This window comes from Alosa sapidissima, chromosome 14, assembly GCF_018492685.1.
Source record: "Alosa sapidissima isolate fAloSap1 chromosome 14, fAloSap1.pri, whole genome shotgun sequence".
Taxonomy (NCBI): domain Eukaryota; kingdom Metazoa; phylum Chordata; class Actinopteri; order Clupeiformes; family Clupeidae; genus Alosa; species Alosa sapidissima.
The window spans coordinates 8,428,937-8,572,594 of record NC_055970.1 but is presented as its reverse complement, the minus strand read 5'-3'; the positions used below and the strand labels follow the sequence as shown (position 1 = coordinate 8,572,594).

At 45.1% G+C, this 143,658-nt stretch overlaps 5 protein-coding genes across 5 annotated transcripts in view; 2 read left to right on the top strand and 3 right to left on the bottom strand.

Moving 5' to 3' along the window:
• slc9a5 (solute carrier family 9 member A5) overlaps positions 1 to 220 on the top strand; it is a 31,668-nt gene extending 31,448 nt beyond the window's left edge. The window contains exon 16 of the mRNA XM_042062368.1: positions 1 to 220. This exon is cut by the window's left edge and continues 2,587 nt beyond it. The gene's annotated coding sequence lies outside the window, so the exon portion shown is untranslated.
• A 24,604-nt stretch (positions 221 to 24,824) lies between these two features.
• plekhg4 (pleckstrin homology domain containing, family G (with RhoGef domain) member 4) lies at positions 24,825 to 86,617 on the top strand. Its single transcript, XM_042062238.1, is given in 25 exon segments — positions 24,825 to 24,978; positions 36,799 to 36,996; positions 40,975 to 43,279; positions 46,650 to 46,829; positions 47,164 to 47,287; positions 47,484 to 47,577; positions 51,066 to 51,152; positions 51,759 to 51,875; positions 52,300 to 52,398; positions 55,259 to 55,407; positions 61,097 to 61,235; positions 61,801 to 61,923; positions 62,385 to 62,576; positions 75,419 to 76,099; positions 76,101 to 76,405; positions 79,684 to 79,933; positions 81,274 to 81,363; positions 81,756 to 81,980; positions 82,479 to 82,649; positions 83,037 to 83,217; positions 83,510 to 83,626; positions 83,750 to 84,001; positions 84,360 to 84,556; positions 85,129 to 85,188; positions 85,393 to 86,617. Coding segments are annotated over 24 exon segments (6,318 nt in total). The 5' UTR covers positions 24,825 to 24,975; the 3' UTR covers positions 85,168 to 85,188; positions 85,393 to 86,617.
• On the bottom strand, positions 85,788 to 101,459 carry LOC121682187 (BTB/POZ domain-containing protein KCTD19-like). The gene is made up of 27 exons (XM_042062234.1): positions 101,350 to 101,459; positions 100,989 to 101,073; positions 100,733 to 100,784; positions 100,258 to 100,644; positions 98,661 to 98,717; positions 98,401 to 98,507; positions 95,950 to 96,109; positions 95,563 to 95,735; positions 95,375 to 95,474; positions 95,195 to 95,306; positions 94,071 to 95,023; positions 93,758 to 93,905; positions 93,178 to 93,366; positions 92,535 to 92,657; positions 92,134 to 92,338; positions 91,897 to 92,045; positions 91,682 to 91,797; positions 91,338 to 91,480; positions 91,159 to 91,242; positions 89,614 to 89,722; positions 88,640 to 89,228; positions 88,222 to 88,362; positions 87,971 to 88,015; positions 87,263 to 87,414; positions 86,896 to 86,988; positions 86,679 to 86,795; positions 85,788 to 86,168 (listed from the first exon to the last, which is right to left on the bottom strand). The coding sequence occupies exons 11-26, from the start codon at positions 94,341 to 94,343 to the stop codon at positions 86,709 to 86,711; spliced, it is 2,646 nt and encodes an 881-aa protein (XP_041918168.1). The 5' UTR covers positions 94,344 to 95,023; positions 95,195 to 95,306; positions 95,375 to 95,474; positions 95,563 to 95,735; positions 95,950 to 96,109; positions 98,401 to 98,507; positions 98,661 to 98,717; positions 100,258 to 100,644; positions 100,733 to 100,784; positions 100,989 to 101,073; positions 101,350 to 101,459; the 3' UTR covers positions 85,788 to 86,168; positions 86,679 to 86,708.
• Positions 101,460 to 105,092: 3,633 nt separating this feature from the next.
• On the bottom strand, positions 105,093 to 112,288 carry tppp3 (tubulin polymerization-promoting protein family member 3). Its single transcript, XM_042062237.1, has 4 exons — positions 112,028 to 112,288; positions 108,173 to 108,371; positions 107,826 to 107,979; positions 105,093 to 106,212 (listed from the first exon to the last, which is right to left on the bottom strand). The coding sequence occupies exons 2-4, from the start codon at positions 108,358 to 108,360 to the stop codon at positions 106,021 to 106,023; spliced, it is 534 nt and encodes a 177-aa protein (XP_041918171.1). The 5' UTR covers positions 108,361 to 108,371; positions 112,028 to 112,288; the 3' UTR covers positions 105,093 to 106,020.
• Positions 112,289 to 119,971: 7,683 nt separating this feature from the next.
• zdhhc1 (zinc finger DHHC-type containing 1) lies at positions 119,972 to 135,996 on the bottom strand. The gene is made up of 11 exons (XM_042062235.1): positions 134,645 to 135,996; positions 134,092 to 134,321; positions 133,735 to 133,910; positions 133,352 to 133,453; positions 132,114 to 132,238; positions 131,337 to 131,492; positions 129,857 to 129,978; positions 126,277 to 126,368; positions 123,586 to 123,694; positions 122,983 to 123,091; positions 119,972 to 121,614 (listed from the first exon to the last, which is right to left on the bottom strand). The coding sequence occupies exons 2-11, from the start codon at positions 134,308 to 134,310 to the stop codon at positions 121,046 to 121,048; spliced, it is 1,779 nt and encodes a 592-aa protein (XP_041918169.1). The 5' UTR covers positions 134,311 to 134,321; positions 134,645 to 135,996; the 3' UTR covers positions 119,972 to 121,045.
• Between the last annotated feature and the right edge of the window lie 7,662 nt (positions 135,997 to 143,658).

The following is a 143,658-nucleotide window of genomic DNA, read 5'->3' as shown; positions in this document are numbered from 1 at the left end:
TATGAGCTTGTCGCAACGAGAATGGTGGATTTGTCAAGTGAAACCAGAGAATGTTTTTATTAATTTAGCTGTTTAGAATTGGCCATATCCCCAATGTCAGTGCTTTGAGTTAGATTTTTAATTGTTTTACAGAAATGAAACGAAGGATTCATTGTAGCCTGCCAAATGGAAATACTGGTTGATGTCCAGAAAGAAAATGAATAAAATGTGTCTAAATTAATACTGTCTTGTCTTTATTAGACCTAAACCATTCATCTTGTCATGCTATCATCAAATAATAAAATGAAACCATAAGAAAAACAAAACAATGACATACAATGTCCTACTAAAATAACTGCCATGGCAGTTGGAGTGTTTGTCAAAATATTTCAAAGCAGCGTTGAGGCCCAAAGGAGAATTTGATGAATAATTTAATGGTCTTCTCCCTCTGTCACTTAGTTTATTCTCAAATCCCAGTGCTGAGGTAGGGCTCCCCTGGTGAAATTCTTAAAAGAGATTTGTGTATTTATGTGCTAATGTGCCATTTATCCTGAAAACCCGTCAGTACCCAGGGGTGATGAGATCATTAGAGGGAAAAACAAATGTTCATTGGACTGTTATTGTGCTTAAAAGTAGGCCTAGCCCTTGGCTTGGGTGTTTTAAATTATCATCATAGTGATTTTGGTCATTGTCTTAATTCATAGGCTATTATAAACAAATAAATACAACAACATTTTGTGCCACTCTTCTGTCTAATTTTCAATCAACACATTGTGTGCATTTGTTTTTCTATAAATAGCCTCATTTGGCAAGAAAACCCAAAGGTGACACTGACAACTAGTGGCGCATAATATCCATTACATTACAATGAATACATGTAATGTAACGTTTGTAAGCCTAACGTTACATTGTTTTTTTTAAAGAGACATCGCGTTCGGGAACATTCAGAGTTCTCCAAATAGTTTTTGGTCGAATTGTAAAAGTTTAGCACTACAACAACCAGGCTTTTTTGTGCCTACCAAGACTGCAGTGAATATCTGGAAGGTGCTCAAGAGCCTTGGCAGGTAAGTTACAGTAAGGTTAGCAGATAAAGTTAACGTAGTGCTAGCTTGTTATGAAAAGACACCGGATAAATAATTCTAGATCTAAACGGCTTCCCCTTTTGCCTTTGTAACACTTCTGGGCATTCCTATTTTTCCTCGAGGTGAGTACAGCTCTCTTAACCATCCTTAATGTAAAAATTTAATTAATTAAATTTGACTACCCAATTAGCCAACATTAGTGTTAATAGGTAGAAGCTAGCAGCCAAACAGGTTTCAAGCCTGCTACAAATGACAGTAAACCGCCAAAATAATGTAGGACTAGTACTAGCGGTTAGCCAACAACCTCCGTCTTAAAAAATAACAAAGTAAAACCTTATACCACAATACTGGCATTAACAGTTTTGTCAATTTGTAACAACTTAACAGGACCAGTCTCTGGGAAGTGTATGTCTCGCTAGGTCATTAATTTCTGTACTTTAACGTTAGCGGTAACTTAGCTGGCGCTAAACAATGGTGCACATATCGATAGCTAATTAATCTAACATTAGCATCCTTTTTGCTCGTTGGTAACTTTAGCAGTACTTTAACTGGCAGTGCTTTAACTGTCAAGTTTCTTCTTGATGAACACAGGTTACAATAGTTTTTCTGTGTAAGGGTGGTAATTCCAGTGCTATTAAAGGACAACAGGCAACGTTTTCGTGTTAATTAATCATCTTCGTAAGTTGGTATATAGTTAAATGACTCATTACAGGGCGAATGAAGACTCTCTCGCCCGCCCCTACTGCCTGTAAGAAGAATATCCCACTTGCAAGTTCGGTGTATCCTACCCGCCGACCGAAGCAGGATCAGTTTACATCCTGCATACAGCACAGAGGCAGGCTAACGAAACTCTAGCGATTGTTGAAAACGTGTGTATACTGCAGAACCAGTGAAGAAGCAGCGAACACCCTTGACGGAAGATGCAAAGAAAAGGAAAAAAAGCTTCACACTGAGCAAGGGGGAGTTTCGTAGAGAAAAAGCATCAAGCTTGTCTGGTGTCCCTTTAAATGGCAGATAACCAAATAACCAAATTGTTGCTGTAAGACAGGGCATATGGATGTAAAAAAGTACAGGTGGTGCCTTGATTCAGTGTTTAGGCCTACACTAAATAAGAGAGCTATCCAGGCCTGTCTGCTCGTGTCTGTTCTACAACATTCCTTTCCAGAGTGTATGGGATGCTGTGATGCCTTGAGGCACATGTCTGTACCCTTTCAATGGGAAATGCCTATGATTTTGTTCTTGTCATTTCACTGGAGGCTATGAGTGTTTTGCAATCACCTCGAGGTTTTTGGAGATCACACCACAGGTGGGAGTACTGTTTGTACTGAGGCTAGGAACTGTATGAATGCAACTGGGATTTATGATTCAATCTCTTGGCACCGTATGTGACCATTTTAACAGTGCATTTTAATATCTCAGAATGAATATTATTTCATGATATGGGTCTATTTCTTTTACACACCTCACATGCACCAGATCTAGGCTACATCTGTGTTCTGCTTATAACCATGCTGACCTTTGAGGTAATTAGGCTTGTTGGAGTGCACCAGTTTCACATAGCTTAATAACTGGAAACACAAACACTGGTCTCAGTGTCTCTTCTGAAATTTGTTACAGCTGATTTCTCAGCTGCTTGCTGCAGTTGTTAGGCTAAAACTTCGTTGGTCCATCTAACACACATTTGACTCCTAGGTCAGTTGACCTTGTACCAAATAAGTTTCAAAGCGTGCATAGACTTCATATGGAAGTCATTTTTGCTAGTCTAGCCAAAGGTGGACTGCTTTAAGTGTCAAATTGCGTCGCTCTTTTGTCTGTCTGAACTGTAGGAGTAGAGAGACATCCTAAACGAAACTTCACGACTGAAGTTTTTTAGTCATTTAGTGCTCATGATCTCTCTCTCTCTCTCTCTCTCTCTCTCTCTGCGGAAACAGGGGCCATGTGAATTTGGAGTAGGAGTATGACCCAGCCCCTTGCTCCAGACACATAGCCCTGTGTTCCCTGAAAAGCCTGGTACACAAATACCAGATGCTGAAACAAAGTTGATTGCAATTAAAAGTGTATGTCTGAAATGTGAGAAGCATATGCAGACCTAAACTGATACGCATCTGTCTGGCTGTTTGTCCGTTTCTAAGTTTGAAGTTTTTAAGTTTTACTTAGGGTAATGCATTATTTTTAGTTTTGTGTTTCATCAGTAATTAACCATTCACCATTCATACATTGTTTGTGTAGGTAATAGCACAAAGATGTATTGTTTTAGCCACAGAAAGTACGCTTCTCATTTTTACACAATTGTGCTCCTAAATCTAATGCATTAGGATGCCCAGTTGCTCTTTTAAAAATAGCCTATCTGATCTTAATCCATCCCAAGTATCAAACGCCCTCCCCTTTTCCTCTGTCATAAACTGATTATTAGGCCAAGCAAAGGTTGGCTGCTGCCTATTTATAACCCTCATCTAAATTACATTTAGGCAACTACTTGAAATCTTATATAAAGAGGGAGATTGATTTATCCTAAACTGTGGCTTAGCCTTACTGTTGAAAAGGAACATGTAGCCTAGCCTACGTCTTAATCTACAGGTACTATGGAATGAAAAGGTATACTAGTCTATATCCTACACAAAGAATTGTCTGAAGGTAGGCTTACTTTTTTTTTTAAAGCAGAACAATCTCCCCAAAGTGGATGGTGAAAGCATGCAGTAAATTCTTCAGTAACCCATATTTCCCATGCTGTGATTCAAAGGAAGACATTATTTAGTTGTAATTGTATATCAAAGAGACAAATGGTTTTGCTTTTCACTGTATGCCTCATAGAGTGTAGAGTTACAGGCAATTCTTTTGGGAGCCTGGGTCCCCCCACCCCACCAATGCAGACGTCCAAGAATGAGCCTATTCTTTCAGGGCTTAATTGTGACCCAAGCCGCTGTGTGGATTAGAGGTTGCTGTTCACCCATGCGTACTTGTCTCCCCTATTGGCTGGCCAGAAATTGTTCCCCGGGGTGGAAAGCCTGCTCACATTCTTAACGGATGATTTGTATTGTCACAGAGCAGTGGCGCTATCAGATAGTGTTATCTGCGTGCCAGCCCGAGCCCCAAACTTGAGAATGGTAATTTTCCATGCACGTGGTCTGGTCGTCGTGGACCTGCTCGCAGCTCCTTAGCTGGTGCGACGTCTACTAGAGTTAGCTTAATTCTCCATTATGGTGCTCCATTTGTTAACATTGAAGATATGAAATGACAGGCTCACAACAACTTAACAACAAACCTACTATTTCCGTGTGTCAGTTGCTCTCTGGCTTTTTTAATGGGAGCCCATGACCATGTTGGCCTGTGTTACACTTTGGATAATCACCACTTTTCATTTTGTGCCTGGGACCAGTGTGTGCCGGTTGCATGTGACTGCATGCTAGCCTGAAATGTTTTGGTGTGTGTTGTGCAACAGTACCCCTCCACAAAACCATGCCTCCAGCCTTCCACTCACCTTAAGAGGTATTTGGGGTTGTGGGTGGAAGATAGTTGCTGTCACACAAACACACGCACACACACGCGCACACACACACACACAAACACACACAAACACACACACACACACACACACACACACACACACACACACACACACACACACACACAGTCACATGCACTGGAGGGAGTCAGGGAGGTGGAGTTGAAGTCAAAAGCAGAAGGGTACCTCAGAGAGACTACTGATGTAAGGGGGGGGGGGGGGGGGGGTCACAGACATTTGGACTGCCTGGCGGGGTCATTGGGTCTGTTCCAGGAATACATAAATAAAACGGCATCTTTAAGCTGCTAAATGTGACTTTAGAGGCTTTCTACCTACAAAGCAAACCTTAGCCTTAGACATATTTTAAAGTGTAATGGTCTGTATCCAGCCAACAAAAAGTGGGACGGACCTGTAGACTGACCTCAATCTTTACATTACTCTTTCTTTACTTTCATCAATTACTGTGTCTGTGTGAATCCCAAGGGTGGGTTTGAAGGCTGTCCTTGCCAGTTTGCTTCATTAAGTCTGAGTTATATCACTTGCATGAACCTGAGGCTAAGCTTCATTTGCTGACTACACCAATACATTTAGTTTAGAACCGAGCTGCTTGGACTAGAGGTTTTTATTGGACCCTTAAATTGTTGCATTGTTGAGTTTTCAGTAACATATATGCAATTTATTTCACATTGGAAAAAAAATATGGCAAACTGTTTACTTGAGCCAGCCATCATTAATCATTTGGTCAGCCTTGGCTCCCTTACCATGAAAATGTGCTGAGCCGATGCCAACCATGGCACAGGGGCAGAGGGGTGGTGCATTGTTCCTCACAGGTAGGGTGCAGAGAGGGCTTTTTAATGCTTTATTTACGCCCTGCCAAGAGCTCACCACAGCTTGTACATGAATATTTTTCCTGGCCAAAGCAGTGTTTTCAACCATTTTCTAGTAGCGCATTCTCTTTATGTGCTATCCTCTAGAGATTGTTTAATTGGTTTTGACCGTTTTTTTGCAGGAATCAGCTTCTTTTTTCTCTGTCTTTCAGCTCAATTTATTCAGGAGTTCCTCTGGAGAAATATTGAAATCCTGGTTCAAACAGCACTTTTCTCTGCCGCAAAAACTTGAGCCAACTTTCATTTACAGGTAGGGTTCGAAAAAACATTACACACCAAGTCTATACTTTTGTTTTGCAACACACGCATACCTGCGTTCCTAGCCAGGTCATTAAAGGTGAGGCAACAGCAGACTTGTAGATGTTGATGATAATATGTTCTGTCATATTTGTAATGGCTCAAAAACAATAAAACAATTGAATTCCCATGTTATTTATAAATAAGAGGATTTATTTACAACTGTGATGGTGAATGGATTTAGTGTTATATTTTCAGTAATGTTGTACCTCCTTTTTGGAGCATTTAATGCATCTGTGTGTCTAAAAAGTTGTTAATATTTATAGATATTAATGAACAAAGACCCCATCGCTATTGTGTGATTTTCCCCCTAAGGGCAGTCCTCTTTCAAAGCTGTCACTTCTGTTTTCTAAGGGGTTAAAAGGCCTGCTGTGGTTAAAGCTAGCTGGGCTTTTCACACAACAACAGGCACACTTTAATTCTTGTTTCTCCGCTGTAATTGGTGTCTTGGGCACAAACACAACTCCAGCTGGTGGGTGCTGGGTGGTGCGTCTTTGTGCTCTTTCACTTCAAGGGTCAGTGTGCTTGTCTGTCTTCCTTACTTGTGCTACAACCTGCGAGCTGTTTTAATTACACTGATGTCAGCCCAGCCCAGGAAGGCTTGCGTTGGGTGCAGGCAGATATTACGCCGTAATCCACCAAATCATTGTTTGTCCGACAGATGGACGGAAGGCGGACAAAAGCACAGTGACATGATAGCAGTCGTCTGACAGGGTTGTTACCTAACAGTTATGTTTTCACCTAAGGTGTAATCAGAGGCAGAGGAGAGCTATCACAGCAATGTGAAGAACCTCTCTGGCACTTCACTGACTATGAGATTTTGAGCAGGAGTACAGTCAAACAAACCCCTCCAGGTTTGCGACCGCTTCTGATAGACCTCTCAAACAAATGTACAGGGACATTTGAATACGATTCCCTGCTTAAAATACACATATCTGGCCTTCTTAGTGAAATCAAGGGGACTGTTCTACCTCTGAGATTAATAAATATCTTTGGGCAGCCGCATCATAAAATCACAGTGGTTGGGAGGTCTATACACACATTGACAGAAGTGTCGACTGTCTTGGAATTTGTCTTCCGCTTTGAAAGCCCTTGTTGGCCATTGCAAAGATTTAATGGGCCTGTTCTCTTTTTTTTCCGCTACAAGAGCGGTCTACAAGCCTCTCGATGACAGGAAAAGGAGTCGTAGTAAATAAATCTGAAGTGTACTGGGCAAACAATCGCATCCCGAGTGGCGTGTGCGAAACCCTCTAGGTCAGCTTTTTTACACAGGCACGTGCACAGATATAGAAATCTAGATATCGTATTGTCTGTTCTATTAGGTGGAATACGACAACACGGCTGCCATATTGGGTAGGGCAACACTTACTGGCAAATGAATGGAGGTCAGTGAGGAGCTGCAGATGTTTTGTGTTAAAAAGTCTTATGAATTTCTTATAAATGTATTAACCGATGGCAGATGTTGTTTTGTATTTAAGGGTAGCTACATGACCAAAATGGATCACTCAACACTATTTGCTAGGAGGAAAACATGTTTTTGACTGCTTTATTTCCTTCTCTGACATTTACTGTAACAGTATTCAGAAAAGGTCTCCACTTTGGCAATTTTACTTTAGAGAAACTTTGCTGTGGTAAAATTTTGACATTCTAAGTGATGGAGACATGGTTCATCTCATATTTGAAACCATCAAAACTGCCAAAGCGGAGACCTTTTCAGAAAACTTATATGTCAGAGATGGAAATAAAGCAGACAAAAAACATTTTTAGAAGACACAAAGTACGAAGTTAAAACCTTTGTCTTCACATCACTCCAAAAAGGCATATTTCAGCAATTTTGTGCTTTTACATATACGAGTCCCATGCCAAAGTGCTATGATTTGTACACAACCCACAACGTCCGTTTTCTGTCAATTTCCACTCAGAGACGCCTGTTTCCTAATTGACTTCCATTCTTTTGCTACTCAGTGTTGCCCTCAGTAAGGTGGCATCATGGCAACACGTACACTCTAGAGACCAATGCGGCATCTAAGTTCTATATCTATAACCACGTGGCTCCTAATGTTACCGGGACTGTTCAACAGCAGGTCTCGTGTACTGAAAATAACAGACAGGAAACATAGAGAGCGCCCCCCCCCCCCTCCCACACACACACACACACACTTTCAACCCACCCACCCGCTCCAGGCCTCTGAGAACCCCCAGCACAGACATTAGTCTCATCTTGGCCCAAGCAGTCATGCTCGCTTCCAGCTAGAGCCACATGTCTGGCGGTATTCGCCTCGCTAGCTCTCGCTTTTATTGTTGTATTCCAGCACAGCAGTGTGTGTTGTTTTATCCTAGCCTGCAGGTCGGAGCAGGGTTGGTCTGAAGTCAGGTTGACTCAGGAGAGTGATATGAACTGAATGAGATATAATTACTATGTATACGACGGTGTGTGTTTTTTTACATTACAGAGGAAATTCCTGGTCTGTGAAGTGGAGTCGGACTTTGTGTATTTTGTGTCAATCATAATCCACACAAGGACTTGTAGAGAAAGAAGGAAGAATTACTGAGTGAAATCTGCAAGCTGCAGACTGCACAACTGCAATTGTGGAAAGATTGAGTAATATCAAGAGACTGATTTTCCCCTGTAGCACCTCAACCTTTTCTCCATCCTCTGAAATTAGATAGTGAAGCCATGTTAAAGGTACAGTCGATTGTACACAATTTCAAGTCCATATCCTAACATTTTTTGTCACATTCAGCAATCATCTCCTCACGACGCCAGCTGCTCATTCTGTGAGTACACTTAAAAAAAAAAAAACAGTCTATGTAGGCGGCCCAGGCTCCAAAAATTGAAAGCAAAAAAAGTGTGGGCAGCCTGTCGCCCAAACAAAAACAGTTTTTCTGGGAATACTGAAGGGAGGGGAGAGTTACCTCTCTGGTGTGTTTCATTTGGTCCTTGGTTAAAATATGTACGTTGTTTTGGATAAACACAAACAAACAGAACTTCCTGCACAATTGCTGACTGTACCTTTAAGACACCCTTGTGTCTACTGAAGATGTTCTTTGACATTTTTAACAAACGTCACCCGTGTTCCTCTTGGTCATGCCCTGGTGATTCACCCACGCATGGGCAGCCTTGTGTTTATGTTGCCATTAAGATGCCCTTCAGAAGAAAGTAAACTTGTTTTGCAGGATTTGGTGCTTTTGTTTTTGGCGTTTTTGTTCTATATGATCTTTGTGGTTTTTGGTAGAAAGCACTCCAGAGAGTCAGAAACAGCCCTAAGCTCTACTTATCTGTGTGAGAACCATAGTTCAGTGACATTTTCTGTAAAATAACCAAACATATTACAGTCAGATTGCATAATATGCAATGTAATGTATTGCCATTGTCATGGTTTTAGCCATCTGATAAGGAGCGTTGGCGGGCGAGGACGGTGGAGCTTATGGGGGAACATCTGTTCCTGTCCGTCTACCGTCCCCGACAAGATGTCTCAGATCTCTAGCACTGTAATGGTATGGGAAAGGTTTCTTTTTTTACTTCTGCTTTTTTGTTGTTCCTTTGGCACCGCTCTCCACAGCCTGGCAGTAGCCGGTTTCTCCGCTGTGCTCCGTCAATAGCAGCGGAGCTTATTATGCTAAGGATAATGTATCACCAGGTTGCTCCCTAAAATCTCAGAGAGACGTTCTTCCTCTGTAACTTGTTCCAAAGACCACTAACCAAAAAGACCAGAATGAAAAGCATAGTCTGTTCAGTTGGCTGCACCAGAACTTTTCTCAATTGTTTTTTTTTTTTTTTTTGGTGTCTTGGCTTTGGGAGGGGGAGTGTTTTCTCTCCAGCTGTCTCCTGGTTTTGCACAGGATCAGATAGAAAGATTCACGTGCTGGAACAGGCAAGTGGTGCACTGAGTGGGAGTGGGGGTATTGACGCCCTCAGAGAAGAGGAGAGGGGGCGGGAGGGAGGGGGAGAGAGAGAGAGAGAGAGAGAGAGAGAAAGGGAGGGAGGGAGTGGGGAGAGTGAGAGACAGAGCGAGGAAGGGTGAGAGGTGGGGGAGGAGCATGTTACGGATGAAGCACTTGCCTGACATTCAGAGCGTGTGGAGCTTGGTGAGTGTATACATGTGTGTTTGTGATTCGTGTTTGAGGAGTTGCTGTTTTTATACCACCCCGTTATCCTTTGTCAGGGGCAGGGGAAAAAAAAAAACTAAACCATACTTTTTGATTTGTCAGCTCCCTGGCTGTGGTTGATAGTAGTTGTTGGGCGCAGGAGTTTGGATTAGTTTGGCGTGCTGTGGACAGGACAGCCCTGAAGAGTGGCAGCCGTGGGTTCCCGTCTGTCGGTAAGTGTCCTCTCTTCCTCACCTGTTTCAGGCTTTCAGCTCTTGACCGGCAACTCCAGTGTCAGATAACTAAGTCCCCATGCCTGTTCACAGCACTGGGTAATTCGCTCTTCGTGTCTCTCATGTTGCCTGGAACATGTCACTTTTACTGTTAATTTAAACGTAGCGTTTTAGCTGTACTTTTATGTGGCGTGGATAAATATATCTTTGTAATTCATTTGTTTGATGACTACTTTTATGAACTTTTACGGGTGTTTAGCTTATGTGTAAAGTCTTAGATTAAAGAAACTAAAATCTTTTGATGCTGACAATAACATGCCACTTGTAGATACATTTGAGCGTGTTCTGGTGTCTCTAGTGGTTTGCCCTATTTGGCTGGGGGTGTCTGCATGTGCCATTGTTTTAAATAGAAGTGTTGAGAGTGCGGGTGCTGTTGAGGTTCACACACCATAAATTTCCAAGTGCACAGAGTGAGAGAGAGGGAGCTGCTCACGCCTGATGTGAACATTTGCAGATCGCCGAATCTGAGGGGCAGGCAGTAAGTCACCCCTTGTGAAGAGGTGTGGAAAGGGGGCAGGGGGTCCGTGAGCCGACCCGTTAAAAACATAACGATTTGAAATTGAGGGCCGTGGCCCTGTTGAAACCAGCTGGAGATGGATGGCATGGCACTGCCTTGTTTTGGAGAATGAATATCTGCCTTGGCTGGGGCATGGCTTCCTCCCACACCTTAGTAACCAGCTAAGGCACAGCTTCCTCACCTTGCCTCGCTTACAGCCCACATTTGGCACTCAACACCCGTTCTCTTTCTTCCTCCCCTTTCTCCACTCCCCTCCACCCCCTCCCCACTGTCCCTCTCACCACACAGGAAGAAACCTTTAAAAAATGCAGGGGAGTCATTAGAGAAGACTGCATAGTTCCTGCAGGTGTGTGTGTGCATTTCCCTGGGGTTGCTCTTCCGTGTATGTGTGTGTGTGTGTGTGCATTTCCCTGGGGTTAGCCCTTCCGTGTGTGTGTGTGTGTGTATCTCCCTCAGATTTCCGTGTGTGTGTGTGTGTGTGGGGGGGGGGGGGGGGGGGGGTGTGCTGAGAGTGATAGAAGAACTCCCTGTGAACTCCACTGTGCAGAGGGAGCAGATAGAGGGGTTAGAGGTCCCTTACACGGCTGGTTGATTAAGGGTTCTTCCACCGGCCTGCTCAAAGACCGCCTTTGACCCGCACTGGGCCACGGAGCAGCGGACTGAAGCGTAGTGTGAGAACAGGCCAGAGACAGTTACAGGAGCGGCCCTGGCTTTTTGTCCTTTGTACCATCAAGTGGAAAAACAGGCTAAACATCATTTGCCCCGGCAAATGACGGAAATTTTTTTTTTGTTTTGTTTTCCTTTTTTTTTTTTTGCTGCAAAATGTTAAACCTGTTAAAATAGCATTAAGGGTTGACTGTTGGAACAGGTTTCTGTGTTTCTGACAATCGTGTTGTGACAAGGTTGTCTAATTGCTGTCACCTAGACAGTGGTTGTAAATTTCGTGTTTGCATGCAGATAGGCTGACCAAAGATGCTCACACACTCTCTGCTTAAACACACACGTGGATCTGTGACTGTGATAGAGAGAAGAGAAGGAGGCACAGGATATTACAGCACATCCAGACGGAGCAATACCCCCTGAAATCTCAGTCAATGCTCCCTTCAAAGTTTAATTTCCTCCCTAAAGAAACCTGAACATCTGCTGCCTCCATTTCTTCGCTCGACTCTCAGGGCGCTTTCTGTTGTCCTCTTCCAACTAAACCTTTGGAGTTGCTGCTTTCTCTTTTGGTCCAGAATGTACCAGACCCTCTACTGTGCATGATTTTTATCTCTTCCATTCCTGTCAGCTTAGCATCGGTGAGGGAGCCTCAAGATGAATTGCGCCATGTGATTTATTGGAAGCTGCATTATTTAAGGAAGTCTTGTTTGCTGAAATGACTCCTGTCGTGGATTCTCCCTTGAAAAGGTATCAAATGTGGAAGCAATTATCTTATGAATGGGCCACTGACTGAGGCGGAATGAGGCAGGCTTAAACCCACTGTTACCGAATGGCCCCTAAAGGGTCTTGAGAGGAGATTGGAACCTCGATACTCCACCATTGACTTTTTCAGCACAGAATTTTTGTGTCCTCCTGACCCGGGCTTCTTCTGCATCGGATTCTCTGCCCCATCCATCAACAACAGCAATGCACTCCACTTAATATTGGTTCCATTGTGCAGGTGGAGTGTTAAGAATTTATAGCGGATGTCATGACAGGAGGTCAAGGTTCAGTTTGCTGTTCACCCCTAGGAGCAGCCTTCCAGCTACATATTTCAGTGATGGTCCAAGCAATCAATAGAGACTTTATCTTTGAGCATCATGAACCATCATCCATCTGTCCCAGGGCCCCCCACATGGAAAGATGGAAATTATCAAAAGTTTTGTAAAAGGTTCTTTGTATCGTCTTTTTAGGAGCCCTGAAACACACTTTTTCGAAAATGGAAACTTTTCGAATGCCACCGTAACGTTGCCTTGTAGACAGGCAAAACGCAGGTTCTTCATGAGATTCTGTGGAACCACTTCACCGTCAAGACACCACCTACTGGCTGGCCATATGTACTACAACGTTTCCACTCATTTTTTTGCATTTCCATCTGGACAATTATACTTCAGGGAACAATGTAATGTCGACGCAAAACTTTGAATACGCAAAGGACAAATGTTTTCAAAACATTTCGTTCTCATGCGGATGAAGCCTCAGTTTAGTTATTATCCCCTCGTCCCCTTTAATTTGTCTTGGCCTCAACTGCCTTATTCACTGGAGACTCTCAGGGAACATGTTGTGATCCTCGCCTATCTACCCAGCTCACTTTGGCAGTTTGTCTTGGCCTTCAGCAAAGACGTTAGCCAGATTACTTATGGCCTCAGTAATGTGTAAACACAGCCATAGACTCTTTGACATTCAGTGTTGGTGAACTCAGTTTTGATTCTGCCCATCGTATCCGGACCCGAATCCCAACAGCTTTAGGTTTGCTGAACTACGGAGCCAAATCCTCATTTAAGTGCGCTTGTGTGCGCTCCAGTATCTGTCTGTCTTTCCACTTTTCTGGAAAAAAAAAGCTCTGGTGAGCGACATTTACTGAATGTCCTGAATGTCAAAAAAAGTCATAGTAAACAGTGAATCAGTGAAATGGCTTTTGAACGAAACTGTTTTTTTTTTTCAGGCGGCTTTGTTCGAAGTGCTGGCTGGCCAGACTGGTCTTGCCCCCCCCCATTGGTGGAATGTCTTCGTCCAATGCAAACAGGAGGAGAGTTGATATGAATCTATGATAAACTGATCTGTACCACTACTGGAAAACAAAAGCGTTTAAAATCCCACCAGGGCTGGGTGGACTTGATCTCTTGGACAAAGATGATGTCACTTGCTGAGTGTGTCCTTCGCAAGACACACAAACACACACACACGCAACAAAACACTAGGAACTGAAACACATATGTCCACAGCACACACGCATGACTGATCTCTTAAGGGGCTGAAGCAGACTTGGAGTTATATTTCTCATTGTATTGATCTGACACAACAAGTTTTATGACTGAGCTGCAGCTCATTGAAGCCATGGTGACACGCTTTGTTTGGCTTCCGTCTTCCTCATTCCAACTCGCAGACATAATACATGGTGTGGGAATACCCGGCGTTATGTTTCTATGGAGTTTGAACATTTTGTTGGAAGAAAAAAAGGGCCTCGGGACTGATTTTAGATGTTACCCTACAGTATGTGTTTCTCCCTGTTACAGCACATCATTAGTTTTACAAGCTCAGTGTGTCTTTAGTTACAGAGTGGAAAGCAGTTGTTATGCACCATGTCCAATTCTTAGGAACAGCGTACATTGTTATTTCACTTAAGCTTATCAGAACAAAAATACAAAAGCTCCTCCTCACATCTGGAGATGAAGAGGGAGTTCTAAATAGAGTGATTGACAGGCTCCATTGTGTATTTCATGCAAGCACACAGACACACACACACACATCTAATTACAAATACTGATGTTTTCAAAGTCTCTCTTTGGAGATGTGCCCTTCAAAAATCATCCTGACACGAAACAAAAGTCCTTATCTGTGGGTGGAGATTCAATTGTCACTGCTGGAGGAGTCCTATCAGAAAATCTTTACCTGTTCAGCAGCATCTCCCTCAATAACAATGGACACAGCGAGAGATATTGTTCTATCACTGCGGGCCTGTCAAATCCATCACTGACAGTACTTTGCGATTACATCCAAAGTGTTAAATAGCGAAATAAACGATAGAGTGGATTGGAAGAATGACATGCTCATTGTCCAAAGCAATATGACAGAGGGCCTGTCTGCGCTCGCAGCCTAGACATATTTATTACACTCTGTCTGGAATAGCCAGCATAATATCATGGCTCAATATCGTTCATAAGTAATGTAACCTCGCCTCCATGTTCATTTATCAGTGAGTGTTGGTAATGAGTGGGTCGATGAGGGGTGCTTCATTAGATATTCATGAACAGAGCCGGGTCGTCTGCGACGAGACTGAGGTCTGGGTCATTTCTCTTCCTGCTTCCATCTTCGTTGAAAGCGTGTGGGGTGAGAGGTTAATAGACTTCCAGGGATCCTTTTTAATGGTTCGCACTGTACCTGCTCCCCTCGGAGGCCTGTGCTGTACACACTAAACATTATTACTCACACAAGGGCTGTCATAACAGAAACACATGTTTTCATCATACTGGCTACTCAGTGTCATCTATCAGCCTGGCTGTTTTGTGTATGTGCACTTGTGTATGTGTTTTTAACAACAACATTGAAGGTTTTATAGATGAAGATAGTTCATCTTCAACTGCATCATACATGTATACAATTTGCATGTATGAGGTCATAGTATCAGAATCAGATATTGAAGTTGCTGTGAATATTTATTCATTACCATTGCCTCTAAAATACATAGGGAATTGAAGACAATACACTCTAGGTTCAACCCTTGAGCCTAATGTATACTATATGTGGGAGTTATTTTTTCCCACATTCAGATTGAATGGAGTAGATTTAGGTCAGTGTTACCAGTATATTTATTCTTGGTGACATGTTTGTTTTAAACAAATATGTCTGTTGTGGTTACAGGTGTGTTGGTGCATTGATAAAACGCGACCTCACTCCCTTAGTCTCTGTGTTTGCACAGCTTTCAACATCGTCTTCTTATGTGTCCCTATGCACGTGCTCAGACTGATCACATGCAACCTCTTGATGCCATATGGCATTATTACCAGGATTGCTTCATGTTTGAAAAGAATAATGTTTTGTTGTATTGCTAGGCCTTAGTCTTAAGCTTGTGTATTGATTCCGGCTTCCAGTTGGGAAGTTGAAAGTTGAAGTCATATCAGGCCTGTCTTTATTTCAGCAGCAAGTGGTCTGTTGTTACTTCAACTTTGCAATTTTAAATCTCCCTAGAAATGTCATTACCACCATAAAGAAAGCCAGTTGGGATACTGTTGACAAAGGTGTAGGCTAGTCTCGGTTGATTTACCTTGCAAGCCACATGAGGCTTATTGTTGTATTTATTGCAGCATTGGCCCATGTGATATTTAATGCACTTGTGACCGCAACATGGTAATCCTCTCTTTGTTGAGCTTATGGTGGACAGAGGAGCGCAAGTGGAAGTTCACATTTCCACCAGCTTGAGTCAATAGGAATGAAGCTGGGGGACGCTAACATGGTGGTGTCATGACTTTATCGCATGGATATCCTCACAACTCCCTGAACTGAAAGCCCTCTCTCTCTGTCTCTCTCTCTCGTTACCTCCCTCTCTCTCATCCTCTCTCGCTCTGTCTCCCTCCCTCTTTTCCTCCCTCTGTCCTTCCCTTCATCCCTCGCTTACCCCCCCCCCCTCCCCACCCTACCTCTATCTCTTTCTTTCTTAGACTGTCAGGAGTCCATAAGCACTGTCTGTCTCCTGTTTTTAGGGGGTATGTAAACCCCGGCCTTGAGAAGACCAAATATTTGATTAGTGTAACACCCACTCTCAGAGGACTTAAACAGGGGGCTGGAGGAAGCATGGGATGAGATGGGGGATGGGGATGGGTGGATGGATGGATAGATGGATGGATGGATGGGGGGAGCAGGTCCTTTGACCTTGATCCCAGAACCCCCTGATTAGGGGTGAAGACAGAAGGAGAAAAAATGCGGAGGAAAGATGTAGCCCTGAGAAATTAGGTATTTTCCTGCCGCCCTTTAACTTCTCTTACACAAAGCCTTCTCAGCGATATCAACAGCTTAAACACTAATCTGCATAGAGCATTAAATTACTCGGGGATTCGGGGCTGCAGTGATCATGCTGAAGGAACGAAACTGAAAAAAGATTTTTTATTTTTTTATTTCTTTAAATACCAAACACAATATGGTATGCATTATGTAACACAAGTAAATGGCAGTTTTTTTCTTTTAATGGTGAGTTTAATGAATGTCAGTAAACAGAATAAGAGGTTAAATTCTTGTTAATGAGGATTATGCCGGAGGGTGGGACTCATCTGGGACTCTGTTAAACCTCCCTAAAAGCATATGCTGTCTCCAGCCATTCTGTGTAGACTCTTACTGCCAAAGCATCTCTGTTTCCTTGCTTATTGAGCAGAGAGTTCTCATCTGCCAAAGAAACCAGTTGGGATATTAAACAGTGAAGACAATGTGGAATAACTTTGGAAACTTTTAAACAGGGAAGCTCTCTGTCAATTGACTGCAGTTTGTGGCATAAAGTGAGTATGAGTAGCATTTGTTTATGTGAGTTGTATCTGTATGTTTCTCACAGGAATGTCCTGTAACATGATAAACACCTTTCCACATGAAAGGTGCAACAAGTGTGTGTGTGTGTATGTGTGTGTGTGTGTGTTTTGAGTCCAAATGCCAGGAATTCTTCTCTTGCAGATAAAGGGCTCAGTGTCTCACAGCTGCTAAAGCCGTTCTCTCACCCCCTTAGCTTCTTTGTGACCTAGGCTAATGGTCTGCCTCTCCCGATCTATCTCTTGCCTGAAGGGGTCAGGTATGGACACCATGCGTTTTCTTGGCGCGGGTCTTACTGTTTTAGCGATCTTGAGAACTTACAGGCCTGTGCACTATGTCATGTCAGTACATATCCCAGCCGTTGGTGTCTGTCTTTTGTTTGAGGACTCAGGAAAAAAAAAGAAGCTTATTTAAGAAAAATGTGAGAGACCTCATAGTTACCCTTCTCAATAATTCAGTGAGTTATGTGTTTTGTTTTCTCTCACTCAGATCATCGGTCTTCCACTTATCTCCTTCTATTATAATTAATATCCAAAAAGGCAGTTAGGTCCGTAGTCGTGAATTCATTCTAATGTTGAAAAATTAGATTAGGGCTGCCTCCCTTGTCTATTTTTGAATATATCAGTGCCATTGGTGTGGCTAATGTCCAGAGAGTGTGTCTGAGTGTTTATGAAAGGAACATATGGCATTGTTTATAAACGCACCCTTTTCAATACGCTGCACCAGCGCTACCTTTTGTGTGCTTGCATAGCTGAGTGGAGGTCGGTCACGTTTGTTTTGAGGCCTTTTTTTCTTCACAATTGCATTAGCAGACAGCATGTGTCTGTGTGTGTGTGTGTGTGTGTGTGTGTGTTTGTGTGTGGTGTGTGTGTGTTTCTGTCTGTGCCCTGGTTTAGATCACCCTTTTTGGCAAGGCAGTGAAATCTAATTTCGCCCATGCCACCCCCCTATGAGCTGCAGTGCTGCTAAAACCCAATGTAACATGTCAGCCCTGACATATCGTGAGTGAATTAGGCTTTCATTAATGGAAAAAGAGACAAATGCCTCTTTTGGTTTTGCCCCTAATGGCTAATTGGCTTTTTGTGAGGTAGAACTGGAGTCTTTGTTGTTGTAAAAGAGCACTGAGGTCTTTGTGCAGTGTTTGGAACCAATATTAAAACTGCACCAAACGTCAACTAATTCTGATTCAGTAATAAAAACCTTTCATCTTCTCTTTCTGTTGTTTTTGTGTTTAAAACTTTTACTGAAAATTGCTTTTCTACATTTAATAAGTCATATCAGCCGTTTTTGAAATTGGTTGGTTAAATTGGTTGTGTATCTGGATAGCTGTTCATGTGTATCGTTGGAGTCTGGAAAGGAACACTTAGATATCCATGCCAAATAAAATATGAGCTTTACAAAAATATCTCCCTTGGGCGTGTTGACATCATAAGGAATATTTTGTGGTAGTCCTGTTTGGTGTCCCAGTGCGTAAGTGTGGCAGTTGCCCGACATCTGTTGCATTCCAACGTAAATAACTACCCTGCACTGTACTGTAGCTAGCTCCGAAGGCTCAGCCTACTCATCATATATGGTATAGTAGCTTACATTCCATATATACATGTTGTGTATATAACCCACACAGAGGTCTGGATTTCAGAGGTCAGATGCAGTATTGCGATCTGGAAAGAGTACTAGTCAGAGATAGATATAGCAGGCGGGTGTGCCCCACCAGCCCTGCAGGTCAGGGCCTGAAGCCTGAAGCTGTCACTCTGCAATTCTTCTCCTGCCCCCCCCACCCCCGCTCACATCCTTACTCCCCAAGAACCACAGATAACAAATCTCTCTGACACGTCTGGAGATGCTCTTTGCATTCTCTCTTGATCTCTTCCAGAATCTTCCATCTCCTTCACTTTTCCTATCCCACACCAGCCCCCCTTCTCTCCACCTGTGCCCTTCTCTCTGTCTCTTCTCTATCATGTGCACTGGATGCAGATTGCTCTCGTCTCCGTTCTCCTGTCGGTGCGTGTCTCGGCTTAAGCCTGCCTATAATGAAGTGTGACTTACAGAAAGCCATGAATTGCTTTATGCGCCATTACCCCTTGCACCATTTATGCACCATTGCTCTCTTTCTCTCTCACACAAGCGCACACACACACACACACACACACACCACACACTCTGAAGTTACTCTGACCACCCTATGCCTTATCAGAGTGCTGTAAGGTGTACACTGTCTTTATCTTAACAAGCCTGAAATCAGCCTCTATCTGCTCGTCATGTAAGCAAACAGACAAACAAGTGCCCGCACACCCTCACTCTCATACAAAAGTAAACAACCGCAAAGTGCCTGCAGGCCTGTAAATACACTCAAACAAAACTTAGAGAAACACACACCAAACACTTGTTCCCTGTGGCCTGTGCTGATTTCTCCATTACCAAACGCGTGCCGTGGGCCTCCAATCAGCTCTTTGGCTCCGACAAACGCCCGTGTCTCGCTTGCATTATTTATATCCCTCCAACACGTGTAAATATACAGTCCATTTCACACAGTCGATGCGTGTCACGCACGGCTTACGATGCCGCGCTCCCGCAGGGCATGTCCAAACAGTGTCGGCGTGGTGATGGAGCGGGGGCCCCCGCCGCTTTCAAACGGACAGATTTAGGGGCTCAAGAGGAGCCAGGCTCGGGCCTGCACTGCTGAAAAGGTGGCAGGACTTTATGTTTGCGCTGAGAGAGAGACCGAGAGAGAGGCTCACGGATGAGTGAAAGAGCATATATTTACACCGGGGTGGTCCTGCACTCACAGGGGCCAAGGTCTGCCCCCCCCCCCCCCCCCTGCTGATATTTATGTAGCACCAAGGTCTTCCCAGACAGACAATGAGTGAATAATGATCTTACTCAACGTTGTTTTGTTTTTTTCCCCCCTTCTTCTGGAGAAGGTGTTCATCATGCAGCATGCGACCACCACCTTCAGCTCATCAATAATCTAACCTCTATAGCTATCCAGATCCAGTAGTCTGGGGTTTCAGCAAGTCTTTGTGTGTGTGTGTGTGTGTGTGTGTGTGCGCGTGTGTGTGTGCGCGTGTGTGTGTGTGCGCGTGCGTGTGTGTGTGAGCGTGCGTGAGCATGCATTCGTGCGTGAGCGTGCGTGCGTGAGTGTGTGTGTGTGTGTGTGTGTGTGTGTGTGTGTGTGTGTGTGTGTGTGTGAAACGGCATCTTGTGAAACGTGTAATATTTGTGCATTGCAGCTACTGAGGCCAGCGTTCACTTTTCCTCCTGCAGCCTGTGCCAAGGGCTGCATTTGTGTTACATAAACATCACCATGCATACTGCTTCAGGCTCACCATGACAGGGATCAAGGTTGAATTCATCTGCCCTTGTGATTTAGTAGACTCCCTATGCAGGCTGTTTCTTTCCCTTTATGTGGGGGACGAGGGACGCGTTGGGACGCGTTGGGTTGCAGACATCGGATGCGCTTTAATGTAACAGGAAGTGGTTGTTCTCCCCTTCAGCTCTAAAAGAGAGACCATATAACATGACATGTCACCTATTCAGTCCAGGAACAATTGGCGTGTCTGCTAGTTGCCCGATGGCGAAAAGGACACTTCACCTCACAATGGCCGAGGCTGTCACAGAAACCAGTCTGTTTCCTTCTCACTGGTGTCATACTTGTGGGTGATTATGTAATGTTGGAGGACCGGTGTAGACCTGCCCAATGTACAGCTTTGTCAAGAAACGTACATAGAAAGACAAATGTGACTTATGCAACGACCCTCACAGCTCCATTAAGTCAGTAATCTTTCACTGTATGCCCTACAGGAGTGTTTCGGTGTAACTGTTCAACTTATTCACTTGCTGCATTTTTCTCTGCTGCTTATTTTATTTAAGCCTGTTGTTAAGATCTTTAAGTAAGTCGCTTGTGTACTTAACAAATATAAATTAGCAAATATAAACAAAGTTATATTTTTTATACAGTATATATAAAATGTGTTGCATAATTATATTATGTTAATTTACCACACAAGCACTGGCTGTATGAAATAGAATTAAACATACATGGCCAGTAAGGCTAATTTGAATGCCTTACGCCTGATGGCATGTATTGTTGTCATGCAGCACCTTCTAGTGATGTAGTACTCGAGTCCGGTCTCGGACTCGAGTCCGGTCTCGAGACCAATTTCTGCTTTCTCGGTCTCGTCTCGGACTCGTTCCTTCAAAGACTCGGTCTTGACTCGGTCTCGGACCACAGTGGGAGGAGAAGGACTCGTAATTTCAGACCGAGTCCTCGAGACCAACGCATTTTTTATGTTCATATAAAAAAACAGACAACACATAACAACAATAATAATAAAATGCAATGTTGACCGGCATTATTTGAAAATGACATCCCATGGTGCAATGCAAAGATACTGCCGTCAGAGCCGTTTATTTATCTCTATGGCTCTGCTGCCGGTGAGTGTCTGTAGGTCAGCATAGTCCATATTAAGACGTTAAGACTGCTCCTCTAAACAATTCCCAATCTAGCTTAGTCTGTAGGCCTAACTGTTGATTATTAACTGGGGTGATATTAAATTCTGAATATTAAAACTGAATTTTTTTTATGGTCTTGGTCTCGACTCGGTCTCGACTCCTAAAGGACTCGGTCTCGACTCGGACTTGCTTCTTCAAAGACTCGGTCTTGACTCGGACTCGACTGTATTTGAAAACCAACAGACTCGGTCTCGACTCGGTCTCGACCCTTCAAAGACTCGGTCTTGACTCGGACTCGGCATAGGCGGTCTCGTCCCCATCACTAGCACCTTCTGAGTTATTCTAAGACATTAACTCAAACCATCTGAGGTATGTTATGGGAGTTTTTATTTTTTATTCCTGTCAAGTGCCACTAATGGTGTGGAGGCCCTTAGGGCACGTGTTTGCAGAGGCCTAGTTAAAATTAAATGGAGGTTAATTAAGGAGCGGTCTTACAGTGCCGGAGCAGGGCAGGGCAGTGTTTACCTCATGGTCCAGGCAGCCGGTGGACTGTATAAATAGACTGTCACAGGTCTGAGATCAGCACGCTAGCCTACAGACCTACATATCTGGGTTAAATAGGCTGACCCTGGCAGAGTTGCTGGCTTTGGTGGTATATTTTAATTTGGTTGAAGGTCAACTCGAAAAGGGGCCCAGGATGGGTTGGGGGTTCCCAAAGTATGTGTGTGCATTTGAGTTCATCCTTGAAGTCATTGGCTCTTATAGAGTCATTCCTTTAAATATTTCTGAAATGAGACTGTACATTTTATCATATATGATATACATCTCATAGACAGCTCGAACTAAGTTCCAACAATTAAAGAAATGCACGGCACCTAGTCACATGAATGAAACACATGACAAGAACACTTTGTTTCTTCCTTCCTTGTGTCTTTGTGTCTTCCTAATAGAATTTAGTTGATTGACTAGAGAAGGACCTCTGTTGTGGAAATGGTCCTGCTTGACCTGACGGCAGGTGTCTGACCATCACTCTGTGGCCACAAAAAAATTGAATAAAAAAAATATTTTTTTATTAAACAACTCTGAATTTATTGACAGTCTGTTTTCCTTGGTTACCCTCTGTAACCTGCAGGTGTCTCAGTCACCTTCAGATTGGTGTGTGTGTGTGTGTGTGTGTGTGTGTGTGTGTAGTGGTTGTGCTGTGGTTGTGCAGTGGTTGTGAGGCTTGTGTAGCTCCATGAACGTAAGTGTGGAAGCAAGAGGAAAGAAAAGGCCACGGGGTTCATGAAATCAGCCACCTTATCCTCTCCATGGCTGATTAGCCTGCACTGCCCCTTACCGCCACAAACCAGCATCTGCCCTCCACTCCGCTCCACACCAAAGCTCCAAACCCACCCTGGATTTGCCTGATCCTGAGGACCTCTAATCGTTTGTTTTTATAAGACCTCCTGGTCCTGAGAGGTGACGTCTGCAGAACAATTCCTCAGGTCACATTTTGGTAGATGAAAGGAGTGCTGGAAGCATTGGGGCCCACGTATTGGACGTGCACGTGTCGACTGCGAGCCGAGGTTGTTATGCTCATGCAAACCCATCACCCGATTCCCCGAGTAGTTCCAGGTGGCACTCTAGGTCTAGGTCATCTTATCATCACCTTTTTGTTTTATTACTTTCATATGCAACTGGGGCAAGTCTGTTGTTATTGTTATATGCAAAGCAATGCGTCTGTCATCTGCATGCATAGTTTAATGTGCCATTGGATCCCGCTTTCAGTGAAGAATAGGACAAACAGGGTGTGTGTTTCTTTAGCATTCCACTCAACACTGATCCACTTAAAAAAAAAAATCCTGGGGCTAGAGGTTTGGAGGATTGTTTTTTGACCAGCCACCTATTACTTTGCTCCCCTGTACTTAAGAAAAAAGTCTTTGTGAAGGAGATGTAGGGGCAGACAGAGGGAGAGAGGGAAAGAGAGAGAGAGAAAGAGGTAGTGCAGGATAGAGAAAGGGAGTGAGAGAGAGAGCTAACACAAGTGTGTCTTTGTAGGGGAAAAGTGAAGTGTGTGTGAGGCTGAGTACTGCTGTGCTCTTCTAAACCGCAGCAGTCATCTCTGTAGTGTGTCTTGCCAGCTCCGGCCTGGGAACCCCCAGAGGAAGCCAGGTCAAACGGGCGGGCTTTAAATCCCTCGCCTCCCCCCACTACTCGCCCTCGGCTTTTGCCAAGAGCTTACCCCGACCCAAACCCCAAAACACCTCCCGTGCCCCTTCACAGTCCCCCTTTGAACGAGTCTTGGATAGAGCTGCCATATTGCCAATCAGTCAAATGCAGACAGTCTTGTTCTTCCCATCTTGTGGTCTGTTGTGAGCATTCAGGCAACAGTCTGAACAGTTGTTGAACAACAGTCTGAACCCAGCCGGTGTGTGTCTTGGTAGCTTTTTAGCACAGGCTTTTTCTGTGTTTGTTTATGTCTGTGCTTCATCTGTTGAGGTACAGTTGTGTGTGTTTGTGCCTTTCAGACAGGCATGTGTGTGTGTGTGTGTGTGTGTGTGTGACAGCTGTTAATGCAAGCGTGTAGCCCATGTTTACATGAATCTCCTTATGTTTCATTGAACAAGCCCATGGGATGAGGGATGGGGGAAGAGAGGGGGGGTACCTCCTTTGGCCATGTGTTGCTGTGTGTGTGTGTGTGTGTGTGTGCTTCTGTGTGTGCTTGTGTTTAAATTAGAGCAGTTGTTTGTCTCACACCAGCTCATAGACCTGAGCATGGTGGGGTTCAAATGAAGTGTGTTTGAGCGTGTGAGCAGCAGGCATGTTTGATGCAGTGCAGATCAAAGGCGGGTCGGGTCTCGTGCATGGTCTCGCCCTCACTATTGCCTCCTCTCTCTCTCTCTCTCTCTCTCTCTCTACAGGTGTCTAATTTTACTGCAGACCTGTTCTGCACTGTTTTCTAATTTTACTATTGCTTTCCCCTGTAAGAGGAAAAAGCTGTCCTCGCTTTGAACAAAAACATGATTTGCATTCCCCAGTGGTATTTTACTACTGGCGCCTGGCAGGTCCTGGACACTCGCAGGCTTCCTCTAGTACAAAAGAAAAGAAGTGAGTGAAATAATTCCGAAATGCTGTCTATAGTCTAGCCAGCGCTACGCTTAGCAGCTGAACCCTGAAATGTGTTCCGGAGTTCTGTGGACTTTTCAGAACATTAACAGTGACAGTTTAGTGATTTTTTTTTTATTTTCTGAGTGTGTTTGCGCGGGCTGTATAGACCCCCGTGTTGGGCCCCACACTCACTACCACTACCACCAGCAGCAGCAGCAACAGCAGCAGCAGCAGGAGCAGCAGCAACAGCAGCAGCAGCAGTAGGAGCAGGAGCAGCAGGAGCAGCAAAGTGATCGAGTGACTGTGGAGGGAGGGGCTGCAAGACATGGGCTGGGGCAGGGGAGGGGCCAGTCGTGGGCGAGTGACAGGCAAGGGGGGGGGGGGGGCGGGCTCTACCATGTGAGAGCTGCTGCAGTGTGCGCGAGTGCTATCATTGAGCCAGAGACCTGCAGTGGGTGAGGGAGGGACAGCACTACACAGCGCGGGACAGCTGTGGCCTTGGCTACTGCAGAGAACTGGCAGAAAATGACCCAACTGAGGAGAACTACTCTAGCGAGAAGGACAGACTTCACACACAATGGTGAGTGAAGAAGGAGCCGGAGTCTGGAGGGAAAGTGCTGTGTTCAGGGTGGTTTGTGTGTGTGTGTGTGTGTGTGTGTGAGGGAGAGAGTGGTGTGAGTGTGTGTGGCATTAGGTGCTAATGGTTTTACCTTACCGGTACACGGGGGAAGGGCGGTATACGGGGGAGGGGGGTGCTTATCTGAGGTGCTTTAGTTAACAATCTGTGGTTAAACTAGCTTAGCAGAGAAGTATGAAGGCAAAAGTGCTGTATAAAAAATAAAATGAACAGTAGCGCAAGTTTGAGATTAAGAGATATTGGAGGTGTTTGCCCTGTGCACTGTGTATCTTTATTTGAGTGTATAAGTTTTGAGATGTTAGTGTATGTTTTTGATGAGTGTGTGTGAGTGTGTGTGTGTGTGTGTGTGTGTGTGTGTGTGTGTGTGTGTGTGTGTGTGAGTGTGCAGAATCTTGAGTGTGTGTCCTTGAGGCAGGTAAAACACTGACTCAGGAAAGCTGCGTTGGGATTTTATTGGTTTTGCCCAAGAGAGCTGTGTGTGTACTATATGTGTTGTGTTGTGATATTTTACTGGATAGGCCCTGTGGAGAAGTACTGACTCACAAATGTGCTTGTGTGTTTGTGTAATGCGTGCATGTGTTTATGTTATCTGATTCCTTTTCTCACCGATGTACAAGCACGGTCACTAAAAGGTCAGCTGTGGACAAGGGGGTGAGACGTGAGTGTTGCTGATAGGTATTGAAATTCCCTCACTGAGTGATTGAGATCCAGTAGAGGAGGAAGGAAAGAAGAGAGAGAAAAGAGAGTTCCATTCCTCCATTCCGCGGAGGAGTCCGACGGGCTTCCCTTCCTCCCCAGAGTGATAACGGATTGCTCCATCGAGCCGGAGGAAAAACAGAGGATATTAAACTGGTGCTGAAGAAAAGAAAGAAAGAAAGAAACCAAGGCAGACACGCTTATCACAGGGGGGTGGGGGGGTGGTCGCTCCCCCTGCACAGCCGAGCAACAAAATACTGACATGTGTGGATTCAATTTAGGCGTCCTCCTCTGTGTTTGGGTTTAGGCGTCCTCCTCTGTGTTTGGGTTAACAGGCCCAGAGTAGAAGCTGGGGTTGAACTGGGTCCTGGAAAGAAAGGAAGAGAAAGCGAGAGAGAGAGTAGAGAGAGAGAGAGAGAGAGAGAGAGTGACAGAGAGAGAGAGAGAGAGAGAGAGAGAGAGAAACGAGTGATGATGTTCACTCACGATGTTGTAAATACCTCCATATTTGTGCATTAACGGGTGCATTCATCAAGCCTCCTGCGGAGAGAGAGAGAGAGAGAGATGGAGAAGCCCTGCTTGTGCTGAAAGGCCCCAGGAAGCCCCAAAGCTCCGGCCCACTGATCCACATCTTCTTACAGAGCGACTGGGTCGGAGGAAGCTAACTGAAAACAAATGCTGCTGCACAGCCCCTAAAGGGTCTCCGTTTCACCCCTGTACAGTGCTGCGACTCATGATGTAAGCATCTTTAAGTAGTTTCCTTTGTTCGTAACTACGTTTTTTTTTCTTCTGCCTCTTTCTCTCTTTCTCTTTTCTTCCAACCTTTACTTGCTGGAGATTGGGAGATTGGCTTTGGAGCTGTGGGTGATTCTCGTCTTGCTACCCCAAAGGACTATCCTATTTGGGAAAGGGTCATGGGGTTATCTGGTAGTCCTTTGCCTGATTTGTTGTTCTTCCTGCGGGGTAACCCTTGCATCATTTGATGCCTGTGTTTACTCATTGGACGACGGGATAAGAGGTTTCAGTTCATCTGGCTCCCCGCTGAAAGGGCCCAGTGATCTTCCCACAAGCGTTACACTTTAACTTTTCAAAGGATGGACAGTTGTTTCGACGGGGCTTTTGAAGAGCGCTGGGAGAACAGCGGCGCTATGTATTGCTCACTCCCTCAAGCTGTGTACCGGCCACAAAGGACCCATTACTAGCCTTGCTCTGACATCAAACGATACTCTGATAGCTGATAACTGACTATCTAAACTCAATAGCAAACATCCTGTTCTGTGTGTGTGTGTGTGTTCATATGTATATGCACGTGTGTGTGTGTGTGTGCGCACCTGTGTGTGTGTGTGTGTGTGTGTGATCACTGCAGTGCTGTTTTCCCTCTCACCAGCAACATTAGCACATCTCTGTTCAGGAGCGGTGCTGGTCTAGCAGCACACTGCTGTTTATTTTGCTGATGTGGAGGAATGTGCCTCATGCTGGCAGCCAGATCAGACCTGTGAAAAATGTTTGTGTATAAAACCCTAATTGCCATAAAACACGGGGCTCAAACCGCCCTGTGGCCGGGGGCTTTCGTGTGTCGTAAACAATGCAATCTCAGTGTTTGTCCATGGAGGATGACTGATGCGTGTCTGATACCTGTGTCATGTCATGAACATGAAGTTTTCCAACACAAGTTAGTGTCACATCACAGCCTCTCGTTTCTGGCATCGTCTAGTAGTGATATACTGCCAAGGGGTTCAGCAGACAAGCTGTGAAGGCCGGCCGCATGCAGCGGGCCAATTTAGCCCCGTCCTCTCAGCCGTTTACAAGCCTTACCCCCTGACCCCAGGGGGCCATGCTACCATCTGCAGCAGGAATGCTGAGCTGCCCAATCTGCACTGTGACATAGCGGTTGCTCTTATATGGCCCCCATAAAGATAAGAGGCAGATGAGGTCCGCACACACGTAATCTGTATTTATCAGATGGAATTGGCATAAAGCGCTTTGAGCGTGTGTGTATGTGTGTGCGCGTGTGTATGTGTGTGTGTTTGTATGTGTGTGTGTTTGTATGTGTGTGCGTGTGTGTATGTGTGTGTGTTTGTATGTGTGTGTATATGTGTGTATGAGGCCTGAGTAAGTGGGAGGGAGTAAGAGGGAGGCGGTGAATGGAAACGTGTCACCGCAACAATCAGAGATGCGTATAAATCATGTTAGGAGGACCCTCTGAGCCCCTCTGGGTCTGCCCTTCCTCCACTGAAGTGCCATGCAGAGCGAACTAAAGACATGTGGTTTTGGGAGATGAAGGGAAGGACAGCGAGTGAAAGAGAGGCTTCCCCAAATCAGCCGTGACATTGTCGGGTGACAGTGATCGATCACCTGAGCTTCTGTGCACTGTAGGCACAAAGATACAGCTTTTAAAAGTGGAAATCACGTCAAGTGCAAGTGTACACCCCGCGTTTATTGACACATAGTCTCTCAAACATACACACAGACGCCAAGGCACTGTGTGCTATATGCACTGATATAGTCAGGCGCCAGACGGTGCCCAAGACTTCCAAGTGCTGACCTTCAGCTTTAATGTGAGAGTGTTAATTATGGTGCGTAAACAACCTGGTCTTTTAATGCATCTAAGAAATATGTCTTGTGTGCTTATTCAGGATTGTGTGTTGTCTCTTGTAAAGAGAGGCATTCCTCGTTTTCTTCTTCTGTGCCATATTTAGCCAGTGCGCTAACAGGATAACTCACTAACCCACTTTTGGCCTGTTAGTCACTTCATGTTACCCTTGCTATAAAAGAGAACTTCCTGGTATTATGAGCACCAGGTAGGATTGAATAAAGGTTCTCATGTACAAACACAGTCCGACCGGATAGGCATGTGAGCTCCAGGAAATGGAATTCTCCATTTGTTCTGTGGTTGGTTTTTAAAGCATTTGCCTTTTGGAACAGAGAGCAAAGGTTGTGAGGGAGCTAGTATCGACAAAATGAACTTCAAAGGCTGTTACTAATGTCTGACAGATAAAGTAAATGGCCTAATCCCAGGGATCTGTTGTTGACCGTCTTTCAGCATCTGTTTTTTCTCTCCTGATCTTGGCAGTTTCAGTTTTGTGTGGCAGAAAGGTGAGCCTGTGTACGTCTGTTTGCGTATGTGTCAATAGTTCATCTTCATTGGAGTTCCTGAAACAGAGATACAGTCACACCCTCATGTGGCTGGGAAGTCTCCTGTTTCAGACTAGCCTATTCCCTGTAGGTACACTATTATAATCTCTGACCTATTTTTAGAGGTGAAAAGGGTATATCTGTTATCTGGGAGATAATGTTAAGAGAGCTTTCTCCACAAAGACTGCAGATAACAGGTAGGGAAAGTTAGCCAACATTTTTCTCCTTTAATATCTTACTTACTGTGTGCCCCAGTTTGAATGACACTGGGCTTAGTGTATGGTGTCTGACATTTCCAGAAGGCTTACATCTCCCATGACAGGATTCACATGCTTTTTTTTTCTTTATCTTTACACATAGCAGGAAGACTAGGGCGTTAATCTAACATACAGGATATTGCCAAAACCTGTGTGGTTGTTCATCTAAAAAACAACAGGCAGCTCTTTCTGGTAACCACCACAGCTTGGTCGCGTGGCTAGCTCTGGAAAACTCCAGCTGTGTGAGGTGATGAAGCCTATCATGAGCGAGCTGGGGACGCTGATGATGTTTATAAACAGGCAAGCCAAATGCCCACGCCAGACCCCCCACATGTAGGCAGTCTCCTCCTTTGTGACCTTGTGTTGTCATATCCTGCTGAGTTCAACTCCAACACAGCCCAGACACAGTGGAGCTTTCATTTCTTGGAGACACTGTTTTCAATAGGGCAGACATGGAGCCAATCCATCACTGGAAGAGGGCCAAATGTCAGAAGTTTTTTTGTACAGCGTCAACCCGCTTATGCAAAGGCTTTGATCTACCGGGGGGCATTAAGGTTATGCTCTTGTGTTAGACTTAAGAGAAGAGCTTGAGATTGGAGTCTTAGAAGGCTTTGGTCGATACCTCTATCGGCCTACCGATCTGTTGAATGGTTTGGATTATGATTAGCATATCATTTTCAGGGAACACTGACTGCTGAAGGGCCCTTCAATCCTCATCTCTGTGGTTTTAATGAGACTCTCATTAAGTGTTATCTACTTACCTAAAAAACGAGCGAAACATGGCATCCTCTTGTGGGTGGTAGGTTTTCAACATCTTGGTGGATGACTCGTAACAGTTAATTACTCCGCTTCCCCAGTGCCCTGATTCTCTTGTCAAAAGACTTTCCTGAGAAAGATTCCGCTAACGGCCATTTCAAAAGATCTCAGTGGCTGCGGTTTGCCCTCTTTTCTTGATGAAAGCCTGAATTATTTTATCTGAGATCTCCATTGTTAGAAGTTCTCGTCACATGCTGCTTAAAAAACTTGTCTTATGCCATTTTCTGTGGAGAGGGCCGCCTCAGAGAGGCACATAATGGCCCCTTTCGATGCCCCAAAACCATGTTTTACCGAAGGTCAGACTGGCCCGGGGGCAAGCTTGGCGGTGGCCTTCGTGAGAAAAGCCTCCTGCTTTTGTCTCGGTAGAGTCGGTCAGGCTGGTGTGCACACAGGCCAGTCAGTAGTGAGTGGTGAGAGGCTGCGAAGGAGGGCTTTATCATCAGCTCCTGCATGAAGGAGCCGACCCGACCCTCCACCCGCCACCCCTTTACACCATCAGCAGGAAGCCGCCTTAATGGCTGTTCCTGCTCTGCGAAGTGTTTTGGGAATTAAGACATGTGAAATGCCACTGGATCGACTGAGAGAGGAACAAAGAAAAAATGAGGACTTGAAGTGGGTTTGGTTAGATAAAAATCACCAATGTTTTTGTTTGAATGGACGACTTGTGTTGTTTTAGAAGAAAAATAAATCTGCGGGGTGAGTTGTAGAGAGGATCTCAGGGCGGACTCTCATCAGCCCTTCTTCATGGTGTTTGGTATCAGGGAATCAAAGCAAAGGTATTAACCATGAAGAAGTGAGCAGTTCCCGCGTGAATTCCTGACCTTTTTTTCCTTCTGGGTCTTGATTTGATTGGACTGATAGTTTGGGTTCTTTCATGCCCAATTCTTTTCAACCTGATTCACGCTTGGAATTTATTGGACGTGTTTCGCAACTTTTGGCTCTGATACAGAAATTACCGCAACAGAAGCTGCAGTCCTACATCCAAATGGGATAATAGGCGTTATTACTTTAACGTCAGTTGCTTCAATGCAGTGATTACACTATATTATATTGGTATAATTAATCAAAAATTGGTATAACAACGACAATCAAAAACATTTTTTTACTTGCATTCCTGCAATATCATACTTCAGTGAAAACATTTCACCACAGTTCTTTGCCTCTTCTTTCCACTAGAATTACAGTCACTTTCATCATAACAGTGGCAGCCTGCATATGTGGGCGTGATGTTTATGTAGGTTTGTGACGAATGCTTCGGTCAAAAAACAGAACACACCAGAAGCACGGGTTAGTTGCTTTCAGCACCTATCCTGAATGTTTCCCCCTAAAAAGACTTTTCTGCAAAAATATCTCTCTGGGAATTTCTTTTTGTGGAAAAATGTCTATATAGAGACATCATTTGTCAAGTAAGCCTTTCTGGACTTGATGAAATATTTCCTGAATAAGTTGTTTTTCTGACCTGCTTGCTGTATTTAAAGGAAAAAGTGATTTTCCAGGTGGGATTGACCTCGCTGGCAGGAAGAGCAGCAACCAGTGTGTTGGCGGAAACATGGCAGCTGTTTGATTTAAAGGCACAGATCCTGTGAGGTACGAGAGGGTCAGCATCTGCCTCACCCAACAGGAAGCATGTCAGATACAAGACGGACACCCAACCAGGGCCTTTCCATCATATCGGGTTGGCATCAGCTTGTGTTGATTAGCGTGTGGTTTTTTGAAGGCCTTTTGGCGCTCACGTGTTATTTGGCCAACTGTCCCAGAAACCGCCGGCTGCCCTTACACACCCCACCCCTCCCCACCCCACGCCTCACCCCCCCCTTCCCAAAATGAACAGCAGACAGAATTTCCAACCTGCTGTCCACTGTGGCACGCTCTACCCTTTTGTGCAACAGCGAATCACTATTGTTCTGAAAAACAACTGGCAATATTCTATCCCTTTCATCTCCCTCTCCACTACTCCCCCATTGGCTTCTTTCTTTCTCTCCTTCTCGGCCTGATGGACAGCTGGCTGGTGCTGTCACTTGTGTGGGGTTAAAGGGCAAGTCTCCGGTGGTCTACCCCCAAAGCAGCTTGTTGAGGTGGGTAACTGGGGTGTGTTTTTTTTTTGTTTTGTGTGCGCATGTGTGTCTCTCTTGTTACCTCCCAACTGTCGGCGATCAACTTTTTTTTTAGCCATAGGCAAGTTGCTGCAGTAGCCTTGTAAAAATGCAAAAGGTCTGATTGATGTTAGGATCATGTCATTTGTAGGACTTAACAGCAGTCTATACTGAACAGAGGGATCATGCAACAAAGTAGGTCTTGTTGAGTTACGGTTGGCCTCCAGATCTTACAGACTGGAGTTTGTGATGTGGAGATTCTTTCGTTTTGTTGTTCTCCTACACTCTTTGTTTACAGTGCTTTCATGTGCTTTTGAGGTTTGGTAGTAGTACCACAGCCCCCTTTCATACACCCATCCTCCGACCCACACACAAATGCTCTCTTTCTTTCTTTCTCTCTCTCTCTCTCTCTCTCTCTCTCTCTCTCACACACACACACACACACACACACACACACACACACACACACACACACACACACACACACACACAAGCCCATTTTGAATAAAGGGTGAATCACAGCTCTCTGAGGGATAGGCTGCTATTGATTATTCATTGAACGGAGTGTAACCTGGAGGGGGTGGGGGTTTGGGGTTTGGTTGGTTAAGTAATCTAATAGTGTTCTGGCCGTGGCACGGGGCTTGTCTGGTGAATAAGCATGTGCTTGGTTAGGCATCTCTCCCAGGCATTAGCTCAGCCTAGTGTTATCATTGCAGAAAGGCTGCCTGTTTCACTTGAAAGGTCCCCCCTTAAAAAAAAAGATAGAATTCGGAAAGGTTCTGTGAAACAGAACCCGGGTTTTTCAATCCACGTGCAGACACATGCAAATCCGCTAAATGCATTTCAAGATTCTTTGAGCCACAGAGTCTGAGGGAGACAGTTTGTTTTTGAGGCCTGAGAGAGACACACCAGAAGCTCTCTCTCTCATAGGCTCATCTGACGACGTATTTACCCTGTAGGCATGGATACAGAAGTACAGCATAATGCCCGTGGCGGACATTGCCCAGATTTCTCTAAACCGTCTCGCAGAAATGCATGACAGAGATCGGCCGTGCGGTTATAACAGCTCTGGAGAATATTAAGCAGTCTGAGTGAGATTCCCTCCAAATCCCACTTTTTTGTGGGTTTTTTCATTCTTCCTCCCAAATGTCTCTCCGCAAAGTCTGCGTACTAGTATGAATTCATCTCGTGGGGTTGCAAAACTCGTATGAAGGTGTCCAAAGTAGAGGAAAATTTTGCCAGTACCTCTAAAAGAGTAATGGAGGAATGTTGTATATTTGACTTTGGTTGCTGAGTATGTTTGCCTTTGCACGTTTTAAGGGGGAAGTGCATATTGATCCCCATTTCCTTCCTGTGCAATTATCTAAAATGTCCAAGTCTGACCACACAGGAGTTCCGATCATAAAACCTCAAAAGGTGGGGGGTGGGGGGGGGGGGGGGGGGGGTTGTATGCCAGAGTGGGTTGTGGGTTTTTCACTCAAAAAGATACACCAGTGCTCGTCAGTGTGATCACTCTAACGAACCACACAGTGATTGTGTGCGGTGGCCAGTGAGTGAGAGTGATGGGAAGGGGTGGACAGGTTTATATGACTGCTGGACCCATCAGGGAGAGACATGAGGCTTGGTCTGGCCCCGTTTGGGAGAGAGAGAGAGGGAGAGACACAAGGCATGGTCCTGCCCCGTTTGGGAGAGAAAGAGGGAGGGAGAGAGAGAGAGAGCGGGGGGGAGGGGGGGGGGGTGCTTGAATTAAGACCTAATGATCAAATGCATTATTTAGAATTTCTTCGAGCCCTGGGTGGGCTCAGAGAACTAAGCTGCCTCCGACAGCGACCCTGTGTGATGGACGCTTACTTGGCACTTGACTCAACAGAGCCAGGGAGAGGGAGCAGGGCAGGATTGCATAAAGGAATCTTCTCTGATTTCCAGACTTTGTTTTACCCCTCTGGAGCAGGGAACTGGAATCTCATTTAGCTTACTGGAGCTTTGTACTGTTTGGCTGTCCAATGCTTTCCCCCTCTCTTTTCCGCCTCTCTTTTGTAAGAGCTACAGAAGTACAAAGTGTGTTATGAAGACCAGGACTTGCCAAATTATATTTTAGCTCAAAAAAGAAAGAAAGAAACAAAACAGTGAATGGATGCAGATGGTTTTTATCCATGGCCCCAAATGGCCACTTTTGCTGAAAAGTCTGATAAGGATCAAGATAGGAACCGGATGAGCCAAATGAGAGTGTGCTACTGATGGGTGTAGATGCGCATCAGTGTTCCCTGCTTGGGAACAGTGGACAGTGAGGAGGGGTCAGCCCTGCATTAGTCTAATTAAAATGTGCTGAAAGCCTCGACTTCCAAAGCAGACCCAGGCTAAGATCTGCAGAGACAAACATGGCGAGTTTCTCTCTCTCTCTCTCTCACACACACAGACACACACACACACACACACACACACACATGCAGACACACCCCCCCCACACACACACACATGCACGCACACACACATACACACACACACACACACACACACAGACACACACATATCTACCCAGACTGGGCTGAGCTCTAAGACACCTGATGGCCCCTCCTGCTATCTTCCCTCGCTTTTGTTCCCTGCGGGTCTTGGGCTCGGCGGATGTGGTGGGGCAGCGTGCTGCTGTTATCTCTCCCCCCTCGACTCAGTCAGTCTGGCAACTGATCACTGTATGCCCGCACTCAGCCCAGCCATCTGAAATAATAAAACACACACACACTCACACACACACAAACACACACTCTCACACACACACACATACTCACACACACACACACACACACACACACACACACACACACACACAGAGTCCAGGAGCACAGTCTTCCACGATGAAGGACAACTACTTCCTCCTATTAGTCCAAAGTAAACATTCGCCATTGTGTTGCACGGCACAAGCTGATTCTAATTATCTTATGTCTATTTAACTTCATCTGCCATTAACTTTTCAGTGGTTCAGTGGTTAATTGCTAACCTGTCTACGGAGATTGATCCCTGATGTCTGCAAAGAATTCTGTGTGTGTGTGTGTGTGCGCGCACACTTACTTTGCACATAGCCCATATTGATGGAGTTCTGCATACACAAGATAATGCCCGTTCATTGTTGTCTATGAACGGTCACACGGTTGGCCTTATCTGACACTGTTGCGTCTGCATTTGTCTGGCAGTCTCTTTTTACCCCCCCCATCTCTCTATGGGCTGCTGCATGCATGTGGGGCATTTCCTTTTCCAGAGGGGATAAGAGCAAAAACCCCAGGAATCCCCAGAACAAAGCCGAAAAAATCCCTCCTTCCATGTCGAAGCATTTTATTTCTTGTTGTTGGTCTTGTTCACATGCAACAAGAAAAGTAAAATATTGTACAGGTCCACACCTGTCGTGTGCTAAGACAAAGTGCAGCTGAGCCACTCATTGCCATGTTCTCACTCGTGCGATAAGTACACACAGTCCTTCCTCACCGTTCTCCTCTCGCACCAGTCAGCACAGTCTGACGCAGTCCACCCGGACCCAGAGCTGACATCCAATCCTCCTTCTCCATGTCTGCCTGTCCGGATGCCTGTGTCCACGTCGTTTTTTTTTTGTTTTTTTTTGTGGGGGAAGGGTGGGGGGGAATGTAACGTTTTAATGTCACAGCTCCTAACTTAGACAGCCGTTTCACTTACATGAGTGTTTGTTGTCATAGCGTCGGCTGTTGGGCTGAGATGATGAGTCACATGAAAGTGGCATGTGTGTGTGGAGCATTAATAATGGCTGGCTTTCTGTAGGATAAATTATGTGTGTGGCAGTTGTGTGGCGAGATGTGGGGGGCAGCGTGTGTGTGTTTGTGTGTGTGTGTGTGTGTGTGTGTGTGTGTGTTTGTGTGTGTGGGTATGTGTGTTTGTGTGTGTGTGTGTGTGTGTGTGTGTGTGTGTGTGTGTGTGTGTGCGTGCTGAGGGGGTACTGTGGGGTGGTAACAGAGAGTCAGGATCTGTGTTCAGACAGCTGAACCTGTCATTGGGTTACTAGTGTGTCCCTTGGGAACCCCCTTTTTAGGGTAAAGACTAACCCAGAGCCAGGCTGTCTACTTCAGAGAGAGAGAGAGATGGAGAGAGAGAGAAGGATAGATAGAGACAAAGAAACAGAGGACAAGAGTGACAGAAAAGAAAGAGATAGATGAGGAGTGCGTGTTGAGAGCGGAGAAATTCAAAGGGAGGAAGGAAGAAACATTTACCCGCAGAGGGGACGAGAAAAACGATTAAAAGCAGCCGAGAGAGCCCGAAAAACCACCACCACAAGATCCACTGGCCAGGCCTGGGCTGGATCATGGCTTGCAAGCGAGTGAGTGAGCGAGTGGCGCTGATATATTTAGCCGGATCTGGCCTGGTTCTCTTTGGCCCACAGGAGTCACGTTTCAGTCGGAGAGTCTGTCTTTAACAGCACCTTTGGGTGCCATGACCAATTAAAAGCAGCCATCTGCTTTCTGTTTTGTCCCGAGATTGAAAGAGGTAAAGCACTCCGCGTGGATTAAATTATACCATAAATCTGATTAATGCCACTGTCCTGATGGGCTTTCAGTGGATAATGTGTATTTATGTGTCTCTGTGTGGTGGCTTCTTCATTATTCATTCACTGTCTGAGAGAGCGCGTGTGTTGGTACTCCAGGGATCAGAATGAGAATCATATTGTATGTTTACAATTATGTGCATGTATAGCTGATGTGGATGTGCTTGATTAATTAGAGTTTTATGTGTTTGTTTGGTTGCTGTAGGACTCTGAGTCTCTGGATAGCTGCATCCAGAGCACCCTGTCAGCGCTGTACCCCCCCTTTGAGGCCACCGCTGCCACAGTGCTCTGCCAGGTGTTTGATGTCGTGGAGACAACGTACCGTGGCGACGGCCTGAGATACCTCATCGACTTCCTGGTCCCGGCGAAGCACATCCTCCAGAGTATTCAGCAGGATGCCTGTGTGAGTGCCTACATCCCAACACCTCTCACCCCTCCACACACACACACACACATCCCCCCCACCTCTCCCTGCTCCCTGCTCCACTCTCTCTTTCTCTGTGGTTTGTTCCCTGTGAGTAATACTCCCAGCGGTGACTCACCATTGGTGAAACATGGCCTCCAGCAGGAAAAGACCCTCGCTCACCTCTGCCATCGCAGAGCTTGTCCCTTTTAGGGGCCGTGCACACGACGCCGGTTTTTGTGAAACCGGTGAGGTTTTGTTAACGGTTACGCCTTGCATGTACACGACGCCGGCAGTTTAGGAGACTGAAACCGACAGCTTTTGACACCGGCTTCCGAAGTGGGAACTTTTGAAACCGCCGGCTAACTTTCGCTGTGTAGACGCCTGTAGGTGCGAAGCCGGCAACTTTATGACGACATAGCCCCACCTTTCAACTCAGCCACGGCACTCGACCTGACATGTTGCTTGTCAAAACAAACCAAACCATTTATTTATCATATTAAAATGTTTTTCTTTCCCCTGTCATGATTTATGTGCACAATGTAGCCCATCAGCCTTTAGTGGCTAAGTTGGAAGCACACGTTAGCTTAACTTAGTTAAACATTAGCTTACTGCATGTTAGTGTTTTCTCCAGTGGTGCTCAGACCTAATGCAATGCGTAGGCTAAGCATTTGAAATTTCACATAGCAGTCACATACCTTGAAAATGAACTTTATTAGTTTAACAGTTGAATTGAAAACCGAATTGTCTGTAGTCTCCTTATTTCATGCGACTGCTTAACCAGAGCACTTATTAGACATTCTCTGGCTTAACAAACTGTTTCAACAATGTTTTCTTCTACGCGATTCACGCGAATTTATCGTGAAGCTTCTGCACAGCGGCGCCATCGACTGGTCTGGCATATGCACTACAGCACATTTAGCCGGTTACACCTCTGTGTGTACACGCAAGGTTTTTTTTTGCCGGAGTCGTTAAAGGTGTGAAGGCGGTAAGAGAAAATCCACCCGGCGGTGTCGTGTAAACGGCCTCTTAGTCACCATTAGTCACGGGAGAGAGCCTCTTCATCTCCCAGGTGAACGGCACCCAACCCTCCACTCTCGTTTTTTTTTCCTTTCCACGGCCACGCTCTTGTCTGATCATGCCCAGCTCCAGCCCCTACATTGCTGTTTCGTTTGTCATGTTTAGTTAGGTGAGCTGGCGGGCCTGCTGCTGTCATTAGTCATAGGGGTGTTGCTAGTCAAACAAAAGCTAGGAGCTAGAATGTCCCGCCCCCTCCCCTCGCCACCCTACTCCACCCTCTTTGTTTTGGTTATCTGAGATGTGGGGTTTGAAAAAACCCATTGCCAGCCTTAGGGAAACAAAAGGCTTTTCAAATACCTCGATCAGGCATCACGTGCAGACTGCCCCACATTGCCATGTTGTGCTTCAGTTGTGGCCAACCCTCAGTTTCAACACCTCATCATCATGCATCCACGTCTGCTAGCTATTTATACTCCCACTTGACCTCCACGGTGGTTTTGCTTTGCAGTTGTTGTATAGGAGCTTGATGTGGGTTTTACGCCCGCTCTGTTGCGTGTTGCGCTTAGCGTTCCCCTGCATTTAAAGACGACAAAAGCTGACCTCGCTCTAGGTCTCCCGTCAGGCGCTACGCCGTTTTTTAACGGCTGCTAAGACGAGCCTTTTAAAGGGCACCTTGGAGAGGTCTGTTGTTTCCCCTTGGCCTGTCAGAAAGAGGGGGCTGTCAACGGCTGCCTTTTTATCAGACTGCAGAGAGTTCTCTGCGTGACACCCTATCTACTCAAGCTGAGCCTCCCTCGTTGGCCCTAGGTGTCACCTTATATGCACGGGGAGGATTTTAGAGTTGAATAGACTTAGATGAGTTCATTCAGACGGTGGAGGAAGAAATAGAAGGAGAGGAAAAAAACACATACAATTGCTGTGTCGAGTTCTCACCGTGACCTCGAAAGCGTTTCTCTTCTCTTTTTATCGGGCCAGCCTCTCATGAAACAACACGCCGGGGCATCAAGGCCGGCCGCACCGGTAGGAATTAAGGAGCGATTTTTCTCACCCTCACTGTCATCGGCTGTCTTGCTGCGCGGAGACTGTGTGATGAAAAGGGGGCAAGTAGACACGTTGTTTTGTCATGCTAAACATTTATAAGCATGGCTTTTATACGAGCAGGGTGAGACTGACAAGAGCAAGGAGCCCCACACTGCCTGTGGAGACTCAGTGGCATGTGAAGGCCAGGTCTATAGTCGGTGGTCTGAGGTCCATCAGCTCCCCTACAACCGCTTATTTTTACAGGGGACGTCAGAAAGAGGCATAGAATGGATTCACTGACCCTGCTAGATCAAACTGATTGCAACTGGGGGATAGGGGTGGATATACGTTTGCCACCTCTTTCACTCTTATTCATTGCACAAGATCAAGAACGTAGAAATGAGGGCACACAAAGGGAAGGTCTGTGGGTAAGACATTTTTTTCTGCCCCTCACAGTCAGACACATTTCGGAAGCTGTGCAGTCTTGGGGAGCAGGTTTGGAAAAAGGGGGGAGGGAGTGGGGGAGGGGGGTCGACAGACAGGGAGAGAGAGAGGCTGGGATTTGTTCCGGAGTGCGCTTGAGCTGAAAGGCAACCTCGGAGCGGAAATCACTTGACACAGGGTTTGTTTACACGTCCCTCCTTTCTGGTGTCAGCGTGCGCGAGGCCGGGCCGTCTCTGTGAGTTTAGCCTCTGGCACTGTGGGAAAACAGCCCGGCTTGGCACCTGAGGTCAGGAGAGCACCTCTGCCACAGCCTCCCACCTCCCAGCAGTGCTCTCTCAGAGTGGGGAGACGTTGAAGATGTGAGTGGGTGTATGGGGGGTGGGGGGGCAGTGGTTTTAGGGGCCAGTGGTGTGGCGGTGGTTAGCTGGGTTATAGTGGGTAATAATGGGAACCAGAGGCTTCACATGTCTGAATAAAAGCCTTTTCACCCTCCCCCTTGTATGTGAGTAGCCCTATACCATCCAAGGCCACTGGCCTCTGTCCTCCCAAGAACTATTTCAGGGACTGGCTTTTCAAAGGAAACGGGTCATTTTTAGCCCGACCCGGAGAGTCAGTTAGGGCTCCGACAGACGATTCCATTTCATCGTTCGAGTCTCTGCCCGGGACCTATTTGCATCACGTTCCACAGCGGGGACAATGTTACACTGAGAGCAGCGAGTGCCAGGGTGAGAGAGCAGAGGAAGAGAGGAGGGTGGAGAGGAGAGGAGGCTATTTTTTGCTGTTTACCATGCTGTTGCTGAAAGAAACAGAAGTTCTGGAGGCCGAAGAAACAGGTCAAGCTGTGCAGAGTCTCTCCCCTCACTGACTTCAGTGAAAGAGGGGAGACGGCCCCCTAAGAGTGCCCTACTGGAACAGATTTGGTATAAAGGATTCTATTGTACATTGTCACACAATGCTCAGCTGAAAATATCCACGTCACTGTGAAATGTGCCTGCCTCTTGCATGTTATTTCCCATCATCAGGAACTCTGTAGGTTTCCTGTGATCTGTAAATCTAGTTACTCTACTATAATGTATAAATTGGATGGCATCCTAGAAGCATGTTAAACATGGCTTTGTCTTTGATTAAGCCCTTATTGCATTACCAAATTCTGACCGTCTAGTCTAGCTTTCAAGAGACATATGATATCAGTGAGCTTTTTGTCTGGCCTAGTCTCATGCTTCACGACCTCTACACGGCAGTCCTTTATTGTGTAAATCCAGGCCTCATTAGAAAAGAGGAAAAAGCATGTTATGGTTACAGTTACACTTCATTACGACGGAGTCATAGCAACAGCTAAGAACGTGAGTCATGTTTGTCAGCGAGTTCATTATGAGGGTGCCATTCACACTCATGGTTGATTGAGTTTGTTTTAAACACAATTTATAGTGTGCTGCTTTTACCAGTAGACCGTTTCAGTCACACCACTCTTGTTTGTGTCTCTTGTCCCTCTAGTTTCCCTACTGTGGGTTCCTGTTCCGTCACGAAGGCTGGCCCTTGTGCGTCCACGAGAAGGTCATAATCCAGCTCTCGTCCCTCGACCAGCGTGTGCTGAAGCCAGGAGACTTCTACCTGCAGGTAGCGCCGACCCCAAAGAGCAGCCCGCCGCGCATCACCGTCAAGTGCCTGAGCGTGAACGGGCAGTATGTGGAGGAGCTGGAAGTGCCTGAGCTAGCCTACACCTCCATCTTCACCATGGCCTGGCTGGACTCGATCAACCAGGAGCGGACGGGTGCCGCAGCCCTGCAGCACTGCCTTCTCGCGGCGGACAGCGACATCTTCCGCGTGCCCTGGGAGGATGTGGTGCACCCTGAGTTCATCAGCAGGCCCAAGGCGGCGCCCGAGTTGCCTGCGGTCACCCAGAGCAGAGAAGGGGATGGGGATGAAAGGGTGGGTGGGTTAGGGGATGAGGAGAGGGACTCCATGTCGGAGCAGGGTAACAAACCTGCGGTGACAAACACAGCGCTTTTGATTGACAGGACAATACAGGACAGTGGCCGGAGCAACGAGGTTAAGCTCCTCCCGACCCTGGCTCCCTCAAAGAGGGACAGTGTGGAAAGGGCCTCTACGGACGACTCGGAGGGGGAGTACGTGGAGCTGGCCGAGATCACACTTCCGCGTTTCTCCCCTCAGAAGGGCTCGCTAACCCAGTCTATAAGTATGAACTACAGAAACCTACACAAACCAAGGACTACGGGGCTCTCGCCACCCAAGGCTAAGTCTGTGGAGACCCCTCTCAAAAACAGCGCTTGCTCGCAGACCATGATCTGCACCATGCTCATAGAGGAGAACTTGAATGACTCTTATCCTCCAGTGGTACTGACCCCGACCACCCCTGCAGTATCAGACACTCCCACCCCCGCTGAATCAGCGAACGAGCCAAAGCCGGATGGATCTGGAAACGTCAGCAGCACGGAAGGTACCTCTTCTGCCGATAACTCCACACCACGTGTGCCTGAGTGTGAGTGCTCTGCGTCTGAACAGCCAGGTTGCAATGACTCGGCACCATCTGAATCTCTCATTTTCAACTGCACACTTGACACTCACTCTGACAGTGCAAATTCACCTGTAGATCAGATCCTAGAGGGTCCTGAGGTAGCTAGCAAGGTAGAAACATGTGAGGAGGGGCCCTCACTCGACCAGGGTAGCAGTTGTGGTAAAGAGTCTGAAAGTAGTGTTGAGGAAGGCGAGAAAGACAATTGCCGGAAAGATCCAGAACCTGTGCGTGTCACTGAGGCTTTGCAAGAGCAGACAGGCGTGCAGGAGCAGAGCGCTGAGGGTCAAACCAAAACAGACGCACTGAATGAGCAGGTCAACTCTCCTGTCGAGCCTGTCACTCCTCCGCTAGACACTGGCTCGCCCAGGAGCAGCAGTCCCACCTCAGGAGGCCCTGAGGGGGAGAGAGTGGAGAGCGTAGCCTGTGCCCCCGTTGCCCCTGTTCCCCCAGCTCAGGATCAGGTTACAGCCAGCAGCCAGCAGGGTCAGGAGAGGACAGAGCCGGCTGAGGTACACCTGGCAGAGAGGGAGACGCCGCGTAGAGCAGAGGGGAAGGAGCAGGTGGAGGAGGGAGACGGTAGTGGTGGGGTGGGGGAGATGACGGAAATAAAGACGGAGACGCCACAAACGGGTTTGGGAGACGTCGCAGCTGCCACCTCTGGCGCCATCGCTGCAGAGGCGGCGGCAGCCGAGGTGGCAGCTCAGGAGGAGGGTACCGTTCCTGAGAGTGTGGGTGAAGAGGGGGAGATAGGCGAGAGCTGCCAGAAGGAGGTCAAAGAGAAAGAGGGAAGGGCGGAGGAGGAGGAGGAGAAAGATGAAGGTTTGAGAGAGGAGGGAGAGGTGGAGAAGATAGTCGAAAGTGAGGTAGGTGAAGAGCACTGTGTGTCTCAGAGCAGTGTGGACGAGGAGAGTGCAGTCACAGAAAGTGTCCCGGACAGTGAGCAGGAGGCTTCAGGAGGTAACTGCAGCTCTGAGACTAAGGCGGAGTCGGAGGTCGACACGCAGGTCAAAGGCTCACACAGCCCCGACCCACACACGGGTGGGCACGCACACACCGCCCAGACACCAGCAGCTGCTGAGGAGGAACAGACATCTGGAGTGGTGGCTGAGGAGGCCCAAGAGAAGGAGAAGGAGAAAGAGGAGGAGGAGAGTGGGAAAGTGGAGGAGTCGAGTCAGGAGTCTACCCAGGTTCCTGCTGTAAATGTCTCCTGTGGGGAGCCAGATCAAGAGGAGGCCGTGGACCCCCAAGTTCAGCATCCGTCAGGTAGACCTCCTGAGTCCTCCCTTCAGAGGGGAACCCTTATGTCTTCCCCACCTTGCCCTGTAACTGCACTAAGACCCTTATTGCTTATCTACTCCGTAACTTCTTCCCTTCTTCGCTGAAGACTCACTGCAACAAAACCACAACCTGTTTAATTTCCCCCTCTGCTGAATGATCTACATCCTGTTTTCCCTCCTCCTGCTCTTTTTTTCTCCCTAGTCCATCAGCTTCTCTCCTTTAAGTGATGTGGTAAAAAAACCTAATCACTCGTTCATCACTTCATCCTTGAATCCTCCCATTTCTTCATTCCAGATTCTGTTCCTCCTTCTCCTCTCCTTTTAACCCCTCCCATATGTCATGATGTCATGCCATCATCTTCAGTAGTCTCTCTGCTGTCTTGATCCCCCAAACTCCTTCGCTCTTTATTTATATCTATTTCCATTGCTGTAGTTCTTATTACATAGTGTATTACATAGTGTGCTTTTGTTGTTCAAGGGTGTTTAATTTCTTTGTTTGTTTTTTTTTTGTTTTTTTTGTTTATAGTTGTTTTCATGTATTATCTATGATTTTTTTTGTGTCATGCTATGTAAAAGCGTTATGCAATCACAACTCATGCTTCACTAACCTGTTATGACATTGGTGTCATATAACACGTCAGAAAGCATGATGATGACGAAGGTTATCGGATAGGTGGAGGTCTCGTCATCCTTTGTTCAAGGACATCTCATCTGTTTCTATACAGAGCCTACTGTACAGCTGCTGAATGCCTTACTGTATAGAGGTGCTTTAGACCTGGTGTAGTTGTAGAGGAAATGTAGTTTGTTGCCAGTGTCACTTTGATTCAAGTCATCTTCCTCCAGGTGGGTGGTTGTTGAGCCCTTTGAACTCGTAACCACTGTTTATTATTTCCTGCTATATTGTTGCCACCATTGTTATTACATCCCACCTTAAGTCATCCGGTGTTATATAAGCTAAACCGTATGCTACTCGTTAATCACTTACCGTGAGACAGTAAACGTAACACATATTTAAGATAATGCATTTTGTTCAGGAAACTAAACTCATTGAACTTAGTCTCATGGTCATATCACAAGACTTATTTGAAAACTCACCTAAGCTGTATGTTTGTTGATACATGGATGTTTCCTAATCCAAAAGCACAGCTCAATTTTACCAGAGGCTGGTCAAAATGAGCTACCACCAATGCTTCTCTGAAAAGTCCCCATGGTCTTATATCTGGAAAGAGACTTTTAAGGTCTCTAATTTATATCCCCCCTCTGTGTTAAAAGTGGGGCCTATAATGACAATACAGTCTGTGAGTAGGGCTGTGATGGGCCTGACAGATGTAGAAATCAGTATAGGGTAACAGGGATCAGGTTGAGCTTTTCCATAGTAAAACTAAAACGCTTCATGCATAGCCGTGCCGTGTTGCTCGCTCACCAACACACAGAACACTGGCACACGTCCTCGCCTCATGTGATCTATATGGCAGACATATCATACATGCATTCTCACGTATATTAGTTATCCCCTCTCTTTATGTCTGGCTCCCTCTCTCTTTATGTCTGGCTCCCTCTCTCTTTTTCCTACCCCCTCTCTCTCTCCCTCTCTCTCTGTCTCTCTTTCTCTCTCTCTCTCTCTCTTTCTCTCTTTCTCTCTCTCACTCTCACTCTCACTCTCAAACAAACGCACCCCTATGCCAATCCACTTGAGCCAATCGATGTAGCATAAAATCAGTATAAATGTAGCAGACAGACTGATGTGGGCCCGTCCACCTGCCTGTAAAAACAGTGGAAGCAGGGGTGAGAGGGCTTAGTTACCCAGCCAGTCCCCCCCCCCCCCCACGGCCAGGTGAATGTCTCCCCATGTTTGGCTGCTGAGACTCCGTCTGGCTTACTGCTGGGAGGCCCCAAAGGAAACCGCTGGTATCGCTTGCTCTATCAAAACACCGGGAGCTGTGCTGAAGGGGGAGAAAAACTGCCGTCTACGGAGGGGGAGTCTGAGATCGGCCGCAGGGGGCTCAGGGTGTAATGGAGTCCTGTTTGTCAAATTCGCTGGTACCTTATCGTCTCAAGGAATAACATTCCTTCTAGTTCTTTCACCCAGTCACCAAGCCCCTTGCCTCAAATCCTCACCTTAAGTATTTTACCCAAAAGCCCCCTTAAAATATGGGAATCTCAGCAAGATTGTGTCTCGGGATGATATATCCCTGTTTGTCTTCGTCCTTGTTTAAGCTGTTTTATGGCTGTACAGCAGTATTTGGAATTTGCTGGGCCGATATCATCTACTTTGATCCCAGAGGACCACTCTCTCCTCCCACCCTGTCTTGTTCCCTCTGCGTTCCACCTTGGACGCTTTTATCGTTCTGGACGGCACTGTTGATCTCCATATCTCTCCGCTCCTGCATGCTGTTAGGCCTTCTCGGCCTGGCCTTTCCCAGTTCCAGTGATCAGCGCCTGGAATGTTCTAAATTATTATTATTATTATTATTATTATTATTATTATTGTATGTGTGTGTGTGTGTGTGTGTGTGTGTGTGTGGCTGTGCTGTGCTGTGCTGTGCTGTGCCGTGTGCTGGTACAGTATCTTTAGACCCCTGGACTTAACTGGACCTCTCTCTGTGCTTGATGGGGAGGATTTGTAGATTTGTTGGGGAATGTAGACCTGCTGTCTCGTGCTCCACTCCCTCATTCCAGTGGAGCTAATGTTAGCGTGCTGTGTTGTGTTGTGTTGGGCTTTATAAGATGAGTATTACTCTGCCTCTAAACAAAGACAATTTGTTGTAGATGCATTAAAAGTGTAATGGCTCTTGCGTGAGCCAGTTAGTCCATATACTCACACTGGTAATCAAACTAATTAGGGACAGGGTGGGACTAATGACTAGTTAGTGCATTGTCTTGTTCTCTCGGATATTTGGTCGTTAAGATACAAAGGACACAATCTGCCTAAAGACATCTGCCTAAATATCTAACAAAGACTTCCTACACTGTTGGGTAAGACACATGTGGCTACTGACTTGTTGCTGCAGGTCATTTGGTTGGATTATCAGTTGAAGGTTGCTCGCACGGTAATTGACAGCATTTATGTCGGCTGGATATCTCTTACCGGTACATGCATTTGTGGATCTGTGGATCTGTGTCTTAAAGAGGATTTGAGTTTTTTAATATGTACTGTAAGGTGATTGTCTTTCCTGGGTATGTGTGGACGAGGCTTTGTGTGGGGTGGTTTGTTTGTTGTTTTTGTTTTATCCTAAGTAAGTATGGGCAGATTACAGTGTCTGTCTGTGTATGTGTGTGTATATGTTTTTGTTCTTCTTTCATTTTTTCTTTCCATGTCTTGAGAAGTCAATCACACTCCCTGTCTGTCTCCATAGCCTCCAGTCCAGCCGAAGAGCCGGCCAGTCAGGAGAGGCCAGTCAGTGAAATGAGGCCTAACCAGCAGGGTCCTCCAGCCCCCCTCCTCCCTGCAGCCTCCCTCAAGAGCCAGCCTGTGCTCACCGAGGCCCACAACATCAACCCAGACGTGCTGAGCTCAGGAGTACTCTGCCTACCCGGTAGGTACACCTGGGGTCTCTGTATAGTTTCCTTTTCTTGTTTTTAGTGAGGGTTCCCATGGTGCAAAGAGTATTCAGTAGTTTGGTTAGTCGTTTACAATTTTCATTGAGTGTTTCTGTACTGCTGCAGGGATTAAGGAGTATATTCAGTAGTTCAATTTTAGTCATCACTTGTGTCCATTAGGAAAAACTTAACATGTCTTTGCTAATTCCGTTTTTCTGCTGACACCACAGCTGAAAAGGAGTGGCTGTTTCTGTGTCATTGTTTGGGATATATATATGTGATCCCAGTAAGCCAGGCTGAGGGTTATTTTTTCATCTGTCATCATAACAGGCACTACAGATAAATCTGGACATGCTTTGGTGACTGTTACAACAAGAAATACGATTTGGTTAAACCCAAACTGCAACAGTGGTGAGCTTGTGAGGATTATGGTCTACTTCTACACCATTCTCAGGTAATGCCATCACCTTTGGAGCCATTTCAAGTCCCTGATCCTGCCCACAATGTGCCCATTGAAATACCAGTGTGTTTCCCATTGCCAGCAACAGTGCTCGCTGAAAAAGCAGAAAGTCTCAAAACTTCACAAGGGACATACAGATGTTGGGGTGAAACGTGCATAATCTGATGATCACATTTCCCCTCATTCACAGGAAAGAAGTTCGTTCACTGGGTTTGACAGTTCTAGTAGATGCCCGTCGGTGTTCACCGGTGCCTGCCCTCTTCAAAGCTTTTAATATCCTGCAGGTAAGCAGTCATGCATCACTTGTTGACAAGTAGGTCCTATACAAAGTCATTGGGAATATACCTTACTCGTAAATCTATAGCAATGGCATGCTTTGGGTGACTGTTAATAAACCAGTTTAGCAGCAAGTGTGCTTAAACATTGAGTGCTTGAGGGATGTAGAGACACATCCAATAACCTAAACACTCAGCCATCTATGAATCATATGTAGGCTACGTGATGTACATCATATGTATTTCATCTATGTAGGTGGTAATTTATGTGGATTTGCCTCGCCGTATTGGTGAACAAATGAGAGTTTGTCTCTCTCTCTGGCTCGGTTCATAATCTTTCCCGCTCTCAGCTGCATTTGGTTAGGCAGGATTAAACAATAGCTTTAGCTTTGATTAGCATTGCTGCCATAGCCACCGCACCGACGCGAAGGCCAGGCGGACGGGCGAATGGGGCCCTGCCCTCGTCTCTGAAAGGCCCTGACTCATTCTTTCTGGGCCTTTATGCTTGTGCCAGCGTAGCTATAGACATTCATCTAAAAGCCTTGGCTTAGGCCACAGGCCTGTGGATGCCAACTACGGATTCAACCACTGAAATAGTCTGATTGCTGAACGGGAGAAAAAAGACAACAAAACAAAAAGCAGGGCAGTGTGTGTCTGAGAGGAAAAACAAATTAGAGAATGTTTTTCATCAGGATACTATTTACTGACTATGGTTCTCCAAGCCAAGTCAACTGTTTTTGAGGCATGTGAAAATTTCTTTGAGGAAAAATGCCTTCAGCCAGAAAAAAAGACCTACATGTTATTAGTCAACTGGTATACTATCCTCTGTGTGCGATATTACTCTTTATTATGTCAGTCAGCGGAAAAACCAGCACAATAAACCATTCATACTTACATGGAGGTGATTCTCTCCTGACAGAATGGAATATTTACACAAAATTAGCTTCATGTATGATGCATTTTAGGAGATACCTGAGAATAGCACGGCCTGTCCCTAGACTATGCCTAAAGCACCATGTCTCTGTTAACTATTGAGACTAGGTGTGTTTTTTTAAGAGCTCAGACTTTCTTATTGCAATATAATTACACAGCCCAGAATTACATTTGGCATATTCTACGTCAACATAGCGTGGGACTGAGACGTCTGTTTTGGCGTCGAGAGCTTTGCTGCACTGCAGTAGGCATGCGTGTGCAGAGCGCGCCCTTCATCCCATTCTAGGTCAGCGCTAACAATGACAGAGGAGGCAGCAGAGCCTCCCGCAGTCATCAAAGCACACGCCGGGATGAGCCCTCAGGGATTGGCCCTCTGGGGTGACCCCCACCCCCAGTACACACACACATTTATACACACAGACACACCCACAGACACACACACACACACACACACACACACACACACACACACACACACACACACACACACTCAGACACATATGCAGCATAGAGTCATGCTCACCCACATGCATAAACTATTTGTCTTTGACCCCCATTGTCCACATATACCACCATCAAATTATGGGCCCCTTCCAGCTGACACCGGGCTTTTACCCGCATGTTCCGCATACTGCAGTGTTCTTAAACTGCAATTCACCTCTACACACTGGATTTGATTTTGATGCTATCGCTTGTCACACATAAGAACATAGTAAACAAAACGCTTTTGGATATGCAGATGGCAAAAATTAATGCCAGTGGTTGTGTATGCAAAAGATTAAGTGAGTGTCTGAAAAAAATAATAATCGTTACTCTGCCTTGTAATCCATAATATATTCAAAGCTTTATCCAGGATCTAAAATAGATATCAAGGATGTTTTTTTTGTACCTGGGAATTGTGTCCTTAACTCTCAGAGCAGTTAGAACATCTGTTTACTTTTATAGCAACAGTACACACAGGTGGTACAATCAGTCAACAACAGACAATGCATTACCATGCCAGTTTACCCGCAGGGTACGCTATCACACTGCCCATAAAAAATGTGTGCTGTAATGTATTTTCTCCATCATAATTTCATGCTCAGTCTGCCTGTGTATTTCGATTTGGACCTGTTAAACTTAAACAAATAATCATTTAAACATGTCGCAACAGGAGGGAATGATGTGTGTGATTGGCACAATGCTTGAGCATTTCTCTGTTATTATCAGGGTTGACTCTAAAGCAATGTTCCTTCTAGTGTTCTTTCTGTATTATGCCAAGCGTCTGCGTCTCCAGTAATTTTCAGTGGCAAGCTGACACTGATGCCTGCCTACATTAACACATAGTAAAGGCAGTCTGGCATAGACTTTGTATCTCGTCATATGCCTATGGGGAGTGAGTGCCTGCAGTGATCTTGGCTTCCCTGTGTATAGAAGTTGCTCACGTCAGTACACACTAAAATATAGTTGAGACTGAGAGAATGGAAATTTAAAATAGAGTCAACAGTTAAGGCACCATTTACAGATGTGCCAACGGGGGATATGTTGAAAGGCTTTGTGTGTGTGTGTGTGTGTGTGTGTGTGTGTGTGTGTGTGTGTGTGTGTGTGTGTGTGTGTGTGTGAGCAAGAGATTGTTTGCATAGGTGTATCGACATTTTCATTCAAATTGTGCTGTTGGCCGAACCCTTTGTTTGCCCTGAGCACACCTCCACGCCACCAGACATGTATGTGGGGCAGCTGGGGCTTCATCCATTCATCACTGCATCCTGAAGATTAATGCGTCCACCCGCAGATGGCAGGAAGACATGGAAACACACCACCCTCTTAGTAATAATCATGAATTTACAGCCCACGGGTGCACAGCTGACAAAAGCCTCGACAGCCCTTGGTAGATCTGTCCTGAGGGGCCACAATCAGGGAACACTCATCCATGAGTCACTATGGAGTTTGAATAGACGGAGGTCTGCTGTCTGACAGAGAGAGAGAGAAGCATTAGGTTCCATGCCAGGAAACTTCAGTCAGTGGCGCAGAGTATTGTTTGTTTGCCAGTTGTTATGAATTTCTTGGATGTGTCTTTCAAGACTGCTGTACAGTAATGTGTTCCACGATGAGTGTGCATGTGTCTGTGTCACTGAGGGGGAAAACTACAGCCTCTGGAGACTCCTCTCTCAGTAGTTTTACGGGCTTTTGAGTCATGTAGGTCTCATGTCGGTGTATCTGACCATTCTTTTATTGGCGGATGTGAGACTTCTGTACAGACTTCAGTTAGTGTATGGGCTTTGTTCTTCTGTTTTACAATAACAGATCACACAAGCTATAGAAAACAATATACGATCAATAAATTTACAGCTGTAAAGTAACCTCAAGGATAGTGTGAGTGTTATTGTAGGCCATGTTGACTATGAACTTAACCTCACCAAGACCCTTGAGCCACCTGTAGTTTTTCTAAAATGAATATCTTGAACACTGTATTTTCTGAAATGAGAAAAAGGGTCACAGTTCCACTGTTTTCTTTTATTTTGAAACTTTACACATTCTCTCTCTCTCTCTCTCTCTCTCTCGCTCACGCTATCCTCTTTTTTTAGGACGCTATGCCAGGGTGCATCCATACAGTGCTTTTGCTGGCAGATAGAGATTTAGCCCTTCGTATGGAGAAGACCCCCTCTATACAGGTAAGAGGACAGAAAAGCTTACACACTAACTGTTGGTCACCCAGTGGCACAATAGAGTAGGCCGTAATGTAGATGAAATGCAGATAGTCACTGTAATTGGCATCAAGGTGGATACACAAATTGTGCAATCACTATAAAATGATATCTCTGTACTGGTCAGCTCTCAGTCTGTAGTTGCTGGCTGTAGACTCCTGTCCATACATCTGCTCCCTCCTCTCAGCCCCCTTGCTCTGATGGAGTGCTATTTAAAAGACCAAGTGGCTGTGTTGAGTGTGTGTTATTGACTTCCCATGATTGCCAGGCTCTGAGGACGTGCTTAACTCTGGCACACTCCGTTCCAGAGAGGTCGTGGCATCAAAACAGATAACAACATTTATAGCTTTTCGATTCATGTGCAGATGTTGTGGGCTTAAAGTTAAGAGAGATAACCTCTTTTATTTATAACAATTATAAATATCTGCAATGTTGTTGTTGTTACTGTAGAAACTGAGGATGCCTCTATATTTCTCTCTCTCTTTCGCACGCCTGTGCACGTGTTCTCTCTCTCTCTCTCTCTCTCTCTCTCTCTCTCTCTCTCTCTCTCTCGTTATCATGTGTGTTGGACAGCTGGAGCTCCTCACCTCTCTGAAATCCCTGCACAAGCACGTGGAGGCCTCCCAGCTGCCCACCGAGTACGACGGCACCTTCCCCTTCTCTCACGCCAGCTGGATGTGCTTCAGAACGGTGAGAGGCTTCAGTTGTGTTTACTACGGGAGTTGCAATCAGCTGAGGCTGTGAGTCCCGTGATAAGAAGTAAATAAATGGGTTCCTGTGCTTTTGAATTGCCTGTTAGGATCTGGGAATAGGGATGATCTAAAGATGTATACATCAAGTAGTACCACAAATTGTTTGTGTTGATGACATGTTTGTGTGTGTGTGTGTGTGTGTGTGTGTGTGTGTGTGTGTGTGTGTGTGTGTGTGTGTGTGTGTGTGTGTGTGTGTGTGTGTGTGTGTTTGTGCGTGTGTGTGTGTGTGTGTGTGTGTGTGTGTGTGTGTGTGTGTGTGTGTGTTTGTGCGTGTGTGTGTGTGTGTGTGTGTGTGTGTGTGTGTGTGTGTACATCTGGTCAGCATGTGTTTCTCATTTCCCTCTCATCTGCTTTGTTTCCAGAGACTGGAGCAGCTGACCAGTAACTGTCAGGATGCTGTCAACCTCCTCCAGAGCACCATCTCCAACCTGGAGTCCACTCCTCTGCCCCCCACCGCCGAGGTAACGCTCCTGCCTTTCAGAGGCCCCTGTACTGCGCTCAGCCTCCCTTCATACCAATGTCCACTAACTTTAAGGCGGGGATCACATTAGCAAGTGGCAGCCGCAAACGCAATACAACGCTCAGACCATAATAAAGTTTTGTCTCGTTCCTAAGCAACATAAACGATTTGTCAATTGAATATGCTCGCGTTGCACTTTGAAAGTTGAACCAAGTTCAACGCTCAGCTCGCTCAACGCTAGCGTTACGCCAGCGCTGCCACCGTTCCGCTGCCGAACCATAGAGAACAATAGGAAACCTGCCGCTTGCCGCTGGCTGATGTGATCCCCGCCTAAAAGTAGCCTTTAAGACCCGTCGGCACGCTTATGTGGCTCCCATTTACCTTTAATCGTTTCTAATTGTTACATGTCCCGCTTCACATCACACAGAGTGTCGTGCTCCATTCCCAGCGTTAAGTAGCTCCAATGAAAACGCGCTGACACTGTAACACTTTTGTCCATCCAGCACAAAGCTCAGAAGGCTACTCTGCTTCTTGGCTCGGCCAGCTAGCTTTCTACCTCCCACGATGTGACTTGAATGAGGGTGAAAAAAGGGAAAAGCGTTTTAGTTGGCAGGTGCTGACGTTAGCTCAGTCTAATCTGTGTCACTGGGGCTGTGGCTAAATTTACCCAGACCTGCCGCAGCCACCGAGCCAGGAGCTTTTATTACAGTCTGGACGAGGATGCCTGTTAATGAAACAAACCTCTGGAGAGGGCCCGTAACAGACCTGGAATTTTTGTATTCAAACGTTGATTTTTTCCCTCCCTCCCCTCGCTGTGGGCTGCTCCTGCTGCGGCGGTGCTCTCTCTCTGTGCTGTCTGCCTCTCTCTCTCTCTCTCTCTCTCTCTCTCTCTCTCTCTCTCTGTCTCTCTCTCTCTCTCTCTCTCTCTCTCTCTGTCTCTCTCTCTCTCTCTCTCTCTCTCTCTCTCTGTCTCTCTCTCTATCTCTGTTCCTAGGAGCCAGTGATTTAATTAAAGATGGAGAATTCATGTAAATAAAGTTAACAGAAAAATAGAACATAAAAGTGTAGATATGCAAAGGTTCACCGCAGCCCTGGCATGGCCCTCTGGTCTGCTCTAAATGCTATAAATGCTGGGTGATGGCACACTGCCGGCCTGTGCATTGATTATGTCGACCTTACGTTTACGTGGCAACACGGGTCAGCAAAGGACACAAAGCGACTCTTCAGGTCCACAGGGAATAGGCTGAAAGAGCGTAGTTGGGGGGGTGGGGGGAGGGGGGGGTCTGAGGCTTAGAGATGCCTCCCCAAGGGGACAGTTATCCTTTTGAGGCCATCTCTCCCTGTCTCATATTTTATTTTGAAGGGAGGTGGGTGAGCGGTGGCTCCCTTAGTCCCCGTCATCCACTTTCACAGACTCCTGATCGGGTATTGATTCAGTGAGTGCCCAAAATAAGAACCTCTGCATTCAGGAGAGCAGGGTCCCCTATCTTACCTTTCAAGGACGACGAGCCAAGAAAAAAAACCCAGCCTGTTTGAACATGTTAGGCCATCAGGTCCTCCTCCTTCTCTCCCACTTCCCTCCTCCTCCCTCCCTCTCTCTCATCTCTCTCTCCTTCTCTCTCTCCCTCCCTCTCTCCTCCCTTCCTCGGTGGGATTAGGGGGCCCTCGCCCACCCGTCCTCCAGTTCCAGGCTGTTTTTGCTGACAGCACACACACACACACACTACTCTCAAGATGTAAGGTTCAGAGAAGCAAGCTTGCATTGGGGAAGCACGCAAGTCTCTGCAGCATGTGTCCCCTGAACGCATTCAGCGGTTTCTATTCTGAGCACATACATTCCAAACAGGAGAGCACAGACAGTGGCAGGTGTAATTAAAGTAATTATAGCCAGACTGTAACCGTCAGTTATTCCCTAACAAAGCATTTTTTATTACTTATGTCTGCTGATGAAATCATTTGAGTTTTTTATGTACTACTCAGCGTTTGATTTAGATATTTACTTTTTTAATTATCGGAGCCAGTCGTCCCATCTGTCAGTGTGGTTGGATTGTTCTCCCAACCTCCCGTATCGTTTTTTTTTCTCAGCTTGCGCACACACACACACACACACACACACACACACACACACACACACACACACACACACACACACACACACACATACACACACACATACAGTGTAGTGTAGTGTAGTGTTTGTGTGTTGTGTGAGTTACTCTTGCTGTCAGAAGACATTTGAGCTGACTGCTGCTCAGCCTTGTGGCAGTAAGTCAAACAAATCCACGCAGCTGGCTTGGAATTGGGGCCACATCCTGTGAGTTATCGAGCTCTTGGGTCTACTGGGCAGGGTGTGGCTGCTGCAGTGTGAAATCTCCAAGCTCAGAGACAGAGAGAGAAGGGAATACTGCAGATTTGTTTCAGGTCTAATCGGCAGGGTGCTACTGATAGTGTGGAAAACATGACGCCTTCCATGGAGGCCATGTGTATAGTATGTAAAGAGAAACTAGTGTGAGGAGAAAGGTACAGTTTCACATTTTCTGTCCTTCAAACTCTTTTCACTCTTGTTATATAAGAGAAGCCCATGTTTTCGATCCCCTTTAAGTGAATTTGTGTAATATTTGTGTTGTGTCGTGTAAGTGCCAGATTGCCATTAGTAATTCTCCAAGTTATATTTAGTATAAAAGAATGAAAGGACCAAAGATGTTAAGGGACTTTGAGGCCGATGTTGCCTCTTCAGAGTCTTCAAAATGTTTTGATCCTGCCAGATTTCTTTTGTTGATTATATATAGATTATATATCATGCAGATAGCTACAGATGGAGAGAGTTACAAGTGACCCTTCCCCTCTGTCCCCCTCCCCAGGAGGCGCAGGTGCTGCTGGGCCGCTACAGGGATCTGATGCGCAGCGTGCTGGAGGACAGCCGGCTGGTCCGCCTGCAGCTTGAGGGGGGGGCGTCCCTGTCCCGCCTGCGCAAGGAGGAGTCCAGCGTCAGCCTCACCGAGGACTACAGGTAACCGTGACGCTCAATCACAACAGACCACTCATAAGCAGAGCTTGCGGTATCTGTCTGTATGTCTTTACTCCCTTCTTTCCCTCTCTCTTCTTTTTTTCCTCTTAAAGCAACACCAAAGAACTTTCCCTCTGCCGCACGCACGCTATTTGTTTATCCAGCACCGGCTTTGCAAATAACGATGTCCACAGACAAGGTAGAACTTACCATGACTTATAAAAGTATGATGTATTGCAACATCAGATGCAAGTCACATTTGTAGTTTCTTATGTCTCATTCCATCGAACTACAGATCCGCTACCCGATCAGGCAAACTTACATAGTGCGGTTATAGTCGATAGAGGGCTGTGAAGCGAATGCAGAATTGCCGCTCACCCTGTTACAAGTTGATGAACCACTGAAACGATTTTGGAAACATTATTTTAAGGTACAAAAAACTTTGTTGTTGCTTTAATAGACGTCTTAATACCTTATTTCTTCCATGTGACTCTCATACTGTCCAAGTTGGCTATCCAGCTTGTTCTGTCTTGTACCTTCCATCACTACCTTCCCTCGCATTATGCTGTCATCTCTTTTCCTCTCTTTGTCTCTGAATTGATTCATTGTGTTAGAATGAGAAACAGCAGCAGTGCAGTGTTGAATTGGCACAGCAGACATTGATTAAACCTGAATTAGGACATTCGGATTGCAATGTGCAGTGTGTAGTAAACAGAACATTGCTCTCTCGGCTCTTCTTCTTCCTCTTATTCCCGGTTCTGTCTTCTCCTTCTCTCTCTCCCTCTCTGCTTACGCTCGCCTTTCTTCCATCTGCTTGACTTAAATGGACCGTTACAACCAAAATCAAGATCTGCTCTAAGCAGTTATTGCTCAGTGGACCACAGCATTGTTTATGAATGTTATCCCCGTCTTAAGAGCAACGGAGACACACCTGCCAAAACAAAAAAGATTGCAGATACTTTGGGGGGTGCACACATGCTTAGAAAAAGAAACAAGCCTGCCGGCATGAGGCAAACTCTTTCTGTAAATGTGTGTAAGTGTTTTTCCTCTCCATGGGCCAAGTGGAACACTCTTATCTGGGCTAGCTCCATTCCCTCTCTTTCTCTCTCTCTCTCTCTCTCTCTCTCTCTCTCTCCCTCCCTGTCTCTCTCTTGCTTCCTCTTTCTCTGTCGTTGAGATGTTCCTGTTCCATATCAAAGGCTCGCTGATATATCTCTGTTTGTATGCACTGCCCATAAAGCTACATCCTGTAATAGAGTCAAGTGCACATGAAGGCTGGTTATTGTGTACTGCATGCTTATTTTAGCTAAAGCACTTTTCCTACGTAGCCATGACCATGAAGTGCACTTAGATGGCAAAAGTATTTGTGGAAAGACATGAAAAATATCCTGATTAGATGACATGCAAGCACACACACATATGCAAACGCATACACAAACACATGCAAACACACACATACACAAAGATAAGAATGCAAACGTATATACACAAGGGCAGTGTTTCATCAGATGCCTTAGATGCCATCAGATGAGTCAATGCTGGTGAGCAGTGTGTGAGGATAAGCACTATATTCTCCCAAGCTTCCTCTTCTTATCAAAGTCAACAATGCCTCTGTGCCCTCCTTAAGCCGACCTGTGTCTTCTTCTCGGCTCCTCTTCGACTCGTTTAAAATGGGAGTGCTGTAATCATACCTGCACACCTCCCTGTGAGCACCGGCTGTTCTGTTTGTGTTACCTATCCAGCGCAGCATAATAGAAGCTTACACAGGTGTGTCTAGAAAGCTTGATAGCTCACAAAAGACAACAACACGTTTCTCTTTTTGTCCTCATAATGCTCCCTTGTCCGAAAGATAAAAACAAAGATTTACAGAAAAGAGTCGTTAGTGAGGTATTTCCGCTTGTGTAGCGAGAGATTTGGCATGGAGACGTGCGTGTGCTCCCAGACAACCTCTCCTCCCTCGCTCACCTCACCTTTGGCCTTCACTGGCCTGTCCTGGAATGTGCCTTCACCTGCAGGCCTCTGTTTTCCCATCCACTCACACACACACACACACACACACACACACACACACACACACACACACACACACACACACACACACACACACACACACACACTCACACAAACTCACACACAAATTCACACATCTCACTCCTGACACATTAACCCACCCCTCTTTTTTTCTCGTCTGGGTCTGGATCCCTTTTTCTCCCTCATCTGCCCCCCTGTGTACTGGCATTGGTTTAAAGTGGCTGGGTCGCTTTATGCGAAGCTTAGCTCTTGTTTTGGATGAAGTCAAAACGGATGGGGGAGATAAGGGAGGAATTCCAGCTGTGAGTGACAGGTTGAAGAAACAGAATTCCGAGAGCAAACGCTTTTGATGTGGTTCTCGCCAAGGTGGGCTCTCCCGTGTGAAGCAAAAAAAAAAAAAGAAAGAAAGAAAACTTATTTGGGAACAGTTCCCTTTTATCCCCCGCTCTTCAACTCGAGCGCTATAAGCAATCCGAAACCTGAATGAGCCGTTATGGCCATCAACCATTTACCTGGCTCAGGGAGGGGAAAACTGGGAAAGAGCTGAAAACTCTAAACGCTAAACCTGAGCTTCTTTTCCACTTCTCAAGTGAAGGTCTTTCTGCTCATTTTGGTTATTCTTGGATGAGAAGTGACATACCTTCAGTGATTCAGCTCCTGTCATATGATTTGCATTAGCAATTCAATGTAGCTGGGTTCCTGCCTGAAGGTATTTGTTAATGTGCATTAATTCTGATAGTGTGCATGTGTGTGTGTGTGTGTGTGTGTGTGTGTGTGTGTGTGTGTAGAAGGGGGTGATAATGGAGTTTTTTTTAATGGTGTGTCCCTCTGCCAAAAGTTTGAGTTACCCGCTGTTTTACACAGATCCCTTTAATAAAGATACAGAAATTCCAGACCCAACTGCACCAGCCTAGAGGGGAAATCAGTAAGCGAGCTAGGAGACCTTTGCCAAGTCTTTTGCCCTGTTTTTCCCCCCTACAACTTGACTCACTTCCGAGCATTGAAAGTTTTCCACGTCAACTCTGGCTTTTCTTCATCCAAACAATAACCCTAAACAACTAAGGGCATGCATTACAGTGATTGCAGGTCTCGTTCAACTAAGTGGGACTGTTCCATGTTGACTTTCATCTCCAGGAGACCCATGTGACTATCTTGATCTCTTATCTCTCTCTCTCTCTCTCTCTCTCTCTCTCTCTCTCTCTCTCTCTCTCTGTCTCTCTTTCTCCGCACTGACCACTGGAATGCCTTTGAAATTGTTGGCAGTTTGCAGAAGGGCACTGTTTATTTTTGGGTGTGGAATATGACTAATTCGACAATTATGGAAGGGTGCGGCCGTGTGACACCAGGCCCACACCACTGCCGCTCAAACCTGCCTTTCCCGCAGTCGCAGATATAAACACACTCTCTCTCACTCTCATACATATACACACACACACTGCCCACTGGTGATATCATACCAAAACTCCTGGGTTGAGAGGGATAACAAGAGGATTTCATCTGAAGCCAAACAATGAACCCGACCACCAAAGCTGGGTTTGGATTCTGAGTTTTTTTTTCTAAAAACTAAAGCCCTGTCAACCTCGAAGAATGTTACATGCTTCAGCTACATGCCGTCAATACTAAACAAACATTTTTTTGGTTCTAACTTGTTATTTCAATCAAGGTCAGAAGTCTACTTGTTTAGCTGTTCAAATGAGCCCTCCAGCTGAACTGAAAAGTTCCAAAGAACTAGGCCTTCTGTCTGGTTAACTGACATTAGATAAAGCTCTACTATTGAACCAGTGGTCCTGTGATTATCACCCGTAGCGTGAACGACTCATTTGCCACTATTGATCTTACCACTGCTCCCAACTATCCGAACAGAGAGCCGTGACAGCCGTCTCCTGGCCCAATTACACTGGTTAAGTTCCGCTGGAGTTGTAAAGTAGAGAGGCAGCAGGTTATGATTTGTAATGTTTTTTTAACCAGCCCAACGCGATCTGTGAAGCTCAAAGCAAAGCAAAGCAAAACCATAGAGATTGATTATCAATTCAAACTTATCCCATTCTGTTTATATTATCCGGTTCCTTTGTAAAGCCCTCAGTCCGTTAAAAAAAGTATCCTTTTCCCCCATCTGTAACCTCCCAGGTTTTCTCTACATGTTGACACTGCTACTTCCTGCTGGCACCTCTTCCTCTGCAGCGCAGCCAGAGCATACATACAGTGTCAGTGATGGAGAAGGATGTCTTCAGATTCAGAAGCTTGAACCATGGACAAAGGCCCTGATTAACAGAGCCGTCCACAGCTAACACTCTCCATTAGCATGAGAATTGAGCAAGTAGAAATCCCCTCCAGCGGTGCAATCAATGCAGTGTTGTTCCCACTCTGAGGCGCTCGCCACAGTTTGAGGCTGAGGTTGAATTCCTTGCATATTGTGTGTCTGGATGTTTGCATGTCTGGATGTGTGTGTGTGTGTGTGTGTGTGTGTGTGTGTGTGTTTGCATGTATTTTGAACAGCAGGGGGCAGAGCTAATCCAGTGTGACTGCTTAAAGGACAATCAATCATTGCGGGGGAGTGATTCATCAATGGATTTTTATTTAAATGTCTGTATTAATCAGAGCCGCACCATTACACCCAGGTCATGCCATGGTACTTCCTTGCCCGTTTGTAAACGGTGATTTATACATGTAATAAAGGAATTGCTCATAGCCGGGCTCAGTTGGGTAAACAAAGGGCAGGATTGGTAGGAATGCTCAACACAGTACTGAGCTCTGTGTAGCCACGCTTCACAAGAAATGAAGTCATAGCTCTACTCATCAACCACAGGAATCCTTTACAATGTGCTCAGTCATTGTGTATTGCTGTACTGGGCTAATGTTTCCCTAGCGGTGCCCCGAAGGAGAAGGATACACACACGCGCGCGCACACACACACACACACACACACACACACACACACACACACACACACACACACACCACACACACACACACACACACACACACACACACACAACCTACACACACACACCACACACACACACACACACACACACACACACACACACACACAACCTACACACTACACACACACAGACACACACACACACACACACAAATATACAGAAACACAAAAATCACACTTAAATACCACAGCAGGGATGATAAAATGCAAAAATGAAGACATGTACATACAGTACACTCACACTAACAGACTCCAGACTCCACCACACAACATACACACACAGGCACCTACATATACATATCCACACAGAGGCTATCAGTAGCTGCTCATTTGTTGCGGTGGAGTCAGTGCAGCTGTCTCGTGTAGGAGCCGCTGCATTTTCTTAGTGAAGTGAACCAGTCAGGCCAGCTGCACAATCACGCATAGGCCCACAACCAGTCACGACATGCTTTGTCTCTTCAGCATCCAATCGTTGCCCTGGTTTAAAATGTCACAACCAATGACGCTCTAACCCAGCTACTTCTCCACTTTGTAACTGATTACACAGTACAGTACAACTGAACTGTTGTTTTTAGTAAACAAGTAGTATCTGCAACACGTTCGAAGCATTTTTAAATGTGTTAGAAGTCTTTTTTTTTTAAACCAATATCCCTTTCCTATTTTCTGGGATGTTGAATGTTTTTAACATGCTGGGTGTCGTGCCGGGTTGTGTTGCAGAGATGCTATTGAGACAGTGGGGCAACTGTACAACCAGGTGGATGAGCTGGTGCACAGACTGGTGATGCTGTCCAACAAGTGCACGCAGGAGCTGGAGTTTGTCATGGAGTTCAAAAGCCTGGAGGAAGGCTTCAATGAGGTAAGGAGAGCTAAGAGGGAACTACCTCCCTCAGTGACCATAGGTGCTATCACATTCTAAGACATTTCACTTAAACTAGCATGATTTTTTCTCACTCAATGACTGTTTTGTGTATCTCATTATGCTTCTTCACCCTCTTTCCTATATAGTATTTAATTATATCATGTAATATTGAATATGTTAGTGAATATGGTTAGTGTGCTCTACATAGTTTTTAAAATGGTTGGTTTTAGTCAAGAGCATGTTCAAGAATGTTGGCACAGATGTGTTGAAAAGGGCTCCATCCCAATGGCTAGGAGAATGCAGAGCCATGGGATTATCTTGTGTAACACAGAAAAAGTCCTCTAATTTCAGCTCAATTAGAGAGGGGGCGGTTGCTTAATGCACATCAGCAAGGCCAAATTATAGACAGCTGGATTGGGGGACACTAGTGGGACGGGGGGTTTCTGAAGTAAGACAGGGGAGGTATGTAGGTTACCAGATGTGCTGTGTCAGTTGTTGCTTCACGGAGGTCTCCTGTGTGTGTTTGTGTGTGTGTGTGTGTGTGTGTATTTGTGGTCATCAGGTGAGTCACTGGATCAATGAGGTTGGGGAGAGTCGTCTAAAGGCCCTGGGGGAACTTGAGGACTCGCTGGATCAGCTGCGGAAAAAGCAGGCTCTCTTTCGGGACTTCTACGCTGCTGCATATGTACGTGAAGTTCCTCCTTTCTCTCGACTGTCTGTACGCTGACATTTCACTAGAAAAAACTGGCTTGTCCATTTCCACCAATTCTTCTCTACTCTTTCTCCTGAAGAGAGATTTTTCAGAAGGATTTCCTGACTCTTCACTGTCACCAATCACTTTTAGGGTGGCTGGGTTCCAGTTTAGCTGGACTTCGACTGTACAGGATATGTTAATGCATCAGTTTTGATTGAGTAAACACTTTAAACAGATGTCAGATTTCAGCACCATTCATGTTCCAAGGCCATTTTCATTTTGTAGGTGGCAGTTATGGAAAAAATACTCGAGATAAAGTACAATACACGAGAAAAAGAATATTAAATAATCAACATATGCTTCTCTAATACTACTGGGTACATGAACCTATGAAGGTGATCAGGTGACCTGCATAATCACTTGTCTATCTGTGTCCCTTGGTTTTTTTGCAGGAGCACTGTAAGGGTGGGGAGGCCTTGCTGAAGAAGCTGGAGAGATGGGAGGACGTGTCGTCGGCCGAGCTGCAGGTGTACGAGGTGAAGGTCCGCTCCTTTTGGGTGCACCTGCAGGACTTCTCCCAGCGCGTGGAGGATACCCGCGACAAAATCGACAAGACTGTCAGGCTCTACGAATTCTTTGATAAGGTAAGACCTGCTCTCGTGTGAGGACTTTTAACTCACGTGCACTGCATAAATGCTGTACTACCCTTCGGGCTGTTATTGAAGTAGATGCAAGCATGTTCTCTGGGCAAAAACTGCATGTGTCAGGTGTGACGACTGCTTTTAATTTTAGGGTTTAGGTTGCAAGCGGCAGGTAAACACTCTCAGCCTCACAAAAGGGCAAAAAAAATTAAACTAGAATAACAAGTCTCACTGCCGTGAGAAAAAATATTATCACTCACCTTGGATGAGATGATGGTTAACATTTGGTGAAGATTTAAAAGCAGCTTAATGCCAGTCAGTGCATGTTAAGGATGTTTAACAATATTTAAAGTATTAACATTCACAAGCTTTCTTATGTGAAGTTGTGAACATGTAAACGCCAATATGGAGATAACTGTGAAGGTGCATTGATGCACCAGATTTTGTACTACACAGCAAAAGGCCTGAACGTGTCTGAGGAAGTACAGTACATTGCTGAAGGCTTTGGGAGGTTAACAGATGCCCTGTCTATTTGATAGATGAATGGGAAAGCGTCAGATGGTACCCTGTTTGACATAGGCCTTGTTTCAGAGAAAGCTGAATTGTGAGTGAGGAGGTGTCCAGCTAAACTGTGCGACCAGAGCAGTGTGTCACTGGGATATGTCTGTCTGAATGTCGTCGCAGGGTGACCTCACAGTGATGTCTGACAATGGAGCGTTCTAAAATTAGCTGAGAATCGGAGCTGCTTGTATGCCTCCATTGTCTTCATATGGCCGGCGTACGGGCAGTGGTCAATGAGAGATATGCCCAGCCATTCCAAAAAAAATCTTGACTGTGAGAATAGGGGTGAAGATATTCCACAACTATAAAACCTCAGGTTGAAAACCCCTTTCTTTGGGGTTGAACTACTAGATTGGTGTGATTTCAGTAGCAATTTTGTTCATAGAGCAATTTTTCTCAGACCAAGTATAAATGCCCATTGTTTGCAGGCAGTCTGAATAATGGCATTGGTGCATGCTAGAGACAGAGAGAGAAAAGGAACAGCATGGTAGGAAGAGACAAAAAAGATTGCTATTGAAATTGTGTGAAGTGCTTCCACAATTTCGGTGTGCATTGATTATTGTATTGATTTGTCTTTTTTTTGTCAAAGCTCACTTTGGCTCATTCTGAGGTTTCAACCTGCCTCTACAAGTGAGACATCTGGAAATTAAATTTTGACATCAATGACATGACACAAGTTGTGTGAATGTCTGAATCTTGAATTTCATGTTTTATGCAAGTAAAAAAAAAAAAAAAAACATTAAATAATATTACTTTCTGATCATTTCAACCATTTAGCATGAAGAAATTCTACATACATTGCTATAACACAAAACCTGCAATCTTCTCACCCTGCATGTGTGTACACCGTAACTCAGAAGTTGTCCTGCCCTGCGTAACACTGCGTTTGCGTATGTCCGATATGTCTCGCACCCCTGTTGGTGGTCAGTGTCCTTTATCACCAGCCCACTCCCCTCATGGCCTCTCCTTTGAACACATGTCTTCTCTGCCAGGCTGTGACAGCTGGTAAAGGGCTGACCAGTATCAGATTTTAAAATTAGCATAGTTACAGCGCTTTCTCATATCATGCAGGTCAGATCACTCGCCCTTCATGCACTGCCCCTCCCTAGCATGCCACCCCAAACCCCCGCACACCCCCCTCCGCCATGCCACAGCGACCTCAGGCTCCGCTCACCCAAGCCTCTTCCGCCATCTGTTGGCATATTGAACCGCCGTGTTTATGTGAAGGGAGATATTTAGGGGCGATAGGATAACAATGGAGCCTGTGTCTGTCCCGCTCATTTCAGCCCCACTGACACACGTTTTTGCACTCACGTTCATGGGGCCTACTGCAACCCTCAAACCTTGCTTATTAGCCGCATAGGTCTCAACAGGTTTTTCAGATTAGGGCACATGCTTATGCATCATGCTTTGCCAGCATAATAACAGTGCTTTGTTTGCGTATGGTAATGCGGAAGGGTTAAGAATGCTAATTCTTTGGTAGGATTTACGCGGCGGGGGTGTCACTTGCTGCGACGGTGCCTTCTGCTTAAGCCATGTATGCATGTCCCGCTCTCAATTCTGGGGAATTTCCTTTTGGTTGTTGTCTGGTGTCACCATGCGCCGTATCTCTATGATTGATGTGAGCTGCTGGTCATTTTTTTTTTTCTAAATTAGAGGACACATGGAGTACTGGGTGGATCCATGTGGTAATTAGGCCAAGTCAGCAAGACACCATTGAGTTTGCGTTGCTGCGTGAGGTTTTTGTAGAGCTTGGGCCCTCTATGGTTTGTTTCATGTGTCGTGTCGGATGCAAGCGAGACCCTGTAAACCACAGTGTTATTGTTCTTCTGGATGTACATGTATGGGAGTGTGTGTGTATGTGTGTGTGTGTGTGTGTTTGCACAGGAGCAGTCATGGAGACCGATGAGACCAAAGACTAGGGCTTAATTTGTCACTAATGACAGCCTAACCCAATACAGAATTAGAATGCAGCAGTTGGACCATCATGCCTAGCAACCAGACCCCACAAAAGACCGGACAGGGGTGGGGTGGGTGGGTGGATGGATATTTATATATTGGTTATTTGACAGCTTTATTGACGACCCTGTGTGCTTTGAATGATGAATTGCTTTTACAAATGAATATTGAACAAGGTTGTAGATTTTTTTAATAAAAATATACTTTAGTTGAGATTTTGAAATACATTAGAAAAATATGAACTTCTCCTCAAATATACAGTGACAAAACATAGACTATACAAAACAGGTCATTGTCCTCAAATGTCAGTCTTGGGTACACATACACAAGCTCACCATAGGATTTGTGACATGTATTCTGTGACAAATGTGGTGTTATCGACATGTCTGTGGAGATAGCCCTGCAGCTAAGCATGCCCAGCAGAATCAATTGAGAAAAAGTGACAGTTTTCGCTATGAGGAGGATGGGGTCTTTGTTGAGACCATGCAGAACCATGCAGCGATAGTGCCTAAGGGCAGGGGCTGGGCATCCTCCCTGGGCTGTTCTGCCCTCACTGTCCCGTCACGTGTTCGTTCACTGACCCACTCAGTGCTCCAGATGGCCTCTATGGAGGTACAAAGGAAAGAGGGGGGCGCTGAATCACTGGGATGATTCCTCACAGAGTTGATTCGAGGACAAAGGGTCTGTGGCACATCAGTCGTGCCCACTGGACCTGCAGAGTGTCAGACTGAGCCTTGGTGTCGGAGCCACTTAAACACAGCCCATTGGCCTCAGGTTAATGCATGACCCTGCCCTACAAAAAACACAACATGAGCGCTGGAAACATTAACTTTTAAAGCATGTCTGTCAGAAATCTCTGTGTCAAAAAGTAACTCTAAATTCTAAATGAAAGTGTTACAAAGGGTGCTGTATGTGTGATGGAAGTTTCTCTAACAGAAAAACGGAAACTTCCCTTACATTAACATAACACAGAGCCATTATTTATTTAAGTTGAATGCTGAAACCTTTTCTCAGTTTCATTGCTGTTGAATGAGCTAAGCTGTCATAATTCGCTCTGAATTCAGTGAGGTTTGTTTGCGCTACAGCTGAATGGGTTCATTGAAAGAAGGGTCTGGGTGTTTTCTTGTAGGAAGCCAAGACATACACATTGATAAACAAGAGGAAACGGCACCTCTCTGTTGAAGGTCCTCTCGCCAAGCTCATTATTAATGATTGCCAAGCACCTCAACCTTTCACAAAAGAATTTAACCCCTAGCCAGCGTTTCCAGACCACATTAGTCAAACTTCTTTTCCTAAAGTACACACACAGGGTTTTTCTCACACCAGTGCTGGCATGGTCATTTTTCTGTTGTTTTCAGAAGGCAATTGTAAGTGCATATACGGGGGCTTCTCTCCAAGATATCGATATGGAGAGCTGGAGTGCTGTGTAACAGCCGGCGAGCGGCTGTGTATTGATCAGGACATTGATACCCAGTGTCTCTGAGGAGCACAGTTTACTCTGCCAGGCTCCTGCCACACTTCCTTCTCAGCAGCCGACCACCGAGGAGAATTAGCATCTGAAAGGCCCAGCTAGAAGTCCCAGTGACAATGGCTCAGAAAATGGAATCATACCAAGAAAACTTCCCACTCCACTTCCCCTGTCACAAATACTCTTCTTTCTCTTCTCTCTCTCTCTCTGCTTGCACTTTCTCCCACAGGATTTGTCCGCTATGTGTTTGGAAGTGTTCATTGGTTGTTTACCTCCAGCAGCGAGGTTTGAGAGCCCGGAGGGGCTCACAAAAATTCAAACTTTAATGGACCATTCTTCCACAGTCCCATTTGTCAAGCCATAACAGTGTGTACTGTGCATTGAACAATAAAAGACAATGGGGTTTGGCTTGGTGGGTACTCGCTTCAGATCATCCATCAGCGCTGCTACTGTAGACTCACACACACACAACCTCTCAGCTTATTGGGTTCAAGGAGTCCAGGTAGCACTCCAGTGCCAAGTTTTGCTTTCTCTCACTCCATCTTCCCTTTGGCCACCCCCCACCCTTCACTTAAAGCAAGTGGCTTTGTAGTGTCGGCGACAGACACCCTTCCCATCCCCCCTCTCCACTCTCTCCCCCCCCCCCCCCCCCCCCTCTTCTCCCTCTCCCTCCCTCCCTCCCTCCCTCTCCTCCTCCTCTTCTCAGCTAGCCCCAGTTGCTGGGGCTGGCCCATCTGGTATTTGGACTAGCATTTGCCTGTGAATAGAGGGGAGGTGGGAGGAGGTGTGCATGAGTGGGGAGAGCGGGCGCCAGTGGCTCAGTGTGCTCCCAGTAGTCAGTGTGTAGATCTCACAGGATGACCGCTGCAGCTCCCTGTCCCGCTCATGGGACTAACGGTGCCTTACCCGAGCAGGAGCAAGCCCCCAGCCACGGAGAGGTAGGACTGCGCTGCACAGAGCTTCTTTCAGTGGTTAGGTAGAACTGGACCAGAATGGAACTATCAGTGTAGAACTAGTGCTGTGTGTGGTTTCTTGGGCTCGTCTTGTGTTGTTGTTGTCATGCACTGGCTTAATCCTGTTTGGGAATATGAAGAAGTTGTGCATCATCTTTGTTTGCCTTGTTCTTACTTTAGACTTTGTTCTTTTAAGGTACTTTCGTGTTAAATTTCAGCCAGCTTGCACTGTGTCTGAACTGTGTACTTGGTGCCCTTTCTTGTCTTTAGTGTGTAGCGAAGCATGGAGCGGCAAGTGGTCAGGAGGATTGTTGGGGGCAGTGGGTTTACTATCGCACAGTCACTCCTCTATCTTGAGTTTACCAACTCTCCCTCCCTACCCCACCCCCACCTATCTTCTCCCCCCTCTTTAAGCCTGTGGGGTACTTTCAAATGAAAGTTGGGGAGAGAGCTCTGTGGAGAAGCCAGCTGTGGTGTGGGTGTTAATTACAGTGTGATGTTTGAGGGTGTTTGCTCAGAGGGACTGACCAGCTCATTTCCATTTTGAAAATTGTACAGCAAGTCTGGACTGCTGCTGGGATATTGCTGCCCCCCAATCAGCCTGAGGCCACCAGAAATGAGTCTTTCCTCTTCTTCCTGTCCTGTCTATTATCACTGATAAAGCCAGGGCATTGTTTAGTCACATCATGATGTGTTGATTGCTTTACAACACCACAGCCTGTGGGGACTGCTAGGGCTCTCCTGTTTCTGCTAGGCCTGATGTGAGCCTCTCTGCTTGATATTACACGGTGAAGCCAGCACAGCTGTCGCCTGTCTGTCCAGGAAAGGAGTGAGTTTTGGGGGGTAGGGTTTATTGCGCTGTGAGCCATATCTCAAAGCCAGGTGTCCTCCTGACGAGATTTGACTTTCCTCTCTGATAAGAGTGCAAGAGGAGGCGGTGAAACAGAAAAGCAAAGATAGAGTGAGAGTGTTGACAAGAGAGGGATACAGATGCTAAGGAAGGAAAAAAAAGGTGAAGCTAGTTTCCACACAGAAGTTAGCCAATTAGTGTTGAGGTGGGAGGTAATAACCCTCGCCATGTCAGATCCCTGGTTAGCTACATCATTAGCCAGTGGCTCTCAGGCGACGTGGTCCATGACAGTTATCCATGCCTCTGTAAAAACCATAATGGCCATAATGGATGGGGACAGGAGAGTTTCCCTCCAAGTGGGGGTCTCCGCTGCTCCCTTTCATCTGATTGGGCTGGCCTGAATGCCCACGGACGGCTGAACATGCTTCTGATCATGCTGCTTGACTGGGCTCGAGGCATGGATCCCCACGGGGCCGCTGTCTCTCCCAGGAGCCCCCGAACACAGATCCGTCCCCACCCCCTCCAAATCCTCCTCCTCCGCCACCCCAGCCCCAACGGACACCAAGGGACTGGCCTCTAAAGGACAAAAACAAGCCCCATGCTCTTTTAATTAGGCCTGTCAATCCATTGTTGCACATTGACTGGGGGCTTCCTGCCACAAAGTTGTGTGGACCTACACTGTTGCACAGGGGAAAGCTGGGGGTGAGCACCTGTGGTAACAAAACACTGCACGGCCCTGTGCAAATCTATGCAGCAAGCCCTGCAATGATGATGATGATAAACAAACGTGCCCCAGAGGCAGAACCCCCCACCTACCAAGAGGAAAAAGACACAATGCAAAGCTCAACACTTTTTTTTTTATAAGAGCACAGCTTGTTAATGACATGTCAACAAATCACTGGAGCAAGTTTACCTCGGACTAATTAGCCACCTGGCTGGCATGTGTTGTGAGAGCTGTTAATAATGAGGTTGGGCATCAAAGCTGCACTCTGATTGTTGGGAGGACTGCATTTTTGATTTCAACTTCTCCTCTTAATGGGAACTTTACAAATTGGGCTAATCCACAATGCATTAAAACTATACCACACCATTGATCACCCCCCCCCCCCCTCCCCCATTGTGTTCCATGTGCTTTGCATTCCTTGTGCTTTACTCATGGGTTTGGAATGAGGGGTTTTTCAAATGCTAAATCTGTAGACAACATATTTGTTGATGTCAAGTAGCCAGGCTTTCCAATATCCATCTCCACTCAGTGGGCAGTGAAGCCTCTTTTTTGAGTGAAAGGAGGAAGGAGAACAAAAGACCCAACTCACTTTTGGAGGCCTTAGGTCCCTCCTGTCCTAGTCCCTGCCCCCCCCCCCCCCCCCAGCAGTCAGGGTGATATTTTATCATGGAGGAAAGGGGGTGAGTGACTTAATAAGCGGTCTTGCTCCCCTTTTTAGTGTCTGAGCTGGCCTCATAGCGCTCAGTATTGTGAATCAGACTGATTACTGACAGACCGATGCAGACCAATGGTGCTGCTGGCGTGTGATTGGCTCGCTCAGCAGGCTTTGGGTTCCCAGCCCCCTCTGAAGCCCCCCCCTGTTCAATCAAATTACCCATAAACCCCCCCCCCTTCCCTGCACTCTGACACACTGACACACATCAACACACACTCAAGTTTACACGCAAACGCATGTGCACACACTCACACGTTCTCATTAGGTTATGAACTCACAATCATGCACACTTACACACACATGCACAAACTAGGCTAACTCTCAAAAGTATTTGTATTGTTCTTAGGCCATGGATAGTTTTATGCAGTAGAGTCATTGAACAGACAGCACCCCATGGTGAGATTATGTTCATGTAAATATCTCGAAGTGCTGAATGTTTCTCATTAAATGGGTTAGCTCTGCCATTAAATTGAAATTATATTGCAGTCAAAACAGGATGGCTGAGTTACTTTTTTTATTGAGTGGCTATGGAACTGATGGAACAGTAAGCTGAACTGCTGTAACCTTACACAGGCTATCTATGTCCCTCAGCTGTTATCCTTGTCATAAATTTGATAAGGAAATCTTACAGGAGTCATGGTCCAAGATCAGTTTTCCAAGATCAGGAACCTCTTATAGCACAGTAGCAACAGTACTAGCAGCTAGTAGCAACAGCTATCTACGGTAGTCAGTGACTCTCAGAGGTCTTGTTTGAAGTGACAGATTTAAGTCATGGCAGTTTGACTACCAGAATGACCTGCTGTGAAGTAGTACGACTTAGAGGTGAGACTAATGGAACAGGACATTGCGTCTGATTGAACATAAAGCGTTTCCGGAGCGTTTCAGACTGGATGCAGACAGCAACCCCATTGCACAGGCTTCGTCTGCAGCCACATCATCACCCCCCCAGCCTCCCCTTGTTTCCTGCTGGAGTCGTAAAATCTAGATTGAGTGCATATTATTGTTGCTCACGTGATCTAGAGGGCCCCCGCACATGCCTGTAAGTTGGAATCCCGTTCTTAGCTTTTTTTTTTTTTTCTTTTTTTTTTCTTTCCCAACCATCATTAGCCTCAATAAAACCAGTGAACCATTCTACAATCAGAAACAGCTACCCCTTAGCACCCCCCTGCACCCAATCCTTTCACCGTTAAACCGCCTCAATTTGTTCAGCATCTGCTCCTTATTTACATGTACTTGTACCTCCAGTAATTGCCCATCTTTTTCGTTTTGACTGTGCGTCCTGTTTTATTATCGTTTGTGTTCCACAGTGTCAACAGAGGTTAGTCAGAGAGCTTTCGCTACGCTGAAAGTAGTCCTGACACCCTTTAGACTCGGCCCATCAGGCGACAGTTTTGTCAGATGTGGAAGTGTTGTAAGTGGGGGGTAGAAGAGCAGATAGGGGGGTATTTTTTGGGGGTGGGGGCTTGGGGAGGGGGGGGGGGGTGTTGGTTTTCTCTAGAGAGCAGCTGCCACTGATGGACCCCTCTTTAGCCTGTTCTGCATATCGAATTAGATTATCTAGCACACTCCATTTCAAAATCAAGGTCCCTTTAGTAACAAAAAGTGTGCTCGTGGTGGGGGTGGGACAATGGTGGAGAGGGGCGTTGGGACACGCATCTGTTGCTAGACCTCTCCCATCACTTTTGTGCTTTGTGTGTGTGTGTGTGTGTGTGTGTGTGTGTGTGTGTGTGTGTGTGACTGTGTGTGTGACTGTGTGTGTGTGTGTTTGGATAAGTGTGTGTGTTGTGTGTGTCTTGTGTGTGCGCATGTGTGTGATCCATTTGCTTATGCATGCCATCGCTCAACACTCTCCTGCAGGCCATCTCCACAGGCATTGACATTCATAAAGCACCAGTCAAAGACATGGGAACTTCTCTAACGCAGCAGACACGTGCATATGTTAGCTGTCAGCCAGAGCACAATGTGCCGCAAACAATGCACCCCAAAGAGTTGTCTCAGCAACAGGCAGCCACCCATTCCTTGGATCACTGGCCCCAAAATAATCTGGAATAATAATGCAAGAAGTGAAGTCATTGGGGTGCTACTTATCATACAGGTGCCAGCCAGTGCAGTGACGTTATTTCATTTTTCAGAGATGCCTGTGCTGCTGGCAGGAGCATTCCTTTGCTCACGTCTGCCTGGAGAAAAGCAGCTGTTGCGGGACAAAAGGATTGCAAACGAAAACACAGCTTGGCCTTTTCCCTTTAGAATCATTTGCCTAGAATAAACAGACAGTTATGAGCACAAATCAGCAGATTATAGAGCTTTGCATTACATGCACCATTGTGACTCATAATCTGGCTGGTAAACCACATCTAACAGTATTTTTGTGTGGTAACGTCAAATTGTAAGTGGCGAGTATCGTTTTCAGTCTTTTGTAGTGGTCTCTCTCCAGTGTCATGACTCAGATGGAGTGGTGCTGTTCCCACAGCTCTCACTGGCCTTCGGGCCCTTTGTTGAGTTCATTTGTGTCTATAAAGTCCGTTCAGTCACTTCATAAAAAAAGGCTCTAAACCGGAGGAGCGAAGAAGAGGCTCTTCCCTTGAGTCTCACTGGAGGTAGTTCAGGCTTGTTTGTGGTCCGTCACGCTGCATGGGCCTTAATTAGAAAGGCCTGCTCCTCTATCTCTCTCTCTGTCCTTTTTCTTCCTCTCTCTGTCTCTCTTATTCTCTTTCTGTGTGTGTGTGGCCCAACCTCATTTCCTGAGGACCAACACAGCTCTGGGTTCACCTTCCCGTGCCATCCACCAGCCAGGTCACACAAGCCCCTCTACCCCAATTAAAGGACCGGAGTACGGGACACGGTGGAGAGCCTCTTCTTCAGCAAGCCCTCCACCAAGGCTGGGAGGTTGTCAGCCTTCCTAATGGGGCCCATCTGTGCCTACTCCTCTGGCCGTCATGAATAGAGGTGATTCCAGTCAATAGTGTTTAGCCAGCGATGCCCATCGCATTACACTGCAGAGGTGAAACTCCCAGTCGCAGCCACTGAACTCTGACCGAATGACATAGATGCCCAATTGCCCTCAGCAAATGTGCTGATTAAGTTGAAGAATGATGGGCTGTCATCCGTTAAAGCACCGAAGTCGTGGGATGTGAATGTGTCAGGGCACGGTAACCGGTGGAATTCCAAGGCTGCATTTTCTTATTAGGCAAAGCAGGCAATGCCCTTTTCGTGCTTTTGAAAGATACACCCATAGTCTCGGAAAAACAAATTCTTGTCGTGACTGAGAGATGAGATCACAGATTGCCTCCTTTTGTGCTGGTAAGAAATAGAGAAGAAAGGAGTTCTTTTCAGTATTAAAAAACCTCCACTCGACCCACTTAGCTGGCTGGAAGTTTTAATTTATCCCTGTGTACAAAAAGCTCAAGGCTTGGCAAGGCCCATCTCTCTCTCCCTCTCTCTCTCTCAAACACACACACACACACACACACACACACACACACACACACACACACACACATTCTCTCTCTCTCACCCTACCACCCAGGTCTTTTATGACTCTGCCCCCTCCTCCCTCTGTCCCTCTCCTCTGTGCTCAAAAGAGTGCAGGCCCCTTTGTGGCCGCCTAAAAGCACCGTCTTTAGAGAGCAGCGCACCCAGGCCTCCTCTCAGGGCTTTCTCTTCAGGCCCCCTCACCAATCAAACACTCCTCCCCGCACTAACCATTCACACTTCAAAGCCCCCCAGCTCGATCTGCCATTTTAAAGATGATGTCATCCACAGCCCTTTCCCTCGCTGCTCTTTCTCTCCAATGTGCCGCACGGGGCGGAATCAGATGAATTGTTTTACTCGTTTTACCGTCTCCCTTGTTTTTTTTCACCGCGTGAGAATGCATGAAGAATTCAAGTCAGGTTTGATGAGAGCGATTTCCCCTCGTGAAGATAAACGCCCAGTCTCACCCCTGGTGCGGCCTGGGCCGTCTTTAGGTAGCCTCTTTGGTGAACTGCCAGTTTGGCCATGGAGACATTCCCATGCTCTGTCTACCCAGTAAGCCCAGCCCTGAAACCGTTAAACTATTTCAAATAATTTGTGAGCAGGGTCTCTGAAATTCATTATGCCTGGGCAGCGGCAAGGGTCATACCTTCTTTGCCTCACAGTATTTGTCCTCTCTCTCTTTCTCTCTCTCTCTCTCTCTCACCCTCTCCCTCTCTCTCTCCATTCTCCCTGGCTCTCTGTTTTTGGTGGTGGCTGTCACCCATTTGTAACCGGCATTGTTAGCGCGGAGTGACCTCTGTGGACCTCTCCGTGACTGCAGTAGCTTGGAGCTGCGGCGCTGAAATGCTGGTATGTGGCCGCCGTGTCACCTCAGCCTCCCGTGGGGGTCACGCTCTCTGGCATCAGCGGAGACAGGGCCTCGCCAGGGGAGATGTCTGCCGAGTGCGGGCTGCCTGTAGAAGTAGCACCTACCAGCAAAAAAAAAAGGGGGGGGGGGGGTGGTAACCTTGGGAGGACAGAAAAGAAAAGCAGAAAAAGAAAGATGCTCTGTGTCAACAGAGAAAGAGAGAGAGAGGGAGAGAGAAGCTTCCTCCCACGGAGAGAATGTGAGAGGAATTTCTCTCCCTCCCGCTCTCAAGATGATGGCTGGAATGTCTCAGTGGACAAGTTCTTTTTTGTGGATCGCAGCAGTGTGTATGTGTGTGTGTGTGTGTGTGTGTGTGTTTGATGTCCTCCTCTAATCCCTGTAGAATTACCCCAGTAGTTGCCTGTGGAGAGTATCCTTGTGTGTGGAAGGATATTACACACACTCTCACTCTCTCTCTCCCTTTCTCTCTTTCTTTCTCTGTTCTTATTTTACGAAGGGGAACCCAGCATTGGCCCAAAACTGTGACGGATTCTTACAAAGGTGTGAATCTTACGGGCTGCTTGTCCCAAGAGGCTTTCAGAGCCCTTGGCTGAGTTTGCTGGGGATTTATGCGTGAGCAGTTGTAAATTTGGATTATATGTCGGAAAGTAGAGATGTTTAGCGCTTCTTAACTGTAGGTCTTCTCAAAGCGGCCTTGAAGAGTGATCTGTGCTGTAGCTCTCTGGCTTTCTTTCTCTTTCTCTTTGACCATTTCTTTGTTGGGGCTTCCTCTTTTAGAGCCCTGGGTTCCATCCTGTTCTCTCATCCTCACCCACAGCACCGAGCAGAATTGCCTCCACTGTGTGGAGAGTGTGTGTGGAAAGTGTGTGTGGGAAACAGAGAGCTCTTCCACCACCCATAAAAGCTCTCTTGTCTAACACGCGTAAAGAGTCCCATTGTGGGGGAGAACCCTTCTCACTCCTGTAATTCCTGTCGTTTTCCTTATTTCGTTCTCTTTCTTTCTATCTCTGTGTGTGTCCTTCTGCCGTGTATGCATGCGGTGTGCACCCTCTTCTGTCTTCCACCCTTCGGCTGTGCCAGTAGCTGTTGTGTACATGGTATTTTCTCATATCATATATCATCTCCTATCATTTCAGATATCATTGCATATCTCCTAATGTACTCTTTCTTTGTGTGAAGACTTGATGTCCTGTTTGTGTCTGTGTGGGTGTGTGTGTGTGTGTGTGTGTGCACGTATTTTAATTTCTTCTCCTGTCTCTCTGTGTGCCCACAGGCATATGAGTGGGCGCTGGAGGGCATGCGCCACCTGGCCTGCGTCAGCATGGAGGACTGCAGCGTGCCCGAAAAGTGCCAGGGCGTCATAAACTACCTGGAGGACTACCGTGGCCAGCACCCCCCGATCCCCGACCCACGCTTCCAGGAGATGAAGGAGCTGGCTGGGGAGCTGAAGAGCGAGCAGGGCCTCAAGCAGTGGAAGTTTGCCTGGTCCAAGTGCCAGGAGACCAAGCAGATGTTTGAGAAGAAGCTGGAGGCGGCCTTGCGGACACGACGCTCGCTAACCTCGGATCCCGGTGGCGGCGGTGATGGCGGGACGCCCAGGCGCCTCTCGGACGTCTCCTCCCGCTCCCAGGCGCAGGACCGTAGCAGCAGCTTGTCCTTCTCCTGCAGAAAGGCGTTTTCCGGGGCCTGGGGCCGCGAGCGGCTGTCCTCACAGTCCAGTCTGTCTAGCGCCGCCTCCAGCCCGTGCAGCCCTGCAGCGGGGGCATGGCTGGACCCCTGCAGGACCCCTGTGGGCAGCCCTTACTGCGGCAGCGATCAGCGTGTGCCGCCCCACACCCCTCTCAGCGCCCACCGTCTCACCCGCAGCACGTCAACCGAGGAGTCCCACCCCCTTCCTCACCCTCACCCCCCGCACCTCCTCCACCTCCTCCACGGCCTCCTCCTCGTGCTCCTTTAGCCCCGGGCTCCCCTCCCTGGGGGAGATGGGCCACCGGCGCGTGCTGCGCAAGACGCAGAGCTTCGACGCGGCCGGCCTGGAAGTCTCGCGCTACGGCACGTGCCAGCGGACTCTGAGCGAGCCGGCGCGCCGTGGCAACACGGGCGTCTTCATCAAGGGCCTGGAGGTGAGCAGCACGGAGGTGGCCGACCGACCCTACAGCCCCCGCCTGACGGCCGCCCACGGCTGGCCCAACGACAGCCTGCGCTCCGGAGCCTCCAGCTGCAGCGGCAGCCCCGTGCCAGAGACGCGCGCCAAGGGCAGGTGGGTACCTCACCGCGCCGCTCTGCGCGTTCCACATCCTCCTCGGTCTCTGCGTGTTCCACATCCTCCTCGGTCTCTGCGTGTTCCACATCCTCCTCGGTCTCTGCGTGTTCCACATCCTGTCACGTCACACAGCCCCACCACATACCATCAGGCTGGTGCGCTGTAACGCGACTCCTGACAAAACACCACAAAACTCGCCATTGACCCACCACTTGCTTACACTCTCCACACTGCACACACTCCAGATGGGCATGTTTGAAGGCAGTCGGTTGTACATTTGGGCTTACTTGCCTATGGATTGGAAAAAGTGAGACAGAGAGAGACCACAAAAGTGTGCGTGCCTATGTGTCGTGTGTGTGTGTGTGAGTTTGTATATGTGAGCATTTGTGTGCGCACGCACATTTTCTGTCTGTGTGTCTGTGTTTTGTGTGTGTGTGTGTGTGAGGTGACCATATAAACTGCCTAGAGGCTCCAAAGCTTCTCCTAATGGCTTTTCCAGCACACTGAGCCCCAGTGCCCCCCCCCCCCCCACACCACCACCTGTGACCCTCTTAGAAAGGCCCAGTGCCCCTGATTGCTAATCCATATGAGAACCTCCGCTGGGCTTTGATGTCCCGCCTGTCACGTTTGTCTTCCGCTGGTTTACAGCCAAAGCAACTTCAGCCCAATTAGACCCCTGGCCCAAACCCTAGTAATTTTTTAAGAGAGGAGAGAAAGGCAGGGGGGGGGATTGTGGGAACTACAGAGTGGAGTGTGAACGTAGAACGTTTTTGTTTGTTTTTTTAAAAAAAAAAAGGTTAAAAGAAAAAAACTACAGGGGACACAGCAAGAACAATGGATTTCCCATAAATCACAAAGCATAAATCACCAAGCCGAGGAGACAGATTGTACCACAGAAGTGGAATTTTTCCTTCTGCTTTCTTTTTTTCTTCTTTTTGTAGTTGTTGGCATTGTTTTGGTGGTGGATAGATAGGGGCCAGTTTGGTCTAGTTTCCTCTGAAGGGATGACTTAATTTCGGCTGAAATTGAACCTCCCTTCCAGCATTGAGACGCTCTGCAAGATGAAGCGGAGGGCTAAAGCAAGATGCGTGCTTTATTGGAAATGAAATCTGAGCGAGGCTTCCCTCAGAGCAGGCCTCGGGACGCTCACTGAACTCTAGCTTGATGGAGCGAGACTCCCAGGAGGTTGCTGTCAGTCCCCTTACACACACACACACACACACACACACACACACACACACACACACACACACACACACACACACAGAGTGTTTCTGCTCCATGGTGGCGTCGGAATGTTTGGCTTCTGCAAGGCAAGGGTGCAAGGGTGTGAAAGGAGCACAAAATCATCTGTGTGTGTGTGTGTGGGTGTTCACAGATTCGGTAAGGACCCAGTGGGACAGAGAAAATGTATATGAGAATATTGGTAGTCATTGTAGGGAGAGTGGACACTGTGTGTAAGAGAGAGAGTGTGTGTTGACTTATCCAGCCTGGTCTGTGTGGAGGAGCAGGGGGAGAAGGAGGAGTAGGGGGAGAAGGAGGAGTAGGGGGGGCTGCATGTCTGTGTGGAGGTGCAGGGGTAAAAGGAGGAGTAGAGGGGGTTGCGTGTCTGTGTGGAGGTGCAGGGGTAAAAGGAGGAGTAGAGGGGGTTGCGTGTCTGTGTGGAGGTGCAGGGGGGAAAAGGAGGAGTAGGGGTGCTGCGTGTCTGTGTAGAGGAGCAGGGGGAGAAGGAGGAGTAGGGGGGGCTGCATGTCTGTGTGGAGGTGCAGGGGTAAAAGGAGGAGTAGAGGGGGTTGCGTGTCTGTGTGGAGGTGCAGGGGGGAAAAGGAGGAGTAGGGGTGCTGCGTGTCTGTGTAGAGGAGCAGGGGGAAAAGGAGGAGTAGGGGGAGAAGGAGTAGGGGGGGCTGCGTGTCTGTGTGGAGGTGCAGGGGGAGGAGGAGGAGTAGGGGTGCTGCGTATCTGAGGGCTCTGCGTGTGTGGTCACAGGCTACGGACGGTGGCGCCCACACATGCGTTTTGACCAGCCTGTGCAGCCGCACTCTATTTCTGTCCCACTCTCATCTCAGCTGTGTGGACTCCGTCTCCGTCTCCTTCCCCTCGTCTTGCCTTTTCCTTCGCTCTCCCTGCTCGACTTGCTCCTGCCCAGCACGCCACCCTGTCTGTCTGTCGGCCTGTCGGCCTGTCTGTCTCTCTCTCTGGTGTGCGTGGCCCAGGCCTCCACATGCCCTCTCTGCAGGCTCCATGTCTGGCCTGGCCTGGCTGCACTGCAGCAGAGCAAACTGGAGATAAACACAGCAGACAGATGCCAGGGACCCCATAGCGGGTGGGGGGTGGGGGGGGGAATAAGCCGTAATGTCCTCCGAGGCTGAGATTAGCACGCTGCTCGCGCCGTAAACACAGCCTTTCGCAGCTCTGGCTCCATAGCCAGGACAGGAGACACCGTCCACCCTACCAAAACACACAGAGCACGCTGTTCTCTGGCAGCCCCCATCACAGCCTGCTGCTGCTATTTGTGTGGGACTCAGATGACCAGTGGGAACTAAGGGAGGCTGAGGCTGATAAGTTGTTTATGTTCTGGGCTGTAATCATATCTTTTGACCCTGCTCCTTAGCGAGACGTATAATCTGATATCATTTTTTCTTTACGCTGACCAACCTCCTGCTTTAATTTCTGTGGCTGTCATACCAGACTGACCATTTGTAAGTCTCCAAGGCGAGCAATAACAAAAGCATTGAGTTTCATTGTCAAGATTAGCCTGCCTATTAATCTCCTCAAATTCGGTTAAGGAAGATAATAATAAGGTATTAGATTGGTTGCCTGATAATACAATTCTAAGTACTGATAAGACAAAGACATGGAGCCAACATTGTTTTCCTGTGGCTCCTGTGTTCTGTCTGTATCAGAAAACCTCTTTGTGTTTGTAAATGTTTTTATGGACTTTAATTGGTTTATTGAAAAGGTCATCAGTGTATTCAGTGCATCAGATTATGTTAGCTTTCACGTTGCAGCAGGATTTTGCCTCATGGAAAAGTTGTTCAAGTGTTCTTGAACATATATTAAAAAAAATACATCAATTTATTTATACATTTTTGTGTGTTTTGGCATGTGCATTTTTGTGTGCTTTGGCATTCTGCAAGTACAAAATACACATTTAAGTGCATTATGTGTACAGGATTATATGGGTGAATACAGCAAATACATTTCTAAAACGAAACGATTGTAAGGGTCGTAACTTTAGTTAGTCATGTTTGTGTCCATCTACCTCTTCCTCACAGTAAGCTGCGCCACATCGTGGACGAAATGGTGACGACGGAGCGGGAGTACGTGCGCTCGCTACGCTACATCATTGACCACTACTTCCCTGAGATGGAGCGGGCCGACCTGCCGCAGGACCTGCGGGGCAAGCGCAGCGTCATCTTCGGCAACCTGGAGAAGCTGGTGGACTTCCACAGCCAGTACTTCCTCAAGGAGCTGGAGAGCTGCTGCAACCACCCGCTGCGTGTCAGCCACTGCTTCCTGCGTCACGTAAGAGCTCGCTGGCCTTCACCCACACATGTGCCCTCACACTGGCACTGGTGAATATGTATGCCCATGTATTCACCCACATATAAGGCAGCAGGAAGTTGCATACTTTATCGTACACATTCAAGGATCACAGTGTGTATTCCAGATGACATACTTATCAAGATCATGGGTACTATAGACTTGTTCCAGTTGGAACTTAATGAAGACAAGGGGGTTAGGTGGTTGAAGTTTACAGTGATTAAAAGCATACTTATAATCAAAAAGAGATCAGAATCAACATTTCTGTAATATTTATTTCAACATTGGCATATGGAAAAAATATAGTAGACAAGCTTCTGAGCGTTGAGGGAAACAGAGGGTCAGATCACCCCATGCTCATTTTTGCTGTGACCCCCCTCCTCTCCCCATACTTGGCGGTCTTACCTGGGCTTATTCTCTCAAGCAGAGAGCAGCTGCACAAACAGATGGGGAAGCGCCTCTTACCCAAGTCCGCTCTCTAGGTGGCTCTGGTGTTGGCAGTGCGTCGACCCACCCCTCAGCTCAGCCTCCCTCCCTCTTCCTCCCCCTCCCTCTCTCCCCTCATCTCATACTGCCCCTCGCTCCCTCTCTCTCTCTCCCTCTCTCCCCTCATCTCATACTGCCCCTCGCTCCCTCTCTCTCTCTCCCTCTCTCCCCTCATCTCATACTGCCCCTCGCTCCCTCTCTCTCTCTCCCTCTCTCCCCTCATCTCACACTGCCCCTCGCTCCAGGCCGTGGGGCTGTCTCAGAACTACCAAACACACTCAAAAGGAAATCAAAGAAAGCCAGATTAAGCCAGAACTGAGAGGAAAAAGAAAGAAAAAAAAATCGCAGACGTTCATGTGCCCATGGCTCTACATCCGTCTCTGTTCCACCCTCATATTTGTGGCCTGTTAAGACTGCTGGCTTGAGTGGAGCATTTTGATTTAGAACTCTGGGGTTTAATATACTGATTTTCCACAGCAGAGAACGCAATGGAAAGGTCAGACACTAATACAGACTCATCAAGGAGAGAGCTTACAGCACAGAGCTGCAGTAGGAATGTTAAAGCAACTTGACAGGTTTTTGGCAAGGGGAGTCACTTTTAGCGTTAGGGCACATTTTGCATGAGCGTAAAGCAGACTGTAAAACAATTTGCCCCCTATCACAAAAACTACTCTGCAAAAATACAACTGACGTAGCAAAACACAGCAAATAAATGTCTGTTTTTACTTTATTGCCGATTTCCCTGAGAACAAGGGAGGGTATTCTTTGGGTCAAAGGGAAAATGTCTGGTTTGCTGGATGGCTTCTTAAAATATTGTCTTTTCTCATAAATTGCAGCAAGACCAGTTTGGACTGTATGCCCTGTACAGCAAGAACAAGCCCAAGTCGGACGCTCTGTTGGCCAGCCATGGCAACTGCTTCTTTAGGGTGAGTGACGACTCCAAAGCCCAATGCACTACACTGCATAATATCCTCACCATGGCATGTTATACATGGAGGCCCGCCATAGACCTGTGCAGCACAAGGCCGGCCATTATCCAATATCCACAGAGCCGGGTGGACGCAGACACATTTGTTATTTTATTCCAACTCAATTGATGAAAGACCTTTTGCATTTCTTATCCTCTACCTCAGCCAAAACCACTGAGAGCACACCAAAGGTTTATATGGGTGACTCAGTGCTTTGGGGAATGTCTGCTTGGTCAGTATTCGAGAATGACACAGAACAACAGCGAACCCGACTTCAGACAATACAGCTAACCCTCAGTCTTAACTTCATCTGTCTCCTGTTTTGACTCCTCTCTCTCGTCCACCCACAGCACAAGCAGTTGGAGCTGGGCGATAAGATGGACCTGGCCTCGTACCTGCTGAAGCCTATCCAGCGCATGAGCAAGTACGCTCTGCTACTCAAGGACCTCATCAAGGAGGTGAGCGAGGCCCAGGAGCAGGAGCTGTGCTACCTGTGCGCCGCCGCCGAGATGGTCAAGTTCCAGCTGCGCCACGGCAACGACCTGCTCGCCATGGACGCCATCCGCGACTGTGATGTAAGTTGCACCTTATGCTTCCTAGCTTATGTTCCTGGTAGCGCACAGCGCTGGTGTTATATTTGTGTAAGCCCAGGAATAAAGATAATAGACATTAAATGCATGGGTTCCCATGAGTCCCATGAGGACGCTGAGTGGAAAACATACCTTGTGTCTGGAGGATCAAAATACAAGTGCTCTACAGACAGACAGGAATGTGTGTTTTACCACAACCAAGGCATGCAACCAGTAACATAACCTGTTAACTTCCCGAGGGCTTTCCAGTTTGACTGCTTATAACCTTACTGGTAAAAGCATGTTGTTTTCAGTTGACCTGACATATTTGTACTTTCACTGTACAACTGTTGTTTTGAGTTGCTATGAATACACCACCCCATTCGGATAAGCCTTTCCCCATCTGTTGTGGGCAGAGCCCCCATTTCTGGCCATCAGGTTGTGTTTATGATCAGTATAAGGTCAGATGTAAGGCTCTCTCTCCCCCTGTTGCTGCCCTGGCAGGTCAATCTGAAGGAGCAGGGCCAGCTGGTGAAGCAGGACGAATTCACCATCTGGTACGGGAGGAAGAAGTGCCAGAGACACGTCTTCCTGTTTGAGGACTTGATTCTATTCAGCAAACCTAAGCGCATCGAGGGAGGCCTAGATGTCTACATCTACAAGCACTCGTTCAAGGTAAGATCTATACTAGAACTATGTATGGAAATATCGAAACACAGAGCACCTGTCACTGTTTGTCTAAAACTGCAGTGCAGTAGCATGTGAAAGTGTTAGCTACAAAGCTAATTTTCACGCTACCAAAACTCCAGCCTCAGCAGAATGTAGGATAATCTGCCAAGTGGGATGCCTCAGTACATCTGCTGATCTCAGCAAACTGAAGAGTAATTCCTTAAAACTCAATTGAATACACACACACTCACACACTGCAATCCTCTAAAGCAGAGTGCTTGCTTTTTCTTTACAAGCCAACATCATGTTATTGTACTTGACCTCAAACCTCAAACTCAAGCTGAACTGTTAATTAGGACGACCCTAAACAGAATCCTCTTGATTGTTCTACAGACGGCCGATGTAGGCCTGACGGAGACCTCGGGTGAAAACGTCTTGCGCTTCGAGATCTGGTTCCGCAGGAGAACTTCAAAGAACCAGACGTACATTCTGCAGGCTGGCACGGTCGAGATCAAACAAGCCTGGACCTCCGACATTGCCAGGATCCTGTGGCAGCAGGCCACCCGAAACAAAGGTGACTTATAGAGACGGGGCTCTCCTATTTCACCTGGCAACCCACAACCCCAGCTCCCCAAAAAACATGTTTTATTCAGACGTTCAATCCTCCACTGCCCTGGGCCAAGGGGGAACGTGTCGGGGGCTGCGCGCTATTTGAATCTCACAAGGATTGGTTTACGCTGAGCTCACAGCTATGTGTCAAGCGTTTAATTTAAATGCAAATTCTCTGGTGCTGCTCCTCGAGGGTGCGGTCTCTTTTTTTGCGTAGCACAAATTGACAGGTTTTTTTTGTATCTGCTCCACTGCAGAGCTGCGCATGCAGGAGATGGTGTCAATGGGGGTAGGGAACAAGCCCTTCCTGGACATAAAGCCAAGTGATGCTGCCATCAACGACAGGGCTATCGACTACATCATGAAGGGCAGAGGTATTGATTTTGATTTTTACGAATATTATCATCTTTTTTACTTTGTTCACTGTCTACATTGTTTACATCATTCACTGTGTTATTTGTTGACATTGCTCATGAGTCCCATCTGTTTTGACCAAGGAGCCAGAACACGGGCGTCCATCGCCGTGTCGCTCTTCGACCACTCCAACCCGTTCAAGCGGGCGGCGTCTGTGAGCACGTCGGTGAACAGCGGTCCCCAGGCGGCCGGCGGGCCCCCCTCCTCCACACTGCTGGGGCCCCTCAACCTGCACATGTACAGCAGCCAGTCACTGATGCCCGGCGAGCGGCTCATCAGCTCCTGCATCGAGGAGGACGAGCTGGAGCATGAGACCAGCAGCCAGCCCTCCATGAGTACGTTAGACGTTACACTAAAACAACCGGCACTATTAGAGCTAACAGAGTAAAATAGCAGCCCAGCTCCCATCATCCATTAAGGAACAAATATGTTCCACAGTTTAACCTTTGAAGGGGGCATTGCTATTCACACAAACCAACACTAGAGGGAGTTGGGCCTTGCCTAGACAAACTCTGATAACAGTGTGCACAGCCAGGGTCAGATACAATGAAGAAATAGTCAGTAAACCACATTTTAAATTTCTAGAAAAAACTATGCTATAAGTATGCATTTTGTCCTGTTTTATATCCATTTTGTACATTCATCCTACACTGTATCTGACCCCTGTGCTGATTCTGTGCTGGCTCCCCACAGCCACTGAGAGCTCAGGCTCATCCTCCCAATGTCTGTCAGGTGGCGGCTCCAGTGGCTCGGACAGCGGCTGCGTGTCCAGCCACCTCCCGGAGGCCCTCTCCGAGGAGCCCAGCTCGCCCTGCGAGCCCTCCTGCTACTCGGCCGTCACCTCGCCCGTGGAGGACAAGCCGCGCTTCAACAGCCAGTACATTTCAGCGGTGAGTGTGTGTGTGTGTGTGTGTCTGTGCAGTGGTTGTGCTGGCTTGCTATCCTTGCTATCAGATTGTTGTAAACACCATTGTCACTTTGGGCATGTGCATCCTGTGTTTGCTTGGGTGTAATGAGACTATTTGATGTGACATTGTGCTTTGTCTTGGGATCTGATCATCCATCACAGTCAAAACGGTCTCTACCTAATTCTATCTTCTTCATCACTACTCTCCTATAAAGGAGGCCCTCTTCCCTCTAATGCGATTAACTCAGACTGAACAATAAATGTAATTAGTTTTGCCTTGTTGATGGCCGTGACGCCGTTGTTTCACCTGCATCCTTTGAGCATGAACGATGCCCTCATGTCATCTCAAACCCTTTTGTAACGGGGGGGGAAGACAGAAGTTTAATTTTATTTACACAATTTACTAAAATTAACATTCACTCACACACACAAAGACAACTGAAACCCCTAACTGTGACCGTCTCTGTGTGGGTCAGTGTCCTTGGAACATGTCAGAACTCCTTTAACATTCCCTTAACCCTCCTGTAACCAGCGCTTCTCTCCTTCCATCTACAGAAAGCAGCTCAAATCATAGGCCCATCCACTATAGTGTGATTGCTGTAATCCTGATTTTGAGTAAGTGAGGCAATGCTTTTCACATGTTTGGCTCACATCACCCATCTCCCTCCATCATTTTAATGGCCATTGCCTAGACAACCAAGCATGACCATATGGAACAATTTCTCCACGCTGTTGTTTTTTTTTGTTGAGCTTGTTTTCATTGGGAGCATGAAAAAGACAAGTACAGTGTATAACTCTTGCTCCTGCCTGTTTCTCCAGGTTTAGTATCCAGCTGTTTTCACCAAGAAGACAATGTCAGCCTCAAGGAAGAGGGGGTCAAGCAAGTATTTATTGTTCCTCTGGAGGCCAGCACATGTCATCTGATCTCATCTCATAGAAAGAGCTGGGGATATAGCACTGTTTTATTAAAGCCACTTTGAGCTTTCATAGCTTTTATATCTTTTTTTTTTTAGTTTTATTTTTTTTTAAGAAAGTTGATTTTAAAATATTCTTGTATTTATCTTCTTTTCAAAAAAAGTACTGGCAGAGTAGTGTTGTACTGTACTATACCCGTAACTGTAAATAATTGTAGTAGTTTACAATGCAGTTCTGAACTGTTTTCTGTTTTTTTTTTCTTTGTCTGTTCTTTACCACTTATGCTGCAGACTGCAACATGACAAAGCAGAAATACACCCTTTATTATGAAAAGGTTCTCTCTGAGTTTGGGTTAAGAGTCTAGTCTACTCTTTAACAGTTCTATGAAAGCAATATGCCTCTCTACTCTGTAGGCAACATGACACATCAGACTGTTTTCAGTGTCTTGGTCATCATCCCATGCATGTCTGTTGTTTCTTTCACACGCAACTGACCTGTGGTCAGTGCCCCTGGGTTCTTATGTGTCGGCGTTGCTGTTGCCGTGACGAGGCCGTCGTGTTTGCCGCTGTTGAAAAGCTTTCCTGATCCACTGCCAGCCTCATGTTCAGTGCAGCCAGTAGTTGTCGTGAGGGGCTTAATGCATCTTCCTCTCATCCCTCATGAGAGACTCAGCCTATCTTCTTTGTGCAGGAGGGATGTGATGACAAGAGGCCTGGTTACAACTTGTCCTTTAGAGTCATAAACTTTCATTTTCCCCCCCATCTTTCATTGCACTGCTTGCTTTCTTTTCGTTTTCTTTGTTGGAATCTGACATTTACAAAAATAAAAACAAAAACAATCTGTACAGTGTCTGTAAATAGTTGCACCACTTGGTGCTTTGTGATTCTAGTGTTTAGGAGAGAACTGTGGTAACTTTGTACATGTATGTATTAACCAGCAAAACCAGGGAATCACTAAAGTGCCATTCTTAACTGCAACGGGAGACAAAAAAGAGAAGAAAAAACTAAGGAAGAAAATAAATCAAATTTCCATCTATAGCTGGAGCATGATTGTGTACTCAAGTGTCATATTTCTTAATCCTAACAAGTTCACACATATTTAATAAAGATGGATTGCTTTGTATCTGTAATGGCGTGTTCTTTTCACTCTCTATCTGTCTGTCTATGCTAGTTGGAGTTTTGACCTCATACCTGTAGACGGCCTGGGCTTGTTGCTGTGTCTTAAGGAAACAGGGTTTCTATCTGGCAGCAGTGTCTCTCCAGCTGCATCAGGCACTCTGTGTAACGTCTTGCCAGCGGCAGGGTGAACTGTGTAGATCAGAATGAAACAGCCGTCTCAGATGACCTGTTGGGTGTGACAGTGTTCTTGGCATTCTCAGTGATACAACTCCAATAAGCAGTAGCTTACGTTCAACCACTGCTGTAACTTCTCTCTGGTCCTATGCAGCTTGACTTCGATGAGGCCCAGTAGCTCTTGCAAAGAGTCTTTTATCTGATCTGTCTGTGGTGAGAAAACAACAGGTCTTAAAGATGATCTCTGTGGTGTAGCCTCTGAGTTATGTGCTCACTCTTATAAAAGAACTGACCAGAAGAGATACAATAACAAAGTCAGTATATGGCTTTAATCCTTCAAGGATCTTAATGTACAGAAATGGTCAGGTTATTAATTAATCATAAATCTTAAAACCAGCTGAGTTTTATTATATTACTGGATGTTGCCATGTTACGCAACAGTATGACCAGATTATTACTTTACAGATCAGTAATGTCCTCACCCAGAGGAGATAGATCAGATTGGCTAAATTTTGAGTGCAATTTGCTGTGTCAAGCTTCTTTGAGTCCAGGATGATACCCGTCAGGAAAGCATGGCCCTCTCGTCCGTACACCATCTCCTCGTAAGACAGATTGAAGTGGGCAAAGGCCACATCTGGAAGGTAAGAAGATTCAGTTGTTTACCACTCACTATTGCAGGAAATACCGCAGAGTCTTTCCAGAGTTTGACTTTGATTCTTCTCCTCTCCAAACAGAGGAGGAGAAATCAAACACAGAGGGCCAGTCTAATTGGTCGAATGAATAATTCATACGAAAAGCCTGTGTGCTTGCTTCTCCATGGCTCCAGAGCCAAAAACTAAATACTCTGGAACGTCAGTGCACATTTTTGAAGAGCCTCAATAGTTTGTTTTAGCTGTCTGTGAGGTATTTTCTCAAATATATGACCTTTTAATAATGAAAGGAGCAAAGTTTGAGGTTTAAAGGGACAGGATGATGGCATGAAAAAAATCCTATCACTCCCCCTAGTGGTCTAAATCTGTCTTGCACCAAAAATAACAACTTCAGCTGTCACGGAGTGAGTTGTTATCCTGCCCCTGAAACATAATAGTCATGATTTTGGTCAAAACAACCAGTGCTATCTCGTTTCATGTACTTTTCAGTTCTTTCCATGCAATAAGTAGCGGCACTTCATCAGAAGCCAAGAGACTCACCCTGGGGATCTCCCATTGCAGTCGCAGTCACATGCGGATGGGCAGCTGGTTGGACAGATATACATAATTCATTTATCATCTTTTAAACATGGTGCAGACAGACTGGAATTTCATTGAGCGACTTTTCCAGAGCTAGAGGAAACGGAGTTGTCAGTCTTGTATAATAATATCATGGCAGCTGCAGCTGGACGGCAGTTCTGTTTCCGCAGTGCGGAGTCCAGAGTCCAGTGTCCCATGTTGTTCCTACTCACTGCTGTCTGGAGGGGTGCCCGCGTAGATGACGCTGTGGGTGAAGAAGCCACCTGGCTCCCCTCTCCCCAGGACCGGGGGGTGGGTCACCTGGATCACGCAGCCCCTCACGGGAAGACTCGTCCAGCTCCACCTCTCTCCTCCTGTGGCAACACAAACACAGTTACAGAGACGTTTCCTCCAGCTCTTCCTTTTTATCATTTTCTCCACAGATGATTTGTAAAGAGCCACAGAGTCACAGGTACAGCCTACCTTTACCTGTAGTATTGTTCCAGCAACACAGTACCACAATACTATATACTATAAATATATTACACCGCTCTATAAATACTGGTAATCTGTTACGTTTCACGCATATGATTAAGGATTAAGATTACTCATAATGTGGGAGATGTGGTGTGGAGTGAGCTTGTCCTAGACCTGCTGCTGATACGCTGTCTTCTAGTGATGAATCGGATGACCTAGCAGTGTGGCCTGAGCCGATGGGGCTCGTAGGCCCCGGCAGCCTCTTGATCTTCAGGTTGGGCCGACTTCTGAAGGTCTCCTCCAGTATCTGCACCAGCCGCTCCTTGGGGATGGACTCCTGCTCCGTCCTGTGCGCCGAGGCAACATGCTGCTGCTGCTGCTGTGTGGACGCCGAGATGTTGCTGCTGAGTCTCTGGAGCAGGCTCTCCAGGCAGGTGCCGCGGATCTTCTGGAGCAGGCTCCTGATGGAGCTCGAGAGATCGCCAGTGGCACTGGCGGCGTTAGCTGCATGGCTGGCACTACTGCTGGCTGTAGAAGGCCCACCGTTAGTGGTTTGATTTTCTCTGGAAGTTTCTGAAAGGCCTGGTAAGACACCTTGGGCTTGCCCCAGGTTCTTGCTTTTAGGGGGACTGTGATTAATTGGTGAGGAAACAACAATAGGCTCCTCTGAGCTGGGTCTACTTGACGAGTCTCCCATCAGCAAGCATGAGTAGTCTGGGCTCTCTTGCAGCTGTGCGTCTTGTTCACTGAAGTCCATGCTCTCCTGTGAAAAGTAAGGGATCATACACATGCTTTGCCAGTCTATCAATCTCCATCTGTTTACTGTGTTCTTGTTTTTCCACACGGGATCCCCACAGTAAGTCAGATGAATTAGTCAGGCGACTAAACCTGATCTGTGATTAAAATGTTCCCACAGACACCCACAAGGATATCCCGCAACAGTTGTTCATATTAAATTCTGTGAATGTGGCGGCACTTATCACATTATATCTGTAGAGCACGGGAGCTTTAATTTCTTAGAGCTGATGGTTGAATTTTTGCTGACAGTATTAAATGATATGAAAGGAGCTGCACCACCATTGCCAAATCAAGTATTACCACATTGTTTGTATTTGATATGGAATTATGTGAGGCAGGCCGGAACAAACCTCATCAGAAGATATCCCCAGAAAGCAGTCTTCGTCCAGAGACAGGGATTCAGCCAAAGACGAGGAAGAAGACCCATCACTGCTGTGGACCTTCCCTCTACACCAGGCCCTGAGAGTAAGAGCTAAGTGATGAGGGCTGCATAGACCTATTTAATTTTGCACTTGAATGTTTATAAGAAAGTGCATATAAATGTATGTGGAGAAATCTTCAGAATGGACATCATGACAGTCTAAAACGCATGGTCACTGGCGAAAAGCTTATTTAAATTTAGTGGGATGTTCAGTCCACATTTGGAGTGTTTTCGTTATCAAACGTCGGGCGGATGGCGCAACAAGGCGTTCCTAGTTTTTTTTTCCTAGGTCCTAGGTTTTCAGTCAAGGGTGTGTTTTGGGCGTAACATCATTTAAATCAATGAGAATGACATCTGTCATTCCCTTTAACAGCACGCAGTGCAATATTAAACAGCTCATCGGTATTTTCATAGTCAGTGGCGCATTTGAAGGAATCTGCTTGCACACGAGACCGTATGGAACAGTTATTCCACTAAACCATGCTTTACTAAAACCTAGTATAGTATAGCCTACACACATTTGCACTCGTCTATTATTTGAACTCATTGGAAAAGTGAAACTAACTTCACCGTGGCGTCAGTTAATTACTTTCACTATTGACTGACAGTGGGTTACCATTGAAAACATTGCCTTGGAAAAAGCAACACACTATAATGTTCGAATGACTGAATAAAAAACGTTTATCCTGCAGAGTTGCTTACATTTCGTGACAGTGTGTCTTCAGCTGTGCTTCATATTTGCCTCTCCGTCATTACCAACGTGCAAATGATGGTGAATACTGTAACTACTCATTGTGAGATGTATTTCGTAATATCTTTATTATAATTCTGTTTCCCATTGTAATCGTGTAATTTGTAATCTTTTGCATGGATACAGTATGCGCCGGTGTGCATTTGTGGATGAGAGAAGCATGGTGCGTTGTGCACCCGCCCATATCACTGTTGATAATGCGCTCTTAATATAACATATAAACAACTCGCCATGAACTTCTGACCAGGTATCTCTTGGTCAGTGGCGTAATGCGTTTTAGGTAGTGTACGATAGCGCACCAGATCCCTCCTCAGGTCGTTAGTTGCCACACCCCTTGGCGCGTTGCTCAAAAAAAGAGACATGCAAAATAAGAATTTAAACGTTGCGCCAAGAAAAAAACCCGTTTTCCGCCATGCGCCAGGTGGAAAATAGGGCCCAAAATGTATCATATTACACAATATAGCTTGCACTACTTCTGTGGACTCCTTTCACTACCTAAGAATGTCTACACAAAAATACAATTCAACACAAACAAAATAGACATAACATTGATTATGTACTGATATATATATATGGTACTGTATATATTTGCGTAGGTTATTATTATTTTATTTTTTTTCTGTACAGAGACACCAATGACTGGAGATAAGTCCTTGGGTCCTTCTGATTTTCAGTGATGGTCAGAGTGACATTCACCAGAGGTTAACATGATTAGTCAATCACCTGTAGTCTGAGCAGTCCTCCAAAGCTCCAGTGAGGGCTGGGATCTGGAAGGCTTCAACCTCCTGGCAGAGCAAAGGCCACTCTCTGGAAAAGATCAGCACAGACATAACTCTGATGATAGTGTTTGACATAGGGATGGATATTTACTCTACAGGATTGCCTTAAATATGGGCCTTTACCTGAAGTCAGCTGGAAGTAACAGACGACCAGATCTGAGGAAGTTTAAGATGTGACGGAATATTTGCCCGTCACCTTTTACATGCAGACTCTGACCAAAGCAGATCCAGTTGACCTTACTAGAGTTAGACAGCAGCTCTGGATACTGAGGGGAGGAACAGAATTGAGTAGACATGACCGGAGCCAGACATGTTTCATACATTGTAGTCAAATGGAGAAACCAAACCACTAACTCACACAAATGTTCCTTGTGATTTATTTGTCATAACAAATAAGCAGTTTTAAAGCATAAGAGGCAGATTAAAAGACATTGTTAAAGCAAAAAACACTGTAACATTTCACGTACCTTCAAGAGAGTCTGCAAATAAGTGGCGTACCAGTGTGTTCCAACGTAAACTTTTACAATTTTATAAACCGTGCATGCCGCCACTGAAGCAGACCATGGCTTTGCAGTAAATACACCTATAAAACAGTCCCGGGAAAAAACACCATCCCAGTGTTACAGGCAAGGAAAACCATTTTTTAACAAGACTCTTGGTTTAACTTTGTGCAATGTCTCACTTTTTGAGGTTTTCCTCTTGTGCAGAAACTGGAACAAGGCCTCCTTGAAAGCCTGGTAGGCCCCATCCTGCCCTTCCAGGTACTCGCATAAGCCAGACAGCTGAGAGGCCTCCTCTGTCAGAGGCAGACAGCATGTTCCCAGCCAATCCCTGAAACAACACCAAACGTCATGAGGAAGGAGTGCCCCTTTCATTGTATATGCATCTCAGAAATATTTTATCTGTGAAGTAGCCTTACTGCACGTGTTGGAAAAGAACTCCAGAGCCTGTTACGTACAGTCTGCTCCCCTCAAGATTGCTGTCTATGTGAAGCTGACCCAGCGAAGAATCAGGGTACTTCACTAACAGGTCAAAGGTCATGATATATAAAGGCTGAGCAACAGATTCCGAGTCTGATATTTGGGGTGAATCCAGAAGTATGGACGAAGAGTCACTATTTATCTCTGAGGGAAGATAATAGATGTTATTAAATGTCACAGCAGCTGGAGTACTGGAGATAAACATTAAGTACTAAATTAAATCAAGCTCCTATTAAATGTAATGTCCAGGGACACTCTGAACTCTGAAAGGGAACAAGTAACCCCTACTTCTCAACTAAAAGACCTGTGGTCTTAATGAATTCTGTGAAACGTGTCTCACCACATTGTTCCTGCAGTGCTTCCACGAACTCTGTCATGCCAACCATTTTTGCCTCGCTGCTCAGCAGCTCGTAATCACCGAAATGCTCTGGCAGTAAGATCTTTCCCGTATGCAGGAAATTAGCTGTAATGAAGCAAAACAAACCCAGGTCTTTCTTATATCAGCCACTACCAGCTGCTAGCACTCACTTTGTTGATCTATCATCACCACTGACAAGGCATATGAATGGAATGCCTATCTTGAGACTGATGGATAAGTTGTATTGAGCAGAAATGGACAAAAAACATTTAGAAAAGGATAAAAATATAACTCTACACAACTACAGTATGGATCATATAGAATGTGTAAATACTCCTGTGTTCATTCCTGTCAGTGTCATAGACTCACAGTATTTGTTTTGATAGCCAGAAAATGAAAATATAATTAAATGTGCTGAAATATTCTACAGCTATCCATGCAAGTCCACTCCTGAGAGCTATATGCACTGACACGTGGCAAGTAGGTTTTCAAAAGAACATTTACAATATTGACATTGTGTGACAAATAAGTCAATCTGGTAGTGGTAGCCTACTGTTTCAGTCAAAGATGACATAAAATAGGCACAGTGGGCAGAGATGGCTACCGTTAAAGTGAGGGAACTTGCCTATGAACCTGAAGAGACGGCTCCCACATTCAATGATAGCTATATCATCACACAGCCACAACAGGTTGTCCTGTGTCACCAAGTTGGGATGTAATCGAAGCTGCTCCAGTGGAATGAAGCAGTACATCACCTCCTCATCATTGTCCACCAGAGGCTTCCCCACCAGTCCCAGAGGTATGGCATCATGCACTGATGGAAATGACAAAAATGCATACAGATTAATATGAAGTCAAGAGATGATTACAGTAACTAAGAGTCCATAAAGGTAACTAATGATTAAGGTATTTAGACATTAATTTAAGTTCAATAATTTCAGAAAAATAAGTTCTGTAGTTGATGTAACAAATATAAATGCAACAAATATGGAGAAATAACAGATCTTTACCTATTTGTTAACTTATATGGTAGGCTATATGGAATGGCTAATAGGATATTTCAAGCTTTCTCTATTATATGCATGATTTTATTTAATTTATTTAATGTGGGACTGACACATTTCTTGGATTGACTGATCTGGTACAGGACCAGGTGATGTTATTTCATGTATGTCTGGTTGCAAACAGCAGAGGGCATTGCTTACCTGTGAAAACCGGGCTGGCCACAGATTCAGGTTGTTTAGGATTACAAAGTCTTGTTTTCCAGTAATACATAGCAGCTCTTTCTGTGACCTGTAGGTCAACTGGGCGTGCACGTAGGAAATGCTTGCCTGACTGACGGTTTTCCAACGCCTTCGAAGAAAGAAATATATTGTTTACTCACTTTAAATGTTTGCTTCTTGTGTGTTAACTGTAGGTTCTACGGGACCACTGACACAAGCCGTTAGCCGTGAAGGTAGACTGTTAGCTAACAGTATGATAAAGTTATCTCTTTTTTTATATGAAGTTATCACTCACCTGTTGCAATGATGTAAGACGTAGGGTTGATGACAGCTCATATAAAATATTGATCTCAGATATGCAAGAGGACGCAAGTTTACCAGTGTGTATATAATAATGTAGGTGTCTGAAGGTGAAGCCATCCCTGTCTAGGAATAATCTTGCGTGATGATTGAAGACAGATTCTTTCAGTAACAATGACTCTTGAAAACAGGAGAGTCGGCTTATCGGAATGGAGTACAAACATCCACCAACATTGAAGATGCAAGTTTTGGTGTCTTCTTCTGCCATGATGACAAAGGTGTGGTCTCTGCCGCAGCTAAATTCAATCTCAACCCACTGAAAGAGTAATGTTAATCGGAGTAAGTTGAGCGATGAAAGATAAATTATTTCATTGAAAATATTTAGCTAATGTAACAGTTACGTTAACATTAGCCATGTTAGCTATTCAAGCCAAGTTCCCTAGCAGCTAAACTAGCTGTTAGCTAGTCATGCTTGCCGACGCAGAAAAGGAAAAATCACTTGATCGCACATCAAAATAGACGTATAAATGCACAACCTATTTAAGACTTAGTAATGGTAATATATGTTGTTTAGTTATTCTAATCATATATATAACATTAAAAATATAAGATGCCACTTTTCTCTTTCATCATTATAAAAAGCCGTTTCAGTATGGAACGTGCCATAGATCGAACTGGTGTCGCGTGCCGCCCGTTTAACAGTGTCATCCGATTTCTGAGCATTTCTATACCGAGAAAGCTGTGAGATGTAGTGCTAATATTCCTTCGCAATCAAGGTAAGCAAATAGTTTGTTGTGATTCTCAATAACCACAAAACACTAGCAATGCCTATTCACTTTATTTTATATAGTCTCATCATAAGCGTCTGTAGGCAGGCCGTCCCCATCATCAGGAGGTGGCTTCATGGCTTGTCTTCCAGTTCTTGTCAGAGATAGGCGCTGTAGAGACCTGTGGAAGATATTCTGACATTTGCTAATTCAGACATTTTATGGATTTTAAGGAGAAACATAATTTCGTAACTTCGCAATGAAAACATTCCCACCACTACCCTCGTAAATTAACAAAGTTCTCTATATTATGTCTATGGTTCTGTCCCCATCACTGCTGGACCAGACCCACCTGTGAGTTGCTTGTAGGATGTCCATTGAGTCTTTTAACTCCTTCAAATGTTTCTCTTCAGCCTCCAGCACTTTCCCTTGCAGTTGCAAACAACTCTGCCATTGTCTGTCAACTATTAAAAAGTCAGCCCCGGATTTGTGCAGAATCTGCCTTTAGAATGAGAATGTTTTGAAAACTCACTGTTATTCCAGGAGGAGTTGTCTTCTCTCAACTTATGTATCTCATGCTTTAACTTGATGTTGTCCATCAGGGCTGTGACAAGCTGTTTCTGAAGACATGTCTGGGTAATAAATTGTAACAAAATAATTAAGGATTCACCTCAGTACTTCATGCGGATATGAATGTAAAACTTTAATAACCATACAGACCAGTTGTGATTTCTGGGTCAATGTCCCCTGCAGATGACCAACTTCAGTGCAATCGTGACTCTTTTCTCTTTTCTCATGTATTGTTACACTTTCATTACCACCTACGTCTCTTTTCTCCTCTGTCTCTTTATGGGAGGATGACTTCAGTTTGGAGAGGATACTGTAGGCTTGTTCTGTATAAGAGATGATAATATGGTAATAACAACGATAATAATATTTGACTTGTGTGCATCGAACGGCATTATGGTGTCAATTATGTCCTCATTGCAACTGGTAGTGTATCAGTACAAAATACTTGATTTGCTAAAGTTGTTATATAAAGTATAACATTGTCACATGCTACATTATGTCTGCAGGTGAGAAGACCAGTATGCATGCAGCCCTCACCTAGAAAGTTGGGGTTGAGATGAAGGGAGAAGTTGCCACTCCAGTGCCTGTCGACGAGATCCAGTAGGCCTCTCAGTACGGCAGACAGCTCAGAGATGTGGGGAGGGAGTAGAGGACTACCACACAGAGAGCTGCTGCCAACCCCCGACAATCCAGACACCTGAGTAACGACAGGCCTACGGTCAACAACTGCCAGGTGAGTTCTGATATTTCCTGAATGTGGAAACAACATTTTCCTACCAATGTCTAATGGTTTAAACCAGTGGTTCTTAACTGGTCTGGCTTTGGGACCCACAATTTCCCATGTTCATTAAGTCGCGACCCATATATATATATTTTTTAGCTTTCAAGCCAACGGATATGGTGAGCTACATGGTAAGACGTGAAATACCTGTGGGCCTACTTGTTTGGAACATGCTGATGTTTGGCATTACATTTGTGAGGTCTTCAACTCCTGATGTCACCTTTCAAAGTACTCAGGTTTGCTTTTGACAGGGGTGCTTAGTTTCCATGTAGCATTTTTGTTTTGATAGTTTCATGCTCTCATGTGCCAGCAATTCACTGCACACCACACACTGGGGTTTCAGTCCCATTTTTTACTCAACTTAAATTAATCCATGTCCTACTTCAAATATTTGCGGTCGTAGCCTACTTGCGTATACCACTAAACTGATGTCTATCATGACCTGTCACATTAACATTGTCTATGTCCATGGCAACGGCTGATATATGAATAAAATCTATGAAAATAAAGGCCTGTTATTAGATCTGATAAAGTAACACTTAAAATGGCATTTTTTTTAACCCACAAGCTCTGCGACCCACTTTTGGGTCCTGACCCACCAGTTAAGAAACAGTGTTCTAGGGGAATACTCTGATGCATGTGTTTGATGTTGTCCATCAAAATGTAATGAAACAAAGCAAAGTCAAATTTGATCAAAGCTTAGACAGGTTTAGTATTTAGTATACTAATGTTTTGCAAATGCCCATTCTCAAGTTGCAAATGCAAATTCCCCATTTTAATGATTAGAGCTCTCCCTGAATCATGATTTCTGAGGGGTCTTAATAATCTAAAAAAAGTGTACAATCTAGGCTGGGACAACGCGTCGATATAATCGATGACGTCGACGCAAAAAATACGTCGACGCAAAATATGAGCGTCGATTCGTCAAGCATAACGTGTGTTGTTAAATATTTTTAATTTTACACCTTCAGTGTTTTCAATACGTTGACTAATCTGTGGCTGGGCACCACGAAATCAAAACCGGCCACCACACATTGATGTTCTATGTTGTAGGCCTACTATTTAAATTAAAGATAAGATGAAATAATTTCATTGAGCTGCACATTTTACTCACACAGCCTTTCCTCGCCCCGCCCGCTCTCTTTCGTAAGGAGCCTGCTGCTCCTCCTCTGCATGTGCATTTAACAAAATATTCACGATTGTTAAAGGATTGTTGTTGCCACATAGAAGCACTGCATATAACACAGTGGGCTAAATTGCTATTAAATCCGCTTAGCATCGTGACCATGCTGCACAAATTTGTTCAAAACTGCTGCATTAAAGTTAAAGTAAACTCTGCTAAGGTCTTATCACAACATAGTACATTGAGGAGACTAAACTAAGTTAAGTTAGTGTATGCAATCAAGCAGTATCTCAAAGTTAACGTTAGAATACTGTTTGGATGTCAAGTTTAGCATGCTTACTTGCAGCTGCTTGCATTCGTTACTCATGCAGGGCTCATTTTATTGACTCTGAATGTTTGCAAAATCCCGATGTAAATGAAAAAGGGTTTTCCAAGACTCAAAAGTGCTTGTCCAAAGGAGAAGAACGAACCGTTATTTGAACTAACTACGGTATGAATTGCATCCACACATCAGCAGCCTTTTAACTGTGTTAATGTTAATAGCAAGGATTCCCACACGAACGTCTTAAAATGGCAGGCACTCAATTAGACATACACTACTGAACTTTATTGAATGCTACCTCTGACTAAGAATGCATTGCTTTGCACTTGTATAGTCTTTTATTTTGGAATCTTAAGAGCAATAAACATATATTGCAATGTTAAAGAATTCATGTTTTTACATTCAGATATGTAAATAAACATGTATAGTTGCTATTAGTGAAGTAATGGGGAGATAATCGATAATCGAATCGAATTGAAATCGAATCGGACTGAAAAAAATAATCGTTAGATTAATCGATGCATCGAAAAAATAATCGCTAGATTAATCGTTTAAAAAATAATCGTTTATCCCAGCCCTACTACAATCTAATAATATTAATATTATTATAAAATAACTGGGTCTTTAATATGTTTGTAAATCTCAATTAATGTGCAATTAGCTAAATTTTAATGATTAGAAATTTCCCTGAAACCATGTGCACCCTCCAGTAACACTGTTGGTGATCTGTCCTCTGCACTTGAGTCAGCTGATAAGATAGACCTTGCTGGTTTCAGTGGTTTCCTCTTGACTGTGAGTCATTGGTTGTGATGTAACGATCTGTCTGTTGTGGTCTAAGGGAGAAGTGGGCTGCTGTGTTTTCTTCAGGCCTAAGGGAGAGACAGATGCTGGTGGAGCCATTAAGTTGATAGTTTTATCTTCCACACACTGCTTTGGCTTTAGTGCGCTTTTATAGCCTTCCACCTCTAGAGGTCTGTCTTCAGTGAGATTTGGCTGAAAGGCATTCCACAGCTGAGACTCACCACTGGCATGATAGGCAATTGCAGATCTATCTGGAACAATAGTTGCTATTTCCAGATCTGCAGGAAGAATGGGCACATGACAAATTATTGTAATGGAATGGCAGAGGTGGAAAAAGTATGAAAATATTGTACTCAAGTAAAAGTACCAATACCTTGATGAAATATTACTCAAGTACAAGTTAAAATACCGATCTGAAAATGTACTCAAGTAAAAGTAAAAAGTAGTTCATTTAAAATGTACTTTAATTAAGTTACTTAGTTACTTTTTTTTTGTGGGGGGGGGGGGGGGGGGTACCAGAACAACCAGTTTTACCAGAGACTTTCTAATGAGGAGATACAGCACTCAAAAAATCCTCCATAGTAATGCATGGGGTTAGTTTGTAACGCAGTTGTCTACACATATCACAACCCTTCCGCGAGCCAATCATGTGGTGTGTTGTAAAATACATCGAGCCAATCATGTGGTGTGCTGTGAAGACATCGTGCCAATCATCTGTTGTGATCTCGCTGCTGGAGCAAGATTGGTGTCCTGAAGCCTTACACAAATGCATTTCTGCCGAAATAGATGCACGATAAGTGCCCAAAAAGTGTTGCAATATGGCCGCTGAGTGGAGGTACGATTCATAAGGTAGTCTATCTTTTGTTTATTTAGTTGAGCATCGCTAGTAGTGGACCGCTAATTGTTGTGCTGCTGGTGCAATGTCTTTCTCCAAGAAAGCCAAGTCAGGTTACTAAAAACAAAGGCCAAAACAGGAAAAAGAGAGACATCAAAATGAGGGGAAACAACTGCTAATAAACTTCTTTCCAAAGAAAGGTGAGCACAAACGTCAAAACACGAAAGAAATCCTATGGTGTTTGCTTGAATATCTCCGCAATCATTGGTGCTAAAACGAACTGAGACAACCCATTGGAATAGCGGAAAACTTTCATAGGTTAGGCTAATCTGATGCATCTCGTGATCCAGCTCCATCTCCATCACTTTCAGAAAGACTGCATGGCGTCAGCTTGAATCATGTTCTGTTGTAGGCTACATGCTGATCATTATCACTAGGCTAGTGGTTTAGGGCGCGATTTTTTTTTTCTCCCTTTCTGTTTTCGTTAGTCTTAACTTTTTTTTTACTCAAGTAACTGATGGGATTTTTGATGTAGCGAAGTACAATACTTCACTCAAAAAGTAATCAAGTAAAATTTAAAATACCGATTTTATAAACTACTTAAAAATACAAAATACACAGAAAAACTACTCAATACAGTAATGTGAGTAAATGTATTTCGTTACTTTCCACCTCTGTGGAATGGTAAAAACCTCTTGGAATACATGCTCTCTGGACAGATCAGGTCAATGAAACCTCTTCCTCCCTCTGCAATTATGCCCCCTTGTGGCTAAATCTAGAATTGGTAATTTTGTCACATGTGGAAGCTCAAAGCACAACACTACTACTAATAATACTAATACCAATACGGTAATTTACCACCTCATTGAACAAGACACAATCATACATTGTGCAAATCTGTACACTCTATCACTTAAATAGATTAAATGGGAGTTAATCCAAACGCATGGCTGTTGCCTTGTTGATCCTCTCTGCTTGCTTACCGGTAGTGAGTTGAAGTAGTCTATTGATGCTGGCCTCCATCTCTGTCTGGAAGTGTGCTATGCTATTGAGTGTGTGCGGAGCAGCGTCTAACGTGAATGACCACTTGTTAGGGCTCTGGCATTTAGTCTGTGTTTGCTCACTAAGATCATGACCCTGAAGTATCTTGTCTGATCTTTCTGGAGAGGGTCTTGTCAAAATGGCCTGTTTCTTTGAGCATGTATCCTCCTCCACTTGACTGGTGCTATCTATACACAAATCTTTGTGTGAAGTCTTGATGTTTTTGTAGTCCTCGAGAAAAGTCACCCTCCGTTTTTCTTTCGGGCACTTGGGAGAAAGAGTCGTGAGCAGTGACGACAAGTGTGGGGCTCTGGGAAGTGGTTTGTATTCTGAAACACAGCAAGACTAGAGTGTAACCCTCTTGAAATCTAAGCTAGACACACTTACCAAAATCTTAGAGCCAAACAAGGCCCTTACCTTCTGTAAAGCTTGCAGCCTTAAAGACTTTTGAGGAGTCCTGTAGAGAGTCCTGAAATGTAGTAGGTATATTTGTGTAAATGTATGTGCAGCAAGTAGCAGCCTTTTTAGTATGATTGAGAGTAGCAAGGCAGTAGCATGCATTTGTGTGTGTAGCAAGCTAAGGTGTGTGTGCTTACATGCATATGTCTTTGTTTGTGTGTGTGTGTGTGTGTGTTCGTGTGTGAGAGACAGAAAGAAAGAATAAGTGTCATACCTGTGTGGAGCTAGCTGTTTTGTTAGGTAAATGTTTCTCTGTTTTGAATTCTCCCTCTGCCATTGTGCTGTGTTATATTTGAACTCTAAAATAACAGGATCAGTTGGGGTTAGTACACACAGACTTTTCCAAGCTTAAAAACAATGGCAGTGTTACTTTGCCACCATAACTTGCATTTCAATGGATTGGTGTCCCTTGAAGATCATACTTTGTCTGTCTGTTTGCATTTCTTTGTCCTGTTTTTCATATAAAAGACGATCAAACACAGTTTCTGTGCCCGACTCACTGTCTTGCTCACTTGAACATAATGATCTCCCTGACTTCCTTGTCCGTTTCAACTTCCATTATCACAGCATCTCACCTCTCAGTGTCTGTCTGAAGATCTTTTCTCTCTTCTCCGCACCACTGCCTCTCATTCAGAGCACAGCGCCTCCCGCATACTCAGTCTGCAGTCCTTGACAACAACTTGCCCATTTAAAAAAAAGAAAAAGAAAACTGCATGCCATTATTAAACAACTTATGGCAGAAAGGCCCTCGTCTGGTCCCAAAACCCACACTGTGAAAAACAAGCTTTGCTTCCTTGCTTTGCTGCAAGCATTGTTGGTAGCCATGGGTACGGCGGCGAGGAGCCAAACATCAGTGTAGGTGAGGGTGTGGACTCTTGACAGATCTCATGAGGAACAGTTTAGCAGGTAAAGCCATTTAAAGCCGAATCCATGATTTCATTTATTAGCATTTACCAGTATTTGCTTTTCAAAGAAAACGTGTGAAAGTGTAGCATTTTAGTCATACATATTCAACATTCAATAAATATTCAGAAGGTACATTAATATCTCAGAAATTGAATAGCACATATTATTAAGCATGGTTATATGGTTGCATATTAGCTCTGTAGGTAGGTTTACATGGATGCTTTTATTCCAATTAGAATCGGAATAATGGCTCAATCGGAATAGAAATTACACGAGCTTGATCGGAATAAAACTGCTAATCTGATCAGAATTTTAATCGGAATGAAAGAGGTGGTGTATTCCGTTCCTATTCCGATTGAATAGCCATGGATACAGTCAATTGGAATAGTTTAATGCCCTTAGCGAGTACACAGAGTGACCTTTGCAATGCAACACAAACCTATGAATGACAGTGTAGTAATACTGATTACTCCTCCATATCCAAATCCCACTTTTGTCAGAGAGCACATTCCGAGCTTGCTCCCTGCAGATTGGCATGTGTGTATATTAGGCGTACTGCTCTTCTTTGGCTCGCAGGGCACGCGTCATGTTTAGAGAGCAAACACAAGGCCTAGTCAGAGTTTGGGTGGATGCTCATATGTCAAAAGTAAGCCTCACTGTTCCTCCTCAGATGGCCTGCTCTTGCCCCTCTTCCACAAAAGATAAAAAAAAACCCTCACTGCAGGTGCCTGTTATTCTTGCTGAGCTGTGCGTGTTTGGAGAGCAAACACCTGTTCTCCAGGGAGGATTATTCAGGAGTCAGGCATGGCTCTGACTGAGTAGGTTAGTCAGCTCCACCATGATAAGGCTCTGCTCAGTCAACACTGGGCATGCCCAAGGTTGCTAAGAACTCATTGTGTGTGTGTGGAGAGATTAGGAGAGTGCATGTGTGTGGGACAGTGTGAGTTTGTGTGTGTGTGTGTGTGTGTGTGTGTGTGTGTGTCCGTGTCTGTTTTAATAACGTTGTTGTGAGTTGTGAAATGTTATGGGATTGCACCACATATTGCCTTCTGCCATCTATTACTTGTTCACTTCTGGTGAAGAAACATTGATTTCATTGGAACACTTAGCAACATGTTTGCGCCTGTTCTCACTTCTCTTTTTATATTTTGGCACTCATGTTATCTTATGTTTATTCAGCATTTGTGTACTGCTGTTACCATCTAAATGGAAAATTTCTTTAACATGGCCTTATTTGACACAGCTGTTTAATTTTCTTTTAAATTAAACAGAGAACAGTGTTGCATTAACAAAATTGCAGACCTAATAAAATAATGTTTTTCTTGAGTTGTTTAGAGGGCTTTTAGAGCATTTTGTTTTAAAAGTGCTAAAAAATGTTTGTTCTTTATTGGCTTTTGCATAATAGAAACAGTCGTTCATTTTCTGGAATGCGTTTGTTACGTAAAACTAAACCAACAAATATAGATGAAAGAAAATGGAACAAGTTTATTTCTGATTAAACAGCTGACATCATGTTCATGTGCATGTGTGATTGGGCTGATTTGAGTGCAATTTGAACTGACACCCGACCACAATGATTACACAATTAACTCTTTCCATTTTAAAAAAATAGAAAAATGCGTATATTAGTGGACCAAAATGTATCCCTGTTCCTAAAAGACCATGCACTTTTCTGAGGCATCCAGAGGCAGCCATTGGTGGATTAGTATTCGGTCCATTTGACCTCTCCAGCCCCTTATCACAAGCCTCGCCCAAGGGGGACTCTCAGACAAACTTAGACTTGGAACCCTCCCCATGACCGAGCCCTCATCGGCATCCGTCGAGTGAACTGCTGCCGCTGCCACCCCGGCTTCCTGGCCCGAGTGAAAAGTTCTAGTTCTGTCGGCTTAGAGATAGAACCGCCCCGGGCTGTCTTCAGCCGACATGTGCAGCCGCTTATGTCAACAGAGGCGCCCAGGTCTGGCGCAGCCTGGCCCGCCGCGGGGCCGAGTTAGCAGGTAATTAATCCGGCTGCGTTTATCGCAGCCACCGCTGCCGCAACAGCCTGCGGAGCAGAGACGACTCGCCCCCGATGAGCAGAGCACGCTTGACTCGTCTGCGATGCTATTCATCAACCCGCGACGGCAGGCAACAAAGGTTGGGCTTGAAAACGGATCGCCCGGTTGCACTAGATATGTTTTTGATTAGAGGCTTCCAAGGAGATGTCCCAAACAAGCGTTGCCATGAAGTGCGTGTGTTTGGTTACAAACAGTGGAGGGAGAGGAGGACGGCTGGAGCCAGGTGCCGAAGTGTTATTTTGTGTACGGCTTGGGCTGCCATGACGACAAGGGACCCGCGTCAGCTTCCTGTTCCTCTCCCCCTGCAGTTTTGCTGGGGCTGCTGCGGAGCGACCGAGGTCTGCTGCTCCACTCGGGCTGGGAGAGAGGCAGTGCATGCCGCTGGTAGCAAGACTGGTCACACACACACTCTCTCTCTTTCCCTCATACACACACACACACACACACACACACACACACACACACACACAGAGACTCACACACCAATGCCCACCCAGCTTGATGTTATTGTGGAACATTAGACCATGCTAGTGGGCAGTGGAGAGTGTCTCGTCCATCCTCAAGTCACAATTCCCTCCTTGTGGCTGAGTGGAACTGGCAGAACACTGAAGCCCTTCCCTACAGGGCGGACCATGGCAGATGTGTTATTTCTGTGTCCAAATGCTTCCTCGCGCGGGAGCACTCAGGCAGGTTTGTGACTGTAACCTGAGATTATAGGCTGTTTCTCTGACTTCCTACATTTATTGAGGCTTGTCCACTCGAGAGGGTCATAACTGACTGACAAAGTGTACTGCAACTGGTGAGTGGACGGTTGTTCTGGTACACAACAGCCAAGCAACGAGGAATGAAATACAACAAGGGCACAGTACTGCCCGCTGAATGTCAAACTGACTAAAACAGCAGAACAGACAGTGAAAAGTGGGCAGAAATCTAATTTGGAGAAATTCTTAGCTTGTTACAACCCCCAACCCCCTCAACTTTCGACTGTGGTTATTTTCTAATTTACTTAGAAGCGATTATGGTAGGCTGTAAATTGCTGAATCACTGTTCTTTTTTTGTATCCTTATTAGATTTCGCATGATGTCAGTACTTCACTCTTTGTGAGGATTTAAGCATTCTTCAGTCATTTGTTGTGCAGTACAAAATAAAAAATTCTCAGTTGAAATTTGATTTGTTAAATGATTACCTTATTGGTTGGCATTACTTCAGAAGAAAATTCAGATAGGAATTGGAATTTCTTTCCTGTGAACATTGTTTTCCATGCTACATTTGCTATCATCTGTTATTAAATGTGAACAGTGAAACAGGTCGGAAGAAGAAATCTCATTTTATAGTGAAAACTGTAACACTCAATCTTTTATATGCAACAACCAACTTTATTATCTGTCATACAACATGGACTGTAAACCTGGCCAGAATTATTAACACACAACAAAAGTGAAAAAAAAAAAAAAAACTTTTTGATAGATCTTCACTTTGAATGCATTTGTTTTCCAGTTACAACTTCTCCAGAGCACAAGTAAATGTCAGGGAAAAAAACAGAAGTCAAATTTATAACACATTGAGCATACACAAATATTCTGAGGGAAAACATGCTGTGTTAGCTATTATATTATATTTGTGGAATAAAAAGCAAGTTTGAAAGTAGAAACAAAGCTGTAAGACTGAAGTGCAGTCATCGTGCTTGCCTGGTTTGTGGAGAATTTATCTTATTTGTCGCATTCATCAAGTGAATAGCATATAATGTCTTGTTATTCAGACAAAAAAAACTGCTATGGGTCACATCATTTGTTTCTTAATTGCATTCCTGTCGAACCTTTGCTGTACAGACGTATTTAGGGGGGTTATCTACACATTTTTCATTCATAGACACAGTGCGCACATTTCAAGCTGCAAAATATGGGTTCATTTTAAATCATGGTTTAAATCAAATGGTTGAGATTTTAAGTGGAATCACCCAATTTCAACTTATTCTCCTGTTGAACTCTAGACTTCTTTGTGCTTCCCCACCCTTTTAGAGTACTGGTACAATACTTCCTAGCTAGACAACACTTTGCAGCTGTAGAACATCTTCAAGATTCAAAGATTTGACAATCACCACATCCTAGTTGGTCAGGGGATCATATCCCCATTGGTCAGCTTGGCGGACATCTTACGGGGTCAAAGTTCGGCTGTTTTGGTCCAGACCTAAATGCTGAAGAATGAGTTCCGACCTTTTCTTCTGCTTCCTTCCTTCCTTCCTTCCTTTGATCTCTGCCTCGATCGATTGGCTGATCGTCAGGCCTACTTGGCCTTGGTCTTGTCGTCGTAGGTGCCAGCTTCCTTGTAGGCGCCAACGTAACCGGTGTTCTCCACCAACTCCTCCCGGCCTGCCTTGCCTTTGCCCTTACCACTGTCGTCGAAGCGCTCCTTGTGAGAGCCTGTGTACTTGGTGGTGTCTGTCAGTCTGTCAACTGCTCCAGTTTTGGCCACTTTCTGTAAAAATGTGAAAATAGTAAATCAGTAAGTGATGAGTAATAACATCACTGCTGAGGCATTTATTTTGCACCATTTGTGCCAATGTGTTTATGAGATTTATGTAGCCTACTCTGTAATTATTTTGATTGATGTGTGAAAGACATTATGAATATATGTGCGGTTTTCCCTGTTTATTGACTTAGAAACTAATTTGCCATGGTTTATAGGTCGTCTCTAATGAGTGTCATCTTTTGCAACACTCTATGATCTTTTGCACAATCATCAAGCATGGCCGTTCTTGTCTTGCCACCATCTCTATTCTTGCAGTATGTAAATCTGTCAGTACTCCTGAAACACCATCTGCCAGCACAGACTGTTGTTGTGGGTGAGGAGCAGATGAGAGCTGTGCGAACAGAGCCCAGGAAGAGACGGAGAGATGACCTGCTCCTGAACTCGGCTGTTCAGATGGCAGAACAGGTGTTCCGCTACACTCACCATATTATATTGGTGTGTTGGTTCACTTGGGCACAAAAGTGCTGATCTAGATATTCACTGCCCTCTAGTGTCTTTAATTTACGCTTCTGTATCTGAAGTATAGCAAAAGATTCTAGATTCTGCTAGAAAATTCTGACAGATAGAAAAGGTACCGGTAATTGAATTTCATCACTCCTGTGTCAGCAAAGACCCTGTATATTTCAGCTCTTAAGAAAGAACTTAACATTATTGTATCCTCCTGTACATAAATATTAAGAGTTCATAGGCTACGGAGATTGTTCCCTGATGCAAGGCATTTACTGAACTCCTGATGCAAAATCTCACTTTGGCATCCCCACCGTGAAAGACCTCAAACTCTTAACCTCTGACATATTGCAGCTTCAGAATCGTTGTGTCAAGTTCGAACATAGCCTTCAGGATTTTCAGCTGTCACAATAACCGCGAGCCGCCACATAAATCAGGCCTGGCGTGTCATTACCGATGATGTCACCCGTTATGAATTGCTGTGGAAGTGAGCCTCGCCAAAGCACTGAGGTGGTTTGGATGAGGTAGCAAATTGGAGAGCAGTCGCCTCAATTATCTTCCCTTGCGATCCGGCGCCTCTCTGCCTCTCACCACCGCGTGCACATCATCCCCGACCTCTCTATCCTTCTTATCCAAAGTGTCTTATACACACTCTCATGGCTCTAAGCACCCACGGTGATTGACACCAATTACGGGGCTACACGTCTGTCTGGATGCGTGTTATGGAGTGGAACAGTAGCACATTCAGGTGTCATTACTTTTTTTTATAGATCCAGTATAAATGGTTGGCAATGTTAAGTTTTCTCAGGTGGTCAACATTAGTGTTATTATGTTAGGATTTGTTTTATGTGAGCAACAAGAGGCTAATGTTGTTACGTATAACTGTATTACATCTTTGGACGGATAGGTCTATTTACAGGCATGATCAGATAACAACAGCAAAATTCACTAAATGTCCTTTGGGATGAATACAGTATCTATCTGATCTAATCTATCTATCTAGCCCCCACTATTATTCTTTTGAAGTCTGTTCTCTTTTGTCAGACCAACATGTCAAGTACAATAGTGATGCATTTCATTAAGTATTGTAGATGCAACTTTGCACATCTCACCGTAACTCCAGCATTGGTGGGCTCCTTTCCTTCTATCAGCTGGTACATGGCCTTCAGAGCCTCTTCTTTGCTTTTTCCTTTGAACCGCTTGGGTGCTAACTCTTCCAGAGCCTTCTGGAACTCTTCGTAAGTGATGACTCTTGACGTCTTTGCTCTACCAATGTGGAGAAGCAAAATAAGCCGTCACAAAAGTATACCCTTCCCCATAAATGACATGGCTGTCTTTATTCATGCCAACTCACAACTTTTTTTTTTTTTTTTTTTATCAAAGTTCTTGTTTTTTTTATATCATCCTAAATAAAATAAAAATGTGTAATTAAATGTACAGACGAAAGGGAGGAACTCACTTGACTTTTGAGAAGACGATGTCTACATCCACGTTGGTGACGTTCTTGCCGTCAATGACCTTGCAGTCTTTGCAGAGCTTGGCCCAGTTTTTGCCGTTCAGCTCCTTGCCGGTGGCTTTGGTGTCTCCGTGGATGGCAAACTTCTTGAAGGAGGTCAGAAGCTGCTCCATGTCTGTGCTCTCAGCCATCCTGCAAAACCCTGACAAACAAACAAACAAACAAACAAACAGCTGAGCACAAGGTCAGCAGGCTACTCAGACCGAGTTATCACATCAATCACCACCACTGGAAAACATTGGAGTAGTGTTAGAAGTGTGCCAGCAAATGAGTAAGCTGACGGGATAGCTAGAAAACAATGCTAATGCTAATGCTAGCTCAGATCCCATGTCGGCGTCTGTGTCAGTGGTGTCTGGTGTGAAATCGTTGACTCAAGCGAAACCCTAGACTGAGTGATGCCATGTGAATGGGTGTTTATACACGGTGTCACCAATTCACCACCTCACTACCATCCAGGAGAGATTTTTCATCATGCTAGTAATAAGATGATATCACTCTTACACACACACACACACACACACACACACGCTGCTGAAAGCAATCATCTAATAGGCACATTTTACACACAAGGTGAATGGAAGTCCAGAGGCAGCTGCCAACAGTAACACATCATCTCGATGAGAAGCGCTCCTCCTCCTCGAGGCTCTGATTAGGGGGCAGTGTGGTGTCAAACAGCCTCTTAATCACGCAGAGCGTGAGGGCTGTTTATTCATCAGAGGGGAGGCGCTGTGTAATGAAAGGGCAGGGCCCGGCAGACTCATGTGAAAATCGCACTGCCCTGAGCAGTCTCCTTCTCTGTACCTCTCTCTTACTCTTGCTTGTTGCCTTCCTCTCGTTCCCATAGTAAAGTGGTGTGGTGTAAAGTGTGTGTGTGTGTGTGTGTGTGTGTGTGTGTGTGTGTGTGTGTGTGTGTGTGTGTGTGTATGTACTGTAGTCCTGTGTGAGACATGACCTCACCCTGTTTTTTTTTTGTTCAAGTGCCGTACTTTTGCTTACACACGTGGTGTGGTGGTGATGCAATCCCAACCAGACCACGTTGCCATGGCAACCTGCAGCCAGGAATGCCCTCACAGGCCTCTGTCAGCCCTGGGCCGTGCCTGCTGCTCAAACAACCGTCCTCACACACACACATACACACACACACACACACACACACATCCACAGAGTGAGTGTCAGCTGTCACTTTGAGTGGCGAAAACCAGCAGCTCTTTTTTTACTGTCAAGTGCAAGCTTGTAAGTGTCGTCTGCTGATGGTTTGATTGTCCCAGTGAAGTTCACAGGGGTTTCTGTTGTCGAATATTTGAGCATGGAGCTCAGCTACTTGGCAGAGTGGGGCTCCACAGAGAGGTGATGAGGAGGTGTTGTGGCAATGGGTGGGCTTGGACTGGACTCAGTTCTGGTGGGAGGTCCACCCACGTCCATCTGCGCTCTCTCTTTTTTTCTCTCTCTCTCTCTCTCTCGCTCGCTCTCTTTCACACTCACTATACACTGGACATTCTTTAAATGTTGTGAGTGTGTACGTTTTTATTAGATTGTATGTACGTAAGCTAGAAAGAGAGAGAGAGAGAGATGAAAAAACAGATTTCTTGATAAGCCCTATCACTAAATTAACTAATTACCACACATTTGCACTGCCATTATGTTATCATAGCCTTATCAGTAGAAATTAATGACAGGAGGAAAACAGACTGACACTGCGTGGCCTGTTTGCTCTCTGAAAATGGCAGTGTTTTCTGCCAAGTCTCTGTAGGAGTGAGTGACTCTCCTGCCATGTGATGAGATCTGATGGCCTCACAGCTGCCCAGACCAGCTCTGCCCAGACCAGCCCTGCCCAGACCAGGTCCGGCTGCCCATAGTGCCCAAACACAGGCAGCGGCAGAATAAAGAGCACATTGTGAGTGCCAGCCAGCCTCCTCCTCTCTTCACGCCTCTGCCATGGACCGGGCGCTCCACAGGCTTTCACTTTTTAATCCTGTGGATCCTGACTCTGTGCGCCTGGGCACTCCAGTCGTGGCATTGTGTGTATTTTAGAGATTAAGTCCTCAGGAGCTGCAGGAGCACATTGGTTTGCTATGGATAGCAATTGATCAATTTAGCCCCCACTACACCCCCCCCCCCCCCCCCCCCCCCCACACACACACACACACAAAAGAAATATCTTAAAAGCTAATCCAGGAAAACTGAAGAAAACTAAGGCTGTGGGAAAGCTACAGAGAGAAAGAGAAAGAGACTGTTTTGATTGAGTTTGTCAAACATCCGTACCGAATTAATTCAGCAAATGAAATCTAATCAGTTCCATTGTCTCAGAGAACTCATGCTGTAATGTAACGTAATGGAGCTCAGCTCCCCTGGGCTGTTAGTTTGGGATATCCAGCAGAGGGGCTCCTAGTCTGGAAGCACACACTGCTGGGCTGGGCTGGGGTTGGTTTGGCAAGGCCGATTGTGGAGCACCAGACACTAAACCAAAATCCCATTGTTTTTTTCCACCCCTGAATGCACTGCTAGTGGTTTAGACTTAAGCACACACAGCGACCAAGAGTGTAAATTCAGGCTGTGTGTGTGTGTGTGTGTGTGTGTGTGTGTGTGTGTGTGTGTGTGTGTGTGTGTGTGTTAGTTAAAGGAGGATAACTTTGTTCCTTGACATACAGTACTGTATATAAGGCTTCATGGTCAACAGAGGGCTTGGTCAGGTATTGAGTTTCATCACACATGTATGTCCCCCTGTGTGCAGTGTGCGTATCTGGAGTGCCTAAAGGGATTGCCTCATAGCTATGCTGCAAATAAGGGAATAGTATCTCGAGCGTGTGGAGTGTCCTCATCAGGACAGCTGTGTGGTAAGAACAGATTAAAGGAGATGTCATTTCATAATCAACTTTGGAAATCAAAAGTGTTGCATTGCATTATGATAGTGTGCTATCCCCACCCTCTTTTAGAGCAACTCTTTCACCCAACTCCTACTAAACTGTACAGCCTCCCCATGCATCAGCCAAGTCTGAAATCAATGATAGAAAACACGCTATGTAAAAAAAAAAAAAAAATGAAAACAGGCTAAGTTAGCTTCAACTCGTCTTTCACTGTGACTGTGTATTGGTGGTGCTGTATACCTGTGATTGCATTGATAAGCAAAGCAGTTCCAGTACAAAAATATATATTTCCTTCCTGTTTGCACATTTGCTGTTTGTAATTGAGATTAAATTGCATCTGGTAGAATCAAAATGTTTTGGTATTAAAGTGTCCTCACAGCAACCTGATATTTAATATATCTAAAGTATTTAAAGTGAGATACTGACAATAAAGATACCTAGTATGATGTAACAAGCAAATCAGTAGACAAATCAGTAGTTAACATTAATATTTTTCCAAATTTGTTTGAATCGTAATGTCAATCGCAAATAATTCTTGGCAGCACGCAATTCATTTTGTCTGATCAGTGGCATTACAGCATACCAGCACACATAGAGTGCCATAAAATCACACTAAGACAAGCTCCAGGACACTGCACTCCAAAAACCACTCTGCTTTTTGTTGAGTGCAAAAGCCTTGAGTGATGGCGTACAGCTCCGACAGCATAGCAATGAATTATTGATGCTGACACAAATCCGATGGCTCACGCTGGAAGCAGTCGTTCATCTCCAGCCCTGGAGTGCATGCATGCGTCTGTGCAGTCTTAACCTCGGTGGGTGACAGCGAGAGAGGAGGCAGCGAGAAGCAGCAGCTACCCCTGGACACACTCACTCACACACACATACACACACTCACACATGCACAGCAAGGAGAGTAAAGTCCCGCAGCTCTTACCTCTGCAGACTGCCCTGGGCTGCTGCTGTTGCTGCTGCTGCTGCACTGGTCCTGCACTGCACCCGTCCTGTAAACTCCACCACTCATATGAGCTTTAAAGGGCCGAGGGCTTGTTATCATCTGTTTACAACTGTATCCATGGAGACATCCTGTTTAACATCAAGGGAGGGCAATAAAAGAGGGAGAGAGGGAGGGAGAGACCAAGAGAGAGAGAGAGCGAGAGAGAGAGGGGAAGAGGACAGAGAGAGAGAGTAGAAGTCTGTCCCGACACAGCAAGTGACCAAGGTCATTTATCAGACGGGGAGAAGGATCCCCCTTTTTCAGTGCCTCAGAGAGGGGCAGGGGGTGAGCCTTTAAACAGAGCCCCTGGGTGGGGTTGTAGGGCAGTGGGGTGGGGTGTCGCCCCACCTCCAGCAGAGTACTAACACCTGGCCCACACATTGAGGGGGGGGGGCTGCAGTCATGACCCCCACCCCAGCCCTCTCATACTATCCTCCTGCAGTCGTGAACCCAAATTTACACCCTGCTACATGCCACTCCTGCTGCCAGTGACTGTGCACAGCATACCTGACCGTGGGTGGGACGTCGGCCTTCATATTTTAACACTGTCTGACTAGATTATCAAGGCTGGGTGTTTGTTAAGTTGTGATGAATTGCATCTTGGTGGAGCTACGCACGTTGCAGGCTGCAGAAAGGCTAGTCTTTGTCATGGGCCAGCGCGGTGTGTGTAGTGGTATGTACACTGGGCCAATACACTGTTTCACCCGTCAGTAGAAATATTTACTATGGCTTAGGTGTTCGCTTCAGCAGAGTAAAGCTGGTTTTACTCCAGATACGAGTAAAAACAGAGCATATAAAAAAGGTGTGGGATTGAAGCTGTAAAAAAAAGAAACAATAAATCTATGAAAGTACTCGGAAATGACGCTAAGAAAGTCTAAACTGAATATCTGAATTATCTCCAATATCTGAAGCAGTGATTAAATATTTAGGGTGATACAGCACTTTAAGGAGAAATAATTGTCAGTCCATCCTTGTATAATTTCCCACACAACTTTTGTCATATATGGGAGTAGGAATTAAAACCTTGAGAATGCATATGGTGCACTGTGTTGCACTGTACAAATGTACAGTTAAATACTTCACAAAGTATTTACTTCACGAAGTGAACTGTTAACAGCGCAGTGTAAAGTGTCTGAAGGGATTTTGGGGGCTGTGCGTGTGTGTTTTGTTTGGGTGTGATGTGAATGGAGCCTTTTGGGCGTTCCAGCCTGTCTGCTGTCTTCCCCTTTCCCTCCCCACTCGCCGGCCCTGGCCCCCGGGCTCCAGGCCCCAGACCCCAGCTCCGCCACACCACGCAGCATCTGCCCTCCTTTTTTCCAGGGCTTCCCCCTCTCTCATCTCCCTGTCCGACGCTCCACTGCACTCTGCGCTCTGCGCTCTGCGCTCGCTCACGCAGTATTAAATCCTGGGCACGAGACTGAAGAGCAGCCCCCCGGCCAAATATGATCTAGTGCAGCATGATGTCATTGAGAAAGATATATACTTTTAATTATCTCTGGTTCTAATTAGTACGCCCCCCCCCCCCCCCCCCCCCACACACACACACACACACACACACACACACACACACACACGTACACACACACACACACACACACACACACACACGTACAAACACGCACCAGACTCCTTAGACTCCCCCAAATGCACAGGGCTGTAACTGTTCTCCTGAGTTAATGGTCTGTGATGTTATAAACAAATCCTGGGTTTTTTGCTGCCTCATTGATTTCCTCTCTTCCTCTCAATCTTTACACGTAATCACTTTGTCTTTTTTTTTTTTACCTCCGCCATCTTGTGTTTTTTCTTTTTGTCTTCCAAAGAAAAAGGGCAGTTTTTTTCACCTCTGTGAATCATAATCTGGAGCCTCATTTACACTCCTTACAGAAGCAGAGGCAGAACGCTCATAAAACAGGAGCGATGAGCGTCTTTAGTATCTTCAGAGAGGTGCCATGTTCCAGTCCCCCTGTTTATTTGAATATGACAGATCTCTCTCAAAACTGCCATTACACTATGCCAACTTTATATCAAGCTGTAAGACTTTTATCTCCATTTTTATCTCTTTTCAACAGCTGTGGACTTCATGGGCTGTTAAAGGTTGCACTACAAGGTAGTAAAAATTACAATGGTTGTTTACAGGGCAATGGCAACCTGGTGCACAGCACAGGCCCGCAAGCGGTTGCTTGTTTTTTTTATGATGGTGTACCCTAGTGACAGTTACGAGGAGCGTCAGATGAACAGAGATGACTGGGCATTGTCATAGATCAGCGCTGACATTTACATGCCACGTTTCTGCTACTTCATGTTGCCAAGGACAATAGCAAACAGTCCAATAGCTGTGATTCAGCTGTGCGTTGGCAGCTGTTCGTGTGGTGAATACAGTGTAACTGTAACGCTTCAGCCTAATGCATAGACATGGAGGCACTGGCTAGGGTTGGAAAGATGAGCCCTTTTGACAACTTAGTTTTTCTAACTTTTTGTTAAATGCCTTGAAAACTTAAGCATTCATTGAAAAGAATGATAAAGATATGACTCACTTCTTCTGCCGTTCATTTCTCATAGTCCCTTTTTTTATTTGCCCACATATTTTATTCCCATTTTCTCATTGATCTGTAATAGCACAGCTACTTTTTGGGGACTTGTCTAATTACTGGTTTTGAAAACCACGAGAACAATCCTGATCCACAATGGAATGCATGTGTTCTGAAACAGTGCCAAGATTACATCCTTCCTCAGGAGATTCCTGTCGTGTCCTTGTATGACTTGAGACAGTAAGAATCTGCATGGGGAGGATCACGCTTAGCACATTACTTAACTGTCGACAGCATGTATGTGCGCTTTATTTCCCAGGGGATTTGCATGCAGACATCCAAACCCCCACTGTTTGTTTAGTTGCCATTCGAAGTAATGAGCTAATGAAGTCATCTCTCGCAGCCTGTGTCCTCGTGTTTCTGGGGCGTCGGTGAAATGAATAAATACGCCATGACAGGCTGACACAAGAGCTGAAATTGCACACCACCAATTTTAGCATGTGTGTGTCGTGGGGGCTGAGGGGGATAATAGTTGGGCAGGTTTGAATCTGGAACAGCGACTCGTATCAGTGTAAATGTTTGGGTGCCCACAGAGCGCTGCAGCAGTCTGCCATTGGGCAGGTTTTATATTCCAGCCACGTTGTAATTTGGATTAGGATAATGCGGCTAAGGCAGGCCTCATCCGTTACACTAGAGGGATGTTATGACTTTTATGAGGAAGCAATAGGACTACAAAAACTCATTGTCAAAGCCTGCCCAGTTTGGCAGAACAATAGATCATTTATGTGAGTGTGTATATAGTGTGGATATATATGAAAACACACAGACACACACACACACACACACACACACACACACACACATTCTCTCTCTCACAAACTTTAGACACCCATGATCTAATATCCTGAATTGTTCCTGTTAGATCAGCTGAATGCTTTTGGGACATGAAACTGGATGGATTGATTTGTTTTTCTGCCCGTTCATTGTTTAGGAACAAGCTTTCATCCAGCTTAAAACTGCTCTACGCCGCCTGTAAACACAAATTCATTTTCCGACTTGCTTTTGAAAGCCATTTGAATAGATTCTGCATAACAAAAGGGCCCAAGGCCAATTTGTCCATCTATTTCCTTACACCCTTTCCCTGGAGGCAACATTTGACTCAAAATAGCTTTACATTGAACAGGTATGCTTTATTGCATTACAGTTTCAGTTGTTTCAGCTCACTTTTTTCTTTTCCACCTCCTTTTTGAATTGGCATATTGTTTTCAGTCATGACCGTACATAATGACGACTCAGTACAAAACCATTCATTATATAGTACATGATAACCTTAACCCTAGACAGACAGACCTGGGCCATTTCCAGGGGATTGTCATCAGTGTTTGTCCTGTCCCTCTGTTGTCACAACATTTTGTTGCTAACGAGTCTAAGAAAGCCAGAGAGGCTGTAGAAATATGCTGTTGTAATGTTTGTTTGAAGTCGAGCTATGGCTTTGACCATTCTCATGTCGTCTGTTGAATCATTTGCCCTTGATTCATTTATGCTCATACTCTGTGTATGTACAGTATGTGCACATTTTATCTACAAATAAATCTTATTTTGTGATTAAATGAAAGCATTATAAGCTAATGTTCTCTCGGCTTAAGCATGACTTCACAGGTATGACCTCACCGTCTAGTACGCAGGAGAGTTTTATACCTGGGTGGTCCGATGCTGGTTTATCAGCATGCTGAGCTGAGGTCGAAATATTATCATTAATTGCTTTATTTGCAAAAACGGGAACATTATACAATGTTGGTATGAAAACAAAAGCTTAATTGTCATTATATAGTTTTTTTGTGAAGTCAGTTGGCTAACCGACAACAAACAGCAAAATGCTACACTATAACTTGTGATATGCCACCGCGGAGTAACTGTTGGTAAGCCTGGTTCAAGGAAGGTTTTGGCATTAGCCTGGTTTCTTAATGACTCTCCCAATGTGCCCATGTTTGTGGATATCTGAGGAAGTGGTCACAACTCTCATGTCACGACTCACGAGTGTGTTTATGTACGGAGATGTGGTGAACCTTAGTGGGCATGAGTAATACCCCTCGTTCCTCCTCTTCACTTGTTTAGCTTTTCCTTCGTTTGGTTGAAAGAGCGCCATTCTTTGCTCATTATTTGGCCATTTTAGGCCTGTGATGGAGGAAAGGAGGGATACGGGGGCTGTTAGAGGAAACAGATGTCCACCTCTGTGTCTTTTGCTTTCTCTCTCTCTCTGGTGAACAAAAGGTCTGGAGTCAGGGCCTGGACCCTCACCCACCACCCACCAGAACAACTGGGCCCAACCAGAGGGGCCAGGGGAAAGGCTGGCCCATGGAAAAACAATTACAGTAGGCTGGGACTTCCCATGATGTCCAGAGCACAGTAGTCCTGTCCATGCCATTATGCTACAGGGAGCTGGGGGGATTAAGGGGGGAGGGTCAGAATATGGCATCACGAGAGCATTTTGTTTGCTGAGCCGTTGCCACGGCAACGCAGACCATTTACCATCCCACTTCGTATTTATGTATTTTTTTTCCCTCTTTTTTTAGCGAGAGCGAGACAGACAGATGATGTTTCTAAGGGAACAGTGTTGCAAATAGTGGGGCTGCTCTGATAAGCGCTGCTATCTGACCGGGGCACGTGTGGCGTGAGAGCACATGCCGAATGTTTTATGGCTTTCATAAAAGTGAACCTGTGCAGAGCATGACCACGGCCATACATAGCCATATGGGCTCCAGCATAAAAAACATCTGGAGAGAAGAACGCTATAGCATATGCCACCACATATTGTTCCAATTTGCAGATCCCAATTGCCATTTCTCAAGACCTGAATGACTAAACGGTTGAACTCACTTGGTAACAGGATGGATGGAGGTCTTAACAGAACCCCAGAATCTCACAAGACCAGGCGTAGAAATACAGGCTGCAGACCAAAATGTACCAAAGGAGTCAATGAAGGATAGAGGCAATCGTCACCAAGAGGAACAAAATAGAAGACGTAACCAGAAAAACCTCTGAACCAGTTAAACTAGTTTTTTTAAGGTTAAGGTTTTTCTTCCTTGTGGCCTTACAAATTTGCCCACTATATGATTTTTTAATGAAACGAGATCAGGTGAAATTCAGCTTGACCATAATTACACAATAGAGTAAGAAAAACACATTTGTGTCTGGGTTTCGAGTCACTGGGACGAATTCAAGCTGTTGCAGATTGGCAGTCATCCGTGTATTAATGCTCCTGACCCGGCCATAATGGAGCAGCCAGGCAGGGGAGGCATGCAGTACATGCACTTGTGGGCATCTGTGTAAAAAAAAAAACAGGCATCGTTCTTAAGCAGCCACACACACACAAAAAAGAAGTCAGTCACGAGGGTGGTGAGGGGTGTCAGACCTGTCTCGGTCTTCAACCGCAAGCTCCGCTTTCAAAGAGCCCTCGGATGTCGACATGTCGTGCCACATGCCGCTTCCCTAGAAGGCTCTCTGATTGACAGTGTTATGGTGCCGTAGTGTTCCGTTGCCATGGAAAACGCCCTCACTCACTCGCTCCCTCTTTCTCTCCTCCCAGCAGTTGCAGGGGGACTGTGTGGTAGCCAGCTGAGGTGGAGAGGGGACAGTGCCAGAGCAAACTATCTGTCCCTACCGAACAATACACACTATAAACAGAAACCCTGCAACTGTCAAGGAGGAAGGAAAGGGGGGTGCGAGGAGCAAAAAAAAAGACCCTACAGAGAGGCCCCGTAGCACCCCCAGAATGAATATAGTCCTCAGTGTCACTATTAAACCATGGCAGTGATTAAAGATACGTGTGGTCAAGCTATCAAATGCATTTTATGGGAGCTCCACGACAAAGCCAGGGCAGTGGACCAGTGTGAACATGAAGTGTTTTTGTGGAAAAGAAATGGCCCCCCTTCTCTTTTTGTCGTCTCAGCTGGAAATGGGATCTGTAGGCCCCAAGGCCTCGGCCCCTCTCCAAGCTGGAACTGCTCCTCGGCAGGCCAGGCTGACGTGACCCATCAGAATGAAAGGGAATCACCATTAGCTCTGTACATGAAGCATCATACCATTAAGGTGATGGCAGACTTGCTGAGCAGCAGACTATTTAACAGAGCTAATATGATAGGTTTTTGTTTTGCTTCGTCAGGGGAAATATTGTGTTACTTCAATAAGCAGGAGCAGATCGTTACAAGAGTGCTAGCCTGAGTTCACTGGATAGCATTGCAAAGAATAACATGAATTATTTATGCAGCTTTGACAAAAGTAGATGTTGCACAGTGATTTTTGTATTCAAGAAGTATCAGCTTCATGTACTATAGGGCCCCAACTCATAATTGTTTATTGTGTCCTGAAAAGTGCTTGTGAACATTTTTTTTAATCTCCGTCAACAACAACAGCATGTTACATTTATATAGCGTTTTTCTCGACACTCAAATCGCTTCACAGATAAGGGGGGAACCTCACTAACCACCACCAATATGTAGCACCCACCTGGGTGATGCACGGCAGCCATTATGCGCCAGAACACTCACCACACACCAGCTTGAGGTGGAGAGTGAGGGAGTGAATGAGCCAATTACAGTGGGGGATGATTAGGGGGCCAGATTGAATGAGCCAGGCTGTCGTTCCCTGTCTTTCCTTAAACAGAAGTGACAGAACATGCTGTAATTTTGAAGGGAAGCTACTTAAAATTGCAGTAGTGCAACACTCTCTAACACTGTTATTTACACACCTTGATGGCTGGGAGATTGAAAACAAAAGTACCTCTACCTGTCTAAAACACTGCACCTCCCATTGCTAGGTGTTGACAGTGACCGTGATGCTTGCTTGATGAATATCTCTTGATTACCAGTTAGCCCAGTGCTTGTAATTGCAAAGCCCAGTATGAATGGCTCATGTGTCTTCTCCTCATGTACTTAGACTCCAGAGCTCTTTTTCATGCTAAGCCTTTGAGAACAGGTCTTTAAGTCTGCAGAGTCTTATCAATGCAAGTGAGAACACATGAATGACTTGTGGGCCTTACTTGTTGAGAAGTCACTAATGCTCTCTGTCTGGCTCCGATGTATTTTGCGTGCGATCGTTGTTGCCATCGAGACGGCGCAGCAACGGCGAACGAACGCATCGTGGGGAGTGAGAGGGAGGGTGCAGAACAGTACAGCTCTGCTCTGCTTGCTTTGGCCCCGGTGTGAATGTGTGAGTTTCATGGAATGTTGATTCATAAGAATTGATTGCCTGTGAAAAAGGGACAGGCGTGACTCCCAAATCCAGCACTTGAAAATGAGGCGAAACGGAAAAGGCAAAACAAAACAAAACAAAACAAAACAAAACAAAACACCAAGTGTGCAATGCTACACCAAGTTATGGTTTTATTGTTGAGTTTTGTGATGAGTAAAAAAACAATTGTGACAGGTTTCAAAAGTGGAGGCATCAAGATAGAAATGGATGGATTAGGTCAATTTGTAGTCTTCCACCCCAAAGACGAATGATAAAAATCAACACTCCAGTGAGCGCTCAGGGTGCCCAACCCTTAAAGGTGTAGGTTTTTGAACATTCTAAGTTCCGCAACAATTGAAGGTTCTAAAATTCCATGTTGAATTCAATGAACCCAGATATTCTTTAGTGTTCATTTCCCAACATTCCCGTCACATCGGTGTGACGGTACTCCTTTAAGGGTTAACCGACTCCGGTCCCAGATGAGAAGCTAACCTATTTAACTCTTCAATGTCCAGCAAGCTGACACATACAGTAGCCAGGCGATTTCAACCTTATGGGTTTCACTAATGACACACACAAAAGCTTGCCAATGCAGATGGATTGAAAAAATATGATTTAAGGTAGCGTGGTAAAGTACAGAAGAAAAAAAAATCATAAAAAAAATAAACAGACAAAAAAAAAAGATTGTGCAGTATAACCTTTGGCATTCAACATTAAATATGAATAAATAGATTTTCAAAAAACAGTGTAATATAATCACTGGGGAAAACTGTACTTGTGCAATGCTACAGAATAGTGAAATGTATAGAATGACTATCTATTAGTACCTATCTGTGTCATAACGTAATGGTTGTAGTGGTTAATCTGAATGAAATGTCGTACTGAGGGAGAGGGTCAGCTGAAAACACCCAACTCACACTCAGTGATACTGCATCCTTCTGCTCTGCAGTGCTTGCATAGGTGCTGTCTGGGTGTTTAGATTAAGTGCTACGGCTGAGGGGACTGTTGGTCGTGTCCCGTCTACATCTTATCAAAGAGTAGCTGCCCTTGTGTTTGCCAGAAGCTCCCAGAGCAGGACCTGGGTTGTCCTGTCCCATATTCCCTCCGCCCCCCTCCCTCAACCCCAGCACTCGTTCGATCGCTCCAGGAAGCGAGTCTCTGCTAGGCCACAGACGTCTCTGCTAGGCCACAGACGTCTCTGCTAGGCCACAGACGTCCCTGCACTGGAGCCCAGGGGTCGGGGCTCATCCAGGCTCCTCTTGCTGGACTGCTTGCGTCTGCCCCCCATGCCCCCACTGCTGCTCCCAGTCTCCTCCCCCTTAGGGACGTGTCGTGGCCGGGCCATAGGCTCTCCGCTTCCCCGGCTCACGAACACCATGGGCGGCTGCGGCGGGGCCATCTCAAACCGCTGCTCCGCCAGCCTGCGGGACGATGGTGCAGCCTTCCGCTTGGTCCGGGGCTGGGGGGAGGGCGTGGTCAGAGTGGTGGAGGTGGAGGTAGAGGGAAACAGCAAGGCATGCTGGGAGGACGCAGGGGTGGTAGCAGCAGCGGCTGCAGTGCCTGAGGTGGAAGCCAGGGCGGCGCTACCGAGTCGCGCCAGAGCCACGGGGATTTCCTCCAGGGACTCTGCGGAGTCAGAATGATACTCAGCGGGGGGGCCTGCTGCCTGCACAGGGATCAGCGGGGGCAGCGACGCACGCAGGGGGAACGCTGGGAAGGGGAGGCGCTGGCTCATGGAGGCTACCACTGTGGCTGCAGCTACAGAGGGCTCTACAGGGAGAGAGGAGGGCAGCAGAGGAGGAGAGGGGAGGGGAGAGGAGCATAGAGGACAGGGCACAAATGACTACACTGTATACAAACACACACATACACACACACACACACACGCAAACTGACACATGAAACCACCATAACACATCACTAGGAAACAGAGAAGGTGCACAATTCCTCGAGTAGATTATGAAGGCAAACAGGTACTTTGTTAACACAAATAAAAAACATTCCACACTGTACCATAAAGGTGGAGCCTGTCTAGTCACATACTTGTCCAATGCCACTATAAATCACAGTAGATAATAATAACTCAGCACTAAAGTAACTTAAACTACAGTCAGAACATCTCTCTTCAGATGCCAGACACTAAAATAACTGACATAGCAGGTGGCTTTCAATAGACCCTTTCAACAATAAAAACAAAAACAATGCTTGAACGTTCTATTTGGGCCCCAATCTACTTCCTCTGCATTAAGATAACATATGGAATGTTAAAACGGAAGTCTTGTGGGGCCAACTATGATGCTGATAATGGAACTCTCTTGAAAGGGTCTATAGAATAACTGCACACTAGTGTTGTTAAGCTATGCAAAGTGCTAAAGGGCACAAGCTGTTACCATAAGAGCATAAATAAATGTCAACCCAACATCAAAACACAGGCAAGTGGACGCCTTTATCAGAAGGCGTCAGCTGCATTCTGGGCACTTATCGTACTGCACTCTGGACTAAAGTATGACAAAGAAATGCCATAGTGACAAGGTAACAAGGCAACACAGTACTGAAAGCATGCTGGCACCCAGACTGATTGCCTGCCATTCATAACACAGGTTATCTAAACGGTAACAGTGGGCACATGTTTTGTAGCTATACTTGGTTGGCAAAGCTGCATGCTTGCCTTTGACGAGAGGTTCTCTTTCACAGAGCACATACTGACAAAGTGTGGTCTATGCCAGTGGTTCTTAACTGGTGTGTCGGGACCCAAAAGTGGGCCTACAGGCACTTTATGTGTCTTACCATGTAGCTCACCGTACCTGTTGGCTTGGTTCACTAAAAAAAATATGTGGGTTGCGACTTAATGAACTGGGAAGTGGGAAGTTAAGAACCACTGGTCTATACTGCAAGTTTTCTGAGATAAAAGTATAAATACGGATATTTTGTTATCTTACATAAGTAATACATGCACATAAATAAATATTTATCCATTTTCTTGTGGCAGTGAATACAAATAACACATTTTCTGCCAAGAACCTGAATAACCTGTCTAATTAGCAGTGATATATAGATAAAGCCACCCATGTTTACGAACACAAATCATACACAATCCTGGTGCACGTTCGTGGCACTGATGAGGGGGTGCAGTCTTACCCATATCTGCTGAGCTGTGTGGCAGGGCTCGGGTGGAGCTACTGCCGTTCTCGGAGGCCCGGTCGTTGATCACCTCGGCAGGGATTTTACGCACCTTCTTCTTTTTCTTCTGCGTGGCACACAGTGATACAGTAGAAGGAATCAGAGGGAATGTCCTTATTCATCACATTAACATTTGTTCATTAATTCGTATCCAAAGCGACTTCTAATGAGGCATAGCATTCAGGTTTAAGTGCAGAGGCCTCAGAGAAACAGTACATACCAGTTAACCAGAGGGTAATTAGGGCTTAAGTTTAAGTAAAACCAGAGGATGCATTCAATCAGTGCAATCAGGCCTATTCAGTGCAATCTCAATGCTTCAAAGCTTTGACAGTCGAGACTAAAAAAAACTACAGGGGACTTTACCTTAACTGTTTAACAGTTTTAAGCCAAAGTAAGATAAATGTCAGATCACAGGCAGTTTCGGCTTTTAGGGGAGATTCAAATTGCTCTCACATTGGCTGGGGTGGCCTTTATCTTGCACTTTGAAGTACACAGAGAAGCAGGTTGCTCTGAGGCTGACAGGTTATGGCAGACATACGGTAATTAATTGTGCGTTCCCACCTGTTTAAGAGGGCGTGGGGGCTGTTTGTGCTCTATAGCGTCAGTGGGGAGGGATTCAATATCCACCATCCGACTGGGTGAACTTCTCACCCGTCCGTTGCCATAGAACCTGTGAGAAGAAGGGTGGGGAAAGGCAGGTCAATTAGAGGATTTGCCATGAGGTTCTGAGCTTTAATGTTAGACTTCAAATAAACCCTTAGAATGACTTCATTTCTGTCTGCATTTCGTCACACGTTTAAAATTTCCTTAGCGTGTATTTGTTCATGTTGGGGGTGGGAATCAAACAGATGCCCCTGTGATTTTTCCCAATCGCATTTGAACTGTTGTTGAGAAGATTGCTCCAAACCCATTCCCAACAGTTTCATATATACTGTACACTAAAGCCAGAATGTATGCCACAGTGTTGTGGCCACTCTCCCCTGGTAAACATGTTATGTTTGTGTGATTCACATTCCATGCAACAGAAGGTGGAGTAGGAAGAGAGTTTGGAAGAGACCCCAAATGCTATTCAAAACAAATAAATAAATCCTCACCAGCATTTCCTAAACTTGTCACAGCTCTTTGTGCAGCTCACAGTAAATACTAACCCTGTCGCTATGTCTGGCCAACAAATAATAACCCTGTGGCTATGTATGCAAAGGCCAACATTAAACAGGTAGCAGCTGACTGGTAGTATCGGTGGGTGCCTCATGTATGCACTTCATCAAGCATTATGTTATAGCCTGGGAAAACCCAGGCGAACCTTTGGGAAATTTGACTTTGCTCTGCAGGTCCGTCTGGCAAAGAGGCCATTCACTTCCATTTCCAATGTTCCTAAAACCTGGTATGGGCACCACAACTATTAAGGCGGTTAATGAGATAAAAACAGTTTTTGAGAAATGCTCGTTTGTTGAGATGTTTTTCCGTTGCTCTGCGTATGTCATCTCCTTAATTGCTCTGATTGGTTTTAGGTCTATCCAATTGCATCCAGAGGCATTTTGATTGGTCCGCTGGTGATGCCCCTTGGAAATGGGAGGTGAATTAACCTTATTTCGTCTAATTATGTTACAGAAATGTTGACGATTTACCACACCCCACACAAGCAACAAATATAGATTTATTTTGTATAGAAATTACTAGCCTTCCCCTTCATGCAGAGTTGTAGACTAGTTTTCTAGACATGCTCTCACATCGGTTAATGCCCACCTCATGATGTAGGAGCACATCACTAATGATCTACAACTGCAGTTTCTCGTTAGCAATGTGTGTGTGGGGCCAACCCCAGTGTCTGGCTGTTGTTGTCGCATGGAGCTCAGTTGGACCTGGGCCTAGATTGTAAGAGTAATGACTTGTCTGATTTTATGCAATGAGTGTCTGATTACACAGAAAGGTGCACATAACGATTACGAGTGTCATCATTGTGCACATTGTGTCCCCTTGAAACTCCATGTGTCATGAATGCATTCACCAGGTAGACCAAAGTCTAACATCTGCACATACTTATTAACAAACATAACTAAACTGCATATTGTGTGCATATGACCTTTCAGAGAAACTTTCACTCAAGAGGTCAAACTCGACAACAGGGTTTTCCTTCCTTTTCTCAATGGCATTAAAGTCATGGGAAAAGAATTCCGCCTTGCACATTTTGTTTTTGCAAAGAAAACAGTCACCATGACAACAGTGAACAAGCCTATTTTGTCACTGGTGTTATGAAATTACAGTTAACGCTGATTTCGATTTACTCCATGCCCTTTAGAACATGTGCAAGCAGGATGTGAACAGCCTCTGAACTGAAGATAAACTCCAAATTACAAGCTTAAATTAATCTGGTACACTTTTGAGGTGTAGAGCCCCCCCTTCAACCACGGATTGCTAAATATACATCGTCTTAAGAGTGATGCTTGCCTAGTAAACGTCTCCTGTAAAGGCCCGATTGTAAATAAGAATCCGCAAGCCATAAATTTCAGGGGGTTTCCTCCCCAAAAAGGAAGGAAAACAAAACAAACAAACAAAATACTCATAACAGAAGAACTTAAAACTCTGACAAAACACACTGGCTGGCAGTGGCATTGCACAGCCCCAACGATGCTCACAGTTACTTTCCATAGAGTATGGCTGGTGTTTCAGAGCTGCGCTTTTAATGGCCAAATAAAAAGCCTTTCATTTTCTCCTTCACTCACTGCCAGTGCTTGGGGGTGTTTCATATGACCCATCACATAGACCCTAATACCATAATTGGCCAATTGAAGTAAAATAAATATATGTATGTGTTACTTTTTTAAAAGCTAATGCAAATGGACCTAGTCTTCAAGTCATTAAGTGTCCATTTAAAGAGGTATGGGTGGATTTGGTTAAGCTGACTTCTTGTTATAGTTTCAGAAGCAAGTTAAGGCAACAGATTGAACATCAAAAAGACAAAGCAGCGTATGTTTTTAGGTAATACATCACAACTTCCACTTGACCCTTGATGTCTTTCCCATTGTCTCTTCATTAAAAATGGGTACAGGTCATAGCTTAATCAAATGAAGGAAACACTGGTGGTACTCATCAATCAAACCACCACAGTTTTGTCTTGTCCTTTAGTCTGACCCTGTGTCATACGTTTGTTCTTAATGTTAATATGACTGTAAGTTTCTGGCCATTTCTCCTCTGTGTTGTTTTGTATTGTGGTCAGTCTGACTGATGTGGTGCTGGTGTGAAGGTTCTTACTCTGCGGCTCCCTCTCGAGATGACATGGTGGTGGGGTCCTCCACATCCATCTCTGGGTTTGTGTAGCCAAGCGTCCCAGAGTAACTCACATCCTGTCGGACCAACAGGAAATAACAACAAAGATAATAGTCGATATGTCATTGTTTCTTACCAACTCAACTCTAGAAAGACAATAGACCTTTCTCACAGCAGCCATTTTGGCATGAAATACCAGGGCAAGCACAGGTGTTACTAATGCTAATGCTTTAGTGAAGTCTGTTCAATTTATGTGTAGCAGAATCAGAACCTTAATTAATATTATTAGTAACAGCTGGGCCTGCCACATATTTCATGTCATAAATGGCTGCTGTGAAAAGGGTCCATTATGGGAATTGTTATTTTTGATGGAGTGGATGCTCAATAGTTAAAACAATGTTGTATCATTCTTTGTAAAAGCCTCATGCTTGCTTAGAGGGTGTATCAGCAATTTTAGGCCCAAAAAAGGCCCAAACATAAATGATCACATTCATCTAATCTTTCCTAACGATCCCCTAGCTGCCTGCCCCATAAGAAGGCCGTCAAAAAAACGTGTCTCTGTAGGCAGCCTAGGCTCCGAGATCTGTACACAAAAATAATTGCTACCGACGAGGGTTGGCAACCCACTCAAAGGCAAAATAAAGTGTTTCAACCAATAACCGACGAGATGCGTGTTTAGGAGAGTTTTAATTGCACGGGAGGGAGTAGCGAGCTAGCTCTCTGTTTTGTTTGAACATCAACAGAAGTGACGTACAGTATCCCCGCTACTCTATTGTTCTGCAGGTAAAAGCACACTATAAATTAGTAGAAATATTGTATAAGCACAGCAGAGACCGTGAAAATGGGGGACATTTAGTGCTAGTTAAATCAAATCCAATGTTTCTTACAGATGTGATTTCCCCCGGAGGGGGGTTGGGGGGGGGGGTTGAAGCATTGCAACTGAAAAATGGCCCTAATGTGAAACTACATGATTATGAAAGCCCATTAGACTTGCGTTATGTTCCATTTACAACTGATGACCCCTCTGCACGGAAGGAACACCCACAGCCATGAGCGTAATAAATAACTATCTGCCCATTTCAGCATCCATTAAAGAGCCGAATATCAAAATGAAATGTGTACCTGACTCTGCACATTATGGTGTACAAATCATTTGGAAAAGCTCTTACACCAACGTAAAAACATCTTTATATAACAGCACCCTGCACAGACTAATGCTCAGCAGAATTCATAATGGTATTAATAACAAGGTCTGTGACACTTTCCAGGCTGATTTTAATGTCTTTTGCCATTTATATTGATTCCGTCAGCGGTGGAGTTGTTCCAGACACTGAACTGTATGTGCTAAGCCTGGCAGCTAATATGGCCGTGAGTGTGGTTTGTGTTAATGCAGGGGTTTCTGCAGGGCTCCTGTGGGACCAGAGATGCGTGTGTGTGCGTGTGTGTGTGTGCGTGTGTGTGTGTGTGTGTGTGGTGGCCAGTTGTGAGAAGCACGCCGTCTGACTGCCTTTGTAGACCCCTTCCCAAAACACAGGTGGGTCCACCAGCTGGAATGGCCTTCTGTCACAAGTGGCCCCTGCCAAGCCCAACACAGCGTTACCATGGCTACCCTCGCATTCTGCAGAGAGCAGGAAAGCAGCCCGTGACCAGAGGCCAAGGAGGCGGCGGGTGAGTGTGTGTATGTGTGTGTCGGCGGGCGAGTGTGTGTATGTGTGTCGGGATTCTATGGCATTGCTTTGTTAAGCCTGTATTGTACTTCTTTGAAGTTATGCGTGTAAGTGTAAGAACGAGAGGAAGGTGTTAGAGAGGCACCCTTTGCGTTGAGTTTGGGTGGAGTCCAGGGAGGGTGACAGGAGGCAACCCTGCCCCATTAAGTAGACAGGCCTGCAAGAGCAACAACCAGCTCTGAGGCGCTGTGAGGTCATGCACACACAAACCGCCAGCACTTCATTGCTAGTCCTAACAAACACAGACAGGAGGAGGGGAGAATGCTGAGCTTCACACACACACACACACACACACACACACACACACATACACACACGCGCGCACAGACATGAAGATACACAAAACTGTGTCCTCAGTTTTTCTCAGAGACTTGTCAAAGTCTGGCAGTGCAAAGACACATCTGCCCCATCATATAACTGCTGTGACTTGCTGAAAGACTTCACTGCCTTATGGTATTTCAAAAAAATCTATTTGCCCATTTGGCCAAGACTGGTGTCTGGGCAGTCCTTAAACCATCTAGCCTGGAAATACCCATACAAACCTTTGGCAAATTTGGGATTTGCTCTGCAGGTCCGTTTGGCCAAGAGGCTATTCACACCCATTTCCAAAGTTCTTGAAACCCGGACACACAATTACAGTTGCTAATCTGGCATGGACGTGTATTTTCTTTGGAATTGAGTAAACAACTGCATTTAAAATCTTCGCTTACAAGATTGCTGCACTTCTGAAACAATTTGGTAAGAGTTTAATGCACCAGTTTAAGTTTAATTTCACTGCTAGTTACACCCCTGCTGGAAGTCACTGAATCGCGTCAATGAATCCTTTCCAGTCCCTCTCCTCAATCTTTATTTGAGAGAGGGTCTTGAAAGGGTCTGGTGTCAACGAGACTATAAGCCATCTTGTCTAAGCTCTGAATTTTAAAAAAAATCAAGTTTTCTAAGATAATGTTTGAAATTTGGCCTAGTCCATCCACTTGGTGTACATCATTAGTTCCATGACTATTCAAAAATCTTTAGTGAAATACCCACAACCTTTTACGACCTTCAAGTATACAAAACTGTGCTTAACTCCACAGGATGGGACTAATTATCAAATGAATATTGAACACCTTTCTCTTTTCCTTTACGAATAGGCTATGTAATACAGTGAGTATTGTATTTGTGTAACCCTGTAACACATTCTATTAAAAAAAAAAAAAAAGGTAAAAGACCTTCTTGAAGGACATGGTTCTAGTTCTATTACTCCCTGACAGGATGTCCACACATGCTATTATCGCTCAATGTCAGAACACTTGGAATGTGGCAGCATGGAGCCATCGTCTTTGGAATGGACTCCCATCTTAGAATGGAAGTGACCTCATGTTCCCCACTGACAGACTTTCCCATGCTTGCTCCTCTCCCACACGCAAACGCCCCCACCCCTCCCGTGTTCCCTTGGAGTTCCGTGGGGAGACTGCAGGGGGGAGAGGGTTGTGCTAATTATTCTGGGAGGAGCAGCAATTGCTTTGGTGTGTGTGCTCGTTACTGCTTTGCCTCTTCACCATGGTGGGTCACCATGGCACTTGGCGTGTCTGTGTGCAGCACCTCCGTGTGGCCTTAGTCATGGACCAAATTAGCGACCTAGTCTCCACGGTTAACTCTTTTCTTATTTTCAAACCTGGTGATGCACTAAGCATTGGTGGATGGAAATTATAATGACAAACTTGACTGAGAGCATTAACCACTTCAAAACATCACTTGTACATCAATGGATGCGGAATTAATTAATGACATTACCATGTTACAGTACATGTACATTTTGTAACATGTAGATGTAAGTAATATGTAGAATTCATTACCTTCATTAGACTCATCTGTGGAGGCCCAGGGTCATTAACAGAGCAGCCTTTGTTTGAGTCTCTTGCCTCCTGACGATGCCGCTGACGCACAATGTATTCATATGTGCTGAGTCTATTCCACACTGAGGATGAAAACAGGATGGAAAACAGTAAGCAAGCTGGACTTCTCAGATACACCTGGCATCAGTAGGAGTGCCTCTGGTTTTGACAGCTACCAATTGCAGCATTGTGAATGGATTAACAAGTTGCTGCAACACAGAGAGAACAGTCAAAAATACAAGAGCAAATTGGCATATGTAGATGTCATTTCCAGACCAGTAGTTCTTCTGACCCCTAGTGGCTTTAAATGTAATTGCCGCCTCCAATTACATTGCCAACAGGCCTCTCTGTTCTCATGGCAACACACAATATGTGAGTGCAACATCGAGACATGAAACAAACAGTCCCCAGTCTCAATCACATGGCTAATCATTGGGCACATATACTGTATCACACAGGAATAAATTCACATGTTGGCTCTAACAAGGGCCCGAAAAGAATAATGACCTGACGTCCTGACTGGAAACAGAATCTGTTTTAGACAGACACTCAATCAGCATGCTCAGAATAATTAGCATGTATGGTATACAAATACAAGCACCACTGACTATATTCTGTTTTTTTTTTTGTTTTGTTTTTTAAACCTGACTAAAAAAAAAAGATTTAACAGAGTTCAAATGAAAGACCTGTGAACTAGCTGAAACACTTCAAAAACTGTGGTAATAGATAATTATTCCATTGTCCGTCAAGTAGATAGAAAAAAAATGTCTACTAAGAGAAAGAGCTGCCTGTATTTATTGAAAGCTGACATTTGGGAGAATATGGCTTGGGGAAATGAGGCATTCCTGTTTCAGTCCTCTTGTGGCCATAGCAACAAGACAAGGAACATAGCTGGACAGAAACACAGAGCTCTCCTGACTACGCCTCTTGGATTTCCTGTCCTCACTAAGTCACCAATGAGACAGAAAATGTTACACAAACACACATACAAAGCTAATGAAACTTGGTATCTGTAAGCCAACAACTATGATTATACTTTTAGTACTGCATGTTTCGATTTTTCGATTTTGAATCAGCCCCCAGACTGAACTGCTATTTCAGTGTTTTATCGAACTTCTTCAGGCACACCAATGTTATCACAGTCTAAAAATCTAACAGTAAAATGAGCTAAACAAATTAGCTTTAATGTTGCCACTAAAATAAAAGAAAAAGAGGTGGACTTAAATTATATAAGCTAGCTAGAATTGAAGATACACTAAAGTTAACATAACTCTGTAAGACAACATGCCCCCTATGGTATTCCCATCTGTAAAAAAAAAATGTTGTAGCTCTACAGCAGAGACAAGCAATTAGCGTCCATTTCACAATTATTATTAGCACTTGTTACAACACTGGTGTGATCACGGGGAGACAGGTGCAGGAGAGGGAAAGGAAGACTCACTGAGGTAGATGTGGAAGCAAAGCAGGTGTCCCAGCAGCAGGGCCGAGAGCAGGCCTAAGGCGACGGTGATGCCGGCCAGGGCAGGGATGGCCGGGCCAGCGGTGGTCACAGGGGCCACAGGCAAGAACACAAACCACACCACCGACTCATTCTTCACTGGGGAGTCAGAGGGACAGAGACACAGGGAGGGACAGGGTCAGCATGGGATGCAGGCAGTCATGGGGGCACTGAGCTGGGGGGTGGACGTCAGCCTTGAACCAGAACCTCATTGTGTGTAGGTAAAAGTTACAAATATGGCTGCCAACAAAACACATCAATGTCGACACTATACACCTCTATGTTAGCAGTGATCAGAGTCTTAAGTTTTGGTCTTAAACTACTTAACTAATAGGACACAAATACACAAAAAAACCTTAAGTAAAATAAGTAAATGCCTTGATTAATTCGGTAGATCACATGTCCATTTCCCATTTGAGACACAGCAGATGAAGAAATAACCTGGAACATGTGAAGTTTTATAGGAAAACAATGTGTTTGTCCTAGTTACTGCTATGCTTCACTATTGCGTTTGTATACTTGTACAGCCTCTTGGCAAAGGTACAATTCCTGACAAATGGCGTATATGCATTACTTTGACCGAAACGAAGGCTGGTTAAGACCCAGGAACCTGAAATGAAATGCGGTCTTGCAAGCCAGCACCACACATGTGGCATGGCCTACTGCAAGAGCATGATGAAACAAATGGAGTTGCTTTACAAAATCCAAAAAGACACCAACCTTGGAAGTGTTTGTCTGAACGCAGTTTTGAGGGATCCAAAAAGAACTCGATGAACACATAACTGGCGATGATCACCACCAGAATTATACCAACGAGAGCGGAGATTACACTGTTCAGAAATAGCCTGTAATAAAAAGAGAAAAATAAGTGTTTTAGAAAATCATGTTATTGTAGAGTGCAGCATATTGAAATGACTCAATGAGGGCATGAACTAGAAAGTGCACGAGACAACCAGCCCCAGATGCATGTTTTGACAGCTCAAACAAATCACACTTAGTCCTGAGACTCTTTAGTCTTTAGGGACGACACTGCCTTGAGGGAACAGTGATGCATCCGTGCATGAAAGTGTTTAATCAACAACATCAATAACATGTTCTCCTCTGTTTCCTCTCTTCTGTATGCCCTGCAGCCTAACATCCGCCTGGCTACTCGTGCAGCACGAGGCCCGGCCCAAAGCCCTGCCTGAGCTCAGTGCAACAGGGAGACAGTCTTGTGATCGAGCTGAAAGACCCTGGCATAACCACCAGACTGCATGGCCTGTTCCCAACTTTCCTGGCCACAGTAAGTGATCAACTCTCTGATTCACTGACCATTTGAGTGAAGGCGAAAGAATTCCACCAGACACATTTTGCACGATAATAAGGCAGAAGACCCACTGCTATATCCACTTCTTTGAGAGAAAACAAAACAAAAGAACAAAAAGCAAAAAAAGACAGCATCTGAGATACCATCTCCCTCGAGAATGATTAAATAAGCACTTCTGTTGGAGACTGCATTTTATTTAAGGCCATGACATAGTTTAAAAATAATTCAAGTCTTTGTGGAGTTCTCTTCACTAGGCCTAATCAGGTGGGTGATGACTCAGTGTGTGTGAGGCATTATGGGGAAAAAAATGTGTTCCTGACCTAGTTATGGCTAGTATTGTGATTTAAAAGTAAGACTGCAATATTCTTAGAGAAAGTATTTTTGGGGATAACGTATACTCTCTTCCAGGTATTGCTAACCACTGCCGTTAATGGCTTGACAGATTGATAAAATGAAAAGGTATTTGTTTGAACTTTCAAAAATGGTAATAGTTTAACAATTGGTCTGCCTGCCATGTAAGCATAACATCAGTGTAAGTGCTTTTGTTGTAAGTGCACATTTGTGTATATTTCATAGGAAGGTGACTGAACTAGTTGGCTGAAAAGTTGTCAAATGATGTGAATTTGATAGAGAATTTCTCATGTAGACTCACCAGTAATTCCGACTACCAACACAGTTGTTCAGCCACCTGCAGTGGTGATCAAAGCTTGCCACACATTTGTTACAGGCACTGCAGTGTTTTGATTTTGGCCCCCTGGAGACGCAGAGCAACAAGAATTCATTAGAAATGTGTACATTTCTAAGAGGTGTACATTAACTAAATACAACTGAACAATTCAGATCACACAAGATGCCTGACATTTCTACATGATCTACTCGTCATAAAAAGTGTGTAATTATATGCAGTGGTTATGCTCCTGCAAGTGCCTGTCTATATGGTTGACAATACCAAATACCAGGTTTTTAAAGCTATGTTTAAGCTTTGACTATTCCTCCAGAAAAGAAAGGTAGGAGAGAGAGAGGCCTGATCCTTACACATCCACCTCACAGAGGTAGCAGTGACAGTTCTCAATGACATGAGCATGCTTCGTCCTATCGAACACCGGCACTGGGCCCTTGTAGCTCTTAGCCCGGACATTGTAGTCAGCAGGGTCAATGGAAACCGCAGTAAGGTGGACAAACAAATGACAGACAAATGTAATCCCAGTGCACTGTGTTCTGTATTAAGGGAAAGAAACTGCAGTTTTCACTCAGTTTAACTCTCAAGTAATGTCAGCTTAGCTGAAAAAAGAGCTAAGCAAAAAAGAGGCATTCAACAGGTCATCTGTAACTATTGAGAGAGGAGAAGAAACAATGTATTTGGACCTCATTACAAACGTTTGTAAAGGATACAATGTAGCCCGCTGGAATCCAATGAGGGGGTAGCAGAGGGACAAACACCCCAAAACCTGTCACTGCGAAGTACAGGTAAAGGAGCCAGGCCAGGAGCTGGAAAGGGTGGGGCGGCCAGCTCCACCCGTTTGTACGGGAGCAAAGTGGTATGTCTGCTCGCCTGGGCTCTCCTTCAGTCACTGGGGCTGTCCGATTTGGATTCCTGCTGCAGACGTCCATGAAGATGGACACTATTTGGTGTTAAAGATGTGCAAAAGGCAGTTAATTACACAAAATGACTTAACTGATGTTTGTTTACTGTCAACCGGTTATCTCGCTAGGAACAACCGTGTGAGTAGAAATTGGGTGAAAAAATGAAAATGAATGGCTGCATTTCATGACTCATTGCTGCGCTGCCTGACCATTAAAAAAATCAAAGGCAAACTCCGTCTGCCTCACAGCTAGTTTAGCTACACATTACAACAGATACAGTATAAATGTCAGAATTAGGCAAGTTAATGTTTTTTTCTGAACATTGTACCTTAACCCTTTGAATGAAGCAAATTGCGCTTACCTTTAGGGAAGGGTTAGGAGCGTGTCTGAAGAATAGCCATGTCCAAGGCACTGATGAGAATGAGCTAGCTAATCAAGTCATGATGGCAAACTGTTCTGTCACAACCAGGAATTCTGAGTCGGACGGCGTTGTCGTTACCGTTACCTTATCGTTAGGCCAACAAGGTGGCTCTCTGTCAAGAAGTCTTAACATTTCTCACTGAGCTAGCTCCTACTCCATTCTCGCATTAGAACTCCATCATACTAGCTAAAATGCTGGCCAAGGATTTGCACGTCTCCGCACAAGGAGAGTATTAACTGAGCTGCCGAGAAGTAAGCTATCCATACCCTCCGAAGACTTTTATAGCCATGCCATTCAACCTACAACCAGCTACTGCTGCCTTTACGAGCATGCAAATTAACCAAGCATCACTGGAGAATAAATGGTTTACACCTAGCAACCGGCCAACGCGTTTATTTCGACTTTAATGTAGTCTCGATAGTGCATGACAAAACGTTTACATATTCAGAATAGTTGGTTAGCTAACGTTAAGCTAATTATCTGCTATGAAGACAAGAGACTGTAAATAATTGCTGGCTAGCTAGCGTCGGTGTTACATTAACGTTACCTAACAACTATCATAAGATGTAACCAGTAACGTTAGCGATTAACGTTACGGCAGAGAATCTAACAAAGCTAACGCTCGACCGTAACTAACAGCAAAAGCCCACCATGATCAATGCCACCGCTGCTAGTTAAGCTACTTGACAAAGCCCTCGGAAGAAGAGGATGCGATTATCCTAGCTAGCATTTAACACAACACAAACGTCACCTTATGCTCAGAACAGTATACTGTATTTCTCCATTCAGTGACAGTCTGTGAAAAACACACCCAGACAACCTGTTTGCCACAAAACGATAGGCCTACCACGGAACTCATTGGACTGCACTGGAGTGTGCATCCTGGTGATTAATAAATGCTAAGAGTTCCCAAGGCACCATGTTAGTGGGACCCACTGCTGCCTTCTTCCAAGTAGGCTAGTCTACAAACTTGCATCTAGAGGGCGCGAGTAGGAGCTTCATGAATTAAAAAAAAGAAAAAGAAAGGCAGACGAATAGCCTATCATAATAAAGGTGAAGGTCCTTGGTTTCACAATGCACTATTTGAACGTATAGGCTATGCCTGGTTCGAAAATGTTTCCTCTGTGTCTCAGTATTCAGGCAGTCCAGACTGTGTAAGGCATTGCCCTATTTGATAAGGTGCTCCAGGACACGAGGTCTAGTTTTTGTCTATTTACAGCAATGTCACCATTTATGCTACAGAAGTTATGAGTGGATGAATATAAGTCTTAACTAGATACTAATCCCAATGTGGTCTGTAATCCCGAAAGGTAACACTTTATTTTAATGTGTCGCTGTTACAGTGTACCTACCTAATTAGGTATAGTGGTACAACCTGTGTAACAACATGTACTAACAAGAGAAGTACTATCAGCCGAACTGTGGCCACACTTATACATTTTCTTAAATAGTTAAATATATAGATATATAGACTTTACTTTACTTTACTTCTGCATTGTTGCACTGTTGGACTTACTCATTTGCACTATCACCATGACCACTATCACTATTGCACTACCACCATGACACCTTAGAGCACCTTACCATACCTTACTATGCACAGAGAATCACAGGCTCAGTCGCTGCCTCAGTCATTGAAAGCGCCTCTGATTGATTAATCACCACTATGTGGATACTGTTTTTAGAATTGATTTTAATTAAGTGTTAGTTAGTACAATGTGTATTTTTGTAATTTGTATTTTAGTATATTTTTATATATTGTATTAAGTGTTAGTTAGTATAATTTGTATTTTAGTATATTTAGCATATTATTTATCTTCTACTGTCCTTATTGCTTAGTTGTGTTTTTATACTATATACTTTAATTACTCTTTCTGCTGTTAAAGAATGTGTTTGTGTTGTATGTATGCTGCTGAGACCTTGAATTTCCCCTGGGGATCAATAAAGTATCTATCTATCTATCTATCTATCTATCTATCATTGTACTTGCATTATGTATTTGTGGGTACCTACATATAGTTGTTACATTGTAATACTGAGTGCTTTTACAAAACTGCCAATTTGCCTAAATTTTCATCAGAGGCAAAGAGCTGACCTGAGACCTGCTGGATGGGGTAGTAGTAATTAACTGGTACACTTAATAGGTTTATTCCACTGTATCAAAGAGTAACAAGGTTGTAGCAGCACAGCTGTTACATGTACACTGAAGACAATGAGGCCTTGACTGGAGCTAAGAATGGTTTGTATATCAAATCTATCATGACCAGATTTACCCCATCCAGCAGGTCTCAGTTCTTTGCCTCTGATGAAAATTTAGGCAAATTGGCAAAGTTTTGTAAAAGCACTCAGTATTACAATGTAACAACTATACAGTATGTAGGTACCCACAAATACATAATGCAAGTACAATGATAGTACCTGATAGTACATGTTGTTATACAGGTTGTTCACTGTACCTAATTAGGTAGGTACACTGTAACAGCGACACATTAAAATAAAGTGTTACCAAAAGCCTACTTCAACAGTATATTAGCCTACACAATAGGCCTACTCACTGAACCACCTTGCTTATTGTCTTTGCAGTTTGCTTATGTGTCAGAGGCTTCATCTTACATAGACAGTGTTGCAGAACTATTTGGATTTACATACGAGTTGGTTCAATATTGCAAACAACTCATCTATATTATATTTTATCACGTCTGCTCGCGGACCACTATTGGGATAGCTTGCGGACCACACTTTGAGGAACACTGATATAGAGGGACACAAAGAATATTACACACAATGCAAAACATAGCAGAGTAAAACAGGGACATTGCCCCTTGGTTAAACTTTTCCCTCTGGCTTAAAGGTCCAGTATGTAGGAAATAATGGAAAATAAATTGTAACCATTCCAAATATGATCACCATATGTTGCCAGAGAGTAAGGAAACACGATGAATTGAAGTAATGGCTTATTTGACAACATTACTCTAACCCGTAAAACCCATGAAAAAAAAGGACTTACGGGGCGGAATCTCTTGGAATTTCCGTTTATGTTTTGAACGATTAATTCTAGAATAGCGTATTAATAATGGGCTAGAGTGTCCTCCTATTTGGGTTGCCAAATTAGCAAAGGCTGTCAACAGCTGTCAGTTGTAGTCATGAACGCCTACGAGAGGCAGGCAAATTTCCAAAATTAAAACAAGAAACAAATTAAGTGGACATCGGAGGAGCTTCCTGAGATGGTGACGAAACATAGCAGAGTAAAACAGGGACATTGCCCCTTGGTTAAACTTTTCCCTCTTCCTTGTTTTGTTTGTCACTGTTGCCATTGAGACAATTTTAATGTCAAAACAGAGTTCATTTACACATGGAAACAGAAGTCAATGAGTTATTTATGACACGTGTTAGTCTGTCACTGCCAGATCCTAGTGCCGTTGACATAGGCTCACAAGCACACATATAGATAGATAGGCCTAACTCGCACACACTCACAGGCACATATAGGCATCTCATGAATACGCCAGTAGTAAGCAAAGCAAGCAGTCATGAGGCTACTTTAAAGAATCTGATTCATGAAACTTTGTGTTCTGTTTAACAACAAAATATATAGTACCCATATGTAGCGGTATGACTGCTTTCCACACGATTGGCCTCATATCCATCATCATTAGATAATCACCTGGAATGCCTCTTGATTAACACGAGTGTACAAAAAGCAGCCAACAACTGCTAAAGGTGTAGGAACTCCTTCAGGACTGTTGGAAAACTGAATGACATATACAGTATACAATATGAATTGACATGTATACAATATACAGTGGGTTACAAAAGTATTCAACCCTCTTGAATTTTCACATTTTGAAAAGATGCTTAAACATATTTTCCCAAATCCGTTTTGTTATTATTATTGTGAACATTTATATTTGCATTTAACATTGCTATTAAAAGCTGAAAAATGTTCTCAACCCGATTATAATTGGTGCTACCAATTAGTAATAAAAAAAATCTCTTTCTGAACATAACAATCACTCTGTCTGTTAGACACCAAACAGGACGAGGACCACAAAAGCGTCACGTTCAAAAGTTTATTTAAGGGTTGGGGGTTAAGGGGGTTTCAGGGGTTCCGGGGGGGGTACAGGAGTTCCAAGAGTCTGCGTGTGTGTGTTCCCCCAGTAGCCGAACAGCGATGGCAGGAGCTGGATGATCCGGGAAGTCCTGGGGGAAACACACACACAACAGCAATTGAAACAAAGCAGCAGTACAGTCAAGGACTAGGCGGTATTCGTAGAAGAGGGACGGAAGGCAGGTCAAGATTACCGGGGCTGGAGAACACAGAAGTAGTCGAGCGGGTCCGGGATCACAGGCAAAGAGTCAGAGGCGTTTTCCAAAACAGGCAGGTAACTGGTGCTGGTTGCAGACGATCTGACAAGTGTGGACTGAAAAGCAAGGCTTTATATACAGGGCATGATGAGTGGTGAATGCAGTGCAGCTGGTAGGTAACGAGGGTGAGGCAGAGCAGAGCAGAGCAGGAACAGGTGGAGGTCAGACTTCAATCAGCGTGTGTTACCAGGCAGAGAGAGAGCTCATGACACTGTCCATTGGCCATCTACCAGGATGTGAAATAACAGAAGAAATAAACCCTAAAGAGACAGAGTGATTCCAATGACAGTAAGGAAAATACAGGAATATATTCCTGAAACTACAGGAAACTACTCCAAGTGATTGCCTTGAGCAGAAAGAAAGTGGTGATGCTATATATATATATATATATATATAAAGGTTGACCAGACCAGAAGATATTAGCTCGGCAGAAAAGCCATCACACTCCAGCCATGGCCATCCATAAACCTTGACTGCTGCCTCAGCACAGTGTCCAATGTGGATTCCTTTAGGTTCCTGAGATCAACCATTTCACGCTATCCAGAAAAAGGCCCAGCAGAGGTTATACTTCCTGAGAGCTAAGGAAGTTTAATCTGCCTAAGGAGCTGCTGACCACTTTCTACTCAGCCATCATTCAGTCTGTCATCTGCACCTCCATCACTGTCTGATTTGGGTCAGCCACCAAACGGGACAGAGCCAGACTGCAACGGACAATTAGGGCTGCAGAGAGAATCATTAGAGTTGACATTTCCTCCATGCAGGACCTGTACCAGTCCAGGGTCAGGAAAAGGGCAGCAAAAATCTCTGCAGACCCCTCACATCCTGGTAACAAACTGTTCAACCTCCTTCCCTCTGGTAGACGATACAAGGCACTTTTCGGCAAAACCAGACGACACAAAGACAGCTCCTTCCCCCAAGCAGTCACTCTGTTGAATGCTCAGAAATAGCCCCCACCCTTACACTGAACAAAGTCACTCTTCTGCTCATCTACCTCATGTGTACTTCAATCTTACAGTTACAATATTGTTATTAATACATTATCATTGCACTGAACTGCCTTGCACTATATTTATATTTAATCTTAAAATCTCAGTCTATACTGATATTGCACTATTCCCACCCTCTTTTTAATTGTATATTGTATCTTGCCTGTGCCTGTTGAGGTGTCCACAACCATGGCAACCTTGACAGGGACAACAAGGAGGCGGACATCCCCCTCCGGACAATGGCATTACCTAGTGGTGTCAACAATAATCGATTCGGAGATGCATTACAATGTGGGGCATGCACGATTCAGCATCGATGCGGCAACGTGCCATAATCGATTATGTCACTGTTTATTTTCTGGCCTTGAGTGGACAATAAAGTTGTGAAGTTTCAATTACTTCTGGGGGCATTTCCGGAGCAACGTTGTAATGACATGCGCAGCCTGTAGCTACCTGCTAAGCGGCAGCACTAGCTAGCATAACAACAACACTAAAGAATCAAGGTGACGGAGGGAGATGACCACGATAGACGGGTAATTAAAAACGCACCCAAAGCTTGGAAAGCGGACATCTGGGCACATTTCGGATTCTACTAATTTAATGGGAAACTAGACAAGACGTACGCGGTGTGTAAAACCTGACACACTAACATCAACCACGTTGACAATACAACTAACTTCACGAACCATGTCGATCGTTGGCATCCTGAGTTAGCTTCGTTACTGTGTGTGCAGGGTAGGAATTTCACGATGGCCATGGCCATCGCCCTTGCGTTGGCCGTAATGCCCCTTTGAAAATCAGAGGTTTACAGGCCACGGTGGCCTTGGTGCCCCCTTCTTTCAATTTTCTGTTTTGCGTCCGACTAATAAAGTTTTTTATTTAGCCTATGGTCTGTCAAAATAATCTAAGCATTCACAGCGCAAATTAATTTAGTCTTTTACGCAATGGAGAAAGTGACAGCGCACGGCAAGAAAGAAAGTGCATCCAAATTCACCCATTCTTCTCAGTTGAACTATTCGCGAACGAGCCTACTCATGACACAGACATCACAAGTAGCCTATCACATCACATGAAAGAGCTTTTTCTCAGCTTTTAAACTATGTTAGCCGTTAATTGCTGTGGTGAACGGTTCACGAGAAAATTACACTTAAGTGAATAATATAATTTAATTTAATCATAATTCTACTGAAGGTTCTGCGCCCATCTCCCTACCCATTCATCTCGGTGGAATACTTCACGAACACTTCGTTCAACACATAACAATCCATATATCAGAATAAATAAGCTGACCTTACCTAACAGAAAGGTGTAAAGCAGTCCCCTGTACAGTTAGCCGTTTCAGAGTAATCCAGTTCTGAATTTGCAGCAAATTTCGACATGCATGGATGTCTCCAAATTTGGGCTTTAAGTTTTACAATGTGGGCAATTCCATGCAAAGGTCATCCTTACCATGGAAAAAAAAGTTGTGCATACGCAAATAGAACTGTTGTTAAAATCTTCATTTAGGTCTATATTTTATTGTTTGTAACTGATCTGATTGAATTTGATGGAGAATTACATCTCTTTTTACATCAGAAATATGCTGTGCAACCATACCAGAAACAAAATTTTTCACATGGTAATATTTAAAAAGTGGATAAATGGACCCAAGGTTCAAACAAATTGTGTCATTTGACAAATTCCAGATTGACAAGGGAATGGTAGAGCAATGTCTATGCTCAGCTTGCCTTTAAGAGCACAACTCCTTACATTTGTAAGGCTTTAGTTTTTAAGTCAGCAAGTTCCATGGCCATGTCACATCCATAACGTTTTATAGGAAAAGTTTATGCTACACATACAGTGTTGATGCGACAATGTCCATAGTGTCTGTGCAAAGCTGATTTATATCAATGGAAAGTGCGATGACCAAATTGTGCCCCTTTCTTACTTTTAAAACCTTTAATGGTGCGTTATGGATGTGACGTTATGGATGTTACATAATGTGAATTTACAAGACTGGAGACTTTATTATACCTCAAAGTCGATAAAACGTCTGTTCTGGTGGCATGTCCGTTTCAACGCATTTCACCTTAGTGTTTACAATTGACATTTCAAAGATTATTAGGTTGATCAAAACCACAGGGAGGCCTTGCCTAACCATTAGCAAAACAAACATAATATTAAAATACCTCCAGTGATTAGCCTAGCCATAGCCTATTTTCAAGTGGCCTAATAACGAAAATCTGAGCGATTATCTTCCCGTAACTGTCATAATGTTGTTGTACAGTAACTGGATTATCGTGTTAGCTGGTGAAGATGGCTGACTTTGCAGCTGGAGTTAACATAGCAACCTCCTGTTGCAGATCTGTTCAGCCTGCCGTTCACGTCTGCTTAACAGTTTAATTTTCAATGTGACGCAGTATGCCAGCATTTGAAGTGTCAGGTCCTCTGTAGCTAATACCCACAGAGTAACATGAGTAACGGCAGCAATAAACTAGATGTACTGCATAGCGGTACAAAATATGACCGCTTCTCAGTCCTGCACATTCTCTTCGCAAAAATAAATCACGCTTGTCAATTTGTCTCCATCTCCTACTCCTGCAACTCATGTGCATGTAAATGAGTGTGTGCATATGTGAGTTTGCTTTTTTTTATAAGAGTGTGTGTGTGTGTGTGTGTGTGCATGTGCGTATGCGTGCCTGTGATTGTGTGTTTATGTGTGTGTGTGTGTGTGTGTGTGTGTGTGTGCGTGTGTTTGCATGCGCACATGCGTATGCGTGCCTGTGTGTGTGTGTTTATGTGTCTGCATTCATGTGTGTGTGTGTGTGTGTGTGTGTGCTTGCCTGTCTGTATGTTTGTGTGTGTGCTTGCCTGTCTGTATGTGTGCGACTGCGTGCATGCGTGTGTGTGTGCGTGTGTGTGCATGTGCGTGTGTGCACGTGCGTGTGCATGTACTTTATGTGTGCAAATCACAAATGAGTGGGTATGGGTTAGGTTAATGCGGGCTCTTGAGACTAACATACCATAAATATTTTGTCATCTTGGGTGCAATGGTTCAGGTAGGGCTAGTTATTTAGGGGAGTGGCCACCAAGTTTAATTTTCCCTGGTGTTTCAGTAACCAGAATCACTGACCAAAAAAATGACGGTAAAAAAAAAAATGAATTTCTTTTTTATATTTTAAATGACCTGATTCTTCCTGTGGATCTTAGTGGGCACTGAGGAGGCAAAAATGTCATCGCTAGTTTTTCATGATTGCTATTTCAATTGTTTCATATCAAAATTCACTACTTAATTATGTGTTTTATGTAGTTTGTCGAGGACTGGTTCAGACACGTCACATCCATAACGTGAAACCGTCACATCCATAACGCCAGTTTTTCCTACATAATGGATTACGAAAATGATGCATAGTTTCAAAAACACACTTTTTGTGTTCATTCAAGTCTCCTTCATGCTACATATATCATAGTTTTGGCAGTTTTCTTCAAAATTCACAGAGTTTGTAGAAAACCTGTACAAAAGTGGCAGCAATTATTATTATTATTATTATTATTATTATTATTTTTTTTTTAAAGACAAAGAAAATACAACATGGGAACAGAGCAAAGACATCAACAGCACAC

Excerpts from the sequence above, each read along its gene's own strand:
- LOC121682187 (XM_042062234.1), bottom strand. The coding sequence starts at position 94,343 with ATGGCAGAAGAAGACACCAAAACTTGCATCTTCAATGTTGGTGGATGT. Across the intron at positions 91,243-91,337 it reads TTACTTCCAGCTGACTTCAG|AGAGTGGCCTTTGCTCTGCC; the intron begins GTAAAGGCCCAT and ends GATCTTTTCCAG. Across the intron at positions 88,016-88,221 it reads GGGCACCCCTCCAGACAGCA|CTGCCCATCCGCATGTGACT; the intron begins GTGAGTAGGAAC and ends CTGTCCAACCAG.
- tppp3 (XM_042062237.1), bottom strand. The coding sequence starts at position 108,360 with ATGGCTGAGAGCACAGACATGGAGCAGCTTCTGACCTCCTTCAAGAAG. Across the intron at positions 107,980-108,172 it reads ATCGTCTTCTCAAAAGTCAA|AGCAAAGACGTCAAGAGTCA; the intron begins GTGAGTTCCTCC and ends CCACATTGGTAG. Across the intron at positions 106,213-107,825 it reads CCACCAATGCTGGAGTTACG|AAAGTGGCCAAAACTGGAGC; the intron begins GTGAGATGTGCA and ends ACATTTTTACAG.
- zdhhc1 (XM_042062235.1), bottom strand. The coding sequence starts at position 134,310 with ATGGACGTCTGCAGCAGGAATCCAAATCGGACAGCCCCAGTGACTGAA. Across the intron at positions 131,493-132,113 it reads TTCAGACAAACACTTCCAAG|TGAAGAATGAGTCGGTGGTG; the intron begins GTTGGTGTCTTT and ends CTGACTCCCCAG. Across the intron at positions 123,092-123,585 it reads CCCCACGCCCTCTTAAACAG|AAGAAAAAGAAGAAGGTGCG; the intron begins GTGGGAACGCAC and ends TGTGCCACGCAG.